Genomic DNA, 144,179 nt, shown 5'->3' on the forward strand with positions numbered 1-144,179 from the left:
ATAAGAGGTTGAGATCTGCAGGGGAACCAAGGCAACCCACAATTACAGCTGAAAACATTTCCTTGGGAACTGTCATTCCTATATATTTCATTTAGTGCCTTTCCATCATAGAGTTGTTTTCATTAGATCCTCAAAGTGAGAGGAACACCAGTTCTCCCCTTATTTCCTTGTAAAATGAATCATGGTCAAGATGGTGTAGTTTGACCTTATGAAAACCATTTACACAAACCACAGATGAGATTAGGAAATACAACTTTTTGTCTACTACATTCCAGCTATTTTAGAATCTAAACTTATAAAGAGTTAACACAGAAAATATTTAGAATGTAAATAAAGCCTATACCTTAATTCATATTTGCTTCTTGGAAAATGATACCCATATAGATTTTATGTTTTTCCTTAGGGATCTATCAACTTCAAATATGAAATGATGTGTTTCTAAAATTTGAGATAAAATATTTTCCTTTTATTATTTGAAGGCACCACTATCTGATGTACAATATCGCGCTTTTTTGTGGAAGCTTGGTATACTATAAATTAAAAAAAGAAAGTAATTAAAGCAGCATCATGTGAAAACATATATACTTAAAAGGTTCATTGTTGGCATTATGGGAATCATATGAAACTAAATGCCTACTTTCAAACTATAAATACAGTGAAAGCCTTTAAAATCTAACATATGTTGCTTCAAATAATACTCAGTTTTGAACAGATGTCCCCTTAGACCTGTTACATTAACTCTAAAATTACTAAATCATCGTTTTTAGACCTAGAGCCATATTTTGCCACTCATTTGTATTCAAAGCTCCCACAGGCGTCAGTGGAAGATCCATGCATGGAAAAATGGCATGATATGTATCCTAGTTTTATTTATTTCATATGTATACAGCAGTATAAAATAATATATTACATTTACACTCATTTTACTTATGTATTATTATAGCATTCACAGTAACAAACACTATAGTTAAGATTGAAACTCATCTTTTAATACCCTGTTTTCACTCACAGATAACTGTCTCAAAAATGTGTCTAGAGCTGAAATTCCCTGCTTACCTTCAGCTCGAGGATGTTTGGATGTATTAGAAGTCCGAGTTCTGCCCTTCAGAAATCTTTGAGCCTCATGAAAATTTAATATTTTTGCATCATGAATGCAATATTTTCATGCAACTCAAAAACTTCTGGAGAGTAAAAGTTCAAACTAAGAATGTGACAAGATTTCAAGAAAGAAAAGCCATGTTTCTAATTTTACAAATACTTATAAAATAACAATGATTAGAAATACACGCATGCACACGAAAGGTATTAGAATTTTAGTCATATTATTGCCTGCAATACTCTGGCGGCGCCCACCTACTGGCATTCTTAGGGAATGCAATAATCTAAAACCTATACCAAGTTTGAAGAAAATACTCTACTGAACAGTTTCACAAATTACTGTATAAGGATTTTGTTTGACTTAGCAGAGGGATACTCCTTGAAATCCTAACAATATATAAAATAATTTTACTACTCCATGGTGTAAAAAATATGGAATTTTATCATTTCTGTTTTTCCTTGTTAAAAAGGAACATAAAAAGGATGTTAAGTGCAAAGCCTTTACCGCTACAAAATTAGAGTTGAAAAAGATAAAGAACCCAAGAAATTGTAATATGAAAAATATAAGATTTTCAATAAAATCATCAAGTATACCAATGCTTTAAGTGTTTTTAAATTCCTTGGGTATTAATAGCACACTTAGAAATATGTGTGTGGGGAGGAACACATGTCATGACAAATAATGGTGCTATTATCAGTAAATAACACATATATTGTTCTTTATCTTGCTTAACATTTGCCACATTCTGGCTAAGTAGTTATAGAAAATTAATTAAACTCTAATAATAATTTTTGAAAGGTGAAATGATACAGTAAGTGCACAGCTACCAAAATTTATGTTGGGAATTGTAAAGATGATCTGTTCTCCCCGTATTGCAGAAGCAGGAGAGCTTCTATATTACAGAATATTTCATGGCAAATCGCATCACAATGAAGAAATGCAACAGAGAAGGAGTAACTGAGATATTTAAGTCTTTCAATATAGTTCTTAATTTGCAATGTTTGATAAAGGCATCGCATTTAATATCTTTATAAAAGAAGTTATATGTATTTCCATAACATTACTTAAGAAAAGATGGTACACGTGTATTATTCACATCATTGTATCTGTAAATTAATTCTGATGTAATATTGAAATTTTTGAGTAAAAATTATTTTACAAATGATGGTCACAAGTTAAAAATCATAATTTTACATATGGATGAAACATTTCTACAAATTGTCATTTGACATACCTTTGAAACATTAAATACACTGTTTCCACAGGAAAATTCTTTTTTGATTTTTACTGCTCTAAAATTAATGATGTTGACAAGAAGTAACTGCCACAATTATTGTTTTATGAAATAGTTTACTAATGAAATACTACCTAATCAGCTGGATATTATTTTTCTCTGCTGTGCATAAAAATTATGGACGATCAGATATTAGGATGATCAGATGAAATAGAAAATCTATTCTAAAGTTTCTTGACATGCTAATCTAGTAAATGTTTATTGGAAACTCCCATTATTCATTGGTTGCCCTTTCCATTTTATATACTCCCTCATTGGTTGATAACATTTTTCCTCAATTTACTAAAGTCATATCCTTATTGTGTTGTAACTTTTTGGTTATTCTGGAGAAAATATGACTGATGATGTCAAGAATTAGTATTTTATTTTTAAAAAAAGTTGTTCCATAAATTGGGTAATATTTTTGTTTTTCTTGTTTTTACAGATTGAATTTATAATTTAAAAACTAAATTGAAAATTAGTGTAACTAATAACTAGGAAATGTAAGACAACTAATACACAAACACATGGCCTGAAAAGACAGTGCCTAGGAGATTATATACAACAATATTAATGATCAAATAATTAAAGAAAATTAATATAAATGAAAAGAATTAATGTAGCTATCACATATGAAGTGAATTTTAGGTCAGATGAATTAGTACAGCTATTTTATATGAAGTGAATATAATCTAATTTTCAGTGCATATAAAGAGGAAGATGGATGTAGACTTTCCCCCATGAAAAATGGTGCCTGATAGGTTTTAATTAAAGTCGAGTGATTCAACAAGAAAAGTATTTTCTTGTTTAAAAAGCAATTAGAACAAACAGATTTTTTCCACTTAAATTATATATATAAACATTTCCTTACTAAAATAGTCTATCCTTCAAAATACTAATGTAGTAATGCCGAGTTTGAGAAAATGTTACTGCTGCACTTGGTGAATATATGTGCTTTTTGTATTACATACGGTTGATTAGCTTTATATATTTTTAAAGGGTCCCCAAAAAACCGGAACATTACACACAATAATTTGACATATAAACTGATTGGAATTATGACATGTTAATATCTAATTTGATAACTGTCAACAAATCACTCTAAACATATACATCCAAGACCTATGAATATATGTATGCATTTAAAGGTCAAACCTAAGAAAAAATTTTCCATTTACATTACATAAAATTAATGTAAAGTATACTTGTGTTAAATGTTAGTCTATTCTCTAATAACATAGCACAGCTCAATCTATCATCGAACATAAAATCAGTTAAAAATTAAGGGAAGTATTTCAAAATAGGTCTATAATTGGAAGTGGGCAAACATTTTGATATAATGTTGAAGACATCACAGAGGGACGCTTAACAATTTTGTTTTTGTTGTTCTTGTTGATGGGAAGATCAGCTCACATTCTTTAGTTTTTTCTCTCTTATTTGGATTTCAACAAGCAATAACCAACACTAGAAAAAAATGTGTGAAAGAAAGGAAAATGCGTCTTACTGAATTTAATAATTAGTCCTGTAACATCAAAGTAAAAGACAAGCTTAACTTTTCAAAGTCGATTCATAAAGAATTTTCTAATTAATAACACTGACTCTATTTCAAATATAAATTTTTCACACATAATACCGAAACAATGATGTACCATGTTTCTATCTCCAAACTTATTTAATTTGTTATAAATTTAGAGATCTGCTAGATCATATAGTTGTTCTTTACCAGTTCAGGTATTCCTATGTCTCTATATATTCATATAGAGTTATAAATAGATTTTATGCCCATGTGTAATTAAAAGTCACAAATCTATGTAAAACTACGTAAAATAAAATTCCGCATGGAATCTATGATTGAAGACCTTTTAAAATAGTCATCTTCAAATACATATTTTACACCACAAAATGTACAGACACCCAGTTTTTTTTTTCTAACAACAAATACAGGTGAATTTATAGATTCTTTATAAAAGCTTTTAAGTGATTCTAAGTTCAAAGCCATAGAAATAGAATTGGAATTATGTAGATTGTTAGATAGTTTGATAGTACATATTCAGTGCTCCGTCTGATAACATTGACAGCTACATCTTTGGCATTGAAAATTCGTATATGAGTTCTCGACAAAATTTCGTAGCTTAGAGCTTCATTTTCTTTTAAACAAGGAAAAACAGGGTTGAATAACATATGAAAACTGGGAGGACACCACTTATGATTTTCTTTCTTACTATGTTTATCTTTGGGACCCTGAATTACCTTTTACTTTATTGTATGATGTGGACTGTATGAATCCATTTAAAAACCAACTGAGTTGTACCACATTTTAGGAAAATTATATAATATAATATATATATTTTATATTTATTTAGAAGCTTTGAAATAGTACAGTAAACACTTTGCAACACGGTGTATAAACTACAGAATGTCTTTGATATTTTGTGGGTCTTCAGAATACAACATTTTTTATAACCCACAGGTGAAAAGAACATAATCACAATCTCTCTTGTAAAGTTGGAATAGTTTGGGGAACACTTGATCACACAAAAATAATATAAAACAGTCAAGTTTAAAACAGTGATATTGCATTTATAATGCACAAATTTTCCTTTATCTTTATGACTGGCTTCTCGTGGTGAATATAAACATCTAAAGGGCTCAGTGACATTTGGAGAGAGAAAGATATATAGTGCTGTAAACAGGCACACACTGATCGGAGAGGCAAAAGTCAGTTGCCTCCAAAGTTTCTACAGTTCTGCACATTTCAACTCATTTCTCAGGCCTGCTGAGAGCAATTAGGTCCTATAATTGGCCACGATGACTCCGCTGGAAATCTAATACTCAGTTACACACACTAACTGGATGGCCAAGATAATGAAGTTGAAAAGTTGATGCTTTTGTTGGTCGACTTTGTGCAAATCATGCTGCTTCAGGTAAGTTCTGTAGAATTGACTAGCATATCCTTTTCCGTGCTGTGAAGAGAAAAAAAAATACTCTAAGAAAAAGTGGTGGAATTTAGGAGCTTCTCACTGCATGTTATTGGAAAATCAATCAGTACTATCGCAAACGAGTTGTATCCCCACCCCAGACCTACACTGGGTTAAAATATTTCAGTGCTGCTGTGGGTTCTGGTGGTCACAATCATCTTGCTAACATTTGCTTTTATGAAAATGACAGTTTTGACACATAAATCAGCTCTGCACAGTATATGTAATTTTATATACCAAACATCGATTATGTGAAAATACAAAATTATTTTTACTTCGCTATTTATGCAAAATCGAAGCATAAAAAAGTGACCCTTACATTTCTGACACGAGTACTTAGAAAAAGCTGTGAATAACCTGACACATATTTAATTTAACAAATTCTAAATATTGTGTATTAAAACTAATAGATAAGTGTACCAGAAAGTGTGTAGATAATTTAAAATTTTTGAAATGATTCACATTGGATTATTTGATCTCATTTTTTGAAAACATTTATTTATTTGAAAGTCAGAGTTACAGAGAGAAGAAAGGAGAGAAAGAGACAGAGAAATCTTCCATCTACTGATTCACTTCCCAGATGGCCACAACTGATGGGGTAGGTCAGGCTGAAGCCAGGAGCCAGGAGCCAGGAGGTTCACCTGGGTCTCTCATGTGGATGCCAGGGGCCCAAAACACTTGGGCCATCTGCTGCTGCTTTTGCCAGGTCATTAGCATGGAGCTGGATTTGAAGTGGAGCAGCTGAGACAGGAACTGGCACCTATATGGGATGCCAGCACCACAGGCCATGGCTCTAACCACTATACCACAATTCCAGTACCCATCCCATTTTCTTGTTTTTAATAGAAAGCAAGTTTTTTTTTATGACCCACATTATTTTAAAAAAGTAAATTTAATCTCTAAAAGGTTGCAGTTTTTTTTCATTAAGAGGTTTAAGTCAAAGGGAATTTAAAAAATTAGTGGGCTTAATCCAGTCTAATAAGTATTCGGATTAATAAAGTAGAGTGCTTAGATTCAATTGCTAAAATTCATTATCTATTTATAATGTTGCAGAATATTTCTTCCTACTTATCCATATTCTATACAATATTAACCATTTATACAATGAGATCAGAAACTATATTCCCCTCAATCAATATCTTACAAATAATTATATAATAAAATGTTCTGAAAATCAAGACAGTTAAACTGAAATCGAAATCACAAGTAAGTGTATCTCATTAAAAATTAAGAGTTTCATCAACAGTATAATTGAGCATTTTAATCTGATAAATGGTAGCTTTTAATTTATGAAATGATAACATGTTAATCAGATCAATTCTTCTCCTCTAGTATTTCCACTCATTTCAAGTAGATTATCTAGTTATCACATTTTTCTAATTTATTTTCCCTAATTTTCCAACTTGTTTTTCTTCAAAATTTCACTTGCTGACCAATAAAACATTTATTAACTAATTCATCATTAAGCAGGCATATCAAATATAACTGTAAAAGCAGGGACCAGTACAGTGGCACAGTGAATCAAGCCACTGCTTACAACATGGGCATCCCACATGGGCACTGGTTCCACTCCCAGCTGCTCCACGTCTGATCCAGCTCCCTGACAACACACTTGGGAAAGCATCAGAGGATGGCCCCTGCACTCACGCGGGAGACCTGGCTGGAGTTCCAGGCTCCTGGCTTTGGCCTAGTATGGCCCTGGACATTAAGGGCATTTGCAGAGTGAACCAGTGGATGGAATATCTCTATCTCTTTCTCTCTTTTTTTTTTTTTCCTCTTGCTGCAACTCTACCTTTCATATTAATAAATAAATCCTAAAAAAAAAAAAAAGTTCAGGAACCACACTGAAAGAAACTAAAGTGAAATGAATATTTGTAAGTATTATGTAGTAACCAGTATTAAAGTAATCAAACATGTCTTGTTTTGTAATATCATATGAAATTATGAATGACAAAATGAGTTAGCTACCATAATGCACCACATGGTAGTTATTACAACTTACCTGATTATGATACTGTAGATAATATTTAACCAACAAATAGAAACTTTCTCTTTTAAATGGAATTAAATGTTTTCAATTAAAATTAATGATAAACTTAAATATCAATGGTTTAAATATATTTGGTTATACCAATCAGAATTAGAAATTATTCAGTAAATTGGAATGGTACAATCATAGCAATTAAAGTTTATAAGAAATGGACAATTAAAGTTTATAAGAAATAATTACTTTGTTCCAAAATAATCTATTTTCCAAACCAGACCCCTTGATGAGTGAAAGGGAGCATTGCTAATAATTGCACAAGATTTTGTTCTTTCCTGGACCAGGCAAGAAATATGATCACCCTACGAGTGATGCTATCTTTTTTAAACTAATATGAAAATATTCCTTGCAAGTAGAAAACTTTTAATAGTATAAATTAGAAAATATTCATTTATTTGAAACATCATTTTAGTAATTTAAAGGCAAAAGAAACTCAGGAGTGACCTAAATTCAAACTATCAACTAGTTCATTACGTGAAAAAACTAGTATAATGGAAAAATACATACAGAAATTAGTCAACTAAGCTCTATGTTTATATCACTAAAATATTATCAGGTTAAAAGGATAGGTATGGGGAGAAGCCAGCAGATGTTCTATACTCTTTTGAATAAGTCACGATGCACAGAGAAAATACATTATTAAAATGGTTCAGTTGAAATAACATACATTGAGTACATGTTAGACTTATCATCTTAAGGAGAAGCATTCCTAAAAGACATATATTTTTTGCTGCTGCTTAGAGTTACATGTGAGTTGTTTTTTATTTAAAGTGACCCATCGTGCTGGCACTGTGGTATAGCAGGTAAGGCTGCTGTGTGCTGTGACAGCATCCCATACGGGTGCCTGCTCAAGTTCTGGCTGCTCCGCTTCTGATCCAGCTCTCTGCTATGGCCTGGAAAAGTAGTAAAAGATGGCCCAAGTCCTTGAGTTCCTGCACCCACATGGGAGACCTGGCAGAAACTCCTGGCTCCTGGCTTCGGATCAGCAAAGATCCCGAAGTTGCGGCCATCTGGGAAGTGAACCAGCAGAAGGAAGACTTCTCTCTCTCTCTCTCTTTCTGCCTCTGCCTCTGCCTCTCTGTAACTCTGTCTTTTTTTTTTTTTTTTTTTTTTGGACAGGCAGAGTGGATAGTGAGACAGAGAGAAAGGTCTTCCTTTTGCCGTTGGTTCACCCTCCAATGGCCGCCGTGGCCGGCGCACTGCGGCCGGCACATTGCGCTGATCCAAAACCAGGAGCCAGGTGCTTTTCCTGGTCTCCCATGCGGGTGCAGGGCCCAAGTACTTGGGCCATCCTCCACTGCACTCCTGGGCCATAGCAGAGAGCTGGCCTGGAAGAGGGGCAACCGGGACAGAATCCGGCGCCCCTACCGGGACTAGAACCCGGTGTGCCGGTGCCGCAAGGCGGAGGATTAGCCTAGTGAGCCACAGCGCCGGCCAATGTAACTCTGTCTTTCAAATAAAATAAATAAATCTTAAAAAAATAATAAAGTGACCCACCCATTCCAATGGTTGTCTGAATAACACTCTCATCTTTGATTATATCCACCCCTCTCATCTACCTGCTAATTAAATTATGTGATTTTATATAGGACAAATCGAAAAGCAGACATTAAAGGCTGTAGCAAATTGGAGAGGGAAGATTCATCACATATACTGCTACTGCCAGCAAGAAACAGTTTAGACAATTACTAAAATTATAGTCACAACCGCTTTATTTCAAAATTGTTAAGAAACTTTTGAGGGAAGTTATGGGGCGGGGGGGGGAAGCCATTGTAATCCAAAAGCTGTACTTTGGAAATTTATATTCATTAAATAAAAGTTAAAAAAAAAGAAACTTTTGAATACTGAATGCTTTTAGAGCTGAATGGCTAATATCAGACAAGTTGCAAGCAGATGTTATTTTTAAAAACTGTGATTATATCTTAGAGGTAGAGCTAAAGACAATTTTTCCAGTGTTAGGTTTGTGGCTATCCATTTGCTGAAGCTTTCAGGCTAGAGAGAAAGGGTCAAATACATTGAACTGCTGAATTTTCTGATATATGTGTGTTTTGAAATTATTAATGTATACTTAATAATTTCTATTTTTCCATTTCAAAAATTCATTTCTTCTAGCTATGAATTAACATATGTGTGGAATTGGTAATGATATGAATGAATATTTTTAATCAAATCATGAATAATCGAAAGGGACTGTTTGTGTTTCTCTGTAATTTTATTCATTCACTGTATTTAATCATTTTAGTGGGTCACAGAAATGTTAGATGTAAGCCAATTTTCTTAATGTCTGAGCTATAGATCAAAAAGTATTTTTAATGAAAAATAGTCAAATAGCTACCTTCTTATAATTTAGCACATATATATAATTTCAATAAAAGTGACATATAAATTTAATACTGTGGAGTCTTATTTTTTATAATTTGCAAAGTATGTAAAACAATTTAAAAATTTATTATATTAAATTAATGACAAGAATGAATTGATATGTATGCTGTTAAAATTATTTAAAATGTAATTCTTGGTATACTACAAGTAGCATGCAATTTTCTGTTCAAAATTATTTTAGATAATACATTAAAATGACCACTTAATAACTATAAATGTTCATATTTGCATACTTGTTCAGTAGGAAAAAAACCATTCTTTATAGTTTATGACAGTATAAACCACAGAAGGCAAAGCAATAAATTAAGCTTGTGAAGCTGCCCGATCTATTTTTGTAAGTGAAAGAAGGAACAGCCTACACTAAGCTTACATGATTGCGTGAGGCTGCACTCCAGTGACAATTTCCAGACTCTGAGATCAGTAACCTACTCCGGTGCTCATTCAAATCTGTAATGAAGTTCTCAGTCAGCACATTTCTTTATATATAAAGTGAACCTATCATATAAGAATTTGAGCCTGTAACTCCCTGTAGAAGTAAGAAACGCCTGCCCTTTGATTCTCTGTGTAACAGCCTATCCTAAAATCACAGTTTAAAAGTAAGCCTCCAATTAAGGAAGTGCCCAGTTGAATAATCGGGTTTTTTTAACTTTCTTTTGTCTTATTCTTAAACCATTTTTGAGGATTCTCTTTAAAATCTTTTTAAAGAATTTTTTTATTTAACCCTATGTCCAGAAATGAATATAGAAGTGTTAAACTGTTAAAAAAGGGCACCAGGTTGACTTTTACCTTATCTTACAATTTGAACATTCTTATACACACTTTCATGCTTGAAACTACAATTTTATATTGTTCAGATGGCAAATCATGTTTTTCTCTTCCCCAAAAATTTAAAGATAGGGTTAAAATGTACACACACACACTTATATATATGCATTCTCTATATGTGTGTGTATGTGTGTGTACCTAATTAACTATTGTGATTTGTTATAGATCATAAAAGGACTGAAAGTCTTCTGTCTGTATAATGTATTATTTTTTAGTTCTTATGTTTCATTTGGGATATTTCATTATCTTATTGCTAAGTTCACTTTTCTCCCTCCATGAAATAGTGTGCCTTCATATTCTAGAGTGACTGTATTAAGAGTTGTAAAATCTATGTGGAAAATGGGAGCTTGGAGAAGGTCGCAATACACAATACATTTAAACTTAATTACTATTTCACTTTTCAAAACTAATTTGAGATACAGAGGGAGAGGGCACCCCCATTTGCTGTTTCTTTCTCCAAATGCCTGGAGTTATGCCAGGCTGAACTTGGGAACCAGGAACACAGTCCAGGTCTCGAGATGGTGGCAAGGACCCAGTTTCTAAGCCGCCGGTGCTGCCTCCCATGGTGTGCATTAGTAAGAAGCTGGAGTCGGAATCTGAGCCAAGTGTGGAGCCCAGGCACGATGGTGTAAGCCCCGAGCATCTCAGTCAGCTCTGTACTGCAAGCTCACTAGCCACCCACATTCATCTTTTTTAAAGGATTTATTTATTTATTTAAAGTCAGAGTTACAGAGAGAGGGGGACAGAAAGGAGAGAGAGAAAGATCTTCCATTTGCTGGTTCACTTCCCACAATGGCCAGGATAGGACCAGGCTGAACGGAGGAGCCAGCAGCTTCATCCAGGTCTCCCACATACGTGGGGGGGGGGGGGCCTAAAACAGTTGGGTCATCATCTGATGCTTTCCCAGGCCATTAGCAGGGAGCTAGATTAGAAGTAGAGCAGCAGGGACACTATGGGCCTTTGCAGCAGTGCTGGCTCCCTAATTATTAATCTTTATAAAGGATACTTTGTGACTCCAGTGGTTCTTTAGGCCATTAATTATAAGAAATACTTAGTAAAGCCAAGCGTTTCCTTTTCATTTAGTATAGATAGGTATGCAATGCATTCAATATGGTTTGCAATTAATATTTATAAATTAGAATATAAATGTTTGAATGTTCTCAAAAATAAAAACATTAGCAAGTATAGTTTTGTGAAATAGAAATGTGCATCAAGGAATGAGTAAAATGAGACATTTCTAAAAGAAGAGAGAAGCATGTTGGACATTGTATTCTCCTCATGGACAATCCAAGGCCAGCAACTCCAGCACTGTTAAATAACCAGCCATCTCTCCCTCAAAACTAATGCTGTCAGTGTGCCAGACTGCTTTCCAATTTGAGACTATGGATTACAGGGGAATTAAGCCTCTTCTCACCTGGCAGGGTGGTACACTGAAGGAATATATTAGATAATCACAGGAAGATATCCTCAAGACCAAGAAGAGCTGACAGCAGTGCGAAGCTGTGAATTTAGCACCAGCGAAAATTTCAAAACTTAGCATTCTTCAATGCTTATTTTTAAATCAAACATTCTTGCTCTGAAAAGGACTTAACAGCCTTGAAAATAGAGGCTTCTACTTGTCACAAGTGTAGTTCACAAATACAAGGGAATACTGTGACTGTCACATGGCTTTGCCTGAAGTGAGTCCCCTGAAACATTCTGGATTATATCTAGACAGAGGAGCCTACATTATATATAACATGTATTATATATATTATATATAATTATATATGCATTATATATGCATATAATTATATACTTTATATATGATATAATAAATTATATAATATAATATAATAAATTATATATAATATATGTAATGTATGCATAATTATATATAATATATAATGTAAAACAAAACACATATATGTATATGTATATGGGTTGCATGTGTGTGTAAATTAAAAGACGCTTCTCACAAAAATGACAGTACATTTACAACTGGTTCAATAAGAATTTCTCATATTGTGGGGGACTGCAGCCATATCAACTACCTTTAATATCAATAACAGAATAGATGCAGTGATGGTAACTCAATTTTGTTTGGTTTCGAAATGCTCGTCTCAAACACTCAAATAAAAATTAAAAATATTTTTGCAAGCTTTCAAAAAGTGTGATTTTTATATTAATGACAAATTTTTTGACATTTAGCAATAATTAGTGATAGCATATTCTCTGCTTTATACAACTCACTTGAGATATTATGATCTGAACTGATTGAGCAAAATATCCAAGACCATATGAGTATAGTAACTAGTTATAACTTTACCATCTAGAAGAAGATTGTCAGTTTTCTGAAGATGTTTCTGTAACCATCAAAAATATTAAATTTTTATATTCAAATATTTCTATAAAATGCCAAGACAATATGATTACATAGAACTGTAAAGCTTGAAAGGATCTAGTTCAAATAAAAATATTGCTTTGAAGCTTAATAAATTTTCCCCAAAGGGAGAAAAATAATGACATGACTCTACCTAGGGCATATTGGCCACTATACCAGCCTCTCTTTGCCAAGACCCCATGCCTCATCAGTATCTGAAAATCCCATTTGGAAATCGAATTATTTTTTAAATACTCATCTCACATTGGCACATAGTTAAGAAATGAAAATCTACCATATATTACTCTTCATGTTTATAATGTATTGAAAATTTTTCTGAAATTTTTGACATTTGCCACCAAAAATGGAGAGCTCAATTTGCTCCAGAAATATTTGAAAACAGAATCGTTGCATTTTCAAGAAAAACACTGAAATTTCTTTTGAAGATAATTAATTCAGTTACCTTATTTTAACAACAACGAATAATTTAAGTTAGACAAATACCTATACTTTGTGCATCTAAAATTCTAACAAGATATGCCTGTATTTACTTAAAGTATAAATGGTCACTTTTTTTTTTTTTTTTTTTGTCAAGCAGAGTTAGACAGTGAGAGAGAGCGAGACAGAGAGAAAGGTCTTCCTTCCATTGGTTCACCCCCCAAATGGCTGACACGGCAGGCACTGCGGGAGCCAGGTGCTTCCTCCTGGTCTCCCATGCTGGTTCAGGACCCAAGGACTTGGGCCATCCTCCACTGCCTTCCTGGGCCACAGCAGAGAGCTGGACTGGGAGAGGAGCAACCAGGACAGAATGCGGCGCCCCGATCGGGACTAGAACCCAGAGTGTCAGTGCCACAGGCGGAGGATTAGCCAAGTGAGCCATGGCGCCAGCCTCCACCTTTTGTTTTTGAGAATCATGGACCTGATAATCTCTACTGCCATTTAGATACTTATTTTTTTAAGTGGCTTCTTGCAAAACAATGTGTTATAAAGATTAACCCACCTATTTTCCTGTAAGGTTGAAATTAGCATTAATTTTCAAAGCAGAAGGCATGAAAAACACCTGAATGGTACAGATCACTGCTGTAAATACAGGAATGTTATTCTGTATTCACCTCTTCACACAAAACAACATCTCTGCATCACAATATTTAGCCCAACTCTTCATGATGTGCAGAACTTTATCATTTATATGAAAACAAGGCGTAATTTCCAGCTATGTAGAATGGAAAAACATGAATAGATAAGGCCTTCATTCTTAAAATATGTGGTCACGTATTTTACTTATTAACCTCCAGAACCTTAGTGTATTAAGCAATGAAAATAAGAGGAAAATCTTCTGTTTATGGTACAGATTATTCAAGCATATTTTCAAAAACACACACCACACACACGAGTTACAGACTGCATGTAAAATATGACTATTTAGTAGACTTGATGATCAGATTTCCCCTTACCTAATTCAATTGCTTTTATGTCAATGCAAAGAGCTGATGAAAAGCAGGAAGGGCAGGCTCAGAACAGGGATTGAAAATGACATACATAAGGCTGACCATAGAATGGGGAAAACACCCAGAAAAAACACCCAGTAACTGAGCAAGTTAGGACCTGCAGGACTAAGCCCTGCAGTAAATTTGCCAGATAAAATACAGTAACACTTCAATTTCAAATAAACAGCATTCAGTTAATTATTGTACATATGCCCTGGGTAATATTTAGGTGTCATGTATTTCTTTTTATTTGTGAAATCTGGTAACCCAGTCCTCAAGGAATCTGCTTCATGATAGCACAGAGGGCACTGTTTACCAATAAGCAAGGGAAATATCATCCTGTGCTTTCACATTATTTTGTTAAGACTTGTTTGTGTAATAAGTTTACTTATTTTCTCAAAAACAATTTAAAACTAAGATCTCTGAGTTCAAAGGTGTTAAAAAACAAAATTCATTCCTGTAAAATGACATTTAATTATTAATTATGTGATCATCATTCATGAATGTCATCTTAATCATTATCTGAATTATCATTTCATGTTGTTATTAACATTAAGCCATGGTGTTTGAGTGAAATCTTTGTTTTTATGAGTTAGATGTAATACATTAAATAAACATTCTTTGCATAATAAACATGTTTTAAGTACTTATTCTACATTCCAGACCTAAATACATACTTTAGTTTTATCTTAGAAACTCATTAAACCACATCCTTCTCCCTCTTTCAATTTAACCTCTGGTTTAACAATTTGAAAATTATGGGCAGCTTTTAAAAAAAATCACAAAAATGGTAAATTGTTGAAAACCAGTTTATATTGTGCTTCTAAAAATTCAAATTCATTTTAATTATACTCTAGTTACATGCCAATATTTCTATTGTTAAATTATTTTATTACTTTCCATAGTGTTAGACAAATAATTGCAAATATTTAACCACGTATTAAAGTAAAAACATTGTGTTATACTCAAACATTTACTATCTATGCAAGGTACCACAGTACTTCAGGGACAAGTTCAAATATTAGGTAATATTGGGAGCAATATTCTTTTAAGCAGTATTGATAATGTATATTTATGTACAAAAGTCTGTATCATTATTAAAATATAACAGATGTACAAACTTACCTTTATATCTGATAATAAAGTTTTCACAAGAAAAATAAAAAATTTTACATTATTTTAAGTAAATCATCTGAGACCTCCATTTGTTGGTCTAGTCCCATAAATCAAAACAAGCAAATATCTAATAAAAAGTGAAATATAACTTATGCAATAATGATAATATGTAAAAATATCATGTTTCATGAAACCTCAGAAATCTAAAGTCAAGTCAAGTCAATTGCTGCCAGCCATAGCTGTCCAGTACTGTCAACAACCTCCTGTCTACTCCACAGAGCCACAATAGCACCTCCTCTATATTTAAGATTACCTAATATTTACATATATGGTTGTAATGATATATTGTACACGAGTGAAAAGAAACAGATTCATGAAATTAGCAGTAGGTGATGATAAACATGAGCTCTAGGGAGCTGTGAAAAAATGATCTATGATATAAAAGAATAAAAGAACTAGCATTTTTAAGGCCAGAATTAAAAATTCATGAAAGTCAAGGAAATGTGAAAGAAGATGACACTCAGGGGAGAGTATTTAGGACTGGAAACGTTTTCCTCTTCTTTTTCTTTGATCTGGGGAGAAGGAGGACAGCTCTCAAAGACTTCTGTAATTATATTATTTATCTATGTCGGGGTAGGTGCTTCAGTAACTTTCTTAGAAGGCAAAACTGCACCTCGCCTCCTTTTCAGTATGTTTTCTTTACTGATTCCCTAATGTATGTATGTGATTCCCTATGCATATATGTGTGACTGCTTTGCTCCAGACGCAGTTTTGGAACATGGGACTCTACAATGAATGCACATAGATTGTGCTGGGAAAGATGTTACGCCCAACGGGCAATTGGTTTACCAACGATTTTAAAGACAGCAATCATGTATAAGCATTTTTGAGAAGTTATAGAAACAATGTATAGATCTCTTCAGGAAACTTAGCAAAGAAAAACATGAGTTGAATAAGTAGGAGATGGACATGAAGGTAGATGAGACACCACTTGTTCCAGAAGAACAAAATAGGAGAAGGCTATCAGGACTTCAGAAAAAGTGGTGCACTGAGAAACTGACAGATCATTAAATGAAAAGGAACAGAGAAAGTGGGCAGTGTTTAAATAAAGACCTGAAAAGACAGTGTAAATAGGAACATTACTGTTGCTGTGACAGAGAGCCCCTAAAAGTTGTTAAAAGAAGAGGATGTTACAGTCCAGCATTTTAGAGGAATACTGGAAATGGCTGACAGCAGAAGACAGACAGAAAAGTAGACGGGTCTTCAATGACTTTGCTCAGCAAAGCTGGAAGGACTGAGTATGCAGAACAGAAAAGAGTATTGTGTACCTTTGCAGAGCCCAGCAAACAACCCAGAGATTATATTTTACACATCTGGAAAGCATCTGCATTCTGTCACTCTAAGTCATCAAAATGTGTCAAAACATCCTGGAAAAAGAATGCTTGGCTAACTCAATTCTAAGCATAATTGTGAAAGAAAAAAAGTAGTGAAACGAGCTGCTCTAAGAAGCGATTCTATCCCACTGTCTCAAGCCTCGGGTAATGTCAGCAGCAATAAAAGCTAGAGACCTATGGAAGAGCACTGCACATTTTATCCATAACTTTTAACGAAGAAAAAATAAGGGAGATAATGATCACAGACTAATATTAAATTCACTTTATAACTCTGAGACTGAATCTTATATATATATAAGATTGCTTCTGGGTTCATTCTTTCATAGAGACTCTCACAAGTATATTTCACCCTAGGAATATCTGGTCTGTAACTCAGAATTAGTGAAGACAGTGGGACTATTTTAATTATCCATTTTAGATAACATATTTTAAGTGATTAAAAGTCATATGCTTTTGATCTATCTTTCCTATGCAAAAGTAACTGCTGCCATAACTCAATCTACTAGAATTTCCAATTATGATCTTTATTTCTGTCTACTTTTCACTTCCACAAATCTTACAGAAAGCCCACTTGTTCCTGACCCTTATGCATACACACACACACACACACATATACAGACATTACTAAGCATCTTACCCTTTACATTCTACCAAAATGTCCTTGCAAGAGTCTTACAATGGGCTATCACTTTTAGAATTAAAATATACTCTTTACCTGCACAAGAAACTTTATTATTATTATTATCATCATCATCAACATTATCATCTTTTCTCAATTCTCCAGTCTTATGACTGGAGGATTAGCCTTGATAACCACTTTCCTTACTTTTTATTGCTACCTTTAGCTTTCTAACCCTTTTAAAAATATATTCTATAGGAATTATTTTTCCCTTTCCACTGAAAACATCCTTCTTCATGCCTAATTGCCAGACCTTGACAACTGCAATATTCTATGAATACAAACACATGCACACACACACACAACCCACACATACAAACGCAACCAAAGCAACGAATCCTTCCTAACTGCCTTCTGAAAGGTATCACATTTCCTCAGCCAAAAATCAAGCAGTGAATTGGTGACGGAAATCCACTGTAGGGTTATATGATCCCAGTTGAAAAAGCATGGCTCTCCTACACAAGCAATGAGAATGTAGAACTTACCGGACATCTCAAAATAATACTTCTAAACTCTGCACATTGAAGACTATAAAAGTACTTCATTTGATAAGAGTTAATGTATTCAAATGTGAAAATGCATAGGATAGTGCTAGGTACCTTATAAATTCACTGTTAGCTGCTATTATTGTTGCTATCATTAATAACATATCACAATCTACTCAAATTATAACTTTAAAATCTTAACTCCCACTACATCTTTGGATTTTAGAGACCTGGCATTCTAGAATGTTCACCTCTCCATATTTATTATTTTCTAATTCTGCATTTCCCTTCATCCATTTGTGTACACCTAGAATGTCCTTTGTCTTTAACAGTTAAAATCAGGGATATTGCAATGTTAGTGGTCCCAAAGTTGGCTCTGTAAAGCCTTCCTTGATTATACTGTAAGGCTTCTTTCCTTGATATCCAAAAAACATTTCCTTCTAATATAGTGCATACCTTATCCCTCTGTTAATGAGGTGTGAAACTCAAAACAACAAGAATCCTTCGAAACTAGTAGTGCATTTTGAGAAGTGGTCAACTGCTTAACTGCAGTGGGCAACAACAATTTCATTCACAAACATATTAAGTGAAGAAAATCTGCTTTAAATTTAATTTCTTCTATAATTCAAAACAGCATTATTAGATGCAGGGAGTCTTCCCATTTCACACACACACACACACACACACACACAAAGTGGAAAAAACCTTACTTTAATATGAGAAATGAACTCAAACAATGAGAATACTGTGATTCTGAAATGAAATTGGACACCCGAACTCTTGTTATTGAGACAAAATAGTTATATTTATATGCAAAATAGATGTAGAAAGTGGAAGACAAAAAACACACAGAATCATAAAATCATGAGAATTACACAGAGAGTCCAATGAATAAACCATAAGCAAAAAGCAAAGTCTGGAGAGTTTCTTAGGTGGTTTTCAAATAGGCTTGTGACATCATTTGCTAGTTATGTTTGACTTTGAAAGACAAAAGTACAAAAATACAAATATAAAGCTCACTGAAAGAATCTGGTTTATCAGATAATAAGGTTTTAGTGAAGAAAAACAGTGGGAGCAAAATATTTGTGTTTTTGTGCATTCATATACGGCTCTATGGCAGACTTAGCTATTTTGGTGTATCTTACAAAAGGATACAATTTCCCGTGCCAAGAGATTATTTTCACATGCTTTAGTGATTTCAGGGTATGTGTGTCTCTCACACAATATCAGGACTCTTTGAGGTCACATTATTCCAAGGCCAGAATTTAGACTAATAAGCAAGTACAATTTTCAATATACAGATGAATCAACTTATATATGGACGTGGACTAGTAACACTTCTTAAATGTTTTGGCTTAAATAAATATAAATCCTTTCTTTTTCTCTTTGTTTTTTAAATTATTTATCTATTTACTTATTTATTTGAAAGCTAGGGCTACAAAGAGAGAGGGAGAGACACAGTTAATGCAATCTTCCATCCTCTGATTCACCCCACAGAGGCTGTAATGGCCGGGGTGGGGCAAGGCTGAAGCCAGACGCCTGGACCTCCATCTAGGTCTCCCACGTGTGGGGCACAGACCAAAAAGTACTTGAGCCATCACCCTCTACTTTCCAGGTGCATTAGCAGGGAGCTGGATGAGAGGTGGAAGAGCTGGAATTTGAGCCCGTGCCTCCCTAACAGGATGCTAGTGTCTCAAGCAGCAGCTTAATCTGCTGTACTACAATCCTTTCTTTTTCTATAATCATCAATTGATATGCATTTTCCTAAACTGAAATAAAAGCTGCTGCTTCAAAAATGAGTATTCTTGTTCAGATTATGCTCAATGTTTGTTGTACATAATCAAGTATCTTCATTCACAGGGAATGTTCAAGTTAAATACAATAATGAAAATATGAAATTTCAAATGTTGTAATCATGGATTAAGACTAACATAAACATAAAACGAATAAAGCTTAATCATTACTGGGCATTATATGTTTGGTTCTATAATATCTGTCCATTGCTTTCATAGATAAGTAAGGAAATAAAAAGACTGTACTTTTAAAACATGTATTATGTGAATATATATATTGCAGATGTAAAATAGTGATATATTGTGAAAAGAACATTTGCAGTCTGATTTTCCTTGAAAGTAAAAGAGAGGATAATTAGTTCTATTTAAGCTCAGAATTTTAATTTTGTCCATACTTAGGCTGATGTCATTGTTCCAATTTTAACTGGATATATGGTTGCCTTGAACACTTAATGAGTGCTTCCTTTGGACCAGGCACTCACTGCTTTAAATATGTTAAATAATTTAATCTCCACAATGAGCTTTTGAGGATCAGTGTCACAGATGAGGAAAACCAGTTACAGGAAGGTTAAAGAAATTACAGAGGTCACACAGCTAGTAACTGGCTGGATCAGTATTTATTCCACAGCAGATTAGCCCTATAATGGGATACTTAAACTGTTCCACAGTTAACATAGGGTGTGTACAAAGACCCCTCCTAAAAATCCACTATAGGTTCTGATTCTGAAGGAAGCAAGTGTGTATTTTGAAAATAAAATTTCAAAAATGATTAACTTCTAATATTTGAATTCCAAATTATAATAAGGCCAAAATGAACTTAATGATGCTTGGGAAAGCTTATTCTAAAAGCTCTACATGCACAGTACTTTTTGAATATTTACAAAGAATACCAAAATCCAGCTAAGTGAGCAGATTGTGTTTCATGTACCTTGGCAAGGATGTTGAAAACTTTTCACTAGTACTATAAAATGCCAAAGCTTGGTTTATTCTATTATTCTAAAAAAAGTCTCAAAGGAATTATGGTGGTTGTGACAAGCACTGGAGGAAGAAAGGGTGATAGAATCATTAAAAATGCTTTTCCATGTTTCTAGGATAACCTACAGCATGTGACACTGGGATGAACTGACGGGATTGTTTTGATCTGGGCAGTATGAGCAGATCACTTCCATCCAATGAAGTTGCATTCAGTCCTTCATGACCACTACTAATTAAATTAATACCATTCCCATTATATTTTTAACCAGAGTTCTGATAGTATTTTTGTTTTTTTTCTTGGAAAAATATTTTTTTTCAAAATATTAATTCAAAGTGCTCTCAGAAGTACATCAGTTTGTAGAGTTATTATATTTGTATTCATTATTTTGTATCTTACACATCAGTCTATGGTTAGTTCATGGACAGTAATAACTTTTTAAACACTGGGTCTTGACAACATACATTTATATAACGTAATTTTTGGCCAAAAAATGGAAGATCATACATAACATTCCTTTACAATAAATAATAGTGATAAAAATAATAGATGATATTGATAGCCCTGTGGAATTAGAAAGACAGGTAAATTAAATATGAAGAAAATTAAATGTGAAGAACTTTAAAAGATTAGAAAAAAAGGAGATAGACTTAAAATTAATTTCAAAACAATATGAAATGTCTTTTGTCACTATTTTAAATGTTTTTATTGAAAGGGAAGGTGATCATCCTCCACATTAGATAGATTTGCACACTTTTTGTAAACCTTATAAAACATAATTTCTATGAAGAATTACTACCAATGGAGCAATTAAATATATTAAGAATTATGTTGCAATCTCAAATTTAATGGAGAGGTGAAAATTAATTGAGTCAATGTCAAATATTTCCTAAAAATAATTCTAATGTAAGTTTGAATTAGAAAATAATTTTCCCTTGGCCGGCGCCGCGGCTCACTAGGCTAATCCTCCGCCTTGCAGCGCCAGCACACCAGGTTCTAGTCCCGGCCGGGGCGCCAGATTCTGTCCCGGTTGCCCCTCTTCCAGGCCAGCTCTCTACTGTGGCCAGGGAGTGCAGTGGAGGATGGCCCAAGTGCTTGGGCCCTGCACCCCATGGGAGACCAGGAGAAGCACCTGGCTCCTGCCATCAGATCAGCGCGGTACGCCAGCCGCAGCGCACCGACCGCAGCGGCCATTGGAGGGTGAACCAACGGCAAAGGAAGACCTTTCTCTTTGTCTCTCCCTCTCACTGTCCACTCTGTCTGTAAAAAAAATGAAATAAAAAAAAATAAATAAAAGAATTTTCCCTGGGCACTGTGGCACAACGGGTTAACATCCTAGCCTGAAGTGCCATCATCCCATGTGGGTGCTGGTTCGAGACCCAACTGCTCTACTTCCGATCCAGCTCTTTGCTATGGCCTGGGAAAGCAATAGAAGATGGCTAAAGTCCTTGGGTCCTTGCACCCACGTGAGAGACCTGGAGGAAGCTCCTGGCTCTGGCCATTACAGCCATCTGGGGAGTGAACCTGTGTATGGAAGGCCTCTCTCTGTCTCTCTGTCTCTCCTCTCTCTTTGTAACTCTTTCAAATAAATAAACAAATCTTCAAAAAAAAAAAAAAGGAAAATAATTTTCCCACTAATTTTGATAAAAGTCAGTTTTAGTATTATAACTTGATAAATAATTTTCATTCCATAACATAAATTAAAAATTGAGTTTTCCCAAATTTTTAGCTTGATTCAAACCCTAATCTGTTAGACTTTTCTCTTATTTGTCAACAGGTTACACTGTCTTATACAAATAATTATTTTGCCTGTATAAATTAACTATGTTACATAATTATATAAAATATTCTTTATCTGATTCCAAAATTATGTACTATAACCTGAATTTCATAGGGCTTATTCCATAATCCTGTAACAATTTATGGAACTGGTGTCTTTATTATTTGCATCATCTAGTCGTGCCTAGAAAGACCTCTCAATAAGTTACTATGGTTATTAAATTTAGCATCAATGTTCAGCCAACACAGTTCTCCTTTTGGTTAGTTTCCCTTTCGTTTTATTTTTAAATCTGTGAGTAATTAATGCTTCTCATTAGAAAGCTAGTGCTACCTTTTAATTTATTCTCCACAATATTAATTTGAAATGCAATGTTCATTTGTAGCATATATGATTTGATTGCTATATTTCCCAAAATAATGAACAAAGCATACATTGCTACTGGATTTAAGGATAGAAGACAACTTTACCTTCAACCATCAATTGAGGGTGTTTCAGTTTTATTTAATTGTGAGTCATTTCACACTGACAAAATGGATTTTCTTTAAAATTTATAACAAAAGTGGGAAATCCTGATTATAAGGAAAGACTTAATATTTAATGAAGGAAGCTATTTTAAATCAGTAATCATCTGTCTTCATTTTATAAAATATTATTGTATATAATAAGAAATCTTAAATTTTGAAGATCTGATGCTTAGTTTTAATATATAAAATTTAAGTTACTTATTGCATGTGTGTGTGTGTGTATAAATTGACATTTTCATACTAATTTGCACACTACACAACTACCCAAATCTTTTCTAAATTTTTATATTTTTGTTCCTGGACATATTACTTCTCCTTCAATTCAAATGTGTGTGACTAAAATAAAGCTTTGAGAAACCAAATTTACTCCTCTTCAAAATTCCAATGAAAGAAAGAGGGCATCCACCCACAGAGAAACCGGAAGGAAGGGAAATAGGCAAAACCAAGGATTTCTCAATTGCTTCTCTTTTATCCTTCGAGTAAATTGAACCTCTTTACTCCTTTGCCAGAACCATCTTGAGAAAAGCATCTTGCAAAAAACACATCAAAGGGCTCCAAAGTGTTATTCCACCAAATTACAGATGATACATGCATACGTTTATAGTTTGCAAAGCTTACTAGGTAAAGTGTTTCCATATCCCTTGGGAGCAAATATGAGAGTCAGGGTCAGGCTCTCTCCTATAAAGTGTACCTTAAGCCTCTCAGAATGCAAAGTAGGTACATTTTTTGGTTTCTGCTCTCCAGAAAGGCAGATGAACTGATCCCTATCTTATCAGTTTAGCATTTGTTTAAATGCCTCACATTTATTATGTCACCTCTCCTCTTTTCTTCTTAAAGATCCTCAGTCCTTTTAAATGCTCCTTAAATATGTTATCTTCCAAAATGTTAATCTCTTTACTTTTCTCCTTTAAACATCATAATCTACAATTTGCCCCAGTCATCTAATCTGGGCTCAAAAGAAATATGAAATAGAGACATCTCAGTTTTTTGATTCTTGTTAGAATCCAGTATTCAAGTTAACACATTTAAGAATTTGCTTTTATAAAACTAGGAAGTTAACAGGTTACATTTCAAATACTAAGAAAGAGATAACAAAAAGTATCAAGCATTTTAGATAGACTAAACATGAAGAAAACTCCAGAGATGGTAAGAGAGATCTGTGCTAGCAAACACATAACTAAACTGTCTTTTTGGCTTACACATCAGTGCATGTGAGGCTCTGCTGATAGTTCTGCCTATGTATATAGACAGATAACTCTCTGGTAATATTACATTTTAGTGGAACTCAAACACATTCCATTATTTCCGTTTTTTTCCACTACATAAAGTTTAAAAACCCAGAAACATGGATCTTTGGTTCAAGAGCACAGTAGCTGAATTCCAGGGGGTTATAGGAATTGGAAATGGGCAGAATGATAGATTTCTTCCGTTACTAGTTACATTTTGACAGTTGGACACAGTACTGAGAACTGTTGTCACTGTTTACACAGATGTGCACATAGTGTTAAAATTTGTTGAGCTACAGATTTATGACTTTTGTGCTTCTCTTTATACATAGCATACCTTGATAAATTTAAAAATAAAAGCCAACAATAAAAAATATCGGTTTCTCTCTGCAAAGCTTATTTTAATCAGGAATCAAACAAATTAACTGTATATAAAAAGAACATTTGTGAAAAATTATCAAAGTTTGAACAATAATTAAACAATGACAGTAAGAAAATCCATTTTTTAAGAAGGAACATTGTTCTTGTTGGTATGTTAGAATAAGTTAATAAATGCAGTTGCAATGTTAATGGATTAACAATAGGATATCTGGATTTGCTTTAAAATATTCAAGAGAAGTAGCAGTTGTGTTAGCGTTTGGATAAAACAAATTTGGCCAAGAGTTGATAGTTGTTTAAACTGAGTGATAGAAAACTTGGAAGATTTAGCACACTCTTTTCTCTACTTTCCTGTGTTTTTGAAATTATCATTTTTGAATTCCTTAAAATACAATTAGTTGAACTTTAAGGATTCTCTGTAATATCATCCTCTATGACCATTTTTCTTATCAAAAAGATTGAGATAAGTCAAGAATCAGGATGTAGCTACCAAAATCATACCTAAATTTTCTGACCTCAAACAGTCATCTGTTGGGTAAGCCAAAGGACATAAACCTCAAAACCACACTGTTAGTGACTAACAGGGGACTCATTCTAGGATCAGACTTAATAATGGTGCTAAATTTTTTATTAAATTCTCAGGTTTGCTTCCAGGTTTTCTACACATTTTCTAAGCATACAATTCACGGCTATGCCAAACTACCACACTGACTCCCACAGCAATGGATGTGTTCCTACCACCGCTTTGACTATATCTACACATGAAACATTTTAGCTTCCATATTATCAGGGTAACTTTATTTTATATACCTTGCCCATTGTGTCATTGTCCACACAAAACTTTCTACATGTGCTCTACTTTAAGAAACAAACTCAGTGACATGTTTGGTAAGGTGTAAGAGAAAAACTCATCTATTCTGACAATTTCTTCATCTAAGGTGACTCAAAATGTAAACAGAAATATATATTTGATATTTATTTTAGTCATATATTATTTTTATGAATAGTATTTTGAAAAGACACTTATTTAAAATTGAAACAAAAACATTTACAAATATGTTTTTATGTAATAAAGTATTAACTATCTAAACTTTAGCCCAAATATATTTATTAGCATATATATAAGCCTTAAAACCCTTGATGATAAACTAAAGACAATTTCCTAGTTTGTGTAAAATATATGATAATTAAATATCCAATACAGATACTATTGGAATCCAGTGTAAGATTTGGCTAATATTAAGCTTAAAATGGATGGAAAAAACCCTACCGACTATTGGCAACAGAAAATAATGTCTTACTCATAATACACTAATACTGGAACAAGACGCCTATTTCCTCTACAATATCATGGTTAATTTCTGTACACTTAAACAGCATTGAATTGTGAATTGCTTTCACAGACATATGACAAGTGCCTTAAAAACAAAGGAACTGATTAAAATGAACTATATCTCTATATGTTTCTGAATGAGCACTATATTTTCACTTGAACAGCTTTTAATAATGAAGTAGCCATAAGTTAAATATATTTATTTAACATTATTTTGGTCTGTCTTTCTCTGGTAACTGATGGATTAATTAAATTAATTAAAGATATAGTTTCTGTATGCGATGTATCCGTGTGTTGATGCATCCACACAACTGAATCATGAACATAGAAAGCACATTGTTGATCTTCATGAGTTAAAGCTGTTACTGATAATTAACACTCTAGTGCACGTTTATAGAAATCTTATCACAATTAAGTTAAAATATTATTTCTTCAGTCTATAAAGTTTTTCTCGGAGGCAGAATATGAGATAAGTGCCTTGCTATTTACATAAATAATGTACACATGTATGAAGTCATATACCAATTATATAGAATCAAAAATAAAATGGCAATTTTTACTTGTGAAATATATACCTTACAATTTCTTTCTATCTATATCCTTTGGTCTTCCACTTTGAGATTCAATGTTTTCAAATCATCTGCAGTCTCCCCATTTAAAATGAAATAAGCCAAGCTTCGCAATGATTAGTAAGTTTTATTGAATCTCAGTCTAAAACTTCGAAGATTTTGTATTACTCTAGAAAACATAAAAATGACTCACATTAGGCTGAGTTTAGTCTTCATTCAGTAGTACTATTTAATCTTGAACAATGAATTGCGCAGTGTGAAACAATGTCAAGCTACATTATCTAAATGGCACTATCTAATTCCTATTAAAAGCATTTCAGAAAATACAAGCTCACCCAAAAAAGTCTGGCACATTGAGTATTGAATAATGTTTAATGGTATTTATAGGCATTTGAAGTTGTATATTCCAGACTTATTTACAATCTCTTTATAACTTAATTCATTTAAATTTTGACTTGTAAATCTTCAGTATGATGAGACAGAAAAAATATTTCCAAGTAGGTATTCCTTCCTCAATGAATAATTCTATTTGTGTTTTAATAGGTAATCTTCTTTGTATTAGGCTCATATGATGGACAAATGCTTAGAAGGATTTACTTCCAATGAACAAAATAAGAAAAAGGATGGAAATAATCTGTAATATAAAATGAAGTATATAAATAATATTAATATTATAAATGTTGACTCAATAAAATGCAAAGTATTCATGAAATATACTTCTTTGAATAATAGCTAAAACTGATACTAAAAGACTATAAAATATTTAATAAAAATAAAGAACTTATCAATTAATTTTTCTGTATATACCCTTAAAATGATATCTTACTTACTCATGTGTGTGTGAACTGAAATATTTAGTTAAGAATATGAAAATAAATAACACCTTCACAGGATTTAAATCAGAAAAAAGTGGTGAAACCAGAGGACAATATATGCTCATTAGCTTTCTTAAAAGGTGAAAAATGAGATTTCATATGTAAACCTTTGGTTAATAAAATATATGGAAGAAAGTTGTTCTCCTAAGCTAGGTATGCAAAAAGGATTACAGTTCTAAGAGTGTCAAGAAATATGAAACAATTTAACTCCTACCTGGGAGTATGAAATAAGTTCTTAGAACAAATCAAAAGAAGTTTGAATCTTAAGGTGTTGAAAAGCACCATTATATTGTATAAAACATTCTGGCTGGGGCCTTTCAATATCTTCAATTAATTCATTTTTACTTCTCTTTATAAAACATGTAAGTAATAGCTAGCAAGGAAAACAACTGATTTAAAACACTAAACTAATTGTAAGAAATGAAGATAATTTGCTTGTATATATCAAAAACTAAAAACTAGGTGAATGCGTACAGATGTTTGTAAACAACTGAATGATGACAGAATTAAAGAAGTGCCTATTCATCTACTTTTTGTCACATTATTTAGAATTTATAATAGCATGACTGGGTAATGAGTCTAAATATGCCAACAGAGTGATCGTATTAAGACAAAACTTGGTACAGCAGAGTAGATGTTAGCAAAGTTAATAAATGGTGAGAAATTACTTGCAAAAGATAGTATTTTATAATAGTCAGGTATGCCTTTCTAGAATGTGAAGATAATAAGTATACTGATAAAAGAAACTAAGAAACTATTCTTCAATGAAGGGAAGAGAAATTTCTTGAATACTAACTAATCTCAAATAACACAAAGGCTCAAATTTAAACATGAGGTAACTCACAGATGAGCACTGCTGTCTGAAAAATAAAAAAAACAAATCGCAAACAGAAATGGCCAGATGTAAAGATATAAAATGAACTGCTGTTTCCTATCTACAGCTCAAAAAGATTCTGATAGTTTTCACTCTATATCACCTTGGTCAATGACGGCAGTCCATCACTCAACAACTAAAGAAGAAACAAAATAATGTTGTACCATCTCAGTTATGTAGTTCTAGAGAAGTTCCAGTCAAATATCATATAAGTTAACTGGAGTAATGATATGAACTCTGAATAGACTACCATTTTTCAAAGAAATAGAATACAATAAGAAGGCAGTGAACATTAATTTAGTGGATACACAGAATATGAACAGAGGTTGGGCCTTTTTTCAGATACTGATTGATCATTTCTTTCTTTCTTGGAGAGTTGAAAACAGTAAACTATTTTGATTATGAGAGATTTATCCATACTTTCTGAATTAAAGCATTTAATGGAAAAATAGAATGACTCTGACTCTAAGAACAGATCTTGGTCATAAAGACAAAGCTAAAAAGTCAGAAGATTAGGTTTACAAATCTAGATGTTGAAAAAATATAATGGAACAACAACAAAAATAATTCAGGAACAGGAGGTTACAAATAAGTAATACAACTTGGAGGGAAAGTGAACATAAATTAACACATCTGGTAGAAAAGAAAAAAATATCCTAAACATAATGTCCACTCACTTAGTGGGCCTATATGACAGAAGCTTTCAAAAAACTTTCTATTAAAAAACTTATTTGTGATCTTAAACATTGGCTACTAATGCCATTATTTGTGACATTAGAGGAATATACAAATTCTAGAAAAAATACCTCACAGGAGTATTTAAATATGAGAGTAGTGTGTACCATTAAGAAAAGTCATTTTATTTTGAATTCTATATTTGCTCTTACCACACTATTGAGTTCAACAAATTATGAAAACTCACAGAAGGCAGACTGAGATAATGAAGGGATTGGAAGAAATGTTACCAAACAAAACATGTTCTACAATTCTAATCAACAACTTGCAATTCTCATAGAAATAATAGAAATGCCTGAAAAATTTTCCCTAAGAATGAGGTTTATTGAAACAAGGTCTACATAAAGAATCATCAATGTTTGTAAATGAAACGTTTCACAAATTTTAAATCTTTTCTTTTGTTATGACATGAGTTTAGGTTGAGTTGAAATTTCAAAAGGGATCAAAATTTGGCAAAAGTAAAATTAGCACAGGAGGCAGCCAGAATGATCTTTTCTTTTACACAGACTAGTCTAGATGCTGTATGATGTAAGGACAGGGTGGACCATGGCATAGTGCTCTCTTTAATTATTCTAGAAAATTCCATGGATTTAGAAATTTAAAATGGCATTATATCAATAGATTTTTCACTTTATTCACTGTAAGTTTTTATTGTATGATATATTAAATGAATAAGAATTTCACAAATGTATTTTAAGTGAAATTTTGTTGGCTGTTTATATTGATTCTCTTAGTTTGGGGGGAGTGATTATGTTTATTGGCAAGAAATCAATTTTTCAAACAGTAAATCCTCATGTCTTTATCTCTGCATTGTTTAGGCTGATTGGAACTGAATGATAAACTAATTCAATGACAAAGGTCTTAAGAGATGATGTTGAAATGTAAAAACACAACCAAGAATAATAAAGGGGCTTTTCTAAATTATATGAATAACAAACCTTTGTCAAAAAAATAATTTTACTAAAATTACCTTTGTTTGTGTTTTGCTGAGATTATGTGGGCTGTTCTGGAAAACTAAACTACTTCAAGTCAAATTCTAAACATATCCTTGAAATTTTCATGATTAAAAATCTGTTTATTTTAATAAAGAGAGGATGTTCTGTTTAATATTACTTGAAGTGTTGAAAACAATTATTTTAATTGAAAGGTAAAGTATGTTAGCATTTTTAATACTTTAATAAGAATTAAGATAAAGCTAAGATAAATCTAAATATGGTAAACTTAACTATGGCATTTAAAATATAGGATCATGTTCTTCATGTTTAACTGTATTTCCCTGGTTTTTCAGTGTAAAACTTGGCTTTCTATCAAGTATTAGCAAACTATAACATTTTAACAAAAATAAAGGACAGGGACCTCATAGTGTTCATAGCTAACTCCACAAGTACTGATAGCTGTGTTCAAAATTATTCTTGATTTAAACAAGGACATTTAAGTTCATGAAATGTATAATGTATACCCTCCGTGAATCTTCTCTTGCAAACAAAAAAAAAGTGACTATAGGTATTTTTAAATATCATAAGCTGTATTTGTTTAAGGTGTGTATATACATGTTTCGTATAAAATTGGTATCTTGCAGTTTCTAATTTAACTTCAAAAAATCACAGGTGTAGAAATTCAGTTCTTGATATAGACACTGATCTCACTTGTATTTTTAAGCGTATCACCCTTTCCTTGTTTTATTATTGTATAAATGACAATGATAGACTTATTATGCTTTTGTAGGGCTTTACAAAAATAAATAAACATGCAGATATTTATTTGAACATTAAAGCATACATTATGTTCATTTTAAAAATAAATGCATGTTTAGCAAAAGAAATACTGCAACCTCAATAATTATTTAAGCATTCTGATTAAAAGCAAGTAATTACTGTCAATTTTTAGCTTCTTTAATTACGTAAGGGCTGTGCTTTTTAATTTAGAAGATGAGCATATTTTCTTTCCTGATGATAAATGACATAAGTATTAAGACTATCACCATATGGATTTAGTGGGGGGAAATAATCAGGTATAGTTTTGGTTTATAGTTTGTACCATTAGATTAACCACAAAATTGACTATGCCTATTATGTCAGAGCTATGGTGTAATTTTAAAGATAATTGCATGAATCTCTGATGACATTAAATCCTAAAAGTTAATAAAAAATAAACTTTAACATAATTGAAATTGTGTGAAGACCTAAGGTGAACAAAACTAAAAATAACAAACTGGTTATTCTTCTTATAATTCTTCACCAGGTAACACCTTAACCCCATTTCTGAATTTTAGTTAGTGTGAGTTGGTTAAGAGAGAGAAGGAAAAATGAAAGTTATTAGAACTAATTTATTGCAACACTTACATCTGGAAAATATGCAACCAAATTCTAAATATTTCCTGGTAAAACAACAGACACATTCTTTGATTTCTAGCATTACACATAATTGCCAATAAATTGCATAATTCTTGAAATCAAATTTCTAAGCAAAAAAATCTTAAGAGGTAGAGAAATTTTTACTAAAACATATGCAGTATTAATATTTTATTCATAAAAACCAGTATGCTAATCCTTGGAATAAAAGGAAAACAGTGGAGAAGAGATACTTGTAGCTGTTTAAAATTCAGGTCCATATGTATGTGTAACTTGCCACAATTGGTACTAAGAGTAAAATGGAGCAGATTGACTTTTCTACTTTATCTGAAATAGATTTACCTGTTAACAAATGCTAAACGCAGATATTTACATTTCCTTAGGAACGCAAACTTGCATTACTCTGAATCATGTGCCCTTTCACATTTTTTTTGCCTTGAAATCATTGATAATGAGTTCCTATAGATATCCTACGTCTTCCCTGATTTGAGGTAACTAATAGAGTACCTGAAATGTAATGGAGTGAAATAAAAATTTTGAGATTCGATGATTTTTTATAGCCCTTGTCTATTCCACTGAGGAACAATGGAGTTTTTTTTGGTTGGTTGTTTTTGTTTTTCTCTTCCTACTATTTGTAGGGTTAACTATATGATCATTAAGTATATTGAAAACAGAACTTTGTAAAAATTAAGAGTGGGAATGTGAGAGGGAAGGGGAGGAAGGGTTGGAATGTGGGCAGGAGGAAGGGTAGGGGCAAGGGTCACTATATGACTAAATCTGTATATATGAAATATATGAAACTTATACAATTTAAATGAAATTAAAATTTAAAGATGTAAAAAAAGTATATTCTTCACTTAAGTGAAGAAACTGAGATTTGCTGTTTAAAATTTAGAAACGTTTTATTTTCAATAATAAAATTTTAAACCCAGAATTCAATTTGAGGAGCAAAACCTGCATCCCAGTTCTTATTGAACTTTGATTTTAAGTCTCTTTGAGTCACTAATATATATATAAATGAGTTAAATATGGCAACATCAGCATCCAAGTTACATTACAGACATTTAAGGACTCTTTTCTTTAGGTATTTGTGCATTCTTTGTACATTATAACTTCAAAAATAAATAAATATAAATATCAATGATTTACAGGGTGACTAAAGTGTATTTAAAGTGCTAAAGTACATTGGTGGAGTAATAACATTTCTAAACAAGTTAAAAAGCTGTACACAATCTTTCATGAAACCATATGATCACTGTTGGGATCACAATCTGATGAAAGGTTCATCCTTTCAATCATATGACACTTGTCTGTTCTCTTCATCAGAGTTCAGACAAGTAACCATAATCTCAATGCATTCAATCTGCGTTACTCATGTTTTCTATTCTTAAGGGATAAAATATATGTTCATCAGGTTTTTCCTTTAAGCTTTTAAAAAAATGTTTTCCTATCTATTTCATTAGTCATCAAAGAAATGGTGCATGTACAACCTACCTCAATTTTTTTGTTTCTAGCTTACGGTTCCACAATCTTTTGGTATTAGTAGACGAAACAAAGAATCATGTAGGGTGGATTTGCAACACAATGTGACAGTCATCATTTGGGTGACTTGTTAGAAGTGTCATCTTTATCACATATTTATGTGCTTCATAAAGACAGGGAATTATCAGTAAGATTTATCCATTAACTAAAATGAAAATATTCCTATATTGCAGATAATAAATAGGAAAATTTAATTACCAAGACCTTCAAAGGAAATATTCTACAGAATCACACACAGAGCATTTTTATTTTTTAAAATGGTTGTATAAAATAATTCACTTAGAGAATATAGTCCCAATATCGAAAGAGTTTAGTGCAATTATAAATGTCTTAATATTAGAAGAACCTCTAGTTTATTTAGTAAACAAATTGAATGATTAAAATTCCAGTACTATATGCAAGTATACTATGCCATGATTAGTGCTCACCAAGAGCAAAAGAGGGTGAGTTGATTTCTCTGCTATGCTTACTGTACTGATACAGCTTCCCTGACAGAGTTCCTGTAACTCTGATGAGAGATTTGACTGTCTCCCACCACATTCCTAAATCACGTTGAAGGGCAAAAATGATGGCTACACTGCTTTGTGGATAAGACCTAAAGTGTTTAGCGTCACTACGGTAAAAGGATGAATCGGCAATAAAGCTGATAGAAATAAGAAAAATGAGGTCATTCAGTGATTCAACTTTCAAGACATTTCTTCCACCTTAATTTAATCCTTCAAAACACATGAAAATCAGGTAAGCAAAAGTACAATATTCAAGAAGATATGAAGAATATTTGAAAAAAAGATTTCTTCAACAAAAGCAAAAGTCATGTTTTGTTACCAACAATGATGTCCTAACACAGGAACCTGTCTTCCTGTTAAATGTATCAGTTTGTCCATGCTTAAGTGGTGCCTGCGTCCAAAAGTTACTTTTATCCTTGATTCTAAAATCAACCTTGATGCAATGTTTACCAAGAAGAGTAGTAGCATGTTGAACTTTATTTCCTCAAAGACAGCACTTTCATACAGCCTTTTGTGTAATACTTACTCAAATATGGTGGTTTGTAAGGCGCTCGTGTATTAGACAGCAGTCCATCCAGCTCCTTCCTCTCCAGCGTGCTGTGCAGGGCCTTCTCTTTGCCAAAGGTGGAGAAGGACCGCTCTGCCCCAGGCTGGGCTTCTGGAGTTTCAAACACCTCGGTGTCTGGAACAGAGTCCATGCCGGGAACATGCAGATTGCTGCGATAATCGGCAGCCTGGCGTCCATCAGAGGGGACAAAAGAAGGCATCCAGCACCGATCGGAGTGACCCAGTGCTTTACATTCCTCGGTGCAGTTGGAGAAGAGATCCATACCTGCAAGCACCAAGAGAAAACTGCAGATGTGGACCTCGGCCGCACCATCACCGACTCGGCACTCCGCTCATCACTTTACAAAGAGAAACGAACTGCAAATGTAAAGGGTAAGCCTCTTCTGGCAATAGATAACAGTTTCTAGAACACTTAGGATATTGGGAAAAAATGCTGGCTCTTCACTCTTTAAATAACTAGGAAACAGTGACTAGAAAATGAACAAACACCTTGAAAAATCACCTCTGAAGTTTCTAACAGAGAAAAAGATTAGGAGTAAAGGTTTCATAGCCCATAATCAGTAACAAAGATAAATTACCTGACCACTGTTTTTATCTTAGAGACAAAAATGGAAGAAGTATGCCAAGCATTAACTGTGATATTTAGATTATGGAATCCGAACATGAAACAAAGTGGAATCCAACAGAAATATAGTATACACATTGATAAACAAGTGAATAATAAGAATGAAACAAAATTTCATGTGCAACCAAGAGCATGCTTTCTTAGATTCCTATGAAACAACTTCCTAAAGCTAATTCTCATTGACACTCTGGTATTCCATATTACGATACACTGCTTATCATTTCCCAACTTAGACAAACCCAGAACAAATTACTGTAATTACTGAAGCCAAGACAATCAAAAGCAGTGTGAATCAACTGCAGAAACTATTGACAAATACTTTATTACTTGTTCTATATTGGAAAACAATTGTCCCGATCAACACAGAACTCATTGCTTGCCAATTCTATAATACAAAGGCTTCAAAGGACTTCAAATTTTATTGTCATCCTTAGATCCTTTGATTGTAATCAAGAAAGTTCATTCAATTCTTAAGCAAAGTATAAGAATTTTTTAGTATTACAGAATACTATTTGATCTCCGCTTTTATTTATAGCACTACGCGGAAAACAAGCACATGAACAAAAATAACATTTTAATGTTTTTCTAAGCATAGCATATTTATTGAATATGTTTTAAGACAGGATCAATATGAAACAAGTATGATTAGTCTGCACAGAAGAAAACTCTTGAAAGCATGCCTAGTCAGAAAAACTAGGGCTTTTAAAAAAAAATTATTTATTTACTTGAGAAGCAGAGAAACAGTGGGAGACACGCACACACAGACAGACAGAGTGTGCACTCCCATCTGCTGGTTCACTCCCCAAATGCCCACAACAACAGGTTCTCAGGCAGCCTGAAGCAGGGATCCCAGATTGCAACTGAGGTCTCTTACATGGGTGGCAGGAACTCAGTTACAGAACCCTCACCTCTGCCTCCCAGCATCAGCATTAGCAGGAAACGGGTCAGGAGCTTGTGCTAGGAATCAGACTCAGGTGCTCTGATGTGGAATGTGGGCATCTCAACCCCTAGGATCCACATCCAGTGTTTTTATTTTTCTTAACGCAACAGAGAAACATGTATTTAGTGAACCCACTTGGTTGTTACCTCTACAAATATGATGAGTGATTTGGGAGTAAGTTCTAGTTTTTAAATTCTTAATGGTATTTCTATATGTTGATTTATGTGTGTCTGTGCATCCCTGTTAATATACGTACATATAAAATAGTCAAAAAGATTTTTTTTAAGTTACAAATTTTCTAGATAATCCACAGGTATCTAGTAAAGCAGTTACACAAACTATTTTAAAAGGAATAATACCATTTCATATCATGTATTAATCTCACTATATAATGACTTTTTATTCTAAATTCAACTCTGTATACTGCTAAGTTTGACTTTGATGATAACATACCAGTGATTATTTTCATGCATAAGCCTGAAAATGAATTACTGAACAGTGAAATGTTGAGGAATGGAAATGTGAGCTGAAGCTGGGACTAAGGGATTAGATTAAGAACAGCATAGAAAAGGTGCAGGTGTTTCACCAGACATCAGAGAAGCTGTCTCAATATTCCATTCCTGCAAGAAGCTATGTAGAGACAAAAAGACAAAGTAAATAACAATTGCCCTGATACACATTTATGTAGTGCATGGGTACAGGCAATGGAACAGAGAGGAGATTTGCATTTTAACACACTGTACTATACAGTCTACCTATTTAATAGCATGATGGATAGAAAAAGGCTTTTTTGATGCAAGAATCTGTCTTCATTGGTAAAATTATGATCAATTATTTATTTATCAACTAAATTTATATTAGCATTAAATGTGAAGAGTTAGTGGAATTTTGTTAAAATATTAAAATAGAATTGCTTTTACTAGATCTTGATAAAAATAGGTACTGATACAAATTTTCTAACTAGTACAATTTTTCTTCAGAGGACAGATAAATGTTAGTTTAAATATACTAAATAGGACCATGTAATTTTTCATATCTTTCTCTGCATCTATGCCAAAATAACTTTGTACTCCTAACTATGATGTCAGACTGAAAATTTTGATCAAGCATGTCAACATTAAAATTAAGAAACTGATAATATTAGTAGGTGCATTTGGCTGTGATTGTGGGTAATTTATACTCAATGTGCCCATTTTCTCTTTCAAGTGTATGGCTCTCCAGCTTCTTTTAATTATTCAATTAAAACTTCCATGGATAATAAAATGAAATTTGCATGAATTAAGAATCGTTATAAAAACATACAGCCTGTGTATAACAAAAAAGTGAGGAGTATAAAAATGTTTTTTACCAAAATAATAATAATAACTTGACAAAAGGAAAAAGCCTTGTAAATGATGTTCTTCATTAAATTATGAGTTAACAATTTTAAGGTAGAATTCACTGAGTAACAATATACAGCTGAACATAACCGGAATGAAGGGTGAAGTAGCTCTAATTGTCAGGAATGCTTCACTAGCTTTATGGATAAAACAAGCAGATCTGTCTCTGATGAGGAAAAATATGACATAGAAATGGAAACTAAAAAAATAATCAACAAACTTTAGGTACCTGAAAAATTAATTGAAAGTGAATTATTTTTCATTTGTCCTTTAGATGTTTATGTACAGTTAGATAGTCAAAGAAATTTATCCCATTACTGATCCTCACCTTAGGTAGCATTGTTTGATTAATATTATCTCTTCTCATTTATCCTAGGTCCCACTAAATATGCTACTATCACTACCCAACAAGAAGAGGTATATTTTACTTTTATTGTGGTGACTACATTATGTACAGGGATGTCAATATTATAGTACCTGTGACACATTAAAATACATGACTTCAAACTGCTCACACAAGTTTTTAATGTCTCAAACTGAAGGCTTGAGAGTTAATAAGTTGGATTTTCTTTTTCTCACTCAAGTGCCCTTGCTATAGAGCCTATGGGATTTGTACAACAGAAAAATACAGGCCATACATTGTTTTTGAAATGCTACTGATGTCTAAGAAATGTTTTAATGCATATTTTTTACTTGCAACCTCTCTTTCTAGTTGTTTAATATTTCCTCTTCTGAGAAATAGTGTGTTCTGCAAGGCATGACAGCTGACGTGGTAGACTGCCTGTTTTGCAAAGATATATTTAGACAAATTTTAAAATACATATTTTTCAACTGGCAAGTAACTTGCCGTTATAGTAAAGAGATAATGGATATTTCCTGTGAGAACACACTGTGATTTCAAAAGTATTAGAACTGATTTCAATTTTCTGGTGAATGTAATAATAAGAAATGACATGAACATTTATTTCTAGGTAATGTGTTTTGTAAAAGGCTTATTTTTCCCCCAAATACTATAAATTAATTTTAAAGAAAATCAACACTTTTTGAGGAAATTTCCCATGTTCCTTTAACTACTAGGAGAGTAATCACAAAACTGACCATAGTTTTTATGAAAATATGGTTTGGGAGCAGATGCTTCTCAAAATAATTCACCCCAAAAAATGTATTGCAAGATGTTCTCCCTATCTTTCATCTTTCAAAATGTTCCTAATTCTCTCCAATTTTCCTGAACATTTTGTCTAAAAGAATTTTTGCAAGTATAAATCTCTCTATATTATCAAGTTGTAGCTCAAACATTTACCAGAAAATTGAATAAGCTTTTGTAAACATTGGTATTCATTTACTTTATTGATAAAGCAAAACACTAATTTGTCAATATGCAAAGTATTGTTGGAGTTGGGAAACAGATGTTTGTGTTTTATTTTAACCAAGAATCCTCGCTGATACCATAGCAATGCAATGACTAAATGCATTTCACGACACTATCTACTCATTTGAAAATACTGACAATTCAAATCACTTTAGTTTCTAAATGTACTGCCAAATTTTGACCATTTATGATATATGATTCTCATAATAATTAAAAACTAAACCTATTTAAGATAAATTCTCTTATAAGTAAGAGAAATGTTTACAAGGCAGATTTTGACAATTTTCAGGTAAAGTATAGGAAGAAAATCAATCACTTATTGAAACAAGTTATTAAAAAGAAACTCAAAATTAATTGTAGTATTATAGCATAGGGATTTTTAATAATGGGAAAAGTGTCACAATCAACAGACCGCATTAGATATATCTCCAATAATATTCAAAATGCTTAAAAAGATACAACTGAAAATGAATGTATCCTTATCTTAAAATGGAAAAGATATTTTGTATTTTATTCTAATGACATAATAAATAAAATTGGAAATATTTTCTTTAAAGTCTACTTTTGTTGCTGTTGAAGCTAGGGTTAAGCAGTTTTTCTTGTGATGGTTTATGCGTACATTCACCACATCTCCCTGGAAGCCTGCCATATCTAACCAATATATCAATAGTATACTGAGGAAAAAATGGAAAGCACCTTGACAAGGCCACAGAAAGAGAGTGCCACAGAGCAGTGGTCAAGTCGAAGAACTTCACACACGGAGCCAGGTGCAGTGGAAACTGAAAAAGCTTATGTGCTTCTCTGTGCAGCTGCCTTCGTGTTTAAAGCCCTTCTATGAACAAGATTGGTGACTGCAAAAGGCTTAGAAAGGAGGGAAGCAAGAAGGGGGGAAAAGAAAGAATAAAAAGAAAACTATTCATAAAAGAATAAATAGAAACCATATCTCCACAATAAAACAGAAAGTGAGAATAAAGACAGAGCTTAAAAGTTTAAACAGAGTGAAGCACTAAGCTACAGAAAGTGCAGAAAGTGTGTAACGTAGTATGGAACTTCTTACAAAGAAATAATTCAGATTTTATTCTCTCCAATGATGCTTCTTGGTGATCATTTAATACTTTTTTTCTCTTTAAAACTTTAGTGGGATTTACTTATTAGTATGATTTTTAAAAATATATGCTAAAACTGGAAATACTAATATATATGCTACAAGTATTGTTTACTTTCGCAAAATCAGATCACTAATACCTGGCTTTGCAAAGAGATGTAACAGAATTATCTGAAATGGGCATAACTTTTTGGAGTATTCCTGCTACTTGGTATGAGGTTTATAATACACCACATCAGTTTGCACTGAGAAAAGCCCTTAAGTAAATGCATTTTAATTCTCTGCATTTAATGTTTTATACTTAAAAAGAAAACACTTCAAAAAGTCTTTTTACAATAAAATTAGACATATTAAATCTGATTGCAGTTCAATACACACAGGTGCAATTACTTCTTAGTACAAGTGCTTTAATACAATCCTCAAACAGCTGTTATTGTGCCCAGTATGTTGTGGCTTCTCTGTTAGCTACTGGTGTGACAAATAAATGGATTGGTAACTCTGGAATCCATTCACATAGTTAAGAACTTAAACACTGAAAAAAATCTTTAGCATTTTTGATAAAGAAAAATACAAACTGCCTTGCTTTTAAAAAATGTTCTCCAGAACACGTTTTTGTATTTTAATATTCCTTTTACATGTGCTGACATCTCAAATAATTTGAAAGAAACATTATGAAAATGGCAACCCTGAGTGTTTGTTGAAATAAAATAGCTACTGGGAAGACACATGGATAGGAAAATATTCCCATCTATCTTCTAAATTTAGCTCTTTTGCAGATGTTTACTCATTTCTCTTTCTTTCCTTAGGTTTTTATGGATCATTACATCTCAGGGGGACTAAGCTAATTGAAATGTTCAGTGAGATTAGAAGGCTACAGAAAAAAACAAAGGGGGTGGGTCAGAAAGGAATAAAATGCATTCAAAGAAACATGCATGCAGGAGAGACTTTCAGTATTCAATATTTTGTTTTGAAACATTTAAAAGGCTTATGGTTAAATCGGAATTTTTGAAGGAAAAATGGGAATGAGTAATTCTAAATGTACAGTTTTTAAGAGATAACAATAAATCATATGCCATATATAGGGCAAAAATGAAAGGGACTTTGTACTCACATATAAACTCCTGGCAAGGTCTGGTTTGTTGTCAGGTTCCCAGACACTAAATAGATGCTCTGTTCACTTAGCGTGAAGGCCCGCAAGGGGCAGGGACCTCCGGGGATTCTTGGCAGTTCTCAAGTCTCATTAGGTCTGCATATTAATGACTTGCAGCAATATAAAGAGACCCTTGAGCAGCCTTTTTTCCCTTCCTCCTGCCTGGGTTTCCCAAGGCTAAGGCAGCCACAGACACAGCACACATTAGCCAAGTGAGAGGCTTGTAGCAACCACGGCTGGCAGGCCACCATGGAGTGTACACTGCCCTTCGACACACTGCCTCAGCACTGCCCAGAGGTCTACCAAGTGTGCTAAGGAATGGTGCTCACAAGCATGAGTTTTACCTTGAGAATCAGAACCCCAGCATTCCATGGTTATGTTATTAACCTAAAGAATGGTCAATAGCAAGTGAGCAGAATTGAACCCAGCAAAAGACTCACGATGGATGTTTTTACAGTCACAAAAGTTGACTAACCTTTCTATTTCCAGAGAATGGGATAGAAAAGTAAAACATTCAACATGCACCCTTCATGGGTGAAATCCAAATGAAACAAAAACCAGATATTTAGGAAACGATGTACATATTTTATTTCTTGCAAGGATTTACTTTGAGTATCCATCATTAGGATTATCAAGATCTTATAAAATGTAAAAGTTAAGTTTATATGGAGAAAAGTAAAATATACATACATACATACATACATATATATATATATATATGTGTATGTCAGGTTGCAACCTCCATCAAGTGACAACCATGAAGTCCACATACAAATATACCCAGAAGTCCATGTTTGGGAGATCATGAACCCTGTTGGAAATATGAGGAAATCTAGGATGTCTCAGAAAGTACATGTTTACTAATGTCATGAAACCCTAGGACCCTAGACTGGAAAACTGCTTTTTACCCATTGGTAACTGTTTAATCTGCATTCTTTCTCTCATTCAGTACTTGGAGGTAGACAAAATGCATTGCCCTACAAATTGAGAAAGTTGGATTCTAGCTGCCCAAACATCCATTTATCCTCTTGTGACCTTGCATAGGTCAATTTCATTCATCTTCAGTTACTTTATCCATAAATAAATCTAATAATACAGGAATGAAAGAAAACCGGGGACTAGCCCAGCTGAGAGATTTATAGCTTTTTATATGCAATAAAATCTCATCAAAGCATATTACATAAGGAAGATGTATTTCATATTCCAACATATTCCACAGTGAATTTGTAACTTGAATTCTCCAAAGGCATTTTATATTTTCACAATCTTATTTGAGTGTAAAATTATCAACACAGGATGCACTGTCTTTCTGTAGAGTTACTAGCATTGAACTGACAGAAAATTATCTAGGACACTTTCCTTTCTAGATTAAAAAATAAATAAAATATACAAAGATAAGAGTCAGCACTCAGCTTGCCCTTGGATCACACTTACCAGCTGACTGGCCGCGGTTGGTGGCATCATGGTCACTATCTCCCTGCTCACTGTCTCCATGGCCACTGTCCTTAGAGCTTACTATGTCGGCTTCCTGGAATGCAGAACTAGAAGTACAAAAATTGGAATATTAGAATTAAAAAGGTAAAGCAACACAGAAAACATTCTTCTGCCACCACATGGACACAGATGGTGCTGCAGACTTTCAAGACCTCCCGGCTGGCATTATTTTCTGCATAGAGCTAGTTTTCTTCATCTGAGCCTCACTCTTTAAAAATTGAACATTCAGAGTCAGTTTAAGCACTCCAGGAATATTAAGTTTAGGCATTATTCTATGGTAGGAGCAAAGTATATGTTTATGTCATTTTCATAAAACAGACATAAGTACACATCTGGAAGCCAGGTAGGGGTGTAAATTGACAAATTATTCAAATATGTTCCTTATGTTGTGTGTAAATGAAGCACACTCTTTAAAATGTATTGTCTAAGTAGCGCAATATATTAAGTATCTATGTTCTGCCCTAAAGACTAATACTTCCATATGTTTTATGTTTTAAAAACAAATAATACACCATCTTCCTACTTCTACTAGGAAAACTGTCCATACATCAAGTTAGGGAATAGAAGAGTGCATACCTGTTAACTCGTCGAGGTCTGTCAACTAGATAGCTGAGCTCTGCTCGCTGGTGTTTAGTCTAGAAAAAAAATAAATCAATCAAAAGTATTTGAATGCTAAGGGCTTAACTTCTAGTCTACTTTTGTGGTAAGGTACTACGTCTAGCCTAAGTAATTGTGTACATTTTTATGAACTTCCAAGTCTGCCTAAGACATCAGTCCAGTGGTTGCTGGGTAAGGGCAGGGATGATATTCAGAAACATTTGGATCCATATTTATTTCAGTCAGTTATAAAGGTTACGAAAGAAAAAGAAAAGAAAGACCAGCCAACTTTAAGTGTGTTATTTTAGGAGAATGCAAATGATCTGAAAGCTAGCTTTCATAAACTATTGTCTCTGAGGGAGTTAGCCTGGTTATACTCTGTAGTTTTTTTTTTGTTTTTTTTTTTTTTTTTTTCCCTTCAGTGGCCTAAAAAAGTGTTTGGGTGCACACTGGTTGACACAAGAAAAACAGCACGCTCAATAAGCAAAAAGTTTGGATATTTTATGGAATTATTTTGTTGTTTATTTTCAAAATGTGCTTGAGATACAAATGAGCTGTACAAATATTCATGAAAGTCAATTAATAATATCTAAGACTCAAATAAATAAAATGATAACCTGCCAAGAAAGGCTTTCATAATCCTTCTCCCCTCCACAGGCCCTCTGTTCTTCCTCCCGGCCTCCACCACCCACACCCTTTCGGGTCCAACCTTTCTTTTACATAAACCCATTCTATCCTCCCCAGCCCAACCCCCACCCTCAAGTTTTGCTACTTCTCCACCTTTTAAAAGTGAAATTGGAATTGACAAGCCAAATTATTGGATGAAGAAAGCCAACAGCGGTGATTTATCAAAAACAGTGGCAATAAGGTGATTTCGTAGCTAAAAGGTATGTTTAAGACAACAATTGTTTCAGCCTTTCCTTAGTTTACTCTCACAGGGGTCTGTGCCAAGACAACTTCATTCAAATTCACACCGTGTGGGCGTTCGGCTTCAAGAGCTTCTGTAAATGCTGTCCAGAGCAGAACTGAAGGCTTTTTTTTTTTTTTTTTTTTTTTTGCAACCGAGTTCAGATGACAAGGATCTGATAACTTATTCGCTAAAACATGCATTCGAGTTTCGACAACTGTGTAAAGTTCAACAATCTAGAGCTTGCTTGTACAGGCGACTGAAAGCATCGATAAACAAAACCAAATGGAATCAACTTTATTAACGTCTGGGACAGACGCAGAAGAGGAAAAAAAAAATCTTTGCCAAAGCTAGAAAGTCCCTCCCCCCACATTTCCCTTCCCCTCCGACCGCGCAATTTTCCTTTCAACCCCAGGTTTCTCAAAGGGGGTAAGGACTGAAGGGAGGGTGGGGAGGGGTGGGGTGGGGGATTAGGAAATCCAAGGAAAAGGTGGAAGGAGGAAAAGAGAGAGCCTCCAAGTGGCAAAGCTCCAAAGGGGAGGGAATGAGAATAAATGTGGAGGGATGGGGCGCAGAGAAATCAGGAACACCACGAAAGTTAGATTACACAGGAAGGGGTGCGTGAGGGTGACCCCCTCCATCCCCGCCCCCGCAGTGATACAAATTAGCTAACAGCCTAGAAATGAATACACAGTGCACCAAGAGATTCAAGGGCCGAGCTAGAGGAGGCTTTCGGATGGAGGAGATGAGAGATGGTGGTCCTTTCGCTTCAGCCTTACCTCGTTGGACAAAATGCTTCCGTTGGAGATGATGTCCGGCTGCTGGTCGGTGTAGCCGGTGACGATGGCCCCGCAGGGGTTGTGCTCAGCGTCCGTACTCCGCGAGGGGCTGCAGGGCTTAAGGAACATCAGGTCGGTCTTAGCGGACTCCGGGGTCAGGCAGACCTGGTAGCAGTAGTTCTGGTTGTGGTGGTGAGAGCCGAAGCCCCCGGACTCCTCCACGGGCACCTGGGCTGGGTTGCTAGGGACGTTGGAGCTTTGCACCAGCATGATGTCCGACTTGCTGAGTTTCTTCTTGCGCGCCCGCGCTTGGCGGCCGCAGCAGGTCGAACCCCCGCCGCCGCCACAGCAGCAGCAGCAGAGGCAGCAGTCGCTGGCCAGACACGTGTAGATGTTGAGTTTCTTTTCCTTTTGGCAGCGCACAGCCAGCACGATCATGGCCAGCAGGAAGATGAAGGACACCGACCCCAGGGCGATGATGAGGATGAGCGTGAGGTCCAGCGAGGTCTCCCCGCCGCCGGAGCGGCTGGGGCGCTGGTGCTCCCCGGACCCTCCGCCTCCGGCCCCGGCCCCGCCCTGGGGTTCCACGGCGCCGTCCACCAGCTGAACCACCAGGGTGGCGGTGGAGGACAGGGGCGGCTGTCCGTGGTCGCGCACTTCGATCACCAGCTCGTAAGGCCGCTGGGGGTCGCGCTTGGCCGGAACCCTGCGCGCTGTGCGGAGCTCCCCGGTGCGCCAGTCCATGCGGAAGAGGTTCATTTCGTTGCCCCGCACGATGCTATAGGTGAGCCGGGCGTTCTCGCCGTCGTCTGCGTCCACGGCAGCCACGCGGGTAAGCAGGTAGCCTGGCTCCGCCGAGCGGGGCAGGACCTCGCGCGCCGGAGTCCCGTTGCGCCCCGGTAGGGGCGCCACGATGGCAGGGGCGTTGTCGTTCTGATCCACGATGAGGATGTTGACCGTGGCGTTGCCCGCCAGCGCCTGGGGGCTGCCGGCGTCTCGGGCTTCCACCTGAAAGCTGAAGTCCTTCAGCTGCTCGTAGTCGAAGGAGCGCAGGGCGTACAGGTAGCCGTTCTCAGAGTTGATGGACACGTAGGTGAAGACGCTCATGCCTTGAATCTGGCACTCGAGGATCGAGTACGCCAGCTGGGCGTTGGCGCCCTCGTCGCGGTCTGTGGCGCTCACCGCGTAGATGTAGGCCCCCGGCACGTTGTTCTCGGTCACATACACGTCGTAGACCGGCTGGCTGAAGCGCGGCGCGTTGTCGTTGACATCCGACACCTGCACCTGGATGGACTTGCTGCTGGAGAGGGACGGCTCGCCCCGGTCCCGGGCCACCACGGTCAGGGTGTAGGAGTCCCCCGCCTCTCGGTCCAGGGGGGCCTCGGTCACGATGGTGTAGTAATTCTTGAAGGAAGACTTGAGGCGGAACGGCACGTCCCCCAGCAGCTCGCACTGCACCTGCCCGTTCTCTTCCGAGTCCCGGTCGGTCACGCTGAACAGGGCCACCACGGTGCCGGGCGCCGCGCCCTCGCTCACCGCCTCCTTCACGGTGCTGAAGCTGATCTCCGGCGCATTGTCGTTAGCATCCAGCACTCGCACCAGCACCTTGCAGTGCGCGGGCACGGCGTTGGGGCCCAGGTCCTTGGCTTGCACGTACACCTGGTACACCGGGCTCTCTTCAAAGTCCAGCTCGCCGCTCACCTCCAGTCGGCCGGTGCGCGGCGAGAGTCCGAAGAGCTCTCGAGCCCGGGGCGAAATGTGGCTGCTGAAAGAGTACACGACCTCTCCGTTCTGGCCCTCGTCCGGGTCCGTGGCGTTCAGCTGGATCACGAGCGTGCCCGGGGGCGAGTTCTCTGGGAGGGACACAGTGTAGACTGGTTGGTCGAAAGCGGGCACATTGTCGTTGGAGTCCAGCACTCGGATAGTGAGCAGGGCCGTTCCGGTGCGCTGTTGCTGGGGGGGCAGGCCCGCTCCCCCGCCACCGCCGCCTCCCCCTCCTGCTTCTCCTCCTCCTCCTCCTCCTGCTCCCCCTCCTCCCCCGTCCACCGCGGTCAGCACGTAGCGGTGCACCGCTTGCTGCTCTCGGTCCAGAGGCTTCTCCAGCACCAACTCGGCGAATCGGTTGCCATCCCCTTGGGTCTGCACGTCCAGGGAGAAGTAGCTGTTGGGGGTGATCTCGTAGTCGCGCAAGGAGTTGGTGCCTACGTCTGGGTCGAAGGCGCTCTCCAAGGGAAAGCGGGTGCCCGGCGTGGCGCTCTCCGAGATTTCCACAGTCAGGTCCGGCTCGGGGAAAGAGGGAGGGTTGTCATTGATATCGAGCACCTCAATCTCCACCCGGAACAGCTCCAGGGGGTTCTCCAGGAAGACCTCCAGGTGCAGGACGCAGGAGGGGCTCTGCTTGCAGATCTGCTCGCGGTCGATCTTCTCGTTCACGTAGAGCACCCCGGTCTCCAGGTTCAGGTCCAAGTAAGGGGTCCGTGAGTTGGGCACCGTCTGAAACCTGCGAGCCGAAAGTTTTGTAATGTCCAAGCCCAGATCTTCGGCGATATTCCCCACGAAAGTGCCATGTTCCTGCTCCTCCTGCACCGTGTAGTGAAGCTGGGAAAAGACTCCTTCCACCATCCAGAGCAAAGCAAAGAATAATAGCACAATCATCTCCAAAGGGAAAGGAAGCAGCTTCCCGTAGCCAGTCAGCCACCCAGTCACCTCCCCCACCACCACGGAAAGAAAAAATCGGAAAGAAAAAATAATAATAAGAATAATGCAAATAAAAGTGCGCTACGGTAGAGGGGCTCCTGGGGCTTTCTGTCTTTAAAAATCTTATTCCTTTTGCCTCATTTTAGAGCAGCCCCCGGCCCAGCCTCATTTTTCAGATCTTAGCGCAGGAAGGGTGAGAGGCGACCCTCTCCTCATCTGCGATCTTCTCGCTGACCAATTAATAAAATAACGAGAATACAATAGTCAGCGTCCTTTATTCCGACCGTCTTGGCGCAACGCGGCGTTGGCAAATCCCAAGGAGGAGATTCCGGTATTTGAAGACTGGCCTCGGTTTGTCTTCTTGCCGATGGGAGGAGAATGAGGAGCAGGACGAGGAGAAACAGGAGGAGGAGGAAGATGAAGAGGAAGAGGAGAAGGACGAGGAGATGCTGCTGGCACCGCTGAACATGCCTCTTAACGCCAACGGCTGGCAAACGCGAGAGGGCTTACAAACAGCGAGAGGATCTCGTGCCGGGGAGGCACGGAACGGCTCTGCAGCATAAAACTTTCATTCTCTTCATCTCTCCGGATGGATGCTCTTCTTGGCATTTTTTTCCCCCTCTTTGGCTCTTACGGGTATTTTCTGGCTTTCATCCTCTCTTCTCGCTCTGTCCCTGTGGCCACCGTTTCTTGCCTCTCTGGCAGTGTAAGGAGCAGTTTCTTCTCTGTTTCCTTCCCAAGCCGCTTTCCCTCTAACCTCTTTTCTCCCTCAGTCTTTCCTCCCGCTTCAGCCTCCGCGCCTGTGATCTCGGCTGGCAGTTTCTGAGCTCCGAGCGCTCGGCTTCTCTGTTTTTGCGCAGCGCCCTCATTCTGCCAACCAATCGCCGAGGAGCACCACCCACCAAGCAGCCACTGACTGGCCCGGGCCGCCGTCAAACACCCGCGTCACGCGGCTGCCGGGCGGGGCGGGACGGAACCCGGGCCCGGGCTGCCCTGGTGAGTGTGAGTGTGAGAGCGAGAGCAGCCCGGCAGGTCCCGAGGCGCTCGCTGGGGACTGTGCCGCGGAAAGTTCCCAGTCCCCAAGCTGCAGGTACTGGGGAGGGAATACAGAGGTTCCCCTGTTTGCATCAGCAAATGCGAAAACACAGCAGCAGCCGTGGCATCCTCTCCTAGGAGCGGGATTTCCGATGATGCTAAAGCATTCTTTTTTTCCTTTAAGGTATTTTCCTTGCTACGGGTCATGGAAACAAATCATGAAAAGTGGAAAAAGTTGCCTAGGAGCAGGCTAATTGGCAGGGGTTACCCAATTAAGGGCTTCTGGCAGAGATTAGCAGGACATTTTAAAAACGTGGGTATAATATGGAGTGAGTGGCAGGTGCCAGTCTAAGCGCGGGGGCGATGAGGGTCGAGGCGAAGTGGTCGGGAGTTGCTTCTGCAAAAGCGGAGGGATTCGCTCCAGGGGCTGTGGCTGGCAGTTCCCGTGGACGTGCACGCGCGCTCGACGTGCCCGTTTCCTCCCTCAAAAGTATATGCACGAAATTCTTCCACATGCGTGCATGGATGCATTCGTTTGGAGACCTGGATTCGAGCTGTGTGGGTGCACGGATCAAGGACCGAAGTTTTATCTGCGCTGCCCCCCGCGAGCCCGCCGTGCGGACGCCCGCCACCAGGGCGCCCATGCGGTGGCTACACCGCTAGGCGCTGCAAGGAGCTTCCCGTATCCCTGCGCCTCTGCTGGCCGAGTGCCACACAGCGGCCGGGAGCACCGACTATTTTCTGCTCCCTACCCCCCCCCCCCTTTTTTTTTTTTTTGACAATTGGAGATTCCCTCCCCGGTTCGCCTGCTAGGCGGGGGCACCTGTTCCTGCCCAGCCTGGAGTCAGCAGTCCGGAGGAGGACTGCGGCCGGGGTTTGTGGAACGACGCGCGGGGGGGGGGGGGGGGGCTGCACACGCGCGCGTCTCGAGTGTGCTCCGCTGCGGGTTTCCGCACATTCACGGGCACTCGGCTGAGTCCGCTCCGGCTCCGTGCTCTGGTCTGTCTATAGGTAAAGCCTCAGTGGAGCCGCCCCGAGGTTCCACAGGACGCTCCCGGCCAGCTGTGAGTGCCCACTCCGGAGGCGGCGCAGGGGCTCGGCGACGCAGCCACACACCTCGCTCTTGGGAAGTTAAAGCCCAGTGCGACCTCTTCGAGGCTGGAGAGCGGACTTAAGGCCACTTCTGCCCGGAAAGATGCACGAATGTGAATTTTTATATTAATTCAGGAGCTGTTTGAAAGGCGGGGGTGGTTCATCCACTCCAGCAGCGCGCGTCCAGTTTCTTTCTTACGCCACTAGATAGGACGGTCCCTTGCGGCCCTCTGGGAAGAAATGACCCCAAGAGTGGCAACAACACAACCTGCAGGGGGTGGGGGAAGGAGTGGCGGGTTTCCTCTCCCGTAGGTATACTGCCATCCCCTGCGGGCAGGGAATTCAGAAGGGCAAGTGTCCAGGGGCTTGCTCGTCGCCCGAGGCGTGCTGGTGCCAGCCCCGCTAGTGCGTGTCTACTGCCCCGTCCCCCCGTTCCCTCCCCCCAACTGCTGCTACTGGGCTCTTTCCGGGGAGAAGGGTCCTGCTTTGGAGCGGGTAGAAGGAAAAGATGCCAGCGAAAATGGCTAATCCTTTTCCAGCTGCAGTAACCCGATGGCTGGCCAAAGCCGAGCGAAAACCGCTGCAGTGAAAAATGATTCCAGCGCCACGTCTGCGGCTGAGAACCGAGCGGCAGGGCAGCAAACGACCTGTGGATCAATGAAAAGGAGATGGTAGCGCATCTGAATATTAACACCGTATTGCCTCTGTACTGCCCACTCTCCCCTCTCCCCTTCCAGCCCCCTTGTCTTTTTCTTCAGGTCTGCGGGATGGAAAGGCCATGTTTTGCGCTCTTGGAGCTGACTCATCAGAACCATGCAGCCTTTTGGAAAAGGACGGTAATTTTTCTAACGTGTTCCTCTGTGCGCGTGGAAACACTTGCGTGTGCGCGCGTGTTTGCGCGCGCGAGGCTGGCGGCTGAATGACAATGCAGATCCAGGAGGGGTGTGAGGGAGCGAGGTTCCGTGCGCCCGCAGCGTGCGTGAAGTTGGAGCCGACTTGAGGCGTTTGCCGAAAGCCAGAGAGCTTCCGGAGGTGGAGATGGCCAGATTTGCCTGTAAATAATCACTACATCCACTGTAACACTTGAGCTGCTTTTTTTTTTTTTTTTTTTTGGATAGCGGATGTGAAGGGGAACTCGCTCCGCAAACATGGGTGACAGGCGTCTCCTAGCGGCGAAAGCGGCATAGGGCAAGCCAGGGAATTTTGCTCTGGAGCCCTGGCTCTGCCGGGCTCGCCTGTTGGAGCCTTGCGTGGGATTTCTTGGGTCACTAAGGCCTGTGTCGTCGGGCCCGGGTCCTCCGGAGGTCTCGCCTCTCTGACTCGGAGTCTCTCCGGCGCCGGCCCGGGTGCAGCCGGGTGACGACTGGGTGTGTGGGGGGGTCTTGTTCCGAGCAAAAGAGAGCTGAGCCTGGCACCCCCCAGCCTCTGTCTACATAGCTCCAAGCCAAAGGCAGCTGCGAGACCATGTTGTTCGGAGCCGAGATGTAGCTATTGGCATTAATAGCCGCCCCTGCCTGTTTACACTGGAGCCATTAAAATAACCAACTAGGTGGCCCACAAAACAGAACACTTTTAATTTGCATTTGAAAAACAACTCTTACGTGGAATACGTTGACTGTCTCGCTAGTGGTCACCAAGCAGATTCTTTTTCTCTCTCTTTCTCTCTCTCGTTTTTTCTTCTTCAATTCACACTGCCGCCAGCGGAGGTGATAATTTCATACTCGGTGGTGAGGTGGATGACCTCTTGGGAGTGCAGAGCGGTTTGTGGGAACCAAGAGACACAAGCCTATTTATTCCTGTCCACGGTTCCCTCCCACCCAACCCAGGACCTCTGGAGACCGAGGGGGGACGGGGCAAAGTTTTTATCAGGGGTGGCGTATCAAAATCAAGTTTCATTAAAATTCTTAAGACTATACATGAGAGTGATGAGGCATTTTCCTTTGCTTGCTTGGCCTTTAAGAGCAGCAGAGAGAGTAGTAGTGAGTTTCCCACAAATGTGTTCTTGCAAATTCGGTGCTAGGTAATGGGGGTACTTTTCTTGCTCACCCCTTGCTGAAAAAAGAGGCAGGGCAGCAACTTTAACCAGCCTTTTTTGGATAAATGAGTGTTCGCCGTGATTTCACATAGCTCATAAGCAATCTGCTTCTAAATCTTATCGCAGTGTAAGCAAAGCCTTGAAAGAAAAAAATTTTTTTTGAGAATTAGAAGAAAAAAATAATGAATCAATAAGGAGTGTTTCCAGTGCCAGTTTGGACCAGGATTGAGTAAGATGGTTGCTGGCACTTGAAATTCCCAGCAAGCACAGCGCAGAGAGCAAGGCAATGGACCCGGACTGCACTGCACGCTTTATGGGGAACCATGAAGTAGATTTATTTGTCGTAGTGGAACTTAAGAGGAGGGAAGGCAAGGCTTTGAAGCCAGTGCCGCAGACACTGTTAGTTTTTGTTCATTAATGATCAACAGTAAATGTTGACTAGAAATTCTGGAAAGATTTGCAACACATGCCACTGTAAGTATTCAGTAGCTCTCTATGCACTTTATTCTAATACTTTGACCCTAACAGAGAACAATCCAATCTTGGGACCAAGAGTACTAGAAATTCCATTAAGCATCATTCTCTTGATATTCACAACAGAGAAGTGCTTCTCCATTTTGTTTAACCTGGCTCATATTGGTGTGGCTTCACATTTCAGTGTCTTTTTGGTTATCAACCAGGGCCAGCATTTTGTTAAATTCTAAACAGTGAATTAAAAGCAGCGAATGAACTGAAGCAGCCCTCTAATGCAGAATGACAAATTGCACTTAAGCAATACATGACCAAGAAAATGATTTATGGATTTTTACAATGGTCTGAGCAAATGAAAGCAACATGAATTATACATCCTAATGCTCACGATATCATTTTCTAATAATGCTGTTTGAGTTCAGATCCTATATCCTCCTTCTTTCTATAAGAGACACTGATCAATAAGAGGTTCAGGAATTTTTTTTAAATTAGGCACTGGTTTTTGATACAGGTTGTGTGTGTGTGTGTGTGTGTGTGTCCTGGGTATTGGAGTGAGGATGCATCATGAACACTAAAGACACATTCCTGTCAGAACCTTCACATATAGATTGTCTCTTGGTGTAAATAGTTCTTTGGAAATTTAAGCTTGTTCCATACCATCTTTCAGAATGCAAATAAATAGCTCTGATTTAGGATGACAATCTTTATTTCTTCATTACCTGTTTTTCTGAAAATCAAGATGCATTACCTCAACTTACCCTTTTTTACATTGTTTTGGCTATTGAAAAATATTTTTGAAAAAATGTTTCTGAACCTCTTCATATTTGTTTGATCCTCTCTTTTGTCAGAATGTTGTTTTATTCCTTAGTATGTTAGGGCACACCTGGATTAGTAAAAAGTTTGTGTGTTTTCTTTTTTTTTTCTGTTTGGCTTCAGTAGACAAAATATTACATATGGGCTATCTTAAACTACGTAAGAAATTCTACAGAAGAAAATTTTATGTGATGCTTGTGTTTTGAGCCTGAAAAAATACAAAAGTCTACTTGTTTCTGTGTTATGACCAGTCACTACACCTGGAACTTTTATTTAACTGTTTGTGGCTTGTTTAGGTAGGTATTTTTTGGGACATGTATGGAATTTTTCAGTGGAGGTAGTGGCCTTGTTTTGTTGCATCTACAACCACAGGAAACTACTAATCACCCAGAAGCCTCTGAGTCACATTATTTGGCTTAATCTTAATTACACAGATTTATAGAAAAAAAAAAAAACATTGAATCCCAGTTTCTGCTTTTGACAGCATTAATATCTGCAAGATTACTGAAATCAATGATGTGATTGGGATTGTAAATAAGAACTACAAGACATCATATTTGAAAAGCCAGCTGCTTTGCTATCAGGGAGATGTGTGGGTTTTACTGGTGGGACCCAAAGGCAGTAAATGAAGCTTCACACATTGAGTTTGATATAAAACTATTTCAAAAATTAATTGCAAGTTCTGATTAAGTTTATATGAGTAAGAGAGAAGTTGTCCACAAAGAGCTCTTTTTCATTCTTCCCCAGTGGTTTTATTTCTTATATGTCGGTGATACAGAGTCAGCATCAAACTGGTGTTTGTCCAGCAAGTATAAATTTTTTCTTAAGGGGAAGCCTCTTGATCTTTATAGCGTGAAATTACTGAAGTTGTGATTGAGATTAGAAGTCACAGCACTATATTCTGAAGAGTTTAAAAATAATATTGGAAACAAAATTATAAAAAGAATATCAAGCATAGCTTGAGAATTGTATCAGTAATTAGAATTACATTGGAGTTACAGTAGTAAATCAGAACAAACAGCAATCCAGACACTTCAATTTAAAAAAAAAGAAAATCATTCTCAATTTCACTGCCTGATTATTATTACTCTTTTATATAAGAAGCCTGATTTGCATAATATGTTATTCAAATCTGCTTGGCAATGCCATATTACAAAATACTTTATTATGCTTTTTTACATTGTTATAAGTGAAAGTGACAATAGTCCTTTCTTTCTCTTCTTTCTTTCTTTCCCTCCTTTCTTCTTTCTTTCATGCTTGATAAAGTTATGGTGGGGGCTAGACAGAGAGAGAGAGAGAGAAGAACAAATCTTCCATCTACTGGTTTCCTCTTCAAATGGCTTCAACAACCAGATCTAAGCCAGGCCAAAAGCAAGGAACTCTACCCGGTCTCCCAGGTGAATGCAGGGGCCCTAGTACTTGGGCTGTCTTCTGGTCTTCTGCTGGCTTCCCAGGTGTATTAGTAGGAAGTTTATTGGAAGTGGAGCAGCTGGGATTCAAACCAGCACTCTGATACCGGATGCCTGGGTTGGAAGTGGCAACTTAACCTGCTGTGCCCCAATATCGCCTTGACTAATACTATTTAAGTAGCCCAGAATTCTTACATAAGTTACGGTGTTTGATCTTCCCCATCTCCATAGGTAGTATTATCTCTATAACTAACCTTATAGTTAAGGCTATTAAATTGTTCACAATTTAGTAACTCTCCAGATTAATACTGAATTCAGATCTGAGTCATCTGATGCTCCTGTCCGGGCTCATTTTACCACACTGTGATGCTTCTTTTGCCTGCATGTGTGGGGTTCACTTAGGTAGGAGAGCAAAAAGTGAAGTAATTTAGGGATGTGGTTCATCCAGATTCTGGGTTGACAGGAATGCTGATTTTATCTTAATTAAAAGTGTCTAGTACATCACTGAGTTGAGTCATGGAGGAATTCATAAATATGTTTGCTGTTTTTTTTTTTTTTTGAGGTTTTTATCAGGTCTGGAAGAAAACCAAAACTTGGATGTGTTTTCATAGAAAATAATGAAGATTGTAAGCAACGATTGCTTTTTCGTGTAAAGATCCTGCAACTGGAATCTAGATTTTAATGGCAGAACATGACAATTGATTAAAAAAAAAACAAAACAAAAACAAAGCATGTCCAAGAGAAAGGCATCTTTGCTTCTTCCATTCCTGAAAACCATCACTTGATCAAAATGATCCCAGTAATATCCCTGCTCTCTCTAGTTTATCAGAGATTAAAAGCAAGGGAAAGACAACTAGTGTGCCCACTTCACATAATGTACACACTATTTATTTTGTGTGTATTTATAACTTGGTATTTGATTTAAAGGGCTAAATATATTCTTTTGGAAGTGAAATTCAAGTATTAATTTACACTAATTTCTTTTTTTTCTTTCTTTGCACTAATTTCTTCTTCAGTGATGCTTTGAAAAATTGTTTCAATTGGAAATTTTTGGAACAATTAAATTTATTTGTACCAGGGAAAAATGGAAATAACTTAAAATAATTTTAAGCTGTAAATAACCACAAGAAGATGATTATGGCATCATGCTTGCTTACTGCAAGTAAAATTTATATTAATATTTTTGGTAAGATATCATAGAAGGAAAAGTGTTCTATTTCTTTTAGAACTGTGGTCAGTAATTGAGAGTAGATGTAATGTGGGTTCTATAGGGTGTGTTATACATCTTTCTTATTCACTTCTGAGGGCACCCAACTGTGGCAGGAGATGATACAGTAAATTACAAAGATCATAAATTTGAGAATTAAACCCAATAGGGCTCAAATCCTTCCTTCTCCAAAAATTTGAACTTGGACAAATTACTTAACCCCTTTGTTAAAGTGTGTCAGACATTTTAGACATATGTTAAAATATAATGGTATATTGATCTGATTTAGTCATTGTGAGGCTTAAACTGAAGTTATAGTAGACTCTTAGTAAGTGTTAACTTTAACTAGAGATGATTTTGAATGGGATAGTCCTTAAATAAAAATTTATTGAGAATTATAGACATTAATTTAATGGAGGTATTATTTCCTTTAGCAAATACAAAATCTTTATTAAGTACATGTAAAACCAATTTTACATTGTTTCCATATTTTCAGGAAATTGTAATATGATTTTAGAGAGTGGATAAAATAATAAATGAAGAAGACTAAACTTCTTCATTTTAGTTAAGCTTTAAAACCGTAACAAAAATTATCATCCTTTTCCATAACCCTGTTTTATTTTAACATTTTATTTGCTGTCATCCAGATAAATTTATGTTTTCTATAAGTTAAAATTTATATGATAAAAGTGATATGTAGATAGAGTTAAAATCATTTTGATAAGGCAATGGTTATTAAAGGACTCTTACTTGCTAGTCATTTATTTTTCTTCCAGTTCCGTGAGTCTAAATACCTGACTGTATTCGTGCCAGTGTATACTGAAATTCTCAAAATTGAAAACAAATGGGTGAAACATCCATTACCTAAAATTGAGTTAAATTCATTAGAATGTCTATTTCGGAGCTTCAGTCCTCCCACAATTGTTTTTCGACTTTTTCAGCAGATTTTGCTTGCTGCTTTCTATCTAGTGTTACTCTTATGAGCACTCTCTTTAGCTACTGTTACAACTTGAGAGGCAGCTGTAGGGATACAGAGAGAAAAGAAAATAAAACTAAATCATGGAGGTATTTATCAAGGATTTTATGATCATTTTGATAAAGCACGCAGAGGGTTAAGTAACTTCCTTAACAATAAGAAAAACTTGTTAAATCATGCAACGACTATGACTCTGCATTACGAGGAATAAGGAAAGTACTTGCACAAAATAAGCAAAGATTTATAGAGACTGGTAGTTTTCATTATGGTTTTAAAGACAGCAATAACATAGATTATAAGACAGAAATAATCTAAAACAGGTTAAAGAGACTTCTACAGTAAAGTGAAGACAGGAATCACAGAACACTTTTCTATAGAGATCATTAAAAACAGTAAATAAATCTTTTCCGTTATGGGCCAATATCCTGAATTTGGACCAAATTCCTTAAATCTGTGAATCCAGGCAGCTTCAATTTTGTTTCATTTGATATATCTGCAGCCCAACCCCCAACTCCACCTTCAGCTTGGCTAAATTCAAGGTTAGAGGGAAAGGTGGCACCCTCATTCAGCATTCACACCCAAGTAATGCTTTGGGCATGTCTTGGGCTAATAGCCAATGTTTGGCCTTAGAATTATGTTAAAATCTAATATTATTGCCTATTCATTAGCATACTTGAGAAACTTGGCTGCTGCTATTAATTTGATGGTAAAATGCTGATTGCTGATGTTCTCAAAACGTTTTTTTAACCTTATCTAAGCAGATTACCAAACCAAGTATCTAATTCGACAAGAACATACTTATATTCTGCTGCAAAGGATAAGTGACAGATGTGCTGTTTAAACCTAAGGCATCTGACTGGGATTCGGGTGAATGGTCACATTTTGTGCATAGGAAAGATGTGCAGAGTAAATTGTTAAAAGATATTTCTAAGAGAGTATCTTAATTCCACAAACTGTGTTCTTATCATCTGTTTTTGGGAAAGATCACTTTAAGTTGATTATCTCAAAGAACCTTTACTGAAGATGGAAAATTCACCATACATTATTACTAGTGTGTTAAAAACACTCGGTCTCTCACTTACAACCACATAAAAGCATCTCTCCAAACTACTGAAGCTCAAAAGTGATGTATCAGCTTCTGGTTTCTGTTTTCAAGTCTTCATATTTCAAACATAGCATGCTGAATACATAAATATGAATAAAGTAGGTACAGTGGTACATTTACTGTATTATTTTATTCCATTTTTAAGGTCAGGAAGGTGTGCTAGGAATGAATGAAATTACAGTGGTGATGTTAAGAGATGGCAATGTTAGGAGGACGTTTGCTGCCTTGGGTAGAAACAGGAGGTATTATAATTTTGAAGCATGTGGCTGGGCTAAGTTAAAGAGAAAGATTGATGGAGCTGGTAGATTCCAGGCAATGCCTTGAATTTTGAGCCAGAGGGGACACCATTCAGCTTCTAGTTTCTCTGTTCTTTGACCTTCTGAAATGGAGATATTTCAGTTCAAAAAAGGGCTGTTACTCGCCGTAGTGTGTTTGCCTTTTTCTTCTTGGTTCTGACAGACCCATATCATTTGTGGATTAAATATTATAGAGTGTGTAAATAGTTAACTCTCTCATTTAGCTAGTAATTATTTTATGCATGTAAGGTTCAGGGTAGCAATGTGAGGTTTTATAAAGGCTGATAAAGCCTGGGTTAGATGGCAAGAATGAAATGGGTTGTACTGGAAATGAAAGACACATGCACACATATACACACATGTAAGAAAAAAAAGAGGCATTGCAACTAAAGCTATGCTTTCAGTGTAAGAAAATATAAGCAGATCTGTGAAATAGAATTCTTCATTAAAGTCAGTTTCTACTATATGTGGAAGTTTACTTGATTTATAATAGAGAAATTATGCATCTCTTGTAAAAATGAAGGTTCAATATGCCATTTCCACAATATACAAAAATGAATTCCTGATAGATTGGAACATTAATTAAAAATATAAAACCATAGAAAAACCATACCTACATAGAACTGGATATTTATATCACTCCAGATATAAATATCTTGAAATATCTTGAAACAAATTTAACACTGTGACTTTCAGGTATACCCCTGAAGGTGGGCCACAACACAATTAAACAGAAATATCTGAAGAATAGTAGAACTTGAAATTTCTTCCCATGGTACAAGAAACTAGGAAATAATCCTCTCTTTAGAGCTGCTCCTAGGTAGCCCTGATGATCTGAAGCTGCTATTAGTGGCAACATACAGAGATTCTGAAAAAGGACATGTGAGGTTTGAAAGATTTGGAACATTTTCTCTCTCTCTCTCTCTCTCTCTCTCTCTCGCTGCAGCTGGCACACTGCACTGATCAGAAGCCAGGAGCCAGGTGCTTCTCCTGGTGTCCCCTGGGGGTGCAGGGCCCAAGCACTTGGGCCATCCTCCACTGCACTCCCTGGCCACAGCAGAGAGCTGGACTGGAAGAGGAGCAACCAGGGCAGAATCCAGTGCCCCAAGTGGGACTAGAACCCTGGGGTGCCAGCGCCACAGGCAGAGGATTAGCCTATTGAGCCAAGGAGCTGGCCTGGTTTTATATTTTTAATTAATGCTCCTATCTATCGGGAATTCATTTTTGTATATTGTGGAAACAGTGTATTGAACCTCCATTTTTACAAGAGATGCATAATTTCTCCATTATAAATCAAGTAAACTTCCACATATAGTAGAAATTGACTTTAATGAAGAATTCTAGAACTAGCGCCCATATGGGATGCTAGCATCGCAGGTGGCAGTGTTACCGCTATACCAAGTCTCTCTTAAAATGTTAGTCCCTTTTGACATTGATGTGGAAAGAAATGTGTTTAAAATGATCAGCAATTCAATATGTTCTTCAGAGAATTTTTTAAAATCCCAGCTTTTGGTATTGAGATCCTCAAAACTCTCAGATGGGGTTGATTTTAGTTGGTGAGATGATAAATAGTAAACCAGTTTTCAGGTTCCAAGTGAAGAATACTTTTTTTTGGAATCTTGACAGATTATTTCTAACATACACAGATAGCTCTGTGTGGAAAACTAAGTTGCTGATTTTTTCCATTTTTATTTATTCATTTTTGTTTTATTTGAAAGGCAGAGGGACAGAGAGAGACAGCTGGAGCGAGATGTTCCAGCCACTTGTTCACTCCCCACATACCTGCTACAGCCACAGCTAGACCTAGCCAGGCCAAAGCCAGGACCCAGGAACCCCTGGGTCTCCCAGGTGTCTGGCATAGACCCAAGTGCTGGAGATATCACCTGTGTCGTGCCAGGGCACACATTAGCGGGAAACCGGTACCAAAACAGAATAACTGGGACTCAAACCAGGGGATGAGGACATCTTAACCACTGTGCCAAACACCCACCTCTACTGAATATTTTAATCATTATCTGTTTCTTACCAATATTCACATTGGAATTTTTCTAAAAGGTTTTTTTTGTTTGTTTTCATTTATTTGTGCTTTAGTATATTAGTCTTTATCTGATTGTATTTTTTCTAGAATTCAGATATGTAAGACTATGCTTTTTCTCAGAAAAGTGAATAATGAGTAACTATTCAACATGGAATGCATGGTTTGCTTATCTAAAATGTCTATTGATCTTTATTGTTATTCTTTTCAGTAGCATGTCAGAATTTAAACTATATTGAAATGGGAAAATTCATTTATAATTTAAAAAATGTATTTTATTTATTTGAAAAGCAGATTGATATAGAAAAAGGGGAGACAGAGAGAAAGAGACAGAGATCTTCCATCCTCTGGCTCACTCCCTAAATAGCTACAACAACTGAATCTGGAACATGCTGAAGCCAGGAGCCTGGAACTCCATCTGGGTCTCCACATGGGTGGCAAGGTTGCAAGCACCTAAATCATCATCTGCTGCTTCCAGGTGCAGTAGCAGGGAGCTGGATAACAAGTGGGGTAGTTAGCTCTCAAATTGTTACCCCAGTATGGAAGGCAGGTGTTCCAATGGTGGCTTAACTCATTGTGCTGCAATGCCCACCCACATTCATAATTTTTAAATGAATTATGCCCTTAAAAGTGGTCCTCTCTGTCTTCTTTAAATTAATTACTTTGGCTTTAGCTGACATTTTGTAGCATATGTAGTATTTCATATTTAAAATAAGGCACACTTGAGAGCAAGACATCTGAATGTTAGGTTGTAGACTGTAATAAGAACTCCTTTATTCATTTCTTTATTCTTAAATAAAATCTTAAGAAGAGTTCTATTAGTAAAAACTGAAATGTAATACATCTTGGAGTTTTATTTTAACTTTAGCAATTGTGTATTAAATGGAAAAGGAAAAATAAAGGCCATAGTATTTCAGGACATCTATTTAATATGGTGCTGTTGTCTTAAGTGGCTTTTGGTCACACTGTCCCTGTGCAGAATTTTTATTGTGTTCAGCAACACTTGTGAATTTTCTCCTTTTATCTGAGAGAAGTGTGTTATATTTCTGTGAATTATAGGTGGCAGTATACACAGCTAAATTCTATGTGTTACAGCAGGTGGATGGAAGATTTTCCAGTTGCTTAACTATTTCATTTTTAAGCTTATTATCATTCTAGCCCCCTACCCAACCCCCCTCCCTTTTTGTTGTTAATACAAGAGCACCAAATAAGGAAGTGCTCTTAAGAACTATTTTAAATCTCTGGTTTATTCTGCAAATAATTTTTAAAGGAATTTTTAAAGTGCTATTTTTAAAGGAATCTACTAAATGAAGACATTGGGAAGAGTTTATTAGAAATGATTCACTGCTCAAACAAGTTAATACTGCAATGAGAATTTCAAGCTGAAAGGACTCTTCGAAGTACATATGAAGGCTGTGATGGAGAATTTATTTTCTGTTGCTTTCATTTTTCTATTTTAAGAGTTATAAGCAAATATGCCTTCATTGCTATGTTGTAAAAATGCAATGCTGTCCTGATTTACTATCCTGGGGTATGATATCTTTCGTTGATAAAGTTAAGTAAAAAATTTACTGTTCTTTATGCCTTGCCTGCCCCTGAAAGCATTATATTCACAAGAATGCTAATAAAATTATATTTGATATAAAAAAGCCAGAAACAGAATAAATCTTAAATTGATGACCAATAACTGTACTGTGGCATCTCACAGAGAATAAGAAGGTTAGGCATCAGACAGTCCATGGACCGTAGTCCTTCCAGGATTTCCACAGTGTGTTCTCCAAAGGCATCATGAAGACATGTGGGATGGGAGTGTGGGGCAGAGGGAGCTGTAGCCCAAGGGTCAAAGGGGCAAGTAAGGCAAATGCTGGTTTGTTTTGCTTTACCTATCTAACTGTGTGAAATGTTTCACTCCCTTTTCTGTTTTAAACTGAAGTCTTCTTATCTAATTCAAATTCTCCTTTCTAGAGGAGGAAATTGAGAACTGGCTCTTATCAGCAGAGGGCTATCATTACTGAGCACCTCCAACAAATACACAATATTTGCTTTTGTGTGTGTGTGTGTGTGTGTGTGTGTTTTCTTGAATGTGAGTTTTTGTTTGCATTGTTTGTCTCCTCACTCACCATAATTTCTTTAGTTTTTAAATATGCTTATTGATTTGCTATTTTTGGCTCATATGCAGTCTATAATTTTCAAATAGGTATTCCTGTTTGCACGTGTTCATACTCATGGTGGCTGATCATTTTGGATAATTTGGTTAACATAAGAAAATATCTTAATATTGATTATAATATGAAATCAGCAGACAGATAAAAACTACATCTTTAGAATTTTTCCTGCTGTTTTTCAAGGTCACTAAATGGTAGATTCTTAAAACTTTTATGTTTCTTCAGTACTTTTCCATGAATTTTAATGGTTTGGTTCTCCTGCATTAGGAAGTCTGAACATACTTCAATGTTTGTCTTTAAAATATGAAGGATATTCAAAAAGTTCTTGGAAAATGTGTATTATGGAAAACCCACACATGAGTTTCAGCCTTTTGCATCAAAATAAACTTGATTCCATTTTTTTCATTAATTTTTTGAAGGTACACTCATAGTCACAGACTTGTGGAAACCCAAGGAGATTTTATTTTATTTATGTATTTATTTTTTTTGGACAGGCAGAGTGGACAGTGAGAAAGAGAGACAGAGAGAAAGGTCTTCCTTTTCCGTTGGTTCACCTCCTAGTGGCCACTGCTGCCAGTGTGCTACTGCCGGCACACCACGCTGATCTGAAGCCAGGAGCCAGGTACTTATCCTGGTCTCCCATGGGGTACAGGGCCCAAGGACTTGGGCCATCCTCCACTGCACTCCCTGGCCACAGCAGAGAGCTGGCCTGGAAGAGGGGCAACTGGGACAGAATCCGGCGCCCCGACTGGGACTAGAACCCAGGGTGCCGGCGCCGCAAGGCAGAGGATTAGCCTGGTGAGCCATGGCGCTGGCCCGGGAGATTTTAATTAAATACATTGAGCTAAGTTTATTATAAACTTAGTGAAACTGTGAGAACCTGACAATAAGAGGTCAATCTGAAGTTTCCTCTTTGGATTAAAGAGATGGAATAGGCTTCAGATTTTACCTTCCATTATGGACTGAACAGCCCTTGGCTCCCCAAACTCGCACAGTCATTTAAACCCCAACACTTAACATTCACAATTATTGGATTAATGCTAATGGTTAATGGATCAGGGTGGAGATTTGATCTAATTAAGACTTTTGGGGAGTGGGTTGAGTGGGAGTTTCTTAGGTCATTGGGGCTTGCCCTTTGAAGGTAGTTCTTGAAAGATCTGTTATTTAAGCTGTTTGGCTGGGCTTCTCTGTTTGCTTCTTGGTTCACCACGTGGTTCAGTTCTCCACATGTGCTCTTCCATAGCCATTCTGCACCAGATGCCAGGCTACTGAGGCTGCCTGATCTTGAACTGTGCACCTTGAAATTGCAAGCCAAATATATCTTTGCTTCCCAAAGAAGCCCCTCTCAGGTATTTTAGTTACAAAAAAGAAGAATTAATTAATATACCTTCCCCATTTTGGGATAATTTATTCTCCTCCATAACTCCTGAATCAAACAGTATGTTGGGAATGAGCATCTTTTCAGCCGAAGCAAATATTATCCCTAAAGCTGCCATGTTCCCACTGTATATGTATCCATTAAAAATAATTTAAATACAGTGGATCAGATTTTAATCCTTTTCAGTACTGATGCCTAGGCTTAATTAATTTTTTTCAAGTTGTGGGTGTTACAGTGTAAGTACAGCTGATTGATTCTGCATTTTTTTTAGGGCCTGGGAAAAATCATTTATTTAGGTTGTACATGCATCTGTATGATAATGTTAATATCAGACCCTTTACTTTATAAAAAATTATGGGGTCAATGTGGTGGTATAACAATTAAATTGCTACCTGTAGCCCCAGCATCCAATATGGTCACTGGTTTCAGTCCCATCTCTTCCACTTCAGATCTAACTTCTTGCTCATTGACTTGAAAAAGCATTGGAAGATACCCCAACTTCTTGGGCCCCTGCACCCATGTGGGAGACCCTGAAGAAGATTTTGATTCCTGGCTTTGGTGTGGCCAAAGCTGGTCAATTGCAGCCATTTTGATAGTGGACCAGTAGATGGGAGATCTCTTTCTATATATCTCTTCTCTGTAACTCTGCTTTTCAAGTAAATTAAATAAAAATAATCTTTAAAAAATTCATATACTATACAGCTGAAATGGCTTGCAATTTTAATTTAAAATGAAAAGAAATTTTGAAATGAAAACTGAAAAGGAATTAAGATTTCTTGATTTGTTCACTTATTCAGTCAACAAATATATATTGAGCACCTACAAAATACTAAGATGCTTGGGACACATTAGTGAACCAGGCTCTTGTTTTTATTTGTGTGTGTGTGGTATTTGCTCAAGTGGGTTATTAGTGACTGTGGTTGTTACAACATGAGAAGAGGAAAAAAAAAAAAAACTGAACATTTGGCAGTTTTTGAAAGGTTCTCTTCAAGAGTTGCTTTAAAGTTGATTTCTCATTAGCCACTAAATTGAATGTTTTCCCACTAGGCAATTTGCCCCAAACACTAAATTAGTGGGAGAACCACTAAAATAACCCTGCCATTCTAATGGTAAGAAGGCTTTTAAAGTAAATGGCTGTCTGGATACAGAGTAGTTTTCCCTTTTTTATAGGTGCCTTTTATTATTGGCAGAGACACAAGGTAGTATTTAAGAATGTGTCCAATGGAAACAAAACATTATTTTAGGACGTCAAATCCCTTACCTTAACAAAGCGTATACCATCCATGGGGAGTAGTTTAACAATAGTTAAGAAATGAGAAACAGAAAAACCTAGTTATTTCCATTTGAACAAGCCAGTTTCACATAGACACCCATGACAGTGAGCTGTGTCAAACTTGACCTGTTAAGTCCATTGACTAGCATTTGCAAAGACACAGTTTGTAGTCAAGTGGTATGCTGGCTGTCAATATGATGGGCACTTCTGGAGTGTACTGTGAGTATAGGAATACTCCTTGTTGCATACTTTGCAAGGTTTTTTTTTGAAGTCATTCAGTTATATAATTAGATAAGCCAAGTCTTATAACAAGTCATTTGCTATACCTGCAAAATCTGTAATTTCAAAATGCTTACTTTTTGTTGTAATGCTGCGGAAGATTTTGTCCTCAAAATGTCGGATTTATTTTATCAGAATGCCCATTACAAAGTTTACTTATTTATTTCTTTACTAGTATTATGAACTAAGTCATTTACAAACAAAAACACACAAAAATCAACAACAGTGAAATTAGTACTTATGGTTGGGACATTGTGCTAGATGCTTACAGATACGTTTTTCTGAAAAAAAAAATTCTTATAGGAAAAGTGGGAAAATTCTAGGGCTAATCTGAGTAGCTGCTCTCTCCATCACCATTTAATTCTTTCTAGGTTACAAAGCTGAAAAGGTGAGATATATGATAGTGAGGATGTGGGTGAAGTCTCACTAGGTGTTGTATCAGAACTTAAGTGCCACATGTGTGATGCTCATCATGATGACACATTTTTTAGAAAAGGAAAACTTAGGAGCCGGCATTGTGGTGTTGAGGTAAAGCCATTGCCTGTGATGCTAGCATCCTATAGAGGGGCAGGCTTATGTCCTGGCTGCTCTACTTCTAATCCAGCTCCATGCTAATGGCTTGAGGAAAGCAGCAGAGGATGGTCCAAGTACCTGGGCCCCGTATACCCACGTGGGAAACCTAGATGGAGCTCCTGGCCCCTCTGGGGAGTTGAACCAGTGGATGGAAGATCTCTCCCTCTCTTTCTTTTTCTGTAATTCTGCATTTCAAATAAATAAATAAGTATTTTTGAAAAAGAAAAACAAATATTGCTGCTTATATTCCTTTTAATTAGGAAGAGATAATTTCAACACAGTTGATCCACATTAATATAAAATTAATAGCAAATTTCATTAATGAAAATTTCATTGGTTTTTGAAATCCTTGATTAGTTATTTTTAAAGTTGTTTTGTGAAGAAAATTATTTTGTATGCATTATCTTAATTTTTAGACTTTGATGCGTGAGTTATACATTACAAATTGTGTAAAATCTATTTTTAAAAAAATTCTTTATATATATTTAACTTCCTGATTTTCCAGTCCCATTGTGTTGCAAACTTGTTTTTTATGTAAAGAATTTCTTCTTATTTGTAGATGTACAATGCGATTGAGTATATTTATAATTAAAATATAAGATCATCTTTGTATATGTTTGAGGAATCACTTTGAAACTGTTCTCTTCATGTATACATGAGCTCTACTTTGGTAGAACATACGTGGACTGATACATACTTACCTATACATGTTACGCCTCTAAGTTAATTCCATCACATAATTTGGAAATATGTGCTTTAATCTCTTTAGAAAGATTGTTAGTTTTCATATAACATCTTTCTGGGAGAAGTGAGAGTAATTAAGAAGTATAATATTACCTATTTAATTAACCTATTTGTATCCTCAGAAGAATCCTTCCTAGTGAAAAGTGTGAGGGAGCTTGCCCTTAGTTAATTGAATCTGAAATTTTTTTTTCTTTTGCTCACTTAGGTTCTTCTTACTTCTTTGGTTTAATTTTGTTCACTCCAAAATTCTTCACAAAATATTCTTGACTGTATGCTTCTGTCTACATAAATCTAGGCTCAGAGTCAACCCCATTTTTATTACCAGAAAGGCTTGAATATTTTTTTATAATAAAGAAATGTTCACATTCGAAAATATATCTTATTGCCTTTAATAGTAAGGGATTTAATGCATTGACACCCACTGAAGCGTTCAAAATGCAGTTTTAGAGCTGCTTAATCTTCACTTCCTGTGGCTATCACTACACTGCAGGTACGGAGAGCTGGAGTTACCTATGGATCCTTCTGTCCCCAGATCATTGTGTTTACTAAGGTGAACTTTTTTCAGCTTAATATTTCTTTGAAAAGCAAGACCTCGTTTAGAAACCAGTGAATAAAAGGCATCATGCTTTTAATTACTTTGAAAGGGAACCTAATCTTTCTCTTTTGAATAGTCTAAATTAGATTATGGTTTTGGGGGACAAACAAAGCAGAGGGGAGTAGCCAGCGGAGAAGTGTTTTGAAGCCAAATGTAAGTTACCGATCCTTTTATGGAACAAAGAAAACTAAGAAAAACAGCAGCTGCCATCTCAGCTCAATAACTCCAGTACCTCCTAGTGAAGTCATTTTGAGACTGCTGAGTGGAAATAGTTTAAAGGTCTATTGTAAAAGAAACAAGAATTTTATTCATTAATTAGACTTCTCAGAGACTGCTTTGAATTTGCAAAACTGAATAACCTTTTATTTCATGCTTATAGTAAAATTCTTAAGCTCATTTGATTTCCTGTGTCCCATTTGATTTCACTTTAAGGTTTCACCTTTACAAGTGCCCTATACCAGGCCAGTTCCATGATGTTTTCATTTCCCTCCCTAGCAAAAAAGCCCAGGATAACTTCTTAAGCAAATTAACACATGACAGTTGGAATATAAATTGCAGAACTGCAGTCTTTTGCTAATGCATGGGTGGTAAAAAGGGGAAATTGTTTGCTTATGATCCCACCTCAGTCACAGGTGGGCAGTGGAAACTGTCACTTTGTTTTCTTTACCTGTAATAGAGACTTTCAACTGTTAAATATTAGATTTTTATGGAGGCTATTTTCAATTTTGCTACTTTTCAGTTGACATGGATTCAAATGCAGTATTTATGGCAGTGTTTGATATTTTAGTGAATATATTCTAATTTCCTTAACAGATTTTTGAAAATTTAAGACTAATATTGAACTTTTGATAGTGTAAAAGAGGGTATGCTAAACAAAGAAATATAAACATTAGATGGAAAAAGTGTACACACTTAGAAATTATCAAAGTTTTAAAATATTTGATAATATTCAAAGCATTATTGTCCACTTTAGGTAACATTTACAGTTCACTAGTAAAGTGATTTATCCTCTTAAAATATAAATTATTTTAGACCTTAACATGTTTAAGATTATTACAATTTCTTAAAAATAATAACTTTTTAATCTAATTGTTTCAATTGTAGTAAGTTAGAATATAAATCAAATAGTACAACATGTAAAAACTGAGACCCATTGCTCCCACCCTCCTGCAAGACACTCAAACCCAGAGGCAAGTAATTTGAGCTTTGTAGGCTGTTGTTGCTGGTATTTGTGTCTACATTTCTATAGCATGCTGTTATTTCTGTGACTTTTTTATTTTTCATTTTAGGTTACATGTATCTATTAATGTCCCAAAGTGTCTGTCAACTATCTAATCATAGGTGTAGAGACTTCTGCTTTGCTATCCAAATGTTATTCATTCTTTACATTATTTTGAGTATATAGACTTGCTAGATCTGAGCTGCTTTGAATAAAATAGTTTTCCTGTGCGACTGTTTTAATCTGGAGCTACTAACTTGTATTATCACTTGTTTAATCTTTAAATACCTATCCCCCAGCACTCCACAGACACAATACAAAACTCTGTCTAAATGTATCGAAGTCATTTCTCTCTCTCTCTCTCTCCCTCCCTCTTCCCCTGCCAACTTCTTATTCTATTCTGCAGCAGCCATTACTAGATGAGCTTCCCAGCTGCCAACCGAGAATTTTTTTTAAACTTTCTTTACAGCTCACAGATTCTTTCTGCCTCTCTCCTGTGTTTGACCTTTAGTTGATCTTCTTTCTAGGGTTTTCCTTAATTTTAGGTAAAAAAAAAAAAGTTCCTGAGAAACTTACAAGAATGGAACCATGCCCATTACTTTTTTGAGATTCTACAAGACTAAAGTCATTGAACACCACATTTGAAGATAGAATTCTGGTTAAGAAATTGATATTCTTCCAAATGTTGAAACTATCTCACTTCTTCTGGTTTCCAATATTTTTTTGAAAAATCTTATGTGTTTATCTTTCCAGAAAATTTTAGGATCATCTCTGTACCCTTGGTATTCAGAAATTTCAAGATAATACAATCTCTATGTCACTCTCTCAAAAATGCAAAACAGAAACATACATTTGACAGATCTGAGAACTCAGTGTAACTTATTGCACTCAGAAAAATGAATAGCTTTCTTTATTTCCAAATATATATTGAAAAGGTATTTATTTTTCATTATTTTCATTTAATTTGAAAGGTAGAGAGATGGAGAGATAGAGATGGAAAGAGTCTTCCATTTGCTATTCACTTCCCAAATGCCTGCAACAGCCAGGGTTGGGTCAGGCCAAAGCCAGGAGAATAGAACTCTATCAAGGTCACCCTTATAGGTGGCAGGTACCCAAGTATCTGAGCCTCGCACTGTGTGCACTAGCAGGGAGCTGTATTAGAATCAAAGTGGCCCAGACTCAAAAGAAACATGTATGGAACGTTGGTGTCCCAAGCAGCAACTTAACCACTGTGCCACTGCCCAATCCTTAAAATTTATGTGACAGGCATAGAGTCAAAGAAAGGAAGCAAGACAGTAACAGATAAATCTCCCACCCACGGGAGATTTCACTCCCCAGATGAGGGTAACTCTGTGTCTGGGCCAACATGGAGCGAGAAACCAGGAACTCTGTCTCACATGTGGGTGGCAGTGACCCACGTACTTAAGACATCACCTGCTGCCTCCTAGGATGCACGTTAGCATGAAGCTTGCCTTGAAAGCAAAGCAGAACCTGAGCCTAGGCACAATGTGCAATGTGGGTATCCCGAATGGCATCTTAACTCTAGCCCAAATGCCCACCTCATTCTTTAGAAATACTTTGGTATTTCTGTGATAATTTTTTAATTTTTTTTTGTTTCCCCTTGAACCACTTTCTTCAAAAATTTCTTTGATAGACTGAAAGTGTGTGCTCCCATTTACTGGTTTGTTCCCCAGATACCCACAATGGACAGTGCTGGGTCTGAGGCTGGAGTTAGGAGCTAGGACCGCAATCCAGGTATCCTATGTAGATGGCGGGAACCCAACTACTTGAACCATTGCCACTACCTCTCAGGGTCTGCATTAGCAGGAAAGTAGAGTCGAGAAGTTGAGCTAGGAATTGAATTCTGATATGGGACTCGGGTGTCTAAATATCTAAGCTAAACACTCACTCCCCGAAACATTTCTTGATCAAATCAGTGCCCTAATTCTATTATCTTTTGCTGTCTGTTTCCAATCTCCTTGTGAAATTTCTGCTTTCTGAAATTTTCTCAACTTCATTTTCTAACCCTTCTATTAGATATTTTTATTTCTGTTATATATTTAATTTCTAAAAATTCTTTTTTTTTAATTCTGGATTTACTTTTAAATAATCTCGCTGGGGGCTGGCCTTGTGGCTTTGTGGGTAAAGCTGCAGCCTGAAATGTCTACATCCCATATGGACACTAACTTGAGTCCCAGTTGCTCCACTTCTGATCCAGCTATCTGATAAATGGCCTGGGAAAAGCAGTGGAAGATGGCTCCAGTGCTTGGGCCCCTGCCACCCACATGGGAAACCTGGGAGAATCTCCTGGCTTAGGCCTGGCCCAGTCCCCAGAAGTTGTGACCCTCTGGAGAGTGAATCACCAGATGCAAGATCTCTCTCTCCCTCTCCCTCTCCCTCTCCCTCTCCCTCTCCCTCTCCCTCTCCCTCTCCCTCTCCCTCTCCCTCTCCCTCTCCCTCTCCCTCTCCCTCTCCCTCTCCCACTCTCTGTGCGGCTCTGACTTTCACATAAATGACTAAATCTTTTTAAAAAATCTCAATGGATTATTTAAAAAAAAGATATATTTATTTATTTATTTGAAAGGCAGAGTTACAGAGAGGCAGAGGCAGAGAGAGAGAGAGATAGAGAACTCTTCCATCAGCTGGTTTACTCCCCAAATGGCTGCAGTGGCCAGAGGTGGGCTGATCTGGAGGATCCAGGAGCTTCTTCTGGGCCTCCCACATCGGGTCAGGGGCCCAAGGACTTGGACCATCTTCCACTACTCTCCCAGGCAAAAGCAGAGAGCTGGATCAGAACCAGAGCACCTGGGACTTGAACCAGTGCACATGTGGGATGCAGGCACTGCAGATGATGGCTTTACCTGCTATGCCACAGTGCTAGCCCCTTTCAATGGATTTTTTATTATTATTTTTCTCAGTGGATTTTTGATGCATTATCTTTATGATGTATAATATTAATATTAAATTAATATTGTCCTTTGAATTAATGTCCTACATTTCTTCTCATTCCTTCAAGATCCTATTTTCTGTATTTTCTATTTATTTATTTTGTTGACCAATTTTCATTTAGAGGATTGCTTAATGTGCATTACTCATTGACCATTAGCTTTAAACGCAGAAGTAAAATTCTTTCATGCTCAGAATAAAAGAGTTGATTGGATGTTCTAGTACATGAGCCAGCTCACAAATGATTTTTTTTTTTTTTTTTTTTTGGCAAGCAGAGTGGACAGTGAGAGAGAGACAGAGAGAAAGGTCTTCCTTTTCCGTTGGTTCACCCCACAATGGTCACCGCGCTGATCCGATGGCAGGAGCCAGGTGCTTCTCCTGCAGGGCCCAAGTACTTGGGCCATCCTCCACTGCACTCCTGGGCCACAGCAGAGAGTTGGCCTGGAAGAGGGGCAACAGGGACAGAATCCGGCGCCCGGACCGGGACTAGAACCCCGTGTACCGGCAGTAGTAGTTCCATTAAGAATTTTTGAGGATCAGCATCTAGATTCATTTAACCTGAACTGATTTTCTAGAGCAGAATCTGATAATCTCCAAGTGAGAGTGTAATTTATTTGAAAAAGCTACACCCACCCACCCACCCCCCCACCCACACAGAGTATCTTCCATCTGCTGGTTCACTCTTCAGATGGCTGCAACAGCCAAGACTGAACCAATCCAAGCCAGGACTTAGGTTCAGGGGCCCAAACACTGGGCTGTCTTCTGCTGTTTTTCCCAGGACATCAGCAGGGAGCTGGATCAGAAGCAGAGCAGCGTGGGATACTGGTGTTGCCAACACCTAAATTCATGATTTTTATTTATCTCCCTTTTCCCCCTCTACCTATGTTAGCTGTGTCTTGGTGCCAAGGCTAATAGCCTCTATGGCTTAACATCTCCATAAAGTGAATGTACATTGAGGAGAGAGGGGTTCTTTTAGGATTGGTGCTATCCTGTCTTTCAACAAATCTATTTTTTAAAATTTTTTCCCAGATTTACTTCTTTTCAAATTACTGGTGCCTCCAATTTCTCATTGGCAAGGAGGGACTCGGGTGTTTCCTGTTGTTTTTACCCTGAGACCACTTGGGCATTGACTTTCTTCTGCACTGTACCGTGCCAGTTACCAGGTATCCATCAACTGTCCTTTAAAAAAAAAAAACAACTCTTCTATCCCTCATCTGCCGACATCTTCTCTTGTGCTTATGCGGATGTGTGTTTTGTAGTCATTCACCTGTCACTTGGATGTAGTTTTTGAGAGGCAACAGAGGAAAACTGTGTTCAACTGGAACTCAAATAATGCAAATTCAATTTTGTAAAACTATTCTGTGATTCAAAAATTGATTTCATTTTAGTGAATTCATATTAATGACACTTTGCATTGACAGAGAGAGCAAAATATTCTTGTGTGGAAATTATTAGTCGCTAGCTATGGAATTCAAATCTGATCTTTGTTTTCCTAGAAAAAATTTGATTTTAAAATGAATACATCTACATAATGATTGAATTCCTTAGTTAATAAAGAAATATCACCAAACATGCCAGAGTATTTAATTGTCTTTCCATAGTACTAAATTCAAATACTAAGATATCATTAACATATTATCACTAGTATTGCAGTCTGTATTTAGCCTATTTGTGGAATAATTGCTACTGTCATTGACTATGAGTTTTAGGCATCACTGATATCTATCACAATATTAGAAACATAGCCCCGTATCATACAAGTTCTACTTTTCTTAAGATTTATTTGTTTATTTGAAAGGCAGAGTTACAGAGAGGGAAGAAGGTGGAGAGGAAGAAAGAGAGAGACAGAGAGTGAGGTTGACATTGAGATCGATTTTCTATTCGGTGGTTCACTCCTCAAATATCTACTGTGGTCAGAGTTGAGCCAGGCTGCAGCCAGGAGCCTGGAATGCCATCCAGGTCTCCCACACAGGTAGGAGGGGTGCAAGCACTTGGACTATCTTCTGCTGCTTTTCCAGGCACATTAGCAGGGAGCTGAATGGGAAATAGAACAGTCAGGACTGAAACTGGTGCCCTTAGGGAATTCCATCATTGAAGGCAGCAGCTTAACCTGCTGTACCAAAGTGCCCTACCCTAAACTGTCCTGCTGAAATGTTTAAAATTCAGTCAACATGTTGACATGTAACACTTAGTTGCTATACTCGAGATGGAGTTAAAAGATCATAATATGGGGTTAAATTCAAGGATGATAATAATTTAAAAAATAAATATATTTACTGGTGGTACTGCTGACAATTTCATATTACAAATGAGGATGTTGTAGCTCTTGCATAAGTGAGTAGACATTGGCATTGTTAGTTGACATGAAATAGAAGAAAGAAGCATTTGGAAGAGACATGTTGAACTGTTGAGACAGGTTTACTCTGAGGCTCTTTGAGTACTGAAAGCAGCCTGCAATGTAGGACTAGAGCTCCTCAGACATGTCTGGGTCAAGTACATAGAACTACAGGTCAGCTCATGCAGACTCTGGGATGTAATTATGATGGCTCAGGTAACTGGGTTCCTGCTACCTGAATGGGAGACCTAGGTAGAATTCTTGGCTCCCCGTTGCTGGCCAGGCCAATGGATGTCTTTGGAAAGTGAACCAATGAATGGCAGCTCTCTGTCCGTCTGTCCCTGTGATAGCCTACACAGATATGCTCATATCACAGGGGCTTATAGAGGCAGAAATTTATTTCACGCAAGCGGTAGAACACTGGAAGGCAGTTCACGCCTATGTGTGCTCTGCAAACAGGCTCCTTCCTGATTTCCAGTGTTATATCCCAAGGTGTGGTGCCCCTCTCACTTTTTCTCAAATTTCTGGCACAAACACTCCATGACATTGGTATCCCCAGCAGCAAAGTGGAGGGAGAAAGGAAGAGGCGTTGCTTTTCCTTTTAAAGAGACTTAGCCATCCTTCAGTATGGTCTGTTTACGTGTCTTTGGAAAGAATTTAATCATATTTCACCAAGCTACAAAGAAGCCTCAGGCAGGAAGATAGTCTTTTATTCTTTGTAGTAACATGAAAGGCTAAAAACCAGCTTTCTGTTTGAGATAAAAATAACAGCCTACAACGTGGAATTTGCACAAGCCCGTTAGAAATTAAGTCACTGGCACACGGATTATGTTTTTAAATATAGATGTATATGAACCATACCAACTATATTAAAAATTGTTTTTAAGCCAGATTTTTGTGGTTTGAGCAATGAGTGAAGATTGGGAATTCTAAATGGAAGTAGAGAAAAATCATTCAAGAACCATGGCTGAAAGATGACAGAGACAAAACAGTAGCCCAGAGGTTTAGAGTTTGAGGGAGAGGAAAGTGAAATAAATCTGAAGGAGGAGAGTCAGAGACAGGTGAGGCCGCTGACTACTCATAGCTATTGAGTGAGGCATTCTCTACTGGATGATTTTCTGTATATCCATCCTTTGCTGTAGATATTATTATCATCTCTTCATTTTGGAAGTGAAAAACTCAGGCCTGAAAAGTTGAAAAAATAAGGAAACAAAGCTGCTAAATACTAGGACCGCGATTTAATCTGTGTCCCAATCTCAATTCATAAACTCACTCTGTCATACCTCTTATTAGTTTGGAAGGAGCTTAATGCTTAACCACCATCCAACTTAATAACGTTTCCATTTTGTTTATTTTTAGTTAAGAAGAAGAGAAGCTCAGTAGGGAGAATTGAGGGTTTTAGTCAGGTAATATACAAGAGATGTTCAAAAAAGTTCACGGAAAATGTGTATATGAAAAGCCATACAAATTTTTTCTACAAAAATAAACTCTTATGTTAATTGTATTTTTCTATGAGCTTTAAAAAGTATTCTGTACAAGTGAGTTTCAAATGGTGACACATTTAATAATTTTATCAGGAAGCTAAATCAAATGTCTCAGGTACACATTCTCTTTCCAAAGCAGAAGCTAATCATTGTATTTTACCCCAGTGGCAGAGGTTTTCCTATATTTAAAACTACAACCAGGACTAGACATTTAGACCTGTGGTTAAGATGCCCACTTCCCATATTGGAGTACCTAGGACTGATTCCTGGCTCTAGCTCTTCATTTTTGCTAATACTGACAGTGGAAGGTAACAGCAATGGCTCAGGTAATTGGGCTCTTGCTACCCATATGGGAGACCTGGATTCAGTTCCTGGCTCCCAGCTTCAGGCCAGGCCGTAGGGATCATTTAGAAAGTGAGCCAATGAATGGGAGCTATCTGTGTATCCTTCTGTCTTTATTTCTGCCTCTTGGTTAAATTAATTAAATTTGAACAAAATATAACCAATATTTAAATAATCCTCAAACAAATAAGAAACCAAATTAAGTAAATTTTGCACTGTTTATGCCCTACGAATGTTCATATATGTGAATAAACAATGTGTCTGCTTGTGCATCATGACCATTAAACAATATGCAGGTGTTCTGAAGATTGTAGGGAGGTTCAGGTTTTAACACTGTAGTGTTTGGGAAGATGAGATGGGAGAAGTTAGAGAGGAGAGAAAGGAGAAATCCATTTTCTTTTTCTTTTTTTAAAAAGATTGATTTATTATTTTGAAAGGGTTAGAGAGAGAGAGAGGGAGAGAAAGAGAGAGGAAGAGAAAGAGAGAGGGAGAGAAAGATCTTCCATGCACTGGTTCACTCCTCAAATGGCTGCAATGGCTGGGGCTGGACCAGGTCAAAGCCAGAAGCTTCATCTGGGTCTCCCAAAAGGGTGCAGGGGTTCAAGGACTTGAGTTGTCCTTCATTACTTTCCAAGGAGCATTAGCAGGGAGCTGGATTAGAGGTGGAGCAGCCGGGACTTGAACTGGGGTCCACATGGGATGGCAGTGTTATATATGATGGCTTAATCCCTTATACCATGACTCTAGTCCTTGTATTGTTTTTCTAAATTCTGTCAATGTAAAGATCTCATAAAGGTCACAAAGGAAATGGGAGCTTGAGATAGTAAAGAAACAGAAGTGTAGGGGAGTGTAGGACCTCTTGCAATACCACCTAACCAAAAATATGAAAGAAAATAATTTCATGGTGGGAACAGAGATTAAAATATGATAGCAAATGATAGGAAAGAGACAAAAGCAAAAAGTCATTGGGGGAAAAAAAAGGGACCTATGGCAAGGGAGTAAGAAGAAGTCTAGCACCAGTATCAGTGCCCATCTCCAATTCCATTTTCATTGCTAATGCCTTAGGCTCTTGTTTAGCATGTTTCCTTATTTCCTGCCTGTATCCATGGTCTGTCACAATTCCTTTCCCCTTTCCATCATGTCCTTACTCTACTGTGCCTATCTCTTTCCCTTGTTGTCCATTTACTTGGAGGTATCTTGGTCCATGATCTTCATGTCATAGTTTTTTCGGGTCACTCAATTTTGAAATGACTCATGGAAATTTTGAGGTGAAAGGAGGCATTGTAGGCAGACGGAGCTCTGAGAAACATGACCAGAATGGTGTGTAAGGCAGTAAAATCTTCATGGTAGCCATTCTCAGCAGTGCCATAATCTTTTCCCTCCAGTCCCCTCCCCGCCCCCTCCCCGCCAGTACCAGGAAGCCCTGGAGTATTCTTGAGTTGCTGGATCTTGGTGCCAGATCTGACGAGCTGAATGAAACAATTTCTGTCTCAGTAAGCATGATGTGTCAACTCCCCAGGGAGATCTGCAAACTTCAACACTCACCCCAGTGCAATGTCTCCTACCTCCAGATCAGTGGAGGCATATATAAGTGCCTGTCTCTTATCCAGGCATCTATACTTCAGTCCAGTCTGTCCCTGGTGCACCACTGTACGTTCACTGGCTGTAAAGCAAGGGAGAGAAGATGAACAGATTATACTAGAATGCTTGACCCAAGAGGCAGTAACACCCATCACTTTGTGTTGGACCCCCAGGCCAGTGGGACTGTGTAAAAGTTAGGAGAATAGAGGATTGAATCTGGTGCAACTGTTGTTGAGGAATCATGGCAAGACAGGATGATGGAGGCAGAGTAGGAGATGCGATAGGGTTTCTTCTCATCCCTGTGTTGGCTTGGGGGCTACTCTCTCAAGATTGTGAAGTCTCTAGGTGCTATGGAATGAATAGGACTTGTTTCCCAATGACATGCAAACATTTAATCCCCAGTCACAATCTAGTGGCACCAATAGAATAGAATTTAATCAGTTGTGGTGCTTAGGAGGTGGAATTAGTAGGTCTTTAGGTCTTTGAAGAGGTGTCATTGGAAAATAGTTTTTGCCTTTTTTTTTTTGTTGTTGTTAAAATTTGTTTATTTATTTGAAAGGCAGAGTCACAGAGAGGCAGAGGCAGAGAGAGGTATCTTCCATCAACTGGTTCGTTCACCAAATGGCTGCAATGGCCAAAGCTGGGCCGACCCAAAACCAGGAGCCAGAAGCTTCTTCCAGGTCACCCATGTGGGTGCTGGGGCCCAAGCACTTGGACCACCTTCTACTCCTTTATCAGGCCAGAGCAGAGAGCTGGATCAGAAGTGGAGAATCCAAGACACTAACTGGTGCCCATATGGGATACTGGCACTTCAGGCGGTGGCTTTACTCATTATGCCACAATGCCTGGAAATTAGTTTGGGCTTAGTCATTCTCTGTGCTTCCTATATACAATGCTTCTTGTATACCACGTGTTTATTCCTCTGAACAAACTCCACCTCTGCCATTCTTTAGCCTCACCGGATGGCTGAACCAATAGGGCCTGCCTGCTTGAACTGTGGATATTCAAAACAGACCTTCTTCCTCCTTAAGTAGCTTGACTTAGGTATTTCACTGTAGTAGTGAAAAGCTGACTAATGCACTGGACCTCTACTCCTGCTGGTCTGTGCTGTGATATTTAGTGAGTTCACTGGACCTTAGATAGTGGGAGGATGGAAAAGGGCAGAAGTCCATTTGGGACATAAAGTTTCATGACATCCACGCTTGATTGAGAAAGTGAGTATTGCCAATGGCTAGGGGGTTGCAGAAAGTGTGTGGAAGGGCTCCGGACTTTTGGCTGAGCTGGAAGTATCATGCTGTAATTTACTGCTTTGCCCCCAACTAGGAGGCTTCCTGGCACAGATTGGCTTGCAGAGACCAGCTGGGATTTCTGGAAAAGTGGCTAGACCACATTTTGCCAGACACTGCTCATTAGGACTTTGTGAGAAGGCAGTGGAGTGTATGAATCATTAGACTTCCCATTTGTTCCCCCCTCCCACCACCACCAAGCTGATTCTATCATTGTTGAGCAGGTCCCAGTTCTGGGGCTGCTGGACTCCAGCCAATCTTTGATGAGTTGCCTATTGCTAATTAGGCATCCTGGGCTGTAAACTAGGCTGCTAGGATAATTGAGGTAACAGTTGACCATACTGGGGGCCGGCCCCGATTATTGTTAATAAAAGCCAGAATCTCCTGTTCTGAGTTCAGCCACATAATTCTGTCCTGTGGGTATAATAGTGTCCCCTCTATGGTTTAAGTTTTCAGTTTCAGTTACCCATGGTAAGCTGTGTTCCACAAATATTTAATGAAAAATTCTGGAGATTAAAATATTCATAAATTTGAAATAGCATTCTATTCTGAGTAATGGTGATGAAATATCACACACCATCCCATGCCTTCCTGTCCGGGACATGAGTCATCCTTTTGGCCAGTGTATCCACACTGTATATGACACCTATGTATTAGTCATTTAGTAGCCCTATTGTAGAACTGACAGTTGTGATATCACAGTGCTTGTGTACAGGTAATCCTTACACAGTAGCATAATGCCTCCATCATTCACATCTCTACAACTCATTCTGTGGGCATTGTTTCACCTCACATCGGCTGTAGAAGAAGGATGAGTACAGAAAATACGTCATTAGAGAGGAAAATGGGGACCACATTCACCTAACTTTTATTATAGGCTGTTATGCTTATTCTATAGTGTTATTATTTATTATTGATAAATTTCTGACTGTGCCTAGGTTATAAATTAAACTTTATCAGGGTATCTGTACATAGGAAGAAGCAGTGTAGACAGCCATTGGTGTTCAGTACTACCTGGTGCTTCAGTCACTTCCTGGAGGTTTTGGGATATGTGTTCATTGGATAAGGGGTACTATTGTATTTACAAGAAATTCATGCTGTATCTATTACAGTGAAATAATGGAGTTCTGGACAATATCTTCCTTGAGACTTTTTTTTTAGCAGCCCATTAGCAACTCCTCATATTTTCCCAGCCTGTGTACTAACTACTAACTTCAGCTTGCAATAGGACATAGCTCTTTTTCTTAGCCTCACTATGATTCGGTATCTACTTCTGTGTCTCTTGACACAAACTGATTCTGTCCGTTTCTTTTTCAATATCCTGCTTACCTGTAGAATAAGATATAACCTTGCCTTTTCAAAACATTTTGCTTGATCTGGTGTTGTGGTGTAGTGGGCTAAGCCACCACTGGTAATGCTGACGTCCCATATGGGCACCGGTTGAAGTCCTGATTGTTTCACTTCTGATCCAACTCCCTTTTAATGTGTCTGGGAAAGCCCAGAAGATGGTTCAAGTGTTTGGGCTCCTGTAGCCACATAAGAGTCCTAGATGAAGATGGTAACTTTGGTCTAGCCTAACTCTAGCTCTTATGGACATCTGGGGAATGAACCAGTGAGTCAAAGATCCCTCTTTCTGTTTCCCCTTCCCCCCGTAACTGCCTTTCCCATAAAAATTATTTGCTTATTTTCACAGTATTTGAAAGGCAGAGAGACAGAGGGATCTTCCATCTACTAAGGGCTGGATCAAGTTGAAGTCAAGAGCCTGAAAGTCAATGTGGATCTTGCATGTGGGTGGTACAGACCCCTCTAATTGGGCCATCGCATGCTGCCTCCCAGGGTGCTCATTAGCAGGAAGCATAATTGGAAGCAGGGTAGCTGGGACTTGAAACCAGGCCCTCAATGTGGAATGCAGGCCTAAGTGATGTTAGGCACTGTGCCAAATGCCCACCCTGTAAACTTAACATTATTTACAGGTCCTCCCACCATTTTTTTAAATGATTAATTTCTAGGTCCTCCTGAGTTGTATTACTGTTAGACATCTTCTATAGAGTATGTTGTTTCTATGGAGTCCTCATTGAGCAGCAGCCAGGAGGGCACATATACCTCTGCCTTCTACTGGGGCCCAGGGCCTCAGGTATTCTAGGGATGGGTTCTTTCTCAGCATAGGTATCCCAGAGGCCTAGAATAAGGAGCAATGGGTACAGAATGGGGTAGGGTAAAGGGGCATGGAAATAAGGCGTAATGGAACTTAAAGGGAAAAAATATTAAAGTCGAGAATGGCCTGATTATCATATTTACTGATTTATTAATTTGTAAAATCAACACTGTTCGTGTTGATTGAGCTATAACAGTCACCTTAATAAAAGGGAATCAGTGCTCAGGTTTAACATCTGTTCTTGTCTACTTTGTTTGCTCTCTCATCATTTGAAACTTAAAGTATAATTATCAAAGCCATGATGTTTATTAGAGAGGTACCATGCAAGTTTGTGTATAGCTGTGACTATGTTTTGGGGGAGATGTTGTTCTTCAGCTTCATGTTATTAGATTGTAGTTCCAACTAAGACTAGAACATGGGTGTGATTTATTCTTAGGGGATGGCCAGTAGTTTGTTTCCAAAGGTTTTTATTCAACTGAATATTTCAACACCCAGGATTAGAGATGAGAATCTTTTGAATACATTGAGCTGGTCTCTTTTTCTCTTCTGTCATGTTACATTGACCAACGGTGCAGGATTCATGGAAGTTAGTAGTATGTACTTACAGACAAAGAAAAATAATTACCAGAAACCAGAATGATAATGGGTTATGTTACTGGAGTAGTCTTATTGATTTAGTTGAGCCCCTACTGGGACCAGTTCCTTGGTGTTCCTGAAGTGAAACCAAGGCAAATAAATAAATTTAATTAAATAAAATTTAGTTATTTTATAGTATCAGCTAAAACTATACATTGCATTCATCTTCTCATATGATGATCTCACCTGAAGAATGGACCATGACTGTGGCTCATTGTGGAGAAAAGGTTTAAATGTGTGTAATTATTTGGGCCTTTTATTTGTTCCAGTGTAGTGAGATCTTTTAATGGTTTAATTACCTTTTATGAAGCAATTAGAGGTTGATAATTTTATTTCTCACTCTACAGATGAGAAAACTGAGGTGAAAATGTATGAATCAGTAGAGACTTGTAAATGGTTGAATCAGAATTGTAACCAGGGCCAACTGAACAGCATAAATTCTTTTTTTTTTATTTTATTTTTTGACAGGCAGAGTGGACAGTGAGAGAGACAGAGAGAAAGGTCTTCCTTTGCCGTTGGTTCACCCTCCAATGGCTGCCACGGCCAGCGCGCTGCGGCCAGCGCACCGCGCTGATCCGATGGCAGGAACCAGGTACTTATCCTGGTCTCCCATGGGGTGCAGGGCCCAAGCACTTGGGCCATCCTCCACTGCACTCCCAGGCCACAGCAGAGAGCTGGCCCGGAAGAGGGGCAACCAGGACAGAATCCGGTGCCCCGACCGGGACTAGAACCCGGTGTGCCGGCTCCGCTAGGCGGAGGATTAGCCTAGTGAGCCGCGGCGCCGGCCTCTCAGTGCTTTTAATACTAAAATTTTTTTTGTAACCTTTACTACAAATGCTTCTATTTGCAATTCCTTTTTTTTCCATGCACCTGTTACTAGCTAAATCCTTTTCTGACTTGCATACTCCTTTTTTAGAGGTGATAATAAATCTAGATTGCAATCAAGTCTTGCTTTTTAAGAATAATCCTGCTACTTTTGAGCTGTGTTGAACAATGCTTATATTTGATTTTTCCAAAATAACTTGCAAGTCAAGCCAAAACCAGGAGCCAGGAACTCAATCCAGGTCTTCCACGTAAGTGGCAGGGACCTGAGTTCTTGAGCTATTACCTGCTGCTTCCTAGCCTGTGCTTTATTAGAAGTAGAGCTGGACTCAAAACCAGGCACTCTGATATAGTATGTGAATGTCCTTAGTGGCTTCTTAAACACTGTACCAAGTGCTCACCCTTTACCAATAGATTTCACTGTTGGCCATACTTCATATACTTAGGTATTTGATTGGATGAAAAATCTACTTTTTACCAAATATTTTACATATGATATTTCAATGAATCATCTAAGCACATATAACTATGATAAATTTATTGGTGAAGACTGTGAGACTCAGAGACATTAAATAACATACTCAAGGATAAGCTAGGAAGTTATGGGCTGAAATATGAACTTGCTCTTGGTTTATTTTCCAGTTCTTTTTGATGTCTCTCCTTAAATGCAGTTTTCAACACTAGAGTGACAAATTCACTTATTTTAAATGATATCACCCATTTAAATGGAAATGAATGGTCCCTGCTCTAATTTATACTGTTCAAATTTCTTCACATGAGCGTTTTTGTCTTTATAAATTCAAGTAAAGTTATTTACTTTTACAATCCTTTGGAAATGTATTCCTATTGTTTTACTTGGTAGTTTGATACAATGCATTTTCTTTCTCCTTGAGGAATTATGCAGGTAAAGAATGTTTTTAGAGGACAAATTGCTTAGGTAAATGGACTTTATTTCTTCCCTGTTTGCTTTTTAGTGTATTTGTGAGTTGATTGAAATAAGATCAATATGAGCAAGAAAAAGAGAAAGGATCCAATTAGAAAAGTTCATTTAGAGGGCCGGCACTGGCACTGTGGCGTAACAGATAAAGCTGCTGCCTGCAGTGCTGGCATCCCATATGGGCTCCAGTTCGGGTCCCAGCTGCTCCACTTCCTATCCAGCCCTCTGCTATGACCTAGGAAAGCAGTAGAAGATGGCCCAGCCATGTGGGAGATCTGGAGGAGGCTTCTGGCTCCTGGCTTTGGCTGGGTGCAGCTCTTGCCTTTACGGCCATTTGTGGAATGAACCAGTATGTGGAAGACCTCTCTCTCTCTCTCTCTCTCTCTCTGCCTCTGCATCTCTGTACCTCTGCCTTTCAAATAAATGAATAAATAAATAGATCTTAAAATAAATTCACTTACTATTTTTCTGCAATACCAGATACCTATGATAGCCCTTTTGAAAGTGTGTTCCTAGGAAGATACTTACTTCAAATTAAGCTAATAAGAGTTTTAGAATATATAAATCTCATTGCTTCACAACATTGAAAATCCAATTTATAAGCTTATAATAGACAAGTTAAAATCTTCTGTCTCAGAGTTTTTTTTTTTAAGATTTATTTATTTATCTGTCTAAATAGGAGAGTTAATCCCCAAGGGTATACAACACCAATAGCTTGGCTGGGCTAAAGCCATGAGCTTGGAGTTCCATCTGGGTCTCCTTTGTGAGTGGCAGCATCCCAAGTACTTGGGCCATCATCTACTGCCTTCTAGGCATATTAACAGGAAGTGGAATGGAAAGTGTAGAGTAGCCGTGACTCTAATCAGGCACTTCAGTATGGGATACGGGCATCATAACCAGGGGCTTAATCTACTAGGCTGCTACACCAGCACAGAAGATTTTTAAGTAGATTCAGTGATTCCAAATGCTTCTGCTAGCTGCAGATGAATGGTGAAGGATACATAGTCACCTCTGGTGTCATGAGATGGATTCAGAAAGTTGAAAAAAAGGCAGCTTATTGGTCCTTTGCCTCTTTTTATAGAAACAGATGAAAACATAATTAATGGAGAAAATTTATAAGAAAAATTTTAAAATGTGTTGTCTACATTAATACATTACCCTTGGATAGCTATGCCAGCAATTGTGAGATTTTCTAATGTCCAGTTGCTTTGTATAGTGCTTTGGATGCTTTGTTGTTTAATTCTTAGAAATTATAAAATACAAGGCCGGTGCTGCGGCTAACTAGGCTAATCCTTCGCCTTGCGGCGCCAGCACACCGGGTTCTAGTCCCGGTCGGGGCGCCGGATTCTGTCCTGGTTGCTCCTCTTCCGGGCCAGCTCTCTGCTGTGGCCCGGGAAGGCAGTGGAGGATGGCCCAAGTGCTTGGGCCCTGCACCCCATGGGAGACCAGAATAAGTACCTGGCTCCTGCCATTGGATCAGAGCGGTGCGCTGGCTGCAGCGCGCTGGCTGTGGCGGCCATTGGAGGGTGAACCAACCTTTCTCTCTGTCTCTTTCGCTCACTGTCCACTCTGCCTGTCCAGAAAGAAAAAAAAGAAAAAAGAAAAAAAAAAGAAATTATAAAATACAGTAATGAATTTTAGTGAAAATATGAGTATTCAAAATAAGACTTAACCTGTAAGAATGGTATTAACCACTTAGTAGTAAGCCATCTTTTGCACATGCTCCTCTCTGTAGTTTATCTTTATATTATTTCTCCATTTAAAATTTTCATTGGTTTCTAGATTTGAAATCCTAGTACACATGTAGTCCTTTAAAATATTTTCTTTTGCTTCATAACAGTGATTGCATCATTTTCAGGAAAACAGTAGAAAGGATAATTGTCCTGTATCAATCTCTCAAATGAATTTTTCCCTGTCATGATTTCAGGTCGTACAGCTGTTGTCAAAATGTAATTCTAAGTCCTACTAGTTGATACAGGTTAAAACCTAAGTAAATGTACATTATTGTACTGAATGTCGGGAGGTTCTGTTAAAATCACGCTTTTCAATTTACTTTGTCTCTTTGGCTGCATCTGCTGTTGTGATCGTTAACAGAAATCCATAGAGAGTGGAGTCTTTCAAAATATAGAACATGAGTCCTGTAGGCATTTCTCTTCAGTTTTACTTAGCTTGGGATAAATAACTGCACCTTTGACTTTAATCTACTTATTATAGAGCCAAACACAGAGTATGTTTCCTCCTGCTTTAAGATACAGATGGCAAAAATCCTTAGTGTGCCAAAGAATTTTATTTGCTTCTAAATTCTAACTGTTCCATTATATGACTTTGTTATATTAAGATTTTAATAGTGCAAATGAGGGTCAAGGCTCCTTTGTTGATGAAAATATTAAATCACTTTTTGGCTTGCTTACATCTGACAGCTATTTTCTATTTCATCTTTAAAAGCAGAAGTTCATGAGCTTTTTATCTAGAGTGGTAGCTGGATTTTATTCATATTCATACCCATTAAAACCTGCCAACCATATAAAAACAGTTGCCAGGATGGCAGAACTCCTTGTGTTGTGATTGAAAGGATTTCACTGTTTAAAAGTGAACTTAAAATAAAAGTACACCCTCTCCCCATACACACACACACACATACACGCACACACACATGATGGGCCTGCTTGCCTAGGATGTCTTTCTACAAGAACCAGAAAGAGTGGACTTATTTAATAACATCTTCAATTATTTTTCTAAGTGGTTGTGTACATATATTATAGGTACACATATATACAGGTGCACACCACAGATGTACATCCAATATTAACTCTTAGAAATAGATACCACTCTGTCAAATTTGAATTGATTACAAATGTTCCTTGAATTTCTTTTTGACCGACTTGAAAGCAGAGTTTTTTGTTTACCTTTTGAAATTAATAAATCTCTTAAAGTTGTAATTGGTGACTCAGGCATCTGGAGTTAAAAAAGTAACATGAGCTGAAGTTTTAATCAGAAAATTTTTCCTAACACTAGTGTGGTTTTGCTGAACTACCAGTATTCATTTATTAGTGGAAGTGTTATCTCTCTGATGGTCCAGCCATAAACATAGAGTCATGGATTAAAAAAAAAAAATTCTTGATTTTTACCTCAGTGATGTTTCCCAGTCTCCTCCTCTACTTCTTCTCTTTCCATTCATACTGTCACCATCTTAGTTCAGTGAACTTAATTAAAAGTAAATAAAAGAAATTGAGTTCCTCAATCACAGTAGTGTAATTTCAAATACTAAAAAGCCACCTGTGATAGTGCTGACTTAGAATACCTTCATCAGACAAGGCTCTATCGATACTCCTGATATCGGGAATGACCCCCTAAAATTTATACAAAAATGTGGCCCCTTGAAGTTCCCCAGAAGTGCCATCTGGGGTGCCACATATGCTACTGAAATTTGGGGTGCCATATGATATCACCATATGCTTATTAATAAATTCCCAATATTAATAAGCCTGAGAGGGTTCTTGCCTAATATTTAGAGAAGAATTCTAAATACTGGCACAGATAAACAAGGCAGCATGGTACATTTTAGGCTTTTATTTAGTGCCAAAGATGCATAGGAGAGTGAGAGCTTTATCTAAGAGAGAGAGGTAAATCTGGGTTCATATGGAGCACCAGGAACCAGCCACATGGAGAAGCATCTAGGCTAGGAAGCCTAGGGCAGGTGGCCCGAAGGCCACAGCAAGCCCCCTCCTGGCAAGAGGCCAGGGAAGAAGGGAAGGGCTGGAACACACCATGTCCCAGGCTTTTAACTCACTTACAAAGAGGAGTGGTTAATTAGCCTAATTGGCTGGCGGGCACCCAGGTGTGGCCAGGTAGGGGCATAAGGTCACACAGGGGCGTGGTGAAGGTATCAGGTAGGGTGTGAGGTCACATAGGGGCGTGGAGAAGGCGTGGTCTTCCAGCTCACAAACCTAATCAATTTTAACCTGTATGCCTGCCTACTTCACTCCTGCCTTAGAATGTTTACACCAACTCTTCCATGGCCATGTTCCAGCCTGTTTTTCAGGTTTGCTGTCATCTACATAATGTCAGTATACCTTCGTGATCCGTATTTGTGGGTCTAGTTATTGTTGAAAGGATCAGTCATTCCATCAATACCTGCTTTAAGATAGGGTCTATTCTATTGGAAACACCATAATATATTAAAAACAAAACAAAGCAAAACTTCTTTCATGGAGCTTATACTAGAGGGAGTTAATAAACATAAAATATTAAAAGAAAATATTTGGTGGCAAGCATTGATGGAAAGAACATTGAAATATAATGTTCATTGAATGATGGGTGGGTGATTAAATAAGGTGTTCAGGAAAGGCCTTTCTGATGAAGGGACATTTCAACAGAGCCATGAATGAAATGGGGAAATGAACCGTGCAGCTCTTGGGGGACAGTGTAAGTTTCCCATGAATAAAGGACATGGTGTCATTGGGCAGAAGTCCCTTAAGTTGCTCTGAAGTCAGAATGGAATCAGAATCCTAGAGAGAGCTAGAAACACCTGCAGAGATCACTTAATCCATTTCCCCATTTAAATGGGCGATAACTGGGCTTTATAGATGGACTGATTTGTTTTAAATGACAAAGTAGAATCCTGGTCTCCCAGCCCCTACTCCTCTCTGTGTGTGATTGAGTTTTCCAAGTAATGGGTTCAGATGAGAAGGACCTCCTGAGTGTGTTGAGATTGTAAACAATATAGTTTTTCATGAATTTTTGAAAGAGCATTTGATTGTATGAATGTCAAAATCCTTTGCATCAAAATAAACTTATCTTTTAAATCCATGTTTACCTGAAATTTTGGAAGTACTCCAATAATTATGTATGCCATATCTCAAACATAAATTTTACAAGCTACTTTTGGATTTAAGTAGTATACCTACAAAAATTTCCTTATGCTTAGTAATGAATACTATAAAACCATGGTTATTAATTGAATTATGGCTTTGTCCTCCCAATGAAATACTGAAGAATTACTCTAAGAACTCATAGCAAATGACCTAATAATGCATTTTCTAGAAGTCTCTTTAAGAATTCTAGAAATAGTTTTAATAAATATATTTAATTAAATACAATCAATATATTATGTAGGTAGTATATTAATAATATACTTAAATTATTTAAGTGTATAAATAAATAATAAAATGTTTATTTAAAAGAAGAAAGCAAGACAGAGAAAGAAACAGAATCAGAAAGAAAGTCAAACAGAACTTCCATCCACTGTTTCACTTAGAAGTGCCAGAAACAGAAGGGGCTGGATGAAGCCGAAGCCAGGAGCTTTCACCTCATGCCTCCTAGGGTCTAAATTAGCAGGAAGCTGGAATTGGGAGGATGCAAAGACTTGAACCCAGGCTCTGTGGTGTAGGATTCAAGTGTCTCAACTGATTTCTTAACCACTATGCTAAAAGCATGCCCTTTTAAGAATTCTTAAAACCTGGGCCAGCGCTGTGGCTCACTTGGTTAATCCTCTGCCTGCAATGCTGGCTTCTAGCCGGGTTCTAGTCCTGGTTGCTCCTCTTCCAGTCCAGCTCTCTGCTGTAGCCTGGGAAGGCAGTGGAGGATGGCCCAGTGCTTGGGCCCTGCACCCACATGGGAGACCTGGAAGAAGCACCTGGCTCCTGGCTTCGGATCTGCATAGCTCTGGCTATAGCGGCCATCTGGGGGGTGAACCAACGGGAGGGACCTTTCTCTCTGTCTCTCTCTTTCACTGTCTATAACTCTACCTGTTAAATAAAAAAAAAAGAATTCTTAAAACTTGATGATAGTAAAAGACGCTGAGATGTCTCACATTTGTGAAATGAAAGTTCATGGCACACTATTCAAGGTGTGTAGCTCAGAAGCATAATTTTATTACAGTTACTCTTGTCAATGAATTTGTTTAGTAATTTTGAAAAAAGAATTTGTATCTAAAGGTTAGCAATTGGAAAAATATATAAAATAATGTTATACTATAGAAGTTTCAGGGATGGAATTATTGTCTTGGTATATTAATGAAGTTTTCTTTTACAGGTATTCTTTCCATAAAATATACAAACATTCCTCTTTAATATGTCCATGATTAAATGTCGTAAGTGAATATAGTGTGTATTTTTTTGAAGACAGACAAAACAATTTGCCAGGGATTTAACAGGCATTCGGTGGTTCCAAAGTCTGCTTTTTATGACTGTCTTTTGGATGTGAACCAAGCCTGATTAGTTCAGTCTTTATGCTTTAATTGTACTATCTCCTTAAGCAAATTGAATTTTGTGGACTATTTATTACAGTTGAAGATACAGCATAATAAATTACTCTTTCAATCTTTTGGGCTAAAACATATACAAATGAGTGATAATACACTGTAAATGTAAAACAATCTTGCACTAAAGAAAATGTATGGCATTCTTACCATGGAAAGTATTCAATAACAATTTTGCCCACAGGTGAAATGCATTTGGAGTGTCTTAAATTTTGAATCATGTATTCTTTCTGCTGTTCTAAGGCTAATGGCACTCTTCATGGTGAGCCTGAGTGCACTATTAAGCTCCCAAAGAAAATGTGGCTAAAGAGTATATTAAAATACGCATGATTGAAAATGAAAATGTTTACTTTTCCAAGCATAAGATTACTAACCGAGTGCCAAAATTAAAGGTCAGTTTTGGAATGGGCTCTCATATCATAAAGTTTATGAACAAGCCATAAATTATATAAAGAAAGAAAAATTGGTTATGTATCAAAGTAGTGCTTTTAAAGAAATATTTTGGTTTTCTTATAAAAGATAAAAAAGGAAGAACGGAGGGACATTTGTTGAGCCCTAATCTATGATATTTCAAAATTTCTTCTCATATAAGCCATAAGTGAAAAGAAGGGGAAAACAAATGAAAAAAAAAATGGTTTTAAAAGGAAAATAAAATGATGAGACTATGGGAAAATAGAAAAATAAAAGAGTGCAAATATAAAGTTTAATTATATTGAATAGCAGAAGATAAAATGATACAGAATAGGCTCTCTATCCTTTTAGGATAGAGATCAAAGCCTTTATTCCTGGTGACTGGTGGAATCTTTTCAGTTATTAAGCTCCCTTGAACCAAATCTGAAGTCAAATTAAGTCAAATTCTGTGCTTTTATTAACCATCTCATCTCAGAGGAGGTTTTTAATATATTTGCCATCAGTGTCAAAAAATTTATAGCAACTAAATAATCCCAATAAAGTTTAGGTATGTCTTTCCTCAAAAATCAGAAGAAATAAAATATATCACTTTTTCATTTTTTTGATTTATTTTATTATAAAATTTGATAGGGTAAACTAAGCAGAGAGAGGAGAGAAAGTCTCAGAAAATGTTTGTTTTTTTCTAGCTGACAAAAACACCCATCAATTCAGTGATTTTTTTTTTTTTTTTTGAGTTAGACCTATCTGAAATCAGACAAGGAGAAAAAACTACTTTTCATGCTTTTTTTTTTCAGCAAAATGAAAGATTTGAAATGCCTGTACAAGTTTATTGCTAGGGTAATTTTTCCTTTTTCTTTTAAAAGAGCAAATTTTCTGAAATTTAAATCAGCACCATCCTGGCCACATCAACTGTAAAGTGTCCAGTGGTGAAGCAAGCACTCTCTTATCTTGCTCACAGTGGCTGACAAATACAGGGTAAAGGAAAGAAGAATTCGGAATATGAAAATTCCAAGCCTATGCTTGTGAGCCTTGGCTCTATTCAATAAGAGTTAGAGAGACACCTTGCCCTGCTTTTGTGTGTATGTGTAGCCATGCAACTCTGATGACTTGCAGCAAAGGCAGAACAAAGTACAAACCCTCCGGGGGCATCCTTGTGGCATAGGGAGTTAAGCTGCCACCTGGAGCGCCACCATCCTTTATTCAAGTCCTGGCTGCTCAACTTCGGATCCAGCTGCCTAGGAAAGCAGAAAAGGATGACCCCAGTCCTTGGGCCCCTGCACCTGTGGGAGACCCAGAAGAAGCTCCTGGCTCCTGGTTGTGGCCTGGCCTAGCCTTGACCATTGTGGCCATTTAGGGAGTGAACCAACAAATGGAATACCTCTCTTCCTCTCTCTCCATCTCTCTCCATCTTTCTCCTTATAACTATGCCTTTCAAACAAATGTAATACATTTAAAAACAAAACAAAACAAAACAAAACACTGAAAAAAGAAAGCATAACCTCTGTAGATATAAACCATTTCATTACCATGACAGATGAGCACGTGTTATGATAGCGGTTTAACAGTGACAAAATTATTGAATTACTCTCTTAGTGACAATCCCCGGATTTTATTACTGCAAGAAACTTGGATAGCTAACTAAGAGCGAGGAAGTAAAAATTTCAATAAGAACATTCATACCCTAGTGAATGCAAGAGGCTGTGATGCACAAATCAAGATGTTCCCTAAAAAAACAAAGAGTTCCAGACAGTCACGACTTCTGCAGAGACTTTCAAAAGAGGAAATAGGTTTTACATTTAAAATATTAGGTCATCCAGTACCTAAGATCTCCTTGGGGTTAACCACAAACAGCATCACTTTGTTTTTATTCTTTCCTGTCTAGAATTATATGACATTTCTATGAGGAATCACAAAGAATATTTTCATTTCAGCATTAACAAACTCATCAAATTTAACCTCAATATTAGAATTATTTGATAGGTTTTGCAATGAAAGGGATTGTACCTGCGAAGTATGTAGTTATGTTCATTTCAAATACCAATTACCATTTTGGTTTGTGTAAGAATAATGATTGTAGGAAGCTCTTTGGTAACTCTTATGTGAGTAGAAGAAATGCAGCATGTGCTTGTGTATGTGTTGGTATTTGTTTCAGAAAACAGAAAATTTTATTATGGCGCAATGCTAAAACTATGATACAAATCAAACACAAATTAATTAGCATAATTATTGCCCCTCATAGATCACCGAGAGCACATGTTGTAGCTGTAATGGAGGCAGCGACGCCCGGTTTTTCTTTCTGAGCACATGTGGGGTGCTTGCTTTTACTTGATCCCCAGTTTTTGCAATTTCCCCACTAAATGGGAAAAATGTTGTTGCTTTAAGAATTTTAGAATCTGTGTATGCAATCCTAAGTAATATAGTTTAGTTTTGCCTGATTGGAATTTTATGTAACAAAATTTTTGAGATGGATTATGGTGGTAGTGTCACTGAATACTGTGTCTATAAGATTACCCTCAAGGCCGGCGCCGCGGCTCAATAGGCTAATCCTCCACCTAGTGGCGCCGGCACACCGGGTTCTAGTCCCGGTTGGGGCACCGGATTCTTTCCCGGTTGCCCCTCTTCCAGGCCAGCTCTCTGCTGTGGCCTGGGAGTGCAGTGGAGGATGGCCCAAGTGCTTGGGCCCTGCACCCCATGGGAGACCAGGAGAAGCACCTGGCTCCTGCCTTCGGATCAGCGAGGTGCGCCGGCTGCAGCGTACCAGCCATGGCGGCCATTGGAGGGTGAACCAACGGCATTTTTAAATGAATTATTATTGAGTATTAACAAATATATTGTATTGAGATGTTCATGTGATTTTTTTTCCTGCAATATATGAAGATGGCAAGATACAAAGAGAGATTTAAATGCTAAATTACTTTTCTTTTTGGCATAAAATCCTATTTAGTCATTATTTACACTCAATTTTTATATGACTCACATTCTACATTTTCAGATTTGCTCAAAATTTTCTCATCTGTGTTCATGGGAAGATTAAGTTTACACCTTTTATTTTAGATTTTATCTTTGTCAGGGTTTGACATTCAAGTCTGAGTTTTATTGGAAGATTTTTATTTGAATGACTGCTATGATTATTTAACTCTAAAACAGAATGAATGAATAGCCATAGAAAAATTAGGTTTTGTATTTTTGAGTCAGTTTTATTAAGTTGTACTTGTCTAGGAATTTGCCCATTTCTTTTAAAATTTCAAATATGTAAGTTTTTGTGTTCATAATGACCTATCACTTTGTGGTGTCTACAGGTCATCCATCTCTGTCTTTTTTAAAGATTTTGGATTTTGTTTACTTACTTGAAAGACAGAGTTACAGAGAGGTAGAAGGCAGAGAGGGGGAGAGAGAGAGAGGGAGAGAGAGAGAGAGAGAGAGACTTCCATCTGCTGATTCACTCCCCACAGGGCCACAATGGCTGGAGCTGAGCCAATGTGAAGCCAGGAGCCAGGAGCTTCTTCCAGGTCTCCCAAGCACTTGGGCCATCTTCCACTGCTTTCCCTGGCCATTAGCAGGGAGCTGGATCTGAAGTGGAACATCCAGGATTTGAACTGCCGCCCATATGGGATGCTGGCACTGTAGGCAGCGGCTTTACCCACTATGCCACAGTGCCAGTCTCTATCATCTGTTTTATGAGAGAAATGATTCCCAGTGACATCCCAGCACACAGGAATACTCTATTTCATGTCTTATTTTCTAGAATTTCTTCTTCCTATCCTAGGCTAATCACTGTTTAGAGTAATGGAATAGTCATGATTTTCTTGAGCTAATGGTAAGGTTGCTTCTTCCCTGATGACTTTGCCATGGTAATGTCACCACTTGGACAACTTGCCCAGCTATAAAGATTGGAGATTAGGATGGTGGATCTTAGACCAATAGCATTAGAGAGACAGAGCAAGAGACTGAGCGAGAGAGAGAGAGGCTTAGTTTATTATTTAGCTAAACTAATTTGAGTTGGTGTTTACACATTTGTAATTGAAAAAATCCTGACTAGCACTGTTAAAAAATGGTGATTCTTTATTTTAAATACGATTTCACTTCCTTTCTATGATATGACTTGAGATTGGATTGGTGATTTTAGTTTTCAAAGCCAGTTGGGATGCTCTAGAATCATGTGTGTAGTAGAATGTGTAGTAGAATGAGTGTGTGGTATTTACAGGAAAGATGCCTTATCTTTACCTGATCTAGTTTGAAAGTGCACAGGGACAAGGATGCAGCATTTCTTTCTTAGGTTAGCTTTAAGGACTGCTAGCAGCTATAACAAAGAGGCCAAAATTAGCCATATCTAACTATGGTTAAGATAAAGAAGTAATTTATTTCTCCAAGTCTGAGGGAGGTGCACTGGTGCTTATTTTCACAGGAAGATAAAAGATAGTGTAATATTGAGATCCAGATCGAAAATAGCATGTCACTTTTGTATGCATTCCCTTGAAATAAGGTGGTTGTACTGTTACATCTAATTAAAGAACGCTAGTACATGCAGTGCATTTGCTTCTATTATTGCCGAGAAGGGGAAAATTTATTTTTGGTAGACAATATGCAGTCTCTGCTCTACTGCCTGTCATTGTTAGAAGTCATGTATAGATCAGAAAAAGAAAGAAATGTAATGAATCCTTAGAATAAAAACTTGCAACATTTCTAACAATTTTCTGTGGCACTAAAGATCTATGATACAAAATACTTAAAAGAAAAAACAATGTTTCACAGTTTAAAAAGAGGAAAAAAACCTCCTACTACTTCTATGCTTTAGTAAAAATCATGTCACTTCACATTGTAGAAAGAATTTTATATTTCCAATTTGCTTTTAAGTCTAGTATATATTCTTGGCTTTGATGTCACTATCGGCCATTTCATTACCGGGTGGTCGCTATTCCTGTGTTGATGGATGATGGTGCAAGCTCCTCAACACTGAGGAAGCTTTTTATCATGCAAGTCATTCACAAATGTTGAATTAGTTGAGATTTTTTAGATTGTTGTAGCTCTTGTTTACTCTTTCTGATAATAGTTTTTAAGGATGTACTATAGTGTTTTAATGTTGTGAGAATAGTTTAACAAAATATAGCAAAAATAAAAGGTAGAAAAAAGATATCATAGAATGAAAGGTCCATTTTAGAAAGGGAACAATGTAAGATTCAATATGTCATTTGTATTCCCTGAACTAAATCTAAAAAACATACTCCCTAAGATACATGGTAGAATTTGTTCCAGGGGAAATGACAAGTGCGTTATTGGCAAATAAAAATGTGAAATTGAAACAACCACACAATTGTGTTATCATACTCTCTTCTTATTATCCAAGTGTTGCATACCACCATTTATGTGTTACTATTTTAGAAATATCTATCATTGAAGTAGGCTGAACGTATGGGAGTATTAAAACAAATATATAATACTATGATATAATAATCAAAGGTAATTCTTAGTTGGTATTTCTTTTAAACAAAGAATTATAATTTTTAGCCAAAGTTCATCCCCTTTCTTAACACAATAATCATTAGTAAAAGCAAAATTATCATCCTCTCTCTTCTTTTAATTTTAATTTCCTTGTTGATAGTAGATAATGTTATTATTGAGGGTATTGAGTTTATGCTTAAGGGCTTATAAGAATATAGTACAATTTCTAACCTAGTATAATAGGATAAAATTTTCACTTGTAATTGTAGATTTATTTTAATAGGCCAATTTTCTTTAGCAGTTTTAGGTTCACAGCAAAATTGAGCAGAAGTTAAAGAGATTTCTGATACATCTCCTCCTCCCCCAAACACAGTCTCTCCTGTTATCTCTGTCTCTCACCAAAGTGACATATCTGTTACATTTGTTGAAATTATAGTGACACATCATTATTACCCAGAGTCCATGGTTTACAGGTCAGGCTAGGTGTAGTACCTTCTACGGATTTGGACAGATTAATCTTGGCTTGTATGTACATTATAATCTCATACGGAGATGTTTGCCTGCCCCCAAAATCCTTTGAGCTTTGCCTGTGCCGGATGCTCGCCTGCGAGAGTCCAGCGTAGTAAAGACACGATCGCTGCTTACTCGGTTCTCATGGAACTTTATTCATCCAGATGCAAGGCAAAAGAAAAGAAGCCAAGCCCTCCTCCTCCTACACAATCCTATCCCCATTATATACCCTAGGTTCCCCTAGCAGGATGCTCCCAGCCAATGGTTAGTCTGTTCACATGCAGTCCATGCAGGCACAGTCCAATCAAGTCAAAGGGCACATAGTGCCTCAGGACGAAAGTTCATCTTGCTCCATCAGGGTTGTTTGTGTCTTCAGGACATCCTGTGGTTAGCACTTCCTTGACTTGTTTTTCTCAGCAGCCAGCACTTCCTTAACTTGTTTTGCACAAGTTGTTACAACAGGCCATGCAAACAGCAAAGTGAGGAAGTTCCCACAGGTGGCCAGCCTGCGGTTCCCCACAGCCTGTTTAATCCTTCCTTACTCCTAACCCTTGGCAACCACTGATTTTTATTACTGCCTCTCCATAGTTTTACCTTTTCCAGAAAGTCATTTAGTTGGAACAAATGAGTATATAATCTTTTCTTATTGGCTTCTTTCACTTATTGATAAACATTTAAATTTCTTCCATGTCTTTTCATGGTTTGATAGCACTATTTTTTTTTTAAAGTACTGAATAGTTTTCCATTCATCAATCAGAGGACATTTCGCTTGCTTTCGACTTTGGGAAATTATGAGTACAGCTGCTATAAACACCTTTGTGTATGTTTTTGCAAGGATGTATGTTTCAACTGCCTTGGATAAATACTACTGATGGCTGTATTGCATGCTAAGAGTATGTTTAGTTTTGTAAATACTGTCAAACTGTCTTTCAGATTGGCTGTGCCATTTTATACTTCCCTAATAGCAAGTGAGATTTCCTATTGTTCTTATTCTTGCCAGTGTTTAGTGTTGTCACCATTCTGGATTGTGCCCATTCAAATAGGTGTGTAGTTTTAATGTATTTATTTTTCTCATTGCTGTTTTACTATATTTATTTTTGTGTAAACATTTTATTGAATTATTTATGAGCATTTTTACAAAGCAGCAAATTCAACAAAATTATTGCATTTTGTTTGATTTAAATATATATTTTTTCATTATTATGCTGTTAAATCACTGCAAATAACAATATTTGTTCCAATTCAGTTTCTAGTAATTATATATAACTAAGTGAAAGAGTCCTTGCATTATTAAACTATATAATAACTAGAGCCAGTGGAAATATTTCTAAAATTGTTATCCTAAAATTTGGTCATATTCAATAATAATACATTTTAAAAATGTTGACTAAATCTGATACTAATTTTGCATTGGTATCAAATATATAAAAACAATAATTTTCCTCACAATGGCTTCCTAACAAACTTTTGGAATATGCTATTTTTGGCTTTCTTACTCTACAAAAATATTTATTTTGGACACTAAAAGCTAAATGTTCCCTTATTATTACTGATTCTTCATGACACTCAACCTAAAATTTTTACATTAGATACTAATCCACGTCCACTTACTAACTTACAGACTTGTTCCTCTTATTTTGCAAAACTGATGTCAGTCAGAAAACAAACTTGGTAATAATGGTGGGGGCTATGTTAACAAACATGATATATTTGCTTACCATTTGAGTACTTTCTTTTTTCAAAAACAAAACTATTATATTATCTTTCAGCTTCATTTTAAATGTATATCACCTGTCTCCATGGCCCTCTTCATCTCACTGTATAGGTTCCCTTCTCCTATACCAGCTCTGTACAGTCGAGTTGATGATTCATGTTTTCTCTTTCATTGTAGTTGTTATTTTAGGATTGAGAAACAGGAAGTGGGGGTAGATATTTGACTCAACTGCTTAAGTTATCACTTGGAATCCAAGCATTCCATATTGGAGCACCTGGTTTGAATCCTGGGAACAATACTTCTTATCCAGCTCCTGCTAATGCCCATTCTGATCTCAAGTATTTGAATCCCTACCACCTATTGGAGACCTGCATGGAATTCTGGACTCCTGACTTTAGTCTGGCTTAGCCCTGGTTATTGTGGGCATCTGAAGAGTGAATCAGCAGATGGAATATTTCTGTCTGTCTCTCTGTTCCTCTCTGTATCTTTCTTCCTTTCAAATATTAAAAAAAAAAAAGTTAAGAAATGAGAAGCCTATATATTTAGCTCTTCTTAGATTTCAGTACAAATCTTTACACTTGTTATTTCAAAACCACTTCACATTATTAAAGGATGTGGAGACCATCTACAAAGATTTATTTGTTTCTGTGACTCTTAGCTCATGGTATTTACCACATTAGAAATTAAAAGAAAGCATTGTCAAAAATCTTTTATGACATGTTAACATAAGCAATATATTATTGAGAAAATTATTTTAAAACAAAAAAGTGAAGAAAGGTTGCATTGTTTTAGATTTTTGATAGTCTCTTCCATGTCTGCATTAATGGAACATAGGTGGGTTTTCATATAGGCCTCTCTGTTCAGTCTGTTGTGATATGGTGTATCATGCAGACTTGAGAAGCTTCCACTGAATTCTTGTGAGAGCAAAAGAATGTGAAACAGGCAGGCAAATGAAGCCTTATTACTAATGGAATAATACTTTTGACCTTGTGGATCCCTTGAAAAATTATTAGAATTTCCAGGAGTCCTTTGACCACACCTTGAGATTCACCGCTGTTAAGAATATTATCTTGTTCATTCAATGCATTTTATGTTTATCTTAACTCCATATCTCTTAAAACCAGTTACTGAATTTTATATTTCAGTACTACACTAATGGACTGCTGAAGGCACTGAGGTGGAAGTGTGGCATTAGAGATAGCCCTAGCTTTGCACCCAAGGGAGCTTTTACACATATTTCAAAACTTGTTGGGATGTCATTTTCTCTGTGATATATAAATCACTTCCTTGTCTTTCTTTTCATATTTTTCACACATACTTTTATTTTTCAAAACTGAGCTGGTATTAGTTACAGTCTGCATCCAAGAAGTGAACGAAGTTCTATTTCCTTTAAATGAAACATTTGTATTGTCATTGCTTAGCTTAATAAAACCACAGGGTTTTATTATTATTATTATTACATTTTATTATTTATTTATTACATTTTATTATTATTAATATTTCTTATTTGGGAGAATCTCCTTCCCCAACCTAATTTCTCTCCAGAGTCTAAAACTTTATTTGATTCTCAGAGAATGGGACACAGATTTCTGTAATTAAGAAGTAAGTTAACATCAATATAAATGCCATCTTTATAATTTGATTTTTACCATACATGTGATTTATTTGGCATTTTATTAATATTCATAACATATGATAAAACAACCCCCATTGTGTGCTGTGTGCATGATAACCTTAAATATGTGGTCAAAGTCTCTTCTCTGAATTTGGAATGGTATTCGTTTCATTCTGAGGTAGTCACAGGAATAGAGAGCTTTTCCTCCATTTTCTCTATTGAATAGTGGTTCTTTCAGTTCCAAGATTTGGACAGTGATAAGTATCATTTAAATTCTGAGATTTATCTCACTTTCACACTCACTATTAACTTGCTTAGCTTAGTTCATCTACGATGTGCTCAGGTCAACTTTGACAAGTAATTTAGAAGGTTGTCACATTTGACACGAAAGCTTCTCTGATCATGGATTTTCCACTCTATTAATATTGTCAACTGACTGTTTTCTGACATCCTAAAATAAATGTGAGGTATATTTACTATTATTCCCAAGACAGATCACTCACCTACTCTGAAAGAAAAATGCTTCACTGGCTAGTGAGGATTTTTCAACTCTCAGAAAATTTAATAGGGTCTTCATTAAAACTTTCACCAAATTTAGTTGCAGCTTCTTTTAGATAACATAAATGTAATTGTGTTCTTTTTAAAGGTAAATTAAGACAGCAAACATTTTTTAAAACCTCACATCTAGAGGCTTTAAGTTGCCTTTGTTTGCTTTCACCTCCAATCAGCAAATAGTTTGTCTAGGTGGTGCAGTGTGGGAGACAAGCCCTCTGCCCACCCCCTTCACCCATTTATGGGGAGGGGAATCTATCGCATGGATCTTTAACTTAAGCAGAGACCCTGTTTCAAAATGAAAGATTCCTATCAAGTCAAGATAGTTCCAGAAAGTTAAACCTATTAGTAAGAGCTTCATTCTGTTAATTCAGTAAACATGGAATTGTGGTTAAGAGAAGGTTCTTGGTAGGTAGATGGCCTGGGTTTATAATCCTGTCTGTACCACAGTGCCCTTGATCAATTTACTTTACTCTCATGTGTTTTCATTTCCTGAAGTACAAAATGGGTATAAAAGTGATACGAGGGACAAGTGAATGCGTTTGTGATTTTTATTTTTGAAGCATTTGGAATTGTATCCGGAATAATCAGAAAACAGTATCTGAGTTAATTACATAAATACATAAATATATTCATTACAAGATGTGCCAAGTACTGGGTTTAGAGAAACAAGAACGAAAGACGTGCCACCTGCTCCTGCAGAGATTCCAGTTGGCTGCAGGGAGCTGATGTGTGTGAGTAAGCTGAGGTCGGTGCACAGGCTGCTTCAGCTCCCTGCAAGTCAGTTACGCTGGTTACCACTCACTCCTGCTCTATGGTTTTTGTGTTAGTTGTATAAAAGAGGCTTTACTCACCTAGCCTCTTCTAAGCTGGTATTTCATTTTTCCCACCATAAGCTGTCAATAATTCCATTGGAGTATCTGTTATAGGGCAGCTGCCATAAATATCCTCATGTATGATGTTGTTCCCCTCATCAATATTTAGCATTGCCTCAGAAAATGAAAACTCCCAGTCATTTTATCTTTTGTTTTTTTCATGACCCTGGTAATTGTTGTACTCTTTATTGATTTATCATGTCTATGCTTCTAGTATGTAAGCTTTCTAGAACATTGGGGTAAATCCTTTATTTTTTATTCCCTGATAGTTCTTCAAAATTTAGAATAGGTATAAGTATGTGGAAACACTTCTAAGTAATTGTGTAATGAAAATGATTAAATGAATGAACAAATGAATGTATACCTGTGTGTTTTTGTGTGAATGTTAATTTTGGACAAATTTCCAGAAATTTGAATTGCATTGTCTAAAGGTAACTCTATGATACGCCAACTAATTATACTTCAAATGGATTTTACTAATGGACATTCTAATCAAATATGTATGAGAATGCACATTTCCATAACTTCTTCTTAGTACATGACCTTAGTTATATTGTCAGTCAATATGTGAAAAATATCCCTATTGATTTAATTTGCATTTGCTTGGTGATTGATAAATTTGAGCATCTTTTATAAATAAATACTGGCCCTCTATATTTCTTTTTGTGTAAATAGGCTGTTCACACACTGCTCAATTTCCCATTTTAAACATGTATTGATTTATAGGTGATCATTTTATCCTTTGAGGGCTAATTTTGCCCATAAGGTTTTAAAAATATTTATTTATTTATATGGAAGGCAAGGTTACAGAGGGAGAGAAAGAAACAGAGAGAACGATATTCTTCCATCCACTGTTTCAGTCCTCAAATGCAAGCAATGGTTGTGGCTTGGATAAGCTGAAGCCAGAAGCCAGAAGCTTCTTCTGGGTGCCCCACATGGGTTGCAGAGGCCCAAGCACTTATGCGATCTTCTCCTGCTTCCCAATTAGCAGGGAGATTGGTTGGAAATGGAGCAACTGGGACCTGAACTCAGGCCTATATGGGATGTCAGTGTTGTAGGTGATGGCTTAACCCAGCATGCCACAACACCAACCCCATTCATGAGTTTTGAATTAAGCTTCCTTTCTTATGCTATTTTTGTTTTTAATGCTATTTATGTCAGTAAAATAATTGATATTTTTCTTTCTTTTAGGATTTTTTCTTTTTTTTTTTTTTTTTTTTTTTTAACTTTTATTTAATGCATATAATTTTCCAAAGTACGACTTATGGATTACAATGGCTTCTTCCCCATACCGTCCCTCCCACCCACAACCCTCCCCTTTCCCACTCCCTCTCCCCTTCCATTCACATCATGATTCATTTTCGATTATCTTAATATACAGAAGATCAGCTTAGTATACATTAAGTATGGATTTCAACAGTTTGCTCCCACACAGAAACATAAAGTGAAAAATAATAGATGATTTTTTTAAATGATGATGAAATCAGAGCAGACCTATTGTCATGTTTAATCCCAGTGAGAGTCAAGTTGGGAATTGATAATTTCTTTTTTTTTTTTTTTTTTTTTTTTTTTTTTTTACAGAGGATCAGTTTAGTATGCATTAAGTAAGGATTTCAACAGTTTGCACCCCCATAGAAACACAAAGTGAAATATATTGTTTGAGTACTCGTTATAGCATTAAATCTCAATGTACAGCACATTAAGGATAGAGATCCTACATGAGGAGTAAGTGCACAGTGACTCCTGTTGTTGACTTTACCAATTGACACTCCCGTCTATGGCATCAGTAATCTCCCTATGCTCCAGTCATGAGTTTCCAAGGCTATGGAAGCCCTCTGAGTTCTCCGACTCTTATCTTGTTTAGACAAGGTCATAGTCAAAGTGGAGGTTCTCTCCTCCCTTCAGAGAAAGGTACCTCCTTCTTTGAAGACCTGTTCTTTCCACTGGGATCTCACTCACAGAGATCTTTTGCCAGAGTGTCTTGGCTTTCCATGCCTGAAATACTCTCATGAGCTTTTCAGCCAGCTCCGAATGCCTTTAGGGCTGATTCTGAGGCCAGAGTGCTATTTAGGACATCTGCCATTCTATGAGTCTGCTGAGTATCTCACTTCCCATGTTGGATCACTCTCCCCTTTATTTACTCCATCGGTTAGCGTTAGCAGGTACTAGATTTGTCTATGTGTTCCCTTTGACTCCCAGTCCCTTCACCATGACCAACTGTGAACTGAAACTGATCACCTGGAACAGTGAGATGGCATTGGTACATGCCACCTCGATGGGATTGAATTGGAATCCCCTGGTATGCTTCCAACTCCACCACTTGGGGCAAGTCAGCCTGAGCATGTCCCAAACATCTTTTAGGATTTTTTCACATATTACTATAACCACAGGTTTATACAAAAAATGTATGTGTGTTTGATTTCAACAATTGTGTAACCACCCCCAAAACCATAAGGGTAATCAGTTGTTCTAGCACTATTTGCAAAATGAGAGCTCATCTTTCCACTGATGTAAAATGTTATTTTACACCTACTTAGTGAATGAAGGAACTTGCCTCAGTGCTGCACCACTACAACGCCAGCCCCTTCTGTGCCAATCCAACATGGCTACAGGCTCAGCACATACACTTGCTGGTGATGCACTTGAGACTCACTCCCCCATCATGTATGAAGCATCATGATGACCAAGTGTATTCTGAGTTCCACATGGAAATGCCATGAAACCTTCCAGAGATCACACTGAGCCCCACCCAAACCACGCACCCCCATTTGTATAATCAGTTAGAGCATCAGTCTCCTCCCATAAAAGAGGCTACTGAACTTCAGAGGCAGCAGCAGCAGTGGCTGCAGCAGAGCCAACGGTCCTCTCTCTCCACACAGAAGGAGGATACTAGCATTCACTTCTGAGTGAGGACAATCTCTGATCTTTTTAAACAGATCCTCTTCCCATTCTTGTACTTTATCTATGTGACTGCTTTGAATTCGTCTCGCCCACCGTGGCAAGAGCTTGGAATAAATTCAGCTGGAGACCCAGTTCCACAATAGCATGAGCATACCTTTCTGTGTTTTTCTTTTTTTTTCTTTCTGTTTCATTGGTTGTTTTTCATCATTGATATATTGTTTTAACAATTGCAGCCTTATAAGAACTCTGACAATTAAAAGACTAAGACCCCATTCCTAACTTTGTTTTGGTCAAGATTGTCTTGCCTATTTTATCGACACTTCGCTTTTCTTCCGATAAAGTTTAGAATATTTTATCCAGTTACAGAAGGAAGAAATCTAATGTGATTTGACTGGATTGTGTTTAATCTATACATCTCTCTGAGAGGGAAGAGTGGGCGTCTTCATAATGGTAGGTCTTCTTTTCCATGAATATAGACAAGAGTAGGAGGTTTTAAATGGCTTTCAGTAGTGTCTTAACATATGCTGTACTCTGCTTCTTTTATTATTTTATATTATTTATGGTGTTTATACTACTTAAACCACTTAGCTGCTTGTTGCTTAAAATACATTTAGCATTTGTTTGGTGATGATTTTGAATAGCCCTTATCTCTAATGTTGAGGAAGAGTTTATTTTTTTCATCATAGTATTTGTTGAACTCTTTAGTTATTGTAGGATTAATTTTATGAGTATAAAGTTAACTGAAAATAGATGTTTGTAAAAAATAAGAATGGGAGGGGCCAGCACCGTGGCGCACTAGGTTAATCCTCCGCCTGCAGCGCCAGCATCCCATATGGGCGCCATATTCTGTCCCGGTTGCTCTTCTTCCAGTCCAGCTCTCTGCTGTGGCCCAGGAAGGCAGTGGAGGATGGCCCAGGTGCTTGTGCCCCTGCACGCACCTGGGAGACCAGGAGTAAGCACCTGGCTCCTGGCTTTGGATCAGCATATCTCTGGCTGTTGTGGCCATTTGGGGAGGGAACCAATGGAAGGAAGACCTTTCTCTCTGACTCTCTTTCTCACTGTCTGTAACCCTACTTGTCAAATAAATGAATAAAAAATCTTAAAGAAAAAATAAGAATGGGAGTAGGAGAAGGAGGAGGAAGAAGGGTGGGAATGCTGGTGGGTGGGAGGGTAGGGTGGGAAGAATCACAATGTTCCTAAATTTGAATATATGAAATGTATGAAGTAAGAATTTAATACATAAAATATTTTTTTAAAGATTTGTTTTATTTATTTGAAAGGCAGAGTTACAGAGAGAGAGAGAAAGAGAGATCTTCCATCTGCTGGTTCACTCCCCAAATGACCGCAATGTCTCAGGGTTGGGCGAGACCCGAAACCAGGAGCCAGGAGCTTCTTCCAGTTTCTTATAGGTGTGCAGGAGCCCAAGCACTTGAGAAATCTTCCACTGATTTCCCAGGCACATTAGTAGGGACCTGGATGGGAAGTAGGACTAGAGCCCATGCCCACATGGGATGGCAGCAGTTCCAGCAGTCACTTTACCCACTAAACCACACCACCAGTCCTGAGCCTGACAACTTCTACGGTGATTATTTGAATATTATTTCTGTCAAATTCAGTGCCTTTATTTTTGTGAGTGTGTTAACATTTTGCTTGTTGTTGGTAACAATGTAAAACTGAATTGAACTTCAATGAAGATATTTTCTAAATTTATTGAGATTTTATGTTTTTTTCCTTTTCATACATTGTTAATTATATTCTTATATATTATCTGATCTTCTTTCACCTTCCCCAACAAACTCAGCTTGGTCATGTTTATGTATACATTTCTTGATATGATTTATTAATATGTTTAGGACAATTGGAGGCATTATGAATGGGACAAGTCTCGTATCAGTTTAAAAATAGGCCGGTGTTTATTCTTTTCTAGTCTCTGAATTGCTTGATTATATTGAAATGTTCTTACCCTTGAAAATTTGTTTGAATCTGCTTCTTAATGTACCTAGCCCGGTATTTTGTGAGAATATTTAAATCTACATTGGCATAGTCTTTAATAATTATAGTTCAAATGAAGTCTCATTTTTGTTCTTAATCAGTTTAGTTTTCTTGGAGGGATTAGTCAATGTTATCTAACTTTTCAAAATTGTCAATAAAGAATTATTCATTTTACTAGTTGATTATATGTATTTAAATATCTTAATTATTCCATCTCCTGTTTTCTTAATATAACTTAGTCATTTTTCTCCTTTTTTAATCAATTCAGCAAAAATGCATCTCTTTTAGTCACTATTGCATTTCTGTTTGCTGTGTTAATTTTAGAGAACTACTTTGTAGTTTTTTCAGCAAGCAACTGCAAGAAAATCATGCTGTCAGAAAAACATTGACAAAATTCCAGAAGAAATGAGAGTAAATAGAGAAATATTAGGTGCTTCACAGGTTCTGAAATACCTCCCACTTATAGATTAAAAAATTATTAAATAAAATTAGAAAAGAGTTTAATATGAAAGCCTTGAGATTTCTCATGTAAGGGGAATGGACTTTACAGTAGTAATGAGATTCAATGTGTGACATTCATGTTCAAGTCTGTTTTCTAAGTTGGCCTCTAAGTAGCCATGGTTAATGGAATAATTCTCTACCTAAATTGGCAAAGGAGGTAAAAAATTAGTCTTGGAGTTATGGCTAAGAAGGAACTTGCTGATGGTTTTTAAAATATGCAACTGACTAGAAGGAAATACACCCAAAGCCCATTACATTGTTAAAGAAATTGATTTTTCGAAGAAATCATGAGCTGGGGAAAATATTAAAACAAAATAATTCTTAGAACCCCCTCCCCCAACATCCACAAGAAGGAAATAGCCCATGCAAGATGCACAGTTCCCAAGCTAATGGACAAATATGTGTATCCCAGTGAGCAGAACATGTAGTCATGGAGAACAACTAACAAGGTGTCACTCTGGATCAGGAATGTGAGTCTAATTGAGGAACTTTCCCTATAGCCAAACAGCAGGGCAAAGCATGTAGAGTTGAGAAGGAGGTGCATGGCAAGGCCTTACTGGCAGACCACACAATGTTGTCATGTACAGGCTATCTGTTGGGGCTTCCTTTTCCTATATATAACTTTCTACTTTAGTTATATTGTCCCCAGTGCAGGGACAAGGAGGACTGATTTAAAATACTGACTTTGTTTTTCATATGATACTTTGCAGACCCACAGCAACCATCACCAGCCATGACGGAAGGGACTGCTCCATACCAATAGATCCTGAATTTTGAGTTGGTTATTGTCAATGGATGAAATTAGGGGAATCGGTGAGTATAGGCTGTCTGTGGGTACAGGGTACACATGAGTGTCTATCATAAAAGAGGCTATTCATGCAGAAATTGCTAGCTGCTTACCAATCCTCAGACGGTCTTCAAAAGGTTCATGGAAAGTGGGTATTATCAAAAAGAAATGCAAGAATTTCAAAATGTGTTTCACTAAAAATAAGCTTATCTTTTACTTCCACTTTTCCATGACTTTTTTGAACTCTATTCGTACTTTGTCTCTACTTCATCCTGATCACAGAGATAAACGTTGTCTCTCTTCTGATTTTTGGATGGATAAGTTCAATGTGAGTGCAGTTTCTCCATCCTATTTCCAGATTTGACTCTGTGTATGGTGGGCATGGGTACTGTAGCTCAGGTACATGGAACTCCGCCTACTGGTACCCAGCTCAAATTTCAATAGTGGTGGGAGAGGTTAATAGCTTCTAGTAGACGGGGCTTCCCCTGGCTGCACAGCTTGCACTGTGGGAGGAGAAAGTCCTCTGGACTGTTATGGCCCTCGTTCTTGGGTGGGGGAGGTGAGGTGAAGTGACCCCTGTGATTGATGGGCCCCTGCACCCATGTGGGAGACCTAGAAAAAGCTCCTGGCTCATGGCTTCTGATCAGTACAGTTCTGGCCATTGAGGCCATCTGGGGGGTGAACCAGCAGATGGAAGACCCCCTCTCCCCCCCCTTTCTCTCTTTCTCTCCCCCCCCACCCGTCTCTCTCTGCCTCTGCCTCTCTGCAACTCTGCCTTTCAAGCAAATAAATAAATCTTAAAAAAAATAAGGTCGGCACTGTGCCGTAGAAGGTTAAGCTTCCACCTGTAGTACTGGTATCCCATATCATTGCTGGTTTGAGTCCTGTCTACTCCCCTCGTAATCCAGCTCCCTGCTAATATGCCTGGGAAAGCAGTGGGAGATGATCCAATACTTGGGGCTCTGTACCCATGTAGGAGACACAAAAGAGGCTCCTGGCTCCTGGCTTTGGCCTGGCCCAGCCCCAGCTATTGTGGCCATTTGGGGAATGAACCAGTGGATGGAAGATCTTTTCTCTCTCCTCTCTCTCTCTTTCTGTATTTCTGTCTTTCAAATAAATAAAAAAAAAAATCCTGTGAGTGAATTTTCTTTTAAATTTGAGTGCAAACTGTGACAACTACAATGATTATAATGCAATGAGCACTGGTATAGCTTGATACCATTGTTGCATTTGTGCTGAGCCCCCAACACTTTCAACCACCACTGCTTTTGCATCATTGGTACAAATGTCAAAAACACTGAAAGTGTCATTACTGAGGCCATAAACAAGAGTGTCATTTTGTTAAGTCAACAACAGGAGTCACTGTGCACTTACTCCTCATGTAGGATCTTTGTCCTTACTGTGCTGTACATTGAGATTTAATACTATAACTAGTACTCAAACAGCATTTTACACTTTATGTTTCTGTGTGGGAGCAAACTGTTGAAATCTTTACTTAATGTATGCTAAACTGATCTTCTGTATATAAAGAGCATCGAAAATGAATCTTGATGTGAATGGAAGGGGAAAGGGAGTGGATAAGGGGAGTGTTGTGGGTTGGAGGGACGTTATGGGGGGGAAGCCATTGTAATCCATATTCTGTACTTTGGAAATTTATATTCATTAAATAAAAGTTAAAAAAAACATTGAAAGTGTCAATAGTATCTTATATTATGATGGAAAGATTTTCCATCTCTGCAAGATACATTTTAGTCTTGAATTAGTCAAGGATTGAGCTACACTGAAGCAAGTTTGTAGTGTTTATAGTTTTTTTTTTCTCTCTCTTTGGGTGTAGCTTGCCAGATATTGCAACAGTAGATCTGGAATATTCCTTGGGAACTCTTCTTGTTGGGCCCAGAAGTTAAATCTTTATCCCATCGATGTTAAATGATGAAAGAAAGCTCCCATTTTAAAAGACACTTTCATAATAGCTTTGTAACCTTTTCACCACTCTGAAACAATGTTTCAGAGACATTCTGATTGAAGAAATGAAGATAAATCTGGCAGCCTGTTTTGTGCTGTTCAAATATCCAGCGCTGGACTCTGTTTAAGATTTTTCTGTTGACTTCTTTCCCTTGGTACTAGTTGGCCCTCTGTATGGTTAAGTATTAAATTTCAATCTCTGTACTAAGGCCACTTTTCATAAATATGTCTTGAAAAATGTGGATCTGAATTTCGAACTCAGTGTTACATGGTGTTCTTCCCAGAGTCTTGGTCCTCTTGTTCTTTGGAGTCCTTTTGATCCTCTTACACATATTTTTCCCAAGTCAGTCTGGATTTTTGTCTTTATTCTATAATATATCTGCTGAAAGCTATCTCACTCTATTCAGAGAAGGAACACACTGATTGTGAATAAATTTCTTTTTAATTCTGACTAACTTTGTTACTCTAGTCACTATGTTTCTGTATCTCTATGTAACCTTTTTTCTAAAAGAAAATACTTATCTATTTTCATCTTACTTTATTTCAAAGACAGAGGGACAGTGATAGACAGAGTGACCTTCCAGGCCATCTTCTACTGCTTTCCCAGGCTATAACAGAGAGCTGGATGGGAAGAGGTGCAGCCAGGACTCGAAACAGCACCCATATGGGATGCTGGCACTGCAGGCCAGGGCGTTTTTTTTTTTTTTTTTTTTTTTTTTTTAGATTTATTTTATTTATTTGAAAGTCACAGAGAGAAGGAGAGGTAGAGAGAGAAAGAGAGAACTTCCATCCACTGGTTTACTCCCCAATTGGCCGCAATGGCTGGAGCTGCACGGGTCTGAAGCCAGGAGCCAGGAGCTTCTTCCGTGTCTCCCATGTGGGTACAGGGGCCCAAAGACTTGGACCATTTTCTACTGCTTTCCCAGACCATAGCAGAGAGCTGGATCGGAAGTGGAGCAGCTGGGACTTAAACCGGCACCCATATGGGATGCCAGCACTGCAGGTGGTGGCTTTACTGGCCATGGTTTTAATCCACTGTGCCACAGTGCCAGAACATATTTAGTTTTATATTTCATACCAAATCCATTTTTAATTGTAGAATTGTAGAAGTTATTTTTGCTATTGTTAAAATAACTTTCTTATAGTTTCCTTTTTAAAAATAAAGTACGTATTTCTTATATTCTATTTATCTAAAATATTTATTTCATGGTCTCATATTTTTATCACTTACCTTTAGGAGATTTCTGAGTAATCCGATGGGTATATCAGATGACATACGGTCATAGTGATTCATTTTCTATAGTAAACATTGATGTTTTCTATATATCTTTTTCATTTGAGTATTTTACTTTTGGTAGTCCTTTGTTCCTTGGATGGTAAGAACTTTAGTAAAAAGCTCTGCTTTTGGTTTTTGTTTGTTTTATGGTTACTTTTTTTTTTTTTTTTGGCCAAAGTCCTTGGTCTCTCACCTTTCCCAGATGGATTTTATGCTAATTTCATACATTGATGTTTCAGCATTACAAATTCATTTCAAATTCAGACTTCACACTTGTACATGGGTCAAGACTTGTGTTATTGCCGGCGCCGCGGCTCACTAGGCTAATCCTCCACCTTGCGGCGCCGGCACACCAGGTTCTAGTCCCGGTCGGGGCGCCGGATTCTGTCCCGGTTGCCCCTCTTCCAGGCCAGCCCTCTGCTGTGGCCAGGGAGTGCAGTGGAGGATGGCCCAAGTGCTTGGGCCCTGCACCCCATGGGAGACCAGGAGAAGCACCTGGCTCCTGCCTTCGGATCAGCGCGGTGCGCAGGCCGCAGCGCACCGGCCGCGGTGGCCATTGGAGGGTGAACAAACGGCAAAGGAAGATCTTTCTCTCTGTCTCTCTCTCTCACTGTCCACTCTGCCTGTCAAAAAAAAAAAAAAAAAAAAAAAAGACTTGTGTTATTTTCTCTCAGTTATACTTTTAAACATCTTCTTGCCTATTAAGAGAGGGTATTAAAGATTTTTTCTTCCTGTCTTTTTAAAAAAATTTGAATGACACCGTTTAGGGTGTTGTGTAACTCTCTGATTCCATCTGGCACCTCATGCTTGTTGAAGGTGATGCTGACCCTCTTTTTTTTTTTTTTTTTCTTTTAAGATTTATTTATTTATTTGAAAGGCAGAATTAGAGAGAGGTAGAGGTAGAGAAAGAGAGAGAGGTCTTCTTTCTGCTTGTTCACTCTCCACATGGCTACAATGGCCATAGCTGAGCTGATCTGAAGGTAGGAGCTTCTTCCAGGTCTCCCACATGGGTGCAGGGACCAAAGGACTTAGGCTGTCTGCTACTGCTTTCCCAGGCCATAGCAGAGAGCTGGGGCAGAAGTAGTGCAGCCAGGACTCGAACCAGTGCTCAAATGACATGTTGGCACTACAGGTGACTGCTTTACCCTCTAAATTACAGTTTCAGCCCTGCTGACACTCTTCATAATCAAATTAGAGCATATTTCTGGGGCCAGTGCTGTGTCATAGTAGGTTAATCCTCCACTTGGAGCACCGCCATCCCACATGGACACCAGTTCGAGTCCTGGCTGCTCCTCTTTGGATCCAACTCTCTGCTATGGCCTAGGAAAGCAATAGAAGATGGCCCAAGTGCTATGGCCTAGGAAAGCAGCAGATAATGGACCTGCGTGGGAGACCTGGAAGAAGCTCCTGGCTCCTGGCTTTGAATAGGCTCAACTCTGACCACTGCTCCATTTGGGGAGTGAACCAGTGGATGGAAGACCTTTCAACCTTTCTTTCTCGGTCTCCCTTGGTCTACCTCTCAAATATATAAATAAATAAATAAAATCTTTAAAAAAGAAAGAACACATTTGCTCCTAAGATTTTTATATGAAGTCAAATCCTACAGGTCACCATTATCAGCACCTTCTCATCAGTCTTTAGATTTCTGCTCTACTTCTGACTTTGCTGATTTCTTTCTTTTTTGGTGGGGGGGGGCGGGTGGAGAAATATTTTTTTGACTATCCCCTTCTCTTCTATTTGATGTCAGGTAGTTATTCAAAATTTTTATGTTACATTTTATGCATAATATCTGAATGCTTCATTTTGGATTGTGGAAGTACTTTTCAAATTAGCTCAGTGTAACATTCTCCTGGACATCTTATTCATAGCTTCATTTTGGTATTTATTTGGCATATATCTTGAGGAATTTTGCTGGCCAGAGTAGATTTCTTGTATTATATTTATATTACTTCAACAAGATATTGTTGCTGAACACAGAAAATATAATCTGGAGAATTTATGCTTCCCAATATTTCAGTTTATTTTCACCATATGATTTTTATTATTATTTGTTTATTTATTTGAGAGGCTGAGTTACAGACAGAGGAAGGGAGGGACAGAGAGAAATGTCTTCTGTATACTGGTTCACTCCCCAAATGGCTACAATGGCTGCAGGTGGGCCCAGGAGCTTCTTCTGGGTCTCCCATGCAGGTGCAGGGGCCCAGGTATTTGAGCAATCTGCTCTTTTCCCAGGCCATAGCAGAGAGCTGGATCAAAAGAGGAGCAGGCAGGATGCAAACCGGTACCCACGTGGGATGCTGGCACCACAGGTGGAGGCTTAGTCTATTATGCCACTTTCCCAGCCCCCATTATATAATTTAAACAGATTTCAGCAAACACTGTTATGCTGTTTGGTAGGCAGAAAAATTACCCCTCAACCCCCAAAGATGTCCACATTCGAATGGCTAGAGACTATAACTAGGTTACATAGAAAAGAAGAATTAAGTTTGCTGACAGTTGCTAATCAGTTGCCTTTAAAATTTGATTTTGATCCTGAATATACTAATGGTGCCAGTGGAGCCACAAGGGTCCTTTAAATGTGGAAAAAGAAAGTAGAACCATCAGAGCCTGAGTCAGAAAAGTAGATGTGAGGATGGAAAGAAGATTAGGGTGATGTCATGGACATATTTAGCCTGTCGTTGCTGGCTATGAGAACTGAAGAGGGCCAGCAACCTAGGAAAACAGACAACTTCCTCGGAGCAGGTAAGGAAATGTGTCCTCGCCTAGTGCCTTCATCAAAGCATCCAGCCTGCCAGCACCTGTATGTAGTGCAGTGAGATCTGTGCCACTCTTCTGACTTTCAGAACTATGGGCAGTTACATCATTCAAGACAGTAAGTATTTGGTAATTTGTTACAGCGGCAGTAGGAAACTAATATACTGCCAATCCTTAAATTCTGTTTTTGTCTAGAATAGTTTGGTTATAAGAGGAATTATATATCTTCATGACATAGGAAGCTAGGAACGACAGTAAGAGAGCATCTTACTCAAAAACTGACAATCTGCAGCAATGGGACACCAGAAGCTTTTGGAGTTTACTTCCTAGCTTGGGGGTTTGTGGCTTCTATGCTGGCAGCAAAAGAAAGATAAAATAGAAGTCTTTCTACATTTTCTGTATATGTCACACAGATGGATTTTAGATATGAAGCAGAGATTGGATTTTCTCTTCATGAAATTCTTCGACATTATAATTAAGGAAAATTACTCATCGCTTGCAGTAGTCATTTTCAAAAAAAGTAAATTTTCATGTTTTTTGTTTATTTTTTCATAGAGATGCTTGGCAGTAATTTTTTTTGTTATAACTTGAATTTGTGGATCAATATTGTACACAACACTCATTAAGGTAGCTTGTAAGACAACACTAGTATGTACATATAGATTTTTACAAGCTTATATTTTGTCATAACTTTGCTAAACTAATTTGCATCTGTATGTAATCAGAGTAAAGGCCTTGTTAAATTTAGATTCTGGATTAGATAAAATCAGTGCATAAATTCTGACCTAAGGATGTTGGTAAGGCATTATCTTATTTGAGATATGGGGAGACCTTTTTACATATTTATGTAACAAACTGTTAAAATAATTCTGACATCTTTATGTCTTTCTGCTTAAAAAAACCTATAGCTTATCACCTTCTGAAACATCTTCTTATTTTGTCTTTGTTTCTCTCTCTCCTCTCTCCCAGCCTCATTTATTAAGTGCCTATGAGCAACTTGGGCTTGGGCCATCACCTCTGGAGATTTCAGTGGAGGACATCCATCAGTTACATTATTCTTATTAAATATGCGTTTGGAGGGGAGAGAAAGAAAATGTTCTGTTGTATTTTGTAGTGCCCCATGTATTAGTATGGAGTGAGGTTCTGATGCCTGCTTTATGTCACTTTCATTTTTTTCTCTTAAAAATAGGTAGAAAATGTAAACATGTGTAGTTACATAAATGTTATGTCTCTACACACCTGGAATGTATTCCTCAAATGGAATATGTGAAAACGAATTGAAACATTGGGATATTGTAGTTTGTGTGATTAACTCATTAGTAGCCTATTTAAGTGTTACTTTGATATTTCAGTGACTCATAAGTTTTGCCCTTTCTGCATTCACTGGCAGCACAGCTGATTTTTAAAGGACTATTTTTGGCTTCATTGACATTTGTAGCAACCACACTTCCTTTCAGTCCCTTGCTCCCTTTGATGATACTTTCTTTATTGGTGAAAGATGTCTTCAGTATTCATGTTAGAGTCCTCTAAGCAAAGAGGAACTCAGACAGAGCAGCCTTGGACCACTTAACAGCCTTAATTATAATAGTACAAATGGTAAATGACGCCCATAACTTTTAAATTAAGTTTTCCATGCAGGGGTTCAGCAGGGTATTAAAGAATTCATGGCCCCTGCAAATATTAAAAACAAAAGACGAACAACAAAAACCCAGAAGATCAGAAGAAGAAAAAAAAAGCAGCTTATTTGACTTTAAGTTGATTTATGTTTTTGAGCCAGATATGAATAAAGAGAAGCAGTAATTAGTTCATAGATTATTAAAAACAAAGTTAACATTATTATTGCTTTCCAGTTATGCATTTAAAATTTTTATTTTATTGTGTACTAATTATTTTGCAGATTTGACACATTAGTAAACTTTGACTAGTTCTCATATTAAAATCAATTAAAATATATGGATTAAATTTTAATTTTCATCTGTTTGAACTACAATAATGTGCTGAAAAATCTTCATATTTTCTCATAAAGCATATTAATCGCAGATACAATATGTTAATTAGTATATAATTCTTTTAGCACTTTAGAAATTTTCTCATTACACATCTATTTGTTTCACATATATTATTAGTAAAATATGCAATGTTTTGACACATTGTAATTCATAGAGATTTGTTATATCTATCTTATCTGTAAAACGTGATCATAAAATGTCAATCTGGATACAAAAACAAATTTGTATGTAACTGTTCATGTTTGAAGTCAAGATTGTTTTAAATAAACTCAGTTGTAAATGCATAAAACTTCATTCTTATGCTAAAGAAAGAATTTATGGTTATGTGGACCATTGTAAGGGGATTTTACAGTAGGGCAGAGAGACTGGGCTCATATAACATGGGCTAGTTTGAAGCTATAGCCAAAGGCCACTGTAGGGTCAGTGGATAGAAAATCACTAAATGGAAACAGATAAAGAGAATCTGTCTGAATGTACCTAGTAGAATACTTGCTGGAGGCAGGACAGGGTGGTCAGGTAGCACCTGGAAGCTGGTGGGGGATGAGGAACTGATCAGATACTAGGGTGATAAGATTTCAAGGGTGGGGGTATCCTTGTTCAATGAACTTAACAGGATTCTTGCTAAAACTACATTCTACAAAGAAGTGCCCAGATGGGTATAAGATAAAGGTCTGGAGTCTGAAAGTAGTCAACCAAAGAATCTCTGTGACACCATCAGTATACAGAAGTACCATGACAAAATACTAGACTTCTTGATTTCTATGTACAAATTAATTCTAGTCACCATGAAGAAAGTAGTAAATTTTTAAAAAGTGTCTGTAACATAATGGAATGCCATAGAACTAAGGTTGCACAAGATCAGTGTCAACAGCTCCACTCTGAGAAACTGCCTGATTACAACATCACCATATTCAGTTGACTCTTTTGTTGCTACTGCAGTTCATATGCAATTGACTCCACCATGATTGACACAAATAATCTCCAACATGTCTCTGTCTCTATGCAGATTTTAAGTTTCATATATTCAGCAAGAAGAACCTTAGCCATTCACAGGCCAACTCCCCATCTTCTACCTGCCAAAGACAGGGTAAGGAAAATGACTTCCCTTTCTATATCGCTGTCTCTGGCCATCTCTCCTGCAGGTCACATGGAGAACCAAATGTATTGTATGAAATTCTGCCTACTTCAAGGATTGGACATCTCCATGGTCCTTTAGAGTCATCTGAATCTTTTGACACAGCTATGGCAGTCTGTATCTGGAGGCATCACCGCAAGGTACTGTCTATAAGTTGGTTTAAATTTGCAGACTTAGTTGGGGATTTAGAGGAAACAAATCAGGATATAAGAGGGAACAGAGAATGTAAGGTGGTTCCTCATACTATTTAATTGTGACTGCAGAGCCTCCTTGGATTCCATTCTTTTTTTTTTTATTTTTTAAAAAGATTTTGTTTATTTATTTGAAAGCCAGAGTTACAGAGAGAGAGAAAGAGAGGCAAAGAGAGAGAGTTTTCTATCCCAATTCACTCCCCAGTTGGCCGCAATGGCCGCCGGAGCTGCACTGATCTGAAGCCAGGAGCCAGGAGCTTCTTCAGGGTCTCCCATGTGGATGCAGGGCCCCAAGGACTTGGGCCATCCCCTACTGCTTTCCCAGGCCATAGCAGAGAGTTGGATCAGAAGTGGAGCAGCTGGGACTTGAACTGGTGCCCATTTTGGATGCCGGCACTGCAGGTGGTAGCTTTACCTGCTATGCCACAGTGCCAGCCCCAGGATTCCATTCTTTTGATGCTACCTCCATGTGGTGTTGAAGTGTAGCCAGTGTAGGGAAGGAAAAATATCCTTCCCTTTTACTTTTCTTGGAGTCGCTGGCTGGGGCTCCTGGGAGGGAAGACAGAGAAACAAGAGAAAAGTACAAATTTACTTAATGTAGTCTTATATGAGATGGGGAGCTTCATAAAGAAATGAAGGCCTGAAGAAGCAGTAAAACCTGAAGGTCAGTTTATTTTATTTATTTATTTAAACAATGAATGTTATTATTGGGGTACATTATGGTTTGATAAAGAGTGAAGAGTCCTGTACACATACTGAATGACAAAGTGGGTGTGAGCTAATAATAATGAATTGTAGGAAACTTGGCAGGGCATTTTCAGATACTGATTTGTGTCCCTGTGCTTTTGGAGATAAGGATACTTGTTTCCTTGGATATAGGAAGGCTATCTCGCCTATTAGAGTCTTCCAACCTAATTTTGGGGAAGGTCAGAAAATCCTTCAAGGTTTTGTGGCTGTGTCAGGGAGTGGGGGAGGGATATAGCACATGCTATTTCTCAGATTCTTTCTGCTTAAAATCTTCAGTATGCCAAGGTGTCATGTTTTGAAACCCATCACTAGTTGTGTTTATCTTTATGAGTACTGATTGATAATGGGTGGCTTAGGTCACATAGTCCTTGTATGAATCTCTGTGAAACAAGAAAGGCAAAATTGATAATTAAATAAAAATGACATATTTGCCATGCGTAAGTGACTTTGTTATGACATCTAAGTTACACTTACCATGATTCATTTTTTGATGATATATTTATTTCCTTATTTAAAAGGCATAGTGCAGAAAAAGAGGGGAGACAAAGAGATCTTCCACTTACTCACTGGTTCACTTTTGAAATGGCTGTAACAGCAAGGGCGAGGCCAGGCCAAAGCCAGGAGCCAAGAACTCTGTCCAGTTCGTCCACATGGGTGACAAGGACCTGAATACGTGGGCCATCATCCGCTGCATTCACAGTCACATTGACAAGACTCTGGACTCAAATTGAAGCATCCAGGACTTCAACCGGCTCTCCAGTATGAGACACTAGCAACCTAAGCAGTGACCAGCCACACCGTGATTCTTTCTTGCTAGTACACCTTTTTATTTTTTGGTACAGATATTCAATGTAAGATTACCACCAGTTAGCAAAAATTAAGTCAGAGGTTCTGCTTCCATCACAGATGGACCAACTGAAGAAGCTTCTCTGTTCTAGTATCCTCACAGTGCTTTCCAAATGATATAACTCACATTAAGATTTAAAGACAATAATATGAAAAGACCAGAACATATGTATAATATTGAAAATCTAAAAGCACAAACTTTGTCTTATAAATTAGTTATCAATTTGCTAGCTGGCATTGGTCAATTAACTTCTCCTTGAGTCCTTATTAAAGCATTCTCTTATTACATTTCTGATGTCAGAAATTCCTACCTATTGAAAAATGTTGGGACAAATTCTGTGAATTTTACTGTTATCTTGCCCATTAATTTATGCAACTGAGGAAAAAAGAATTTGAATGCTGCTTCATATTTATCAAGATAATTCTGAAAAGGCCAACTGAGTAAAAGGACAAATAGAAAACATGACCTTGGCTTTAGTAGCTACCTTTATTCTACATTAAATAAGATGATGTTCTTCAGAAATAATGGATTATTTTTATATGGCGATCCTACAAAAATTTGTTGAAAAAAGAAATTAAAATTAATATTGTTTATGTTGCAATGATATTTAAATCCATGCTCAGTTTTTTCATAAAATGCATTTTCAATAAACTTTTTAATGATTCCTCATATATGTGTTCTCTTTAATCAACTTTATGAATAAAATTACATTTTCTTCGGGAATATAATTTTCCCTTTTCTTCCTCTGGTATTTTTCTCTTCCCTTCTAAATTGATGTTAATATTATGACTCCTATAGAAAGTATTTAAGCATAAGAGAAAACTCTAATCTCAATGGATAAGATTAAGTTAGATGCTCATGGAATTTTGTGGACAGATCAATAAAATCAGCATGGAGCAATAACAGAGTTTTCCACAACCATGTGTCAGAATGACTTTTCCTCTCTATTGGTTAAAGTCTGTAATGGAGGTTTGGAGCAGAGAGGTGACCTGCTGAGCTGGAAAGTGTGAATGCAGAGCAAGTTTGGTTCTTTGCAAGTGGAGTTAATGGTTTACAATATGCAATTGTATAAACATAAAGACAAAAAACCCTGTTGTTTGGATAACACAAATAGGTAGTACCTACCTATTAATATCAACTCAGTGTTTATTTTTCTTTAAGAACAAGGGAAAACCATTCTAAATGTGAAGTTGAAATGTAGAACTAAAAAAATACTTACAGGGAATTTTAAAGATATAAATAGAATGAAAAGTTTTATGACTGCCCTGTACAAATGAGCTTCTGTCAGGAACTGAAATGTAATCTAAGAAATGAAGAAGAAAATGGGGCATGTAATGAAATATTATTGAGACAAATATACAACTTCAGTGATTTATGCCATATTTCTGGGATGATATACTTCAGTTTTATGTTAAAGAGCCACATCAATTAATTAGGTAAAAAGCAACATCAGTCCTATCATCATTTCAAACCATAGATAGGCAACTAATTTTAGGTAGTCAAGCTTCATTATCACATAATAAATGCATCCATTTAAATATTTCTGCAAAAAATGGGCAAATGGTAATAGATTTTACCCGAAACAATCATTTATGAAAGATAAATCACAGGTTTATTTACTCTATTTCTTTTTTTTTTTTATTTGACAGATAGAGTTAGACAGTGAGAGAGAGAGAAAGGTATTCCTTCTGTTGGTTCACCCCCCAAATGGCCGCCATGGCCGGAACTACACTGATCCGAAGCCAGGAGCCAGGTGCCTCCTCCTGGTCTCTCATGCGGGTGCAGGGGCCCAAACACTTAGGCCATCCTCCACTGCCTTTTGGGGCCACAGCAGATAGCTGGGTGGGAAGAGGAGCAACCCGGACTAGAACCTGGTGCCCAAATGGGATGCCAGCGCTGTGGGCAGCGGATTAACCAAGTGAGCCACGGCACGGCCCCTATTTACTCTATTTCAAAAAAATATCCTCTGAAATATGTTCATTGGACACAAGCATTCTCTGATATCATGTCTTTTACTTCTCCACTCCTTGTTCAAGACCATAAATCCTCAGAGGAGTGAAATTTCATATGTAATATTTCATAAAAACCAAGTTAATATTAACATCAGTAGCAACAACACAGAAATAGCCAATATGTATTGAACTTTTTATGAAGTTCCAGTTACTACGTAAATGCTGTAAAAAGAACTCTTTAGTTCTCCCAACGATCTCATGGAGTGATTACTGTTGAGACAGGGACTCAGAAATGGAGTGCATTGTGAATTGGCAAAAGTCATGTGGCTGCTGTCCCTGCAAGTATCAAAAGCAGGTGTTGTCATCCAGAGTCACTATTCATTTAAAATCAGAATTGAACTTTCCCTATCGGCTTCAGTTTCTTCTTCTGCCTAGTAAACAAACCTCAAACTTAAGGATTAGCATTTCTTAAGAGATTGCAGGAATGACTGAATTCAGGTAATTGATCTTCTGCATTATGTGTTGTTGGCTAGGATTATAGTCAGCTGGAAGTTTGGACTAGAAGATAAACACAACTCATTCAACATAATGGGTAGTTGGTAATCCCTGGCTGGGTGCTTTGCTGGAGCCATCCACTTTGGCTGTCTTCCATGTGGTCTCCCTATATGCCATGGTAGGTAGGTTCCAAAAGGAAGCTTTTGCAACAAATGAAAACATTAACTGCACATCTCTTAGAACTCAACCTCATTCGTGTACAGTATCATTTCAGTAGCAGCCTAGGAAAATTGTAGATCCAACCCAGAAAAGAGGAAGGGAAATGGACTCTATTTCTTTTTGAGATATGGCCAAGAATATGTGGCCATTTTAATTCATTGTGCTACTAAATTGTTGTATTATAGGTCATTTTGATGTCAATAGAATTAACTTTGTGTTTATACTTTAAAGTGATTAAATTATAATTCCCTCCTAGTATGTGAAATTACTCATTTCTGGGTTTCATATACTCTAAATCACACACACTGAAGGCAAATAATAATGTATTAATTAACTTTTTATAATTGCATATTTGATGACATTCATTGTAGCCCATGAAATGAAAATTTTGCTGTTGGAAAAAAATAGAGATGCTTTAAAATATTCTTTTTACCACCATGTTCTTAATTCTTGGTATTGTTTTACACATTTCATATGTTACTTACATTAAACATTTCTTTCTCGTTTCTTTTCTGTTTTTATATTGTATTTCTGGAGTACTGTATTAATTAAAATTTCACACAACTTTTACTCCAGGGCCAAGGAAATGGCAGTCTTGTTACTGTTCCATGAACATTTGTTTCATCTGCTTGTCTGAATACATGCATCAAAACACCATTAGTAATGGTTGAAAATATACATTATCAGTTATTTACTTATGGGGAAGCATTTATCATTGCAAAGCACAACCAATTTTTATTTACTTAAATCTTTCCTGGGGGCTGGCGCCATGGTGCAGCAGGTTAATCCTCTGCCTGTGGTGCCAGCATCCCATATGGGTGCTGGTTCTAGTCCCGGCTGCTCCTCCTCCAGTCTAGCTCTCTGCTATGGCCTGGGAAAGCAGTAGAAGATGGCCCAAGTCCTTGGGCCCCTGCACTCACATGGGAGACCAGAAAGAAGCTCCTGGCTCCTGGCTTTGGATTGGCGCAGCTCCAGCTGTTGTGGCCATTTGGGGAGTGAACCAACGGAAGGACGACCTTTCTCTCTGTCTCTCCCGCTCACTGTCTGTCACTCTACCTCTCAAATAAAATAAATAAAAATCTTAAAAAAATCTTTCCTGAAAATTATGAAAGAATGATTGTCTCTTATTCTCTTTAAATATATTAATATGTGTAATGATATTTCTTTTAAAGTTTTTATTTTTACTTATTTGAATGACAGAATAAGACAGGGAGATAGAGTCAGAGAGAAGTATTTTCTTTCTTTTTTTTTATTTTTTTTTGACAGGCAGAGTGGACAGTGAGAGAGAGAGACAGAGAGAGAAAGATCTTCCTTTGCCGTTGGTTCACCCTCCAATGGCCGCCGCTGCAGCTGGCGCACCGCGCTGATCCGATGGCAGGAGCCAAGAGCCAGGTGCTTTTCCTGGTCTCCCATGGGGTGCAGGGCCCAAGCACCTGGGCCATCCTCCACTGCACTCCCTGGCCATAGCGGAGAGCTGGCCTGGAAGAGGGGCAACCGGGACAGAATCCGGCACCCAGACCGGGACTAGAACCCGGTGTGCCGGCGCCACAAGGTGGAGGATTAGCTTATTGAGCCACGGCGCCGGCCGAGAAGTATTTTCTAAACACTGCCTTACTCCCCAAATACCTGCAGCAGTGAGCACTGTGCCAGGCCAAAGTCAAGAGACAGGAACTCCTTCTGGGTCTCCCATATGGTTGGCAGGGATCTCAGTGATTGAGCAGTCACTTGCTGCCTCCCACAGTGCACATTAGCAGGAAGCTGTATTGGAACTGGAACAGGGAGTTGATCCAACCCATTCCAATATGGCATGTGGGCATAACAAGCAGCTCCTTAACTGCTGTGTCAACTATACATCCTTGTAATAATATTTAAAACATTGTGTATGCAATGCTACAGGTTCTCACTGGAAGTATGTGTTTCCATAATTGGATTTAATGTACTCAACACCTCAAGGCAGAACTATTATTACACTCTCATAGAGGTGAGAAAATTTATTCTCAGAAGGTTGAATAAAATGTTTAAAGTCACACATTAAAGCACTGGTAGAGGCTTACTTTTATCAGGCACACTATCTCCAAGCCTGTGCTATTTAAACTATACAAGTACTATTAAATATCCTATGTGAGTTTTTAAAAGGGTTAACTCTGATATTTTCTTGATATAGCTCATATAATATTAAATTATTAATTCATATTACTATTATAACTATTGTTCCATGTGTAAAACACTGTACATGGCAATGAGTAAACAAAAATGAATAAAATAGCCACAGTTGGTCTTTGAGGTTGGTTGAGTAAAGTAGCCTCAAAGCAAATATGTACATTTATGATCCAATCATATTCAAAATGCCAAGAGAAAAAGAAACAGGCTGCTTCTGGATCCAGTAACAGGAAGTCAGTCAAACTGAGATGTGAGGAAGACAGTCCAAGAAGATGGAAAGTAGGGAGGGCTTGTGCTGAGTTGCACGTGGTGAGAAAAGCATATTAAAAATTTCTCGGTCCAACTCTCTGCTCTGGCCCAGGAGTGCAGTGGAGGATGACCCAGGTTCTTGGTCCCTGTACCTGGATGGGAGACCGGGGGGAGGCGCCTGGCTCCTGGCTTCAGATTGATGCAGCACGCTGGCCTTAGCGCCCATTTGGGGAGTGAACCAATGGAAGGATGACCTTTCTTGCTGTCTCTCTCTCTCTCACTGTCTAACTCTGCCTGTCAAAAAAAAAAAAAAAAAACTTTCTTTGAGAGAAATCAATGTCCAAATAATTTGAATAAGAACAATATATTCAGAATATATTAGATGAGGTCTACGAGCAGGCAAGGGCAGGATTAGGTTTTAGGTCATGCTAAATACTTAAATTTCAACCTGAGATCATTGGGGAGTCACTGATGTGATTTAAGGAGTGGGTGGCAAATGAAGTTTGTGTTTTTAAAACCTCTCATTGCCTACTTTGTGGAGAACAAAGTGGATAGAAGCAAATGATGAATAACTGAATTATCTTTGTGTGTCCAAGTGATGATATCATATGACATATTGGACGGATGTGATTAGAATTCAGAGGAGATTTCTAGGGTATGAAAATGTATTTTGGAGTAATTTGCAATAGAAGGAAGCTGAGTGAAAAAAGGCAAATGAAGATTATAGGACAGAACAAAAGGTGAGCTACACTAATCCATAAGAAGAGCAGTGTTCAATCAATAGGGTAAGACGACTCAGTCACTACTGGAGAAGGGGAGGGAACAATGTTGGCTGACAAATCTCATGAAAATGTTTTTATAGTAGAAATTCATACAGTGTTTGAAGAAGATAGGATATGAACAACAAGGTTGACTGCTCTTCAGGAGTTACGTGAGACAGAAAGGGAAAAAGTAATTTGTATTGAATAATGTAGAGGGCATCAGTTAGTTTAGTGGATCAGTTTAGACAGAAACTGAGTGCTGATGCCAGATTGTCATGGATTGAGGGATAAGCACAGGTGAAGAAAGAAATACAGAAAGAAAAGACCAGCTCTTCCAAGATATAAATCTTACGAAGAGGACAAGAAAATTAGATTTATAACTAAAAGGGAATTCCCTGTCAAAGTATTTTTTAAAGCACCATAGAGGTATAATTGATTTACAATAAATGGCACATAATTAAAGTGTACAATTTGAAAGGAGTACAGATAACTCTTGTGAAATAATCACCACTCTCAAGATACTAAACACAGCCATTATTTCCCAAATTTCATCATACCCCTGTAGCATCTCCTTCCTCCTCTCCAACCCTTTGCCCCATCCTCAGGTAACTACTGTTCTAAAATTTTATGTTAGTAAAAACATACAGTATATTTATCTGGTCTCTTTCATTTAACATACTTTTCTTGAGAATGCCCTTTTGTATATTAAGGATTAATTCCATTTATTCCTATTTGATAATCCATTGTATGTGTAGAATACAATGTATTTTTCAACTTATGCAAGTATATACATTTGAATCATTTCCAGTTTTGGAGATAAAAAACAAAAAAAATGTTATAAAAATCTGCATAAGACAGTTTGTATAGATATATGCCTTGATTTTTCTTAGGAAATACCAGGGAGTAGAATGACTGAATCATGAGATAGATGTTCAACTTTATAACTATCAAACCATTTTCCAAAGTGGTGGTACCATTTTACATTCCCACCAGCATGTGCCAGAGTTCTGGTTCCTTCAGTCCTTGCAAATCCTTGCAATAGTCAGTCTTTAATCTGCTTTTCTAATATTTCTGTGAAGATATCTTATTGTTTTCACTTTCTCAGTCATGTTGTACATCTTTTTATTTGAGTATTTGCCATCAGTATACCTTCTTTGACAAAGTATCTAATCAAATATTTTATCCATCTATTCTTTGAGTTGTTTTCTTTCTTTTTAATTATTGTTACATATTATATACGTATTTTGGAAGAAAACCCATCTTTATATATATAATTGTAAATATTTTCTATCAGATTATAGCTTGTCTTTTTATTCTCCTAGCCATAATTTTTGAAAAGCAGATATTTTTATGAAGTTCAAATTATATAAAAGCCAATATTTTATAAAGTTCAAATTATATATATGTATATGACTGTGACTTTGATATCACAGTAAATAAATGGCCTAACAAGAATGGAAAATATTTCTTCCAATATTTTCTTCTAAAAATGTTGTTTTAATTTTTGCATTTAGGTATAAGGTCCATTTTTAATTTTTTTATACAGTGATAAGTGCATATTTAATTTTTGGCTATTTATGAATTCTCTATTCTGTTTTGTTGACCTCTTTTATTATTTATGAAAATACTGTGTCAAATGGATATTATTTCTTTCTTGAACGTTTGATACATTGCCTGGAACAACAGTATTTCATGTGGATGCTGGTTCATGTCCCAGCTGCTCCACTTCCAATTCATCTCCCTGCTAATTGCCTGGGAAAGCAGCAGAAGATGGCTCAAGTCCTTGTGCCCATGCACACTGCAGGGATGACCTGGATGAAGACCCTGACTCCTGGTTTCAGCCTAGCCCAGAACTGGCCATTGCGAACATCTGGGAATTGAGCCAGCAAATGGAAGATCTCTGTCTCTCTTCTCTCTCTCTGTAACTCTGACATAATAAATGAATCATAAAAAATTGTGGCAAGGAAAGTGTATAATCTTATGATTAATTCCAAGTTCTTTAGGATTTTCTCCCCTTAGGAGACACAGGAAGCCTAGAGGAGGCTGGGGTTAGGCAAATGTCTTTCCCTTGTGGGTAGCACAGCTCAGAAAATGTGTTTTCCTCTGGAGCATAGAGGTTTGTGATGGAGATTGCTCTCGAATTATTTCAGAATAGGTTAGATTTCCTCTACTGTTGTCAGAGCCAAAGGCATCAGTTTTGGCTCTCCGCTGCGAGAAATGGGATGACGGGGTATTCCTGGAAATAGACCCACAAATATATCTGTGCTTCTCTCGGAATTTGTCTCCCACCCCGAAGTTTCTCACTCTCATATTAGCTCGTGTTTAACTTCCAGTATTTTATTAAAATCGCCATTAACTATTATCATTAATTGTCTTACCAGTTATGATTTCAGTGGGTTCTGTTCAACGTCAGCACATCTTACTTGTGATTCTGTGGATCCATGGCTCTTCCCCAGTATCTCAGTGACTTTTTACCCTGCAACACCAGTTCTTTGATACGGCTAAGAAACTGCATTGTCCTTCTATTTCTTCCTCTTTGTTACTGTTGCTATTGTGAGGGCAGCAGTGACAACTTCGGAGTTGTTTATGTATTGACACTAAAGTCAGAAGTACTGTGGTACAATTCTTCCAGTCTTTTAGCTTACATTACTATAGGAGGTGACTTTAAAAATTTTATGGGAAATGGAAGTAAACATAAGTTTATTTTGGTGCAGAAAAGGTTGAAATCATGCATAAAATGAATCTTCAAAAAGTTCATGAAAAATGTCCGTTATGAAAAAACTATGCATGGATTTGAAATTGAAGTTCCCTCATATTTCCATTGAGAGGTTAAGTTTTCCCTGTACTGAATAGCCTTTTAGAGTTGAAAAAAACAGAACTGGCAGGATACTTACAAGTTCAAACATTTTGAACCCACACAATGTACTCTAAACACAAGAGAATTAATAGGTCAAAGAATTAGTCCTACATTTTATAATAAGGACATTTGAATGGTTTATTCTAGCCTTTCAAGATATGTTGCTATTAAAAGAAGTAATAAACATTTTTTGAACATTGTCATGCATGATAAAGTCTCCATATTGATATTTCCAGTTAGAAAATGAATGGCAAAGTACATATCAAATGAAGACTCCTGTCACAGTGCATGAACATTGGCTTAAGCATTACACTCTATTTAAACATCTTGCCAAAGGACTTTGGTTCTGTTATAAACACTTTCTGTACTAAATTTTAAAAAGAGTTCTTGCACTGAATGGAAACTTTATATGATTCCTGCAAATTACTCTATCAAATATAATGGGAGAAGTGTTGCTTTTCATTAATTTCAGCTTGAAATTTTGTAGTAATTATTCCTGGCATTTTGGATGGGCTGAAACTTCCAACTTTACATCTGATCATGTGAAGTTCCTTTCTGTACCCAAAAGCTATATGACACATAATTATTTTAAGTGTTTAAAATTCAAATTACTGTTATTTTATAATTCTGTGAAACCCTTTGTGATAATTAGAGATAGGAGTAGAGAAAAGTTACTATGTATATAACTATCAGGTTTGGGAATCTGAATGAGACAGGCAGGCAAATAAAATGACAGTGTCTCATTCCTCTGCATTTCCAAATCTCCAGAATATGTCCTCTAACTATGGAATTGGATGTCAGCAATGTCAAACCTAAGTTTGTCCTTATTGATTCTTTATTGAATTTGACTTTCACAGCAAAAAAGAGAACAGAAAAGGAACCCTTAGCTCCAAACTGTTAGGAGACTTGATCTGCAATATTACTGATACCTGGGTTTAAAAATTTACTGTATCACTTAGCTGTGTAACGTTGATCAACTTAATCATCCTATGTCATTTTACAATTGAGATGACATATTACCTTGTAGGTTTTTAAGAGTTAGATTTATATGTAGAACAATTTGGACATCATAAACACTGTTGAGAACTACTCATATTTCCTAATGATATTAAGGTTTTGGTGTAATAATTCATATTATAAAATTCGCATCATAGTTTATTTACAACAGATTCCATGGGAAGATAATAGGTTAGGATTGTGAAAAATAACTGAAATGAAACTATCTCATTTTAGGATGTGTCAAAAGCAATATTGGAAATCACTACATGAACAACAAAATTAGTTTTGTAACTCAGCCTTTTTTCTATTTCTTCATACAATGACCTTACATTATATCCACATAGTCTTTTTGAAAATATGACAAGTTATATTTTCTTGATATTTGAAATAGAAATTAAAATATTCACCAATCAAAATATAAGCCATATTATCTGTATTGTTTTCATTTTAGTAGACACATTACTATTGCAGTATATCTAACTATTAACTTTTTCTGGGATACCATAACACACAATATGTAGGAAAGGCAAAAAATATTATGCAATATTAGATATGTTAGCTTATTATGAAAACCTAGATTCAAAATATTTTTGACTAATTTCTGTCTTATTTTACCAATGGTCTTTTTCTTATTAATGCTTTATTTTTTCATTGGATTTAAAACATTTTCTTTTTTAAGGTTTTGCTAGTCTCTTTTTATTTACTTAGAAAAGCAATCGAGAGATACAGGTAGAGATACAGGTAGGATGGAGGTAGATTATATCTATCCCTCTCTCTGCCTCCACCTCTCTGTAACTGCATTCAAATAAATGAATAAATCTTAAAACAAGAAACAAACAAAAAATAATAACATGGTTTAGATTGTTAAACTTGGCATCTCTCATTGAGCTGTTCTTCTTATGTAATGTATATGAGTGTACAAGGAAAGCTTTATGGAAAATGCACATTATGAAAAAAGCTATGTATGGATTTCAAAAATTTCCTTACACTTTTTGAAGCACCCTCTTAATTATAACTCTCATCAAGTAGTCTCCTATTCCATAGCAATGCGGGCTTGATTGCATCACTCCTTGCCAAAACTGAGGTACATATTTCTACCAGTTTTTAAAACAAAACGTGTATCTGATTATCATCATTAACACACAATGTATGCTTATGTTCAAGTAAAGTACAAGTTCCATCATATTTTTCAGATATGCCATTCTTTCTTTACTTACCTCTTCTATTGCCATGTGCCATGCATAGATCTAACTAAATTGGATTACTGGGGAGGCAGGAAAGCATAATGGCTAAAATATGGGATTTTTTATTGGCTTTGGTGTGTGAAAGATGACTACCCCACTTAACTCTCTCAATGATGTTAGAAAATAAATACATAAAACTAAGAATATATTAACAACCAATGATAACGTGAATGTAAAATACTTAATGTATACATAATGCTTCATTGCTACTGAATAAATGTTAGCTCTTGTACAAATGTCCTCCAAAAAGCTCATGGAAGATGGAATTAAAGGATAAATTCATTTTGGTGCAAACATTTTGAAATTCATGCATAGAAGAGGCATCTTATATTCAAGAAAAATGCATGTGATGGATGAATTATGCATAGATTTAAAAAACAATTTGCACAAAAATAAATGTGTTTAATTCCATTTTATACAAATTTTTTGAAGTACCCTCACTCTCATGTTATTCATTTAGTTGTATCACCTTCAAAAAGATGCATTGATGCCTTAACCCTTGGCAACTTGTAATGTGATCTTGTTCGAAAATAGAGTTGTCACAGTTGTAATTGGGTGAGGTTACTCTGGGGTTGGGTAGGTCTCCCAGCCGGTATTAGTGGTGACTGTAGAGGAAGAGGCTGAGCTGCACAGACAATGCCATGTGAAGAGGCAGGCAGACACTGTAGTGGTGCATCTACAATCCACGGAATACCCCACATTGCCAGCTGTCAGGAGGAGCTGGAAGAAAGGCTCAAAATAGTTTCTCCTTCAGAGTCCTCAGAAGGACCCACTCCACTGGCACCTTGATTTCAGGTTTCCAGAATCCAGGGCTGAGAGTAAATTTCTGTTGTTTTAAGCCACCTACTTTGTGAGAGCTCTAGGAAACTGACACATCTTATCATCTCCATTTTTTATTTCTTAAATCCTTTTCTCTTTGTTCTAGCTTTAATAGTTGTGCTTTTCTGTGCTCAATTCCTACTTATGCTTTAAGCTCAGTTTTCTACTACATGTTTGTGTCTCCACCATACACCACCTATTTTTAAACATTAATTCATATATACATTTTACTATAGCACTTTTCATAACTTAGTGTTCCTACTTATATCCTCTATTACTGGAATATAAACTCCAAATATTCGGAAATTACAATCTGTCTATTTTTGATTCTTTGTAATTCCGGTATCTTTCATTGTGCTTTGCACACTGTAGACTCTCAAAGATTTTTGAATTAGAATTGTTTAAGTTTTTTTTTATTTTTATCAAATGTGAGTATTATTACTAGAACTAATTTGAAATACTAATTCTAAAATTTATAGAAGTATTAAAAATTTAAAAGAAAATACAGTGGAAAATAGTCTTCATTAATTTTTTTTTTGACAGGCAGAGTGGACAGTGAGAGAGAGAGACAGAGACAAAGGTCTTCCTTTGCCGTTGGTTCACCCTCCAATGGCCGCTGCGGCTGGTGTGCTGCGGTCAGCGCACGGCGCTGATCTGAAGGCAGGAGCCAGGTACTTCTCCTGGTCTCCCATGGGGTGCAGGGCCCAAGGACTTGGGCCATCCTCCACTGCACTCCCTGGCCACAGCAGAGAGCTGGCCTGGAAGAGGGGCAACTGGGACAGAATCCGGCGCCCTGACCGGGACTAGAACCCGGTGTGCGGGCGCCGCAAGGCGGAGGATTAGCCTAGTGAGCTGCGGCGCCGGCCGTCATTAATTTTTTCTGTATAAATGACCCACAATTTGTGATTATATAAGGCAGATGGCTTAAAGTATCAGTGCTAATTTTTTCCATCAGAATATTTATCTGAAAATTAGAAAAATGTCAAAGTTATATAAATATGTCAACTGTCACTATGTTCCTAAATCTGTACTTATGAAATATAGAAACTTATATACCTTAAATAAAATTTTAAAAAATTCAACAAAAATAAAGCAATGCATTTATTTAAAAGTTAGATTTTATGAAGTTCAGCATTATATTATTAGTAGAAATTTGGAGAATTATTTAAAATTAGAATGTAGTCTGGTGCCGGTACTGTGGTATAGTAGGTTAAGCCCCTGCCTGTGGCACTGGTATCCCATATGGGCACCAGCTCCTGTCCTGGCTGCTCCTCTTCCAATCTAATTCTCTGCTAATGGCTTGAGAAAGCAATGGAAGATGGCCCAAGTGCTTGGGACCCTGCACCCATGAGGGAGACCAGGAAGAATCTCCTGGCTCTTGGCTTTAGATTGGCCTAGCTCCAGCTGCTGCAGCCATCTGGGGAGTGAACCAGTGGATAGAAGACCTCTCTCTCTATCTCACCCCCATCTGTAACTCTGCCTCTCAAATAAATAAATAAATTTTTTTAAAAAATATTGTAGTCATCATAATTTACCTTCACATCTTGTTCTTATACTAAATGGGAAAATAAGAACTCCTAGCTCTACAACATTTCTCGCTTAACTAAAAGCAAGATATATAGCATATTTGGTATCTACCACGTATTTTTATTAAAGCCCAATAGAAAATATGCCCTTATTACTAAATAATGAGTAGTATATTTATAATTTCAGTAATGATATCTTATGTAAGCTTGAACACTGGGTGGGAAAGGAGAAAAGGATCTTTGATGCACTCTACTTGAGTGTAAAAATCCAAGTGCATGTAGTGTTTAATACTAGTTACTGATAGCAGAAGAATGATCAGTACCTGACTAAATCTGTGAAGATTGGAAAGCCAAAAGCTTTTACCTTTGCATCAGAAACTTCGCTGTCTAAGGTTCATATAAGTAAATTATATGCTTTACCTGCTCTGTTATCACCAGTCGGCCAGGTATATCACCCCAGACTGTGGCAGCCACATGCTTTATATCTTTTGGTGTTTTGCTATAAAAACCCATTTTCTCACATATTATCTCATGTAGTATTTGATAAGGGATTTGGTTTTTATTTGAAAAACAAAACAACAAAAGTTATAGAGTTCATATTTTTCACTAAAGGGTTCATACCCATACTATAGGTTATATTCCTCTTGATAAAGTGCTGTGTCCACCTGTATTTGTGGCAAAATAAAATGTTAAGCAAAAATTGATAATCTAATTACAAAATTGGCTAGCATTGTTATTTGTTTCTAAACTCACTTCTCAGGATTAATGAAGGCTCTTACCTCTTTAATTTCTTCAACTAACATTTCTTATATTGTATTAACAAAACTCTTATTGTATCCTGAGGGGACTACTTCCCTGCTTAGCTTCCTGGTGGAGTTTGTTCTTCTCTACTCTGTGCACATAACTGGCAAGCAGCATGGTAAATGCCCTTCTCAGTCCTGCAGCAGCTTCCTTGCTGCTGTTAATCCACACTTTAAAAACCCTTGCCCATTTTGCACACATAATATTAGGGTAAATGTTTTTATCATATGCATCTATAGTACCAACCACTTTATTGAAAATGTTGCCCTCTGTTAACAATAATCTTGTCCATCGAAAGTACTAATACTAATCTTGTTAATTCTATACATCAATCTACTTTTCAGATCCTTGACTCTCTCACGTCTAACCTTGTAGCTTCCCTAATTCCTTTCACTTACCAACTCTCCAGCGCAATGCAGAAATAAGGAGCTAAAATTTAGACATGCTTCTTTAATCACTTTTGGTTTTTAAGTCCATATATGCTTTTTTTTTTTTTTTTTTTGGACAGGCAGAGTGGATAGTGAGAGAGAGAGACAGAGAGAGACAGAGAGAAAGGTTTTCCTTTTGCTGTTGGTTCACCCTCTAATTGCCGCCACTGCTGGCGCACTGCGGCCAGGGCACTGTGCTGATCCAAAGGCAGGAGCCAGGTGCTTCTCCTGGTCTCCAATGGGGTGCAAGGCCCAAGCACTTGGGCCATCCTGCACTGCACTCCCTGGCCACAGCAGAGACCTGGCCTGGAAGAGGGGCAACCGGAAAAGAATCCGGTGCCCCGACCGGGACTAGAACCTGGTGTGCCGGCGCCGCTAGGTGGAGTAGATTAGCCTATTGAGCCATGGCGCCGGCCTGTATATGCTTCTAATATCATCTTTCTCTACTTCCCTGAAAAAATATAAACCATCTAACAAGCTCTTTGGATTTACCAACAAATGCCACCATCTCTATCACCTTTTACAGTTAGCACTTCTTTCAGTGGAAGAATCACTTCTTTTTTTTTTTTTTAACTTTTATTTAATGAATATAAATTTCCAAAGTACAGAATATGGATTACAATGGCTTCCCCCCCATAACGTCCCTCCAACCCGCAACCCTCCCCTTATCTACTCCCTCTCCCCTTCCATTCACATCAAGATTCATTTTCGATGCTCTTTATATACAGAAGATCAGTTTAGCATACATTAAGTAAAGATTTCAACAGTTTGCTCCCACACAGAAACATAAAGTGAAAAATACTGTTTGAGTACTAGTTATAGCATTAAATCTCAATGTACAGCACACTAAGGACAGAGATCCTACATGAGGAGTAAGTGCACAGTGACTCCTGTTGTTGACTTAACAAATTGACACTCCTGTTTATGGCATCAGTAATCTCCCTATGCACCAGTCATGAGTTTCCAAGGCTATGGAAGCCTTTTGAGTTCACCGACTCTTATCTTGTTTAGACAAGGTCATATTCAAAGTGGAGGTTCTCTCCTCCCTTCAGAGAAATGTACCTCCTTCTTTGATGACCTGTTCTTTCCACTGGGATCTCACTCGCAGAGATCTTTCATTTATTTTTTTTTCCCCCCAGAGTGTCTTGGCTTTCCATGCCTGAAATACTCTCATGGGCATTTCAGCCGGATCCACATGCCTTAAGGGCTGATTATGAGGCCAGAGTGTTGTTTAGGACATTTGCCATTCTATGGGTCTGCTGTGTATCTCACTCCCCATGTTGGATCATTCTCTCCCTTTTTTATTCTATCAGCTAGTATTTGCAGACACTATTCTTGTTTCTGTGATCCCTTTGGTTCTTAGTCCTATCATTATGATCAATTGTGAACAGAAATTGATCACTGGGACTAGTGAGATGGCATTGGTACATGCCACCTCGATGGGATTGAATTCGAATCCCCTGGTATGTTTCTAACTACCGTTTGAGGTAAGTCAGCTTGAGCATGTCCCGAATTGCACATGTTGAGTGAAATAAGCCAATCCCAAAGGGACAAATACCACTTGTGCTCCTTGATAGGTGACAACTAACTGAGCATCAAAAAGGAAACCTGTTAAAGTGAAATGAACACTATGAGAAACGGTGACTTGATCAGCCCTCACCCTGACTGTTGATGAGCAGCTTAATATGTTATCCCTCTTAGTATTTTTTTTTGTTTGTTCTACTTAATACTTTTGGTTGAATACTGTAATCAATACACAATTCTTCTTAAGTGCTGAAACTTAACTGAAAAGTGATCGCTGTTAAATGTAAGAGTGGGAATAAGAGAGGGAAGAATCACTTCTTATCCAAAGTTAATACTTTTATTTTTAGTTTCATCAAGCCTATCTCAATCTTACTTCTAAATGAACACCATACTAATTTATTCTTGCTCTAGGTTAGCCCTGAATCTATTCCAGTTTTTTCTCCCTCCAGTGCCAATACTCAACTCTTAACTTGGCCCTTCCAGTAGCTTTGTGGCTGGTCATCTGTCTGTCTATCAATCATCTATCCATCTATCTATCTATCATCTATTTATCTTTTCATCAATTTATGATGTGAAACTCCAGTGATCTTTGATGAATGCAGATCTATCATATATCAGCTCTTGAATCAAAATGATTAAAAAACATTTCATTATGCTTAGTATAATACCACAAATCATTAACATGACTTGGTATCTTAAATCATCTGGCCTGATGCATCCTATCTGATTAGATTTCTTTCCCCTTTTATCTGTGCTCCACACGAACTTTGTTTTCCTTTTATTTCCAGAAAAGCATATTGACATTTTGTTTGCAGATTTTATATATATTATTTCCATTTCAGCAATGCCTTCTCGGTACCTAACTGCTATTCATCATTCAGATTAAATTCATATAGTACCCTTTAAGACCAATTTCTAGGAATTTTAGCCTTGTTAGGACTTCGTGTTATTTGCTTTCATAGCAGCCTGTACTTCCTAAGCAAAGTACCTATCACAGGCCTGATATCTGCTTTCTCTACCTGATTAGGAATTCCCCAAGGAAGCTTTATTTTTGTCTTATCCCAAGCAAGAAACTCAAAGCTTAGGATTTAGGAATGAGCAGTAAACATTTTTTACATAAAGTAAATATGTAATTGAAACTGAGAAAATCTTCTTTTGGTATCTAATTTTATTTATTACCTGATTATCTATCTATCTATCTATCTATCTATCTATCTATCTTAAAGAGTTGTGAACATTGGCTTGCCACGACAAGGTCATTTAAAGAAAAGTTCAAGTAAACATGACCAAGGTAAATGGAGAAGTCCCTGCATGAAAGAGATATTCAACAGTTGACATGTCTAATATGCTACAGCTACAACACCTTGTCCTTCACTTTCTGTTGCACAAGAATTAAAGGGGGCCAGCGCTGTGGCGCAGTAAGTAGGTTAATCCTCCACCTGCAGCGCCGTGTGGGCACTGGTTCTAATATCTAAACTATAGGGGCCAGTGCTGTGGTGCAGTGGGTTAATGCCCTGGCCTGAAGCGCCGGCATCCCATATGGGTGCCAGTTCGAGACCTGGTTGCTCCACTTCCCATCCAGCTCTCTGCTATGGCCTGGGAAAGCAGTGGAAGATAGCACAAGTCCTTGGACCCCTGCACCCATGTGGGAGACTGAGAGGAAGTGCCTGGCTCCTGGCTTCAGACTGGAACATCTCCGGCCATTGTGGCCATCTGGGGAGTGAACCAATGGAAGGAAGACTTTTCTCTCTGTCTCTCCCCCTCACTGTCTGTAACTCTACCTCTCAAATAAAATAAATAAAATCTTAAAAATACTGAAATATCAGATTAAAATCTCTTGACTGGCATTATTTCCCATTACCAGTGTAATGGAACTCTTCTTATTTGAGGTCCAAGTGAACACATATTTTGGTGAGGATGAGTAAGGTCGTCATTTAGCACAGCAGAGACTATCCTTTTCCTGTTCTTCTGTAAGAACATATCCATATTGGAATGTTCCTACTAATAGATTCCCCTAAAACAGATTTAGAATTTTTCTCTTAAAAATATGGACAAAAGTATGACATCCTTAAAAGCATTGTGATTACACTCAGCAAATGTTGTGCATGCACATGTGTACGTATATTAACATACATTGTTTTATCGATATCTATCTATAAAATGGAAAAATATCAGATATCTAATATGTCCTCTATTTTTAATGTTTTATTAATTCAACTATCTTAACTAGAGCATTTTATTTTGTAAATGTTATCTATATAATGTATAGTCTTTTAATTTAGCAGAAGAAAATCATCATGGGCTCTGAAAGAAAGTCAATACACATCTTAAGTACCACCCCCCACATCCTTGCTATGACATTCTAATTCCATAAACGCTGATGTAAGTATAGGGAAACATCCTTGAAATATGTATTTGGCAATGAGAACTTTCAGTGGGGGATAGGGACTCATCCTCTTGATGAATTTGGTAATCAGAATTTTCAAGTGATATCAGGGGCATCAACATGAAACACGGAGGCAGATTAATAGTTTAGAAGCATTGCTGCTTTGGATGGTTTTAACTCTGCCATTTGCTAGCTCTGTGACATTCAGCAGAGTACTTTACCCTATCTATTTATATTTTCCATCTCTCTGTGAACTTTACTTACTAGATTATTACAAATATCAAGTTAATAGGACATGGTCTGTGCCAAAGTAATGAATAAGTCTGTTAGCTAAAATTTATATGGAACTTGTTTTTCCTGCCTGCAGATTTGCTGAAGGTAAGACACTTCCTTGCAGACACCTGGTAATGAGTGGTGGAGCCACTTAGTTTGGTTTATATAGTACAAGAGTGATATCCTTAGGGATCCCGCATTTATGCTAAATATATCTCCACTCTAGAGCCCATAGAGAACCTATTCTGAATTTGGTTTCTGTTGTTTTGCTTCTAAAGCAGAAAAATCTTGATTGAAAAATTCCTTCAATTAGAAAATATCTTCGTAGCAAAATTACCTTCAGGAGTAATTTAATTCTTTGGGTGTTACTTTTTTTTTTTTTTTTCACAGGCAGAGTTAGACAGTGAGAAAGAGAGACAGAGAGAAAGGTCTTCCTTTTTCTGTTGCTTTACCCCCCAAGTGGCCTCTACGGCCGGCTCATTGCGGCCAGCACGCTGCACTGATCCGAAGCCAAGAGCCAGGTGCTTCCTCCTGGTCTCCCATGGGGTGCAGGGCCCAAGGGCCTGGGCCATCCTCCACTGCACTCTCGGGCTACAGCAGAGAGCTGGACTGGAAGAGGAGCAACCGGGACAGAATCCAGCGCCCGGACCAGGACTAGAACCCGGGGTGCCAGCACCGCAGGAGGTGGATAAGCCTAGTGAGCTGTGGCACCGGCCCCTTTGGGTGTTACTTTTACTTGGATTTGGATTAGGAAATTGTATCATCTTCTCACTTCATTTAAAATATTTACACATTTACTGGTTTTTCAATGGAAGCTGCAGTCTTGATACCTTTTAGTTATAAGCAAAGCAAACTATCAACCATATTCATTGAAACACAAGGCTCTGTGTTTGTTTTTTAAAAAACTAAACTAGCATATAATTCTTAATTTGACAAAGATTAAAAACAATATTTGACAAAGCACTATTTGCAACAAAACTGCTACGCACATGTATTTTTTTGCTTTTCTGATTTTTGTTTTTAATTTTGGCTCCCACCTGTAGGGGAGGACATGTGGTAGCTGTATTTTTATTTATTTATTTATTTGACAGATAGAGTTAGACAATGAGAGAGAGAGAGAGACAGAAAGGTCTTCCTTCCATTTGTTCACCCCCCAACTGGTCGCTATGGCCAGCATGCTGTGCCGATCCTAAGCCAGGAGCCAGGTGCTTCTTCCTGGTCTCCCTTGTAGGTTCAGGGCCCAAGTGCTTGGGCCATCCTCCACTGCCTTCCCGGGCCACAGCAGAGAGCTGGACTAGAAGAGGAGCAACTGGGACTAGAACTGGCACCCATACGGGATGCTGGCGCTGCAGGAGGAGGATTAACCTAGTGAGCCATGGCGCCAGCCCGTGGTTGTATTTTTTTTAAGAAAATATTTATTTATTTATTTGAGAGGTAGAGTTATAGACAGAGAGAGGGAGAGACAGAGAGAAAGGTCTTCCATCTGCTGGTTGATTCCCCAACTGGCTGCAATGGCTGGAGCAGGGCCAGGAGTTTCTTCTGGGTCTCTCACATGGATGCAGTGTTCCAAGTGCTTGGGCCATCTTCCACTGCTTTCCCAGGCCACAGCAGAGAGCAGAATTGGAAGAGGAGCAGCCGGGACTTGAATGGGCACCCATATGGGAAGCCGGAGCTGCAGGTTATGGCTTTACCCTCTGTGCCAAAGCACCTGTCCTGTATTTATATTTTTATGCCATCTCATTTTACTAGAATACATAAGCAATTCAAAAAACGCAACAACAACAACAATAAAACAACTAGTCCAGCTAAGAAATGGGTAAAGGACCTCAACAGTTACAAAACAAGAAATGAAAATGTTCAAAAATATATGAAAATGCTCACTATAACAATCAGGGAAACATATATCCTAGTTATAATTACGTCACCTCAAGAGCCTGTCACAAATGGCTGTTATCAGAAAGAACCACTAATTCTGAGGAGGATGTAGAGAAAAGGGAATTCTTGTTGGTAAGGATGTAAATTAGTGCATCCTCTGTGGAAAAGAGTATGGATATATATTTTTTTTTTTCTGAAAGTCAGAGTTACACAGAGAGAGGAGAGGCAGAGAGAGAGAGGTCTTCCATCTGATGGTTCACTCCACATTTGGCCACAATGGCCAGAGCTGTGCCGATCCAAAGCCAGGAGCCAGGAGCCAGGAGCTTCCTCTGGGTCTCCCACGCGGGCGCAGGGATCCAAGAACTTAGGCCATCTTCCACTGCTTTTCCAGGCTGTAGCAGAGAGCTGGATGGGAAGTGGAGCAACCAGGTCTCGAATTGGCACCCATATGGGATGCCAGCGCTTCAGTCCAGAGCATTAACCCACTGCACCATAGCACTGGCCCCTATAGTTTGGATATTTCTTTAAATACTAGAAATAGACTTGCCATATGACCCATGCATCCCACTGCTGAGTGTATATCTAAACCACATGAACGTATTATATCAAAGAGATACCTACATTGCCACATTTATTGAAGCACTATCCACAATAACCAGAATATGGCATCAGCCAAGATATTCACCATCAGGTGAATGGATAGAAAAATGATACAAATACACACACACACACACACACACACAATGGAATGCTATTCAACTATAAAAAATGAAAGTCTATCATTTTATCAAAATGGTTGCATATATGTATGTTTTAACTTGTATTTTATATGACAAAAATAACAAAAGTGCTTTGAGGATCATACATGTCTATTTCATAGTACTAGATAGCTGAATCAGATTGTTCTAGGCCAGAAAGTACTTCTTATATCAGGTAATATATGAACTGTGTGTGGAATGGAGAGCCGTGAATTACAAAGCAGAAGGAGCAGGAAATGACAGAAGGAGTAGTTACTTTGTAGAATCATTTTAAAGAAAGTGTGTTCCAGAAATTAGAAGTAATTAATTCCTTAAATGATTTAATCATAAATGGGCTTACTTTTTAAATTAAGCATTTGAACACCACTAAAGTATTTTTGTGTATTCTATAAATACTTACATTTCTCCCTTTGGTATTTTTAGTAATTGAGAATATGAAATTTATTAGATTCCTCATCTTGTGAACTTTTATTTTTGACAAATAATAATTGTACATGCCTTAAGACTGTGGTGTATAATATGATACTCATATATGTGCACATTGTGAAATGATTACCACACTGAAACTAATATGTCAATTACCTCACACAGTTACTATATTTTTCTAGACATGGTGAAACATTTAAAGTTGACTGCTTTAGAAAATCTCAACTACACAATTAGTAATTAGTCCTTATCTACATGAGATGCATTCCAAGATACCCAGTGGGTGCCTGGAGCCACAGAAATTCTGAAACACACATGCACACACACACACACACAAGTTTTTTTCTTCTACACATACATATCTATTATAATAGGCTTCTCCTCAGCAGACTCATAGAATGGCAGATGTCCTAAATAGCACTCTGGCCTCAGAATCAGCCCTAAAGGCATTCAGATCTGGCTGAAAAGCCCATGAGAGTATTTCAGGCATGGAAAGCCAAGATACTCTGGCAAAAAGATCTCTGTGAGTGAGATCCCAGTGGAAAGAACAGGTCTTCAAAGAAGGAGGTACCTTTCTCTGAAGGGAGGAGAGAACCTCCACTTTGACTATGACCTTGTCTAAACAAGATAAGAGTCGGAGAACTCAGAGGGCTTCCATAGCCTTGGAAACTCATGACTGGAGCATAGGGAGATTACTGATGCCATAGACAGGAGTGTCAATTTGTTAAGTCAATAACAGGAGTCACTGTGCACTTACTCCTCATGTAGGATCTTTGTCCTTAGCGTGCTGTACATTGAGACTTAATGCTATAACGAGTACTCAAAAAATATATTTCACTTTGTGTTTCTATGGGGGTGCAAACTGTTGAAATCTTTACTTAATGCATACTAAACTGATCTTCTGTAAAAAAAAAAAAAAAAAAGAAATTATCAATTCCCAACTTGACTCTCACTGGGATTAAACATGACAATAGGTCTGATCTGATTTCATCATCATTTAAAAAATCATCTATTATTTTTCACTTTATGTTTCTGTGTGGGAGCAAACTGTTGAAATCCTTACTTAATGTATACTAAGCTGATCTTCTGTATATTAAGATAATTGAAAATGAATCTTGATGTGAATGGAAGGGGAGAGGGAGTGGGAAAGGGGAGGGTTGTGGGTGGGAGGGACGGTATGGGGGGGAAGCCATTGTAATCCATAAGTCGTACTTTGGAAATTTATATTCATTAAATAAAAGTTAAAAAAAATAATAGGTTTCTCCTTGTCATATCTGAATTTCCTGGTTACTATTTTTGTGCTTTGGGGCCATTATGAAGTAAAATAAATGCTACAGTCAGGGCTGGCATTGTGGTGCAGCGGGTTAAGCTGTTGTCTGCAATGCCAGCATCTCCCATAAGGGCTCCCATTCATGTCCCAGCTGTTCCCATCTAGCTCCCTGGAAAATTATTAGAGGATAGTGCAATTACTTGGGCCCCTGCCACCCACATAGGAGAAACAGATGGAGTTCTAGGCTCCTGGTTTCAGCCTGTCCTAGCCTAAGCCATTGCAGCCATTTGTGGAGTGAACTAGTGGATGGAAGATATTCTCTCTCTCTCTCTCTCTCTCTCTCTCTCTCTGTGTGTGTGTGTGTGTGTGTGTCTGTAATTGCCTTTCAAGTAAAATAAATAAATCTTTAAAAAATGCTGCAACTTGATAACTGAGACAGCTAGTTAGTGATTAGTGGGCAGGTAGCATATGTAGTGGGAAACACTGGACAAAGGGCTGATTCACATCTAGGACAGGACTGCAGTTCTGCACAAGATTCCATCATGCCACAAAGGATGTGGTCCAATTTAAAACTCATGCTTGTTGGAGATGATATTTTGGTGTATTGAGTCAAGCTTGTGAAGCTATCATCCCATATGGGCACTCAATCAAGGTCAGCTGTTCCACTTCCTATACAGCTCCCTGGTAATATGCTGCCCTGGCTATTAATCAGCAGATGGAAGATCTCTCTTTCTTTATATCTCCCTTTCTCCCTATAACTCTGACTTTTAAATAAATAAAATAAATGTTTTTTTCAAAAAATATGCTTATCTCCATAATTTCCCATTTAATATTTCCAGATGTCATTTGCATACAGATGACTGAAAGTATGGAAAGTGAAGCCGTCAGTAAGGAGAGACTACTGCATAGTATTATTATTCATAGGCATCATGCTCTCTAGGGATTTACTCATCCCGCTTAGCTGAAACAAGGTACCTCCTCAGCATGCTCTGCCCCAGGCCCTAGCAGAGCATTCTAGTCTGCATCGTTGAGTATTGCTCTTTTACAGTCCAAGTGAAGTGAGATCATGAACACTTTGTCTTCCTGTGTTGGACCTATTGTACTTAGCATAATTTCCTACTGGTTCATTCATATTGTCACAAGTGACAGGATTAAAGACTTAATAATATTCCATCACATAAACATGCCACATTTTCTTTATCCATCATCCATTATCCATTGAAGGGGATGTAAAATTGATTCATTTATACTCAAAAGTGGGCTTGATGTTTCTGCAAGGGGTCAAGTTCTGAAATATTCTCTTCCTCCACCCCACTTAATTCATTCCTCTACAGAAAATTTCCATTCTCTTAGGAGGAGATAATAAATAAGTAAACAGATTGTAAACATTATTTTCATAGAATAATAAATGCTCTAAAGAACATTAGCCAGATGCTCTTTTTTTAAAAAAATATTATTTGAAAGCAAAGGTGACAAAGAGAGGGAGCAGGGGGAGTCAGAGTGAGAGAGAGAGAGATTGCTCTTACATCCACTGATTGACTCCACAAATGCTCACATCAGTTGAGGATAGGCCAGGAAGAAGCTAAGAGTCAGGAACTGCATCTGTATATCCCATCTGGATGGCAGGAACTCACATTCTTGGGCCATCTTCTACTGTTTTCCAGGTTCATTAGCAGGAAACTGAATGGGAAGTGCAAATTAGTTGGGACTTAAAGTAGCACTCTGATATAGGATGCTAGCATTTCAAGCAGCATCTAATTTGCTGTGATAAAATGCTTGTTCCAACAAGGGTATTTTAATAAAAAATTACTTCTTAAGGAATATTCTGTTTTAGATGGGGTATTTAAATTTTGAGCTAAATATAAAAAAGGGAATCAATGAAGTGTGTATTGGAGAGCAAGCAGAAAGCTTTGTTTTCTTTTTTTTTCAAATAAATCTTTAATTTAATGAATATAAATGTCATAAGTACAACTTTAGGAATATAGTGATTCTTCCCACCATACCCGCCCTCCCTCTCCTACTCCCACCCCACCTCCTCTTCCATCTCCCATTCCCAGTCCCATTCTCCATTAAGATCATTTTCAACTAACTTCATACACAGAAGACCAACCCTGTACTAAGTAAATATTTCAACAATTTGCACACACACCCACAAAAAAAAAAAAAAAACCTGCAATGACTCCTGTTGTTAGTTTAACAATCGACACTGTTATGTATGACATCAGTGATCTCCTGAGGCTCTTGACATGAGCTGCCAAGGCTATGGAAGACTTTGAATCCATAATCTCCATTAGTATTTAGATAAGGCCATAAACAAAGTAGAAGCTCTCTGTTCCTTTCAGAGAAAAGTACACCCCTCTTTGATAGCCGCCTTTTTCCACTGGGGTCTCACAGAGATCCTTCGTGTAGGACATTTTTTTCCCAAAGTGTCTTGGCTTTCCATGCCTGAAATGCTCTTATGGACTTTTCAGCCAGACCAGAATGCCTTAAGGGCTAATTCTGAGGTCAGAGTGCAATTTAAAGCAGTTGTCATTCTCTGAGTCTGCTGTGTGGACTGTTTCCCATGTTGGAACATTTTCTCCTTTGTAATTCTATCTATTTTATTAACAGACATTTGATCTTATTTATATGATCCCTTTAACACTCAATCCTATCTATATGTTCAATTTAACACTTAATATGATCACTTTACCAAATAAGATGGCATTTTTACCACCCAGCTTAATGGGATTTGGGGTCCCATGGCAAGTTTTTTAACTACAGTCTTAGGAGTAAGTCCGTAGGAATGTATGCAGAACTGTACAGCTTTACATTTACAAAATTCCTCCTCCTTCTCTTATTCCCACTCTTATTTTTTACTGAGATGTATTTTCAATTGACATTATATATATATGAATAACTATATGTTAAGTATTGAGTTCAACAAATAGTATGAAGAAGAGGAAACAAAACTGTTCCTCAACAGTCAAGACAAGGTCTGTTCAAGTCATTGCTTCTCAAAGTATCAATTTCACTTCTACAGGTTTCCTTTTAGGTGCTCTATTAGTTATCACAGATCAGGGAGAACATATGGTATTTGTCCCTTTGGGACTGGCTTATTCACTAAGTATGATGATTTCCAGATTTATCCATTTTATTCCAAATGACTGGATTTCATTTTTTACTGCTGTGTAGTATTCCAGAGTGTACATATCCCATAATTTCTCTATCCAGTCTTCAGTTGATGGGCATTTGGGTTGATTCAATGTCTTTGCTATTGTGAATTGAGCTGCAATAAACATGTGGGTGCAGATAACTCTTTTATTTTCTGATTTCATTTCCCTTGGGTAAATTCTCAGGCGTGGGATGGCTGGGTCATATGATACATCTATGTTCAAATTTCTGAGGTATCTCCAAACTGTCTTCCACAGTGGTAGTACCAGTTTACATTCCCACCAACAGTGGATTAGGGTACCTTTTTCCCCACATCCTCATCAGCATATGTTGATTTCTGCATGAAAGCCATTCTAACTGGGGTGGGGTGAAACCTCATTGTGGTTTTGATCTGCATTTCTCTGACAGCTAGTGATCTTGAACATTTTTTCATGTGTCTGTTGGCCATTTGGATTTCCTCTTTTGAAAAATGTCTGTTTAAGTCCTTTGTCCATTTCTTAACTGGGTTGCTTGTTTTGTTGTTGCTGAGTTTCTTGATTTCTTTGTATCTTCTGGTTATTAATCCTTTATCAGTTATGTAGTTTGCAAATAATTTCTCCCATTCTGTCAGTTGCCTCTTCACTTTCCTGATTGTTTCTTTTGCAATATAAAAGCTTCTCAATTTGATGAAATCCCATTTGTTATTTGTGGCTTTGATTGCCTGTGCCTCTGTGGTCTTTTCCAAGAACTCTTTACCTGTGCCAATATCTTGCAGGTTTTCTCCAATGTTCTCTAATAATTTGATGGTGTTGGGCTGTAGATTTAGATCTTTAACCCATATTGAGTAGATTTTTGTGTAGGATGTAAGGTAGTGGTCTTGCTTCATACTTCTGGTCCTTGGTATTCTTCCCTACAAAAGGAGATTATTACTAGCAAATTATTAGATTAATGTGAAAATTACAGGTTACATAGTACTTTACCCATATTTGGCATTGAAAAGCTCTTTTATCATGATCATTATCATACTTTGTGTATACTGGGAAACAAACCATAATTTCCATAGGAAGATATTGGCATATAAATTGTTTTAATCCTTAATTTTGAATAAGATGTTCTGAAAATATTAAGAATA

The 144,179-nt window shown here is 37.5% G+C and overlaps 1 protein-coding gene and 1 long non-coding RNA gene across 7 annotated transcripts; one reads left to right on the forward strand and one right to left on the reverse strand.

The window, feature by feature from the left end:
* Positions 1-844: 844 nt before the first annotated feature.
* PCDH10 (protocadherin 10) lies at positions 845-47,291 on the reverse strand. 3 transcript variants are annotated; one of them, XM_008267965.5, is made up of 5 exons: positions 44,496-47,291; positions 42,789-42,847; positions 42,153-42,259; positions 34,110-34,415; positions 845-5,335 (listed from the first exon to the last, which is right to left on the reverse strand). In XM_008267965.5, exons 1-5 carry the CDS (start codon positions 47,148-47,150, stop codon positions 5,316-5,318), a joined length of 3,147 nt encoding a protein of 1,048 aa, XP_008266187.3. In that variant the 5' UTR covers positions 47,151-47,291; the 3' UTR covers positions 845-5,315. The 3 variants fall into 3 exon arrangements, with proteins under 3 accessions (XP_008266187.3, XP_089158610.1, XP_089158609.1); XM_089302483.1 differs by lacking the exon at positions 845-5,335 and adding an exon at positions 27,184-27,334; XM_089302484.1 differs by lacking the exon at positions 34,110-34,415 and having other exon boundaries at positions 5,171-5,335.
* An 877-nt stretch (positions 47,292-48,168) lies between these two features.
* On the forward strand, positions 48,169-117,562 carry LOC127483321 (uncharacterized). 4 transcript variants are annotated; one of them, XR_016211943.1, is made up of 6 exons: positions 48,169-48,282; positions 49,859-49,990; positions 50,078-50,155; positions 105,896-105,998; positions 115,116-115,248; positions 116,565-117,562. It is a non-coding gene; the product is annotated as an uncharacterized LOC127483321 (long non-coding RNA). The 4 variants fall into 4 exon arrangements; XR_016211941.1 differs by having other exon boundaries at positions 48,195-48,411; XR_016211942.1 differs by lacking the exon at positions 48,169-48,282 and adding an exon at positions 49,239-49,432.
* The last annotated feature ends 26,617 nt before the right edge of the window (positions 117,563-144,179 follow it).

Source organism: Oryctolagus cuniculus, chromosome 8 (assembly GCF_051225735.1).
Source record: "Oryctolagus cuniculus isolate XC-2025 breed Fujian yellow rabbit chromosome 8, ASM5122573v1, whole genome shotgun sequence".
NCBI lineage: Eukaryota > Metazoa > Chordata > Mammalia > Lagomorpha > Leporidae > Oryctolagus > Oryctolagus cuniculus.

What these genes read in the sequence shown, in the direction of transcription:
- PCDH10 (XM_089302483.1), bottom strand. Translation starts at nt 47,150, where the DNA reads ATGATTGTGCTATTATTCTTTGCTTTGCTCTGGATGGTGGAAGGAGTC. An exon ending in GAAGCATTTTGTCCAACGAG is followed by an intron (nt 42,848 to 44,495) that starts GTAAGGCTGAAG and finishes TTTTTTTTCTAG; the next exon opens with ACTAAACACCAGCGAGCAGA. An exon ending in CAACCGCGGCCAGTCAGCTG is followed by an intron (nt 34,416 to 42,152) that starts GTAAGTGTGATC and finishes TGGTGCTTGCAG; the next exon opens with GTATGGATCTCTTCTCCAAC.